At 38.3% G+C, this 144,179-nt stretch overlaps 1 protein-coding gene across 2 annotated transcripts; it reads left to right on the forward strand.

The window, feature by feature from the left end:
* The first annotated feature begins 4,219 nt into the window (after nucleotides 1–4,219).
* On the forward strand, nucleotides 4,220–102,800 carry gda (guanine deaminase). 2 transcript variants are annotated; one of them, XM_028802344.2, is made up of 14 exons: nucleotides 4,220–4,484; nucleotides 24,874–24,962; nucleotides 50,575–50,746; nucleotides 55,634–55,721; nucleotides 60,726–60,831; nucleotides 60,978–61,005; nucleotides 63,848–63,955; nucleotides 64,728–64,835; nucleotides 76,640–76,737; nucleotides 82,200–82,267; nucleotides 91,794–91,940; nucleotides 93,776–93,894; nucleotides 96,573–96,600; nucleotides 101,881–102,800. In XM_028802344.2, exons 1-14 carry the CDS (start codon nucleotides 4,359–4,361, stop codon nucleotides 101,949–101,951), a joined length of 1,356 nt encoding a protein of 451 aa, XP_028658177.1. In that variant the 5' UTR covers nucleotides 4,220–4,358; the 3' UTR covers nucleotides 101,952–102,800. The 2 variants fall into 2 exon arrangements, with proteins under 2 accessions (XP_028658177.1, XP_051784333.1); XM_051928373.1 differs by lacking the exon at nucleotides 60,978–61,005 and having other exon boundaries at nucleotides 60,726–60,835; nucleotides 63,824–63,955.
* Nucleotides 102,801–144,179: the final 41,379 nt, after the last annotated feature.

The following is a 144,179-nucleotide window of genomic DNA, read 5'->3' on the forward strand; positions in this document are numbered from 1 at the left end:
CTGCTTTGAAGGTCCCAATGAGCACAGTGGCCTCCATCATCCATAAGTGGAAGAAGTTCAAAACCACCAGGACTCTTCCTAGAGCTGGTCGGCCATCTAAACTGAGCGATCGGGGGAGAAGGGCCTTAGTCAGGGAGGTGACCAAGAACCTGATGGTCACTCTGTCAGAGCTCCAGAAGTCCTCTGTGGAGAAGAGGAGAACCTTCCAGAAGGACAACCATCTCTGCAGCAATCCACCAATCAGGCCTGTATGGTAGAGTGGCCAGACGGAAGCTACTCCTTAGTAAAAGGCACATGGCAGCCCGCCTGGAGTTTGCCAAAAGGCACCTGAAGGACTCTCAGACTATGAGAAAGAAAATTCTCTGGTCTGATGAGACAAAGATTGAACTCTTTGGTGTGAATGCCAACCGTCACGTTTGGAGGAAACCAGGCACCGCTCATCACCAGGCCAATACCATCCCTACAGTGAAGCATGGTGGTGGCAGCATCATGCTGTGGGGATGTTTTTCAGCGGCAGGGACTGGGAGACTAGTCAGGATAAAGGGAAAGATGACTGCAGCAATGTACAGAGACATCCTGAATGAAAATCTGCTCCAGAGTGCTCTTGACCTCAAACTGGGGCGACGGTTCATCTTTCAGCAGGACAACGACCCTAAGCACACAGCCAAGATATCAAAGGAGTGGCTTCAGGACAACTCTGTGAATGTCCTTGAGTGGCCCAGCCAGAGCCCAGACTTGAATCCGATTGAACATCTCTGGAGAGATCTTAAAATGGCTGTGCACCGATGCTTCCCATCCAACCTGATGGAGCTTGAGAGGTGCTGCAAAGAGGAATGGGCGAAACTGGCCAAGGATAGGTGTGCCAAGCTTGTGGCATCATATTCAAAAAGACTTGAGGCTGTAAATGCTGCCAAAGGTGCATCGACAAAGTATTGAGCAAAGGCTGTGAATACTTATGTACATGTGATTTCTCAGTTTTTTTATTTTTAATAAATTTGCAAAAATCTCAAGTAAACTTTTTCATGTTGTCATTATGGGGTGTTGTGTGTAGAATTCTGAGGAAAAAAATGAATTTAATCCATTTTGGAATAAGGCTGTAACATAACAAAATGTGGAAAAAGTGAAGCGCTGTGAATACTTTCTGGATGCATTGTACATTGTAAAGAGATCAGAAGTAATAAATGTAAGGAATTTTTTTTACACTCATTTTTTGTCATTTTTTCTGTTACTATAGTACAGTGTACAGTACAGTATATTTATGTCCTTTTCCTTTTTCTGTGGCTTAATTGTGTTTTATGTTCTAGATTATGATTTTGCAAATGTGTTAGGATAGGTAAGTGACTTAGGCTAGGGTGTGTTTCGACTACACCAAAATTTGGGTTACATCACTGTTGTAGGAACAGAACTGTGTCGTAACCTGAGGACCCCCTATACTTTGGGTTCACCATGTGTTTATCCCTCCCTAGTGTTACTATTTAATTAATAAATACCCTCTTATTATATTTGTTTGGCCTCCTTGGTGTTACTTGGGTTTGAGCATCAAGAGCACCACCATGGTGTCTGGAACATCAAATGACAAAATTGTATGGTATTCATTATTGGTAGACAGTGGATTCAGAAAATATTCAGATCCCATGACTTTTTTTTTGCATTTTACTTTGTTGTGGCCTTGTACTAAAATCTTCTGTATTCTTTTTTCCCCATGTTAAGAAACATTAAATACCCCAGTATGAAAAAAGAAAAAACAAGTTTTTAGAAATGTTGGCAGATTTGTTAAAAATAAAAAACTGAAACGGCACATTGACACCAGTATGTCATTGAAGCACCTTTGGCTGTGATTACAAATTGGACTCTTCTTGGGTATGATGCAACAAGCTTCATACACCTGGATTTGGTTATTTTCTGCTATTCTTGTCTGCAGAACCTTTTAAGTTCTGTCGAGTTGGATGGAGACTTTCGATGGACAGCTATTTTCAGTTCTTTTCAGAGATTTTCAGTTGGGTTCAAGTACAGGCTGCAATGGGCACCTCTAGGAAAAAACCCACTCATGCATTGTCTTTGCTTCGTGCTTGGCGTCATTGTCTTATTGGAAGGTGAACCTTTGGTCCAGTCTGTGGCCCAGAGAGTTGTAGAGCAGGTTTTCATTGAGGATATCTCTGTTCTTTGTTCTGTTCAGCTTTCTTTAATCCTATCTAGTGTTCCAGTCCCTGCCACTGAAACATAACCCCACAACATGATGTTGCCACCACTGTGCTTCACTGTTGCAATGGTATATCACTGGTGATGAGCAGTACCTGGTCTCCTCCAGACATGACACTAATTTTAGTTTCATTAGACCACTGTGTTACTTACATTCTGAGAAACATTTAGGTGCTTTTTTCAAACTCCAAGTGGGCATCCATGTGTCTTTTCGTAAGGGGAGGCTTCTGCCTGGCCACTTTATCATGATGCCCGGATCGGTGGAGTGTTGCAGTGATAGTTATGCCTCTGGACATTTCTTCTGTCTCCATATAGGTTGTCTGTAGCTCAGTCAGAGTGATTATTGGGATCTCAAGAGTGACCATGGCCTTTCTCCTAAGATTGCTCAGTTTGGCTGGGTGACCATCTCTACAAAGAGTCATTCCTGGTCCATCCTCCTTCCATTTTAGAATTAGAAAGGCAACTGTACTCTTGGAAACCTTCATTACTGCAGGATTCCTTCTTTAGCCTTCCCTAGATCTGTGCCTCAACACACATTCCTATCTCTACGTTCTGCGGGAAGATTCTGGTGGGACTTTCTATAGAGAGGTGTATGACTTTCCCAATCATGTCCAATCGATTGAACTGATGACAGATGGACTCCAAACAAGGTGCAGAAACATCTCAACAATGATCAATGGAATGGGATGCACTAGAGCTTAAATTCAAGTGTCAAAGTGAAAGTCTGAATACTTATGTTGATGAGTCATTACAATTGTCTACTTTTAATAAATCTGGAAAATTTTCTAAAATCCTGGTTTCGCTTTATCATTCTGGGGTATTGAGTGTTACTTGATGTGTGGGAAAAATTAATTTAAATGATTTTAGCACAAGGCTACAACATAATAAAATGTGAAAAAGTAAAGGGTTAAACCACAGAAGATTGACAAACCTTTATCTTAAGTAGGCTTTATAAGTGCATCATTATTCTCATCTCAGTCTTATGTCCGACTCAGGATTACAGGGGTCCACAGCTCGTTCTGGAAGCACTAGGTTCAAGGCAGGTAAGAGCCCTGGACAGGGCATCAGTCTATTGCATGGCCCACTTACACAGACCCTCAGACACAAACTTATTTTGGAATGGCTAACAACCGAATATGCAATTCACTGGGAATGTGATAGAACTCAGAAAAGCTCCCAAAGACACAAGCATAATGTGCAAACAACATGGGCAAGACCCCGTTGTGGGATTCAAGCTAAGGATACTGGATCAGCAAGATTTCATCAAGATTGGATTTAATCAATAAATGTACTTACCATCATGTTTCTAGGAGGTCTCTTTGCTCAGAAAAGTGGATGCCCACCTTTTCTGTCCTTTCAGGTTTGATGTGTTCATTTTAGGCATTTTTTTTTTTACTTTTTGTACCCACCAAATTGATAAGAAGTTTCAGTTTGTAAAGTGTGTTGTCGCAGTAAACGCCACTGGAGATGCCTTGCAATCAGATTAGCTTTGAACCTGAGGCTTTCATATCCTCCAGTAACCTTATTGTTTATTTACGGCCTAAAATAGTGGCTTTTGCTGTTCATTGCAGTCAGATGACTTTTATATGTTTTGACCTTTGCAAACTTTAACCAAATTGTTAATATTTTCCAGGAGTTAATCTCATCTTGTTACCGTTTAATTACTTTGAATTGTATTAGTTGTTTTTTAAAGAACGGCGCGATTTTGCTTTAGAAAGATGCTCTATAAAGGATGCACTAATTTAAATGTTCCTGCATTAATTTGAATTACATAAATAACTTAATTAGACGAATATAAGGAAAGTTCCCGCGACCGTGAAACTGAATTTGAGAATGTATATTTGCCTACAAGAAATATGAAGATAACGAAGACTAAACACCAAATGTATGGCGGCGAAAATATGTGTTCTGTCGTTTTAAATTCCGAAATTGTTATTTGTGAGAACAGAAACGTATCTTTTAAACAAACAGTCGTCTATGTACACGGTGACCAAGTTAAAGTAGTTTAAAAGAAAACTTTGACCCCATGTGTTTCGAATATGTCGTCATCGCATTCCATTTATCTGTTCTGATTCCGCACTTCCTTAAACCTGTCACATTTGCTTCGGCACGGAACACTTACGGCAACTCATCAAGTGAGAGCAGTCCAGAGAGTTAAGATGAGCCGAGGCGCTGCCGCCGGTCAAGTTCAGCATGTTTTCAAGGGCACCTTTGCGCACTCCACTACAGCAGAGCCGCTGCAAATCTTGGACAATACGATTTTAGGAGTAGACATAAATGGAAAGGTGAGATTATTTTTTTGCATGATTGCAGGGCGATTTATTCATTTGATTTCTGCCTATGAAGTGCAGTGAGCTGTTCTGAAATAACTGTCAAAATATTTATTTTACTTAATAGTTCAAAATTAGCAAAACACATCTTTTACATCCAGTGATCCATCCATGTTGTAATATCTTTAGAATTGTATTGCCAGCTTTATTTAAATGTTTTTAAATAGGATAATTCCTATTAGAATGGTAGAATGGATGTAACGATTGCCTTCTCAGGCATTCTCGTTCTCGAACCCAATTAATCCCACTAAAGTAAAATTAATCTGGCTTTCTACAGTTGCGTCACAATATAGAAATCGAGATTAAATGAAGAACAGGGCAAAATGTGACATGTGAAGGTCACATTTTATTGGCACTAACCATAAAAATAAATAATTTTTAATTGTCCGTTTCAACATCGTTACTCTTCACATTGGTATATGTGATTTATTATTCAAATATTTAAAAAATAAATTACTTCGTTAACAAAAATACAAGGGCTGTTTATAAATCCAAAAGTTATATTTTATATTTTGGTGTTGACTTTATGTGAATGTTTCACTGATTTGGGTGTTTTATTTTGTTTTGAAAGTGACTTTTCCTTTCTACGTAATTTTGGGAAACAACGCTTTGTAAATTCAAATCTTAATTTTTTCAACATTATGTTCAATTTGTTTCTTTGACTTTATGTAATGGTCTATAAGGAGCGTCAAACAGCGAATGTCAAACGTACCTCTCTTTTTACACCGATAGTGATCATTGTTGGCTGCGTCCAGTCCAGCAGCACCAGCCCTGGATACGGCGTCACTCCATCGCACAAACCCCCACAAAGGTCCAAAATCGCCAATTCACCCAAACAGCACGTCACCCCGAACAACAAGTGTGAAGTTAGATGTCACAATGCCAAGATGCCACAAGCAGATGACTACTAAGAGGGCAGAAGGCACTTTTGACATGCTTTATAGCTCGATGAGTCTAACCTTATGGGTTGTTTTTATCGCCGTTTTAGTAACAATACAGGGACATGTCACGTGGTCTGTTATTTCTAGGAAACCTGATGTTTCATAATTATATTAATATCTAAACTAGCTGACTAATGTGCAACTTTGGTGCTACAGAAAGGCTTGCAATTCCTTTCCTTTCCTTTTATTTTTATGGATTTTACGAGTCGGCCAGGCTATGTTGTGCTTTTGTTACCTATAGCCAGTGAACTTTGTGGCTCTTTATTAATCAGAGTATTAAGTGCATCTGAGTACAACGGGGCTTTACGAACGTGAAACTTAATCTTATAATTAAAATAATTACAAATCAAGTGTTTACTTGTGCATACATGCCTGAACAGCGAGATGGGGTGTATCATTACTATAACATGCCTGACAGCATTTTTCTTCAGCTTACAAAAATGCAGATTTATCACCAAAAACTGAAAGCCTTTTCTTAAATGACATTTTGCCATCCAGTTGGAATACAAAACCATTTACTGAAGATCCATGTAAATGATTTTGGTAGGATTACAAATCCATAATCTAATATTTGGGTGTAACTGAACTGAAAAGATGAGTAGAGGAGAAGGGGGTCTCATGGGATTTAAATAAGAAGTAACATTGTATTGTATGTTTGGCTGATTTGTAATTTACTCATTGTATGGTTATCCACTTCTTAAAATACATTTGTTAAAAAAGAACAAAACATTTTTATTGTTTTGAAAATATTGTTTGTGGTTGCCACCATTTTTTATGAATTTTTTATATTTTACATTAACTTTTGCTTATGTTTCCATTGTGAGAAGACTCAGAAACATGAGTGCAAGAGCTGAAAAGGGCTAGGTAGTGAATATACATATATATATACAGGGTGAGCCAAAGAGGCAGCCACGTGGACTGGGGTGGGGGTCCCTTGATAGGCGATCCCTTGCAGTTATCAGTTGGCAACATGCCTTGGTCCGGTGCGCACCATGCTTTCGCTCTTGAAGTGTTCTTCGAAAACAACGAATCCATCATCACTACCCAATGCGCCTTCTGAACACACTTCAGCATTCCTCCTAATGGTGACGTCACAAATTGAATAACAATTCTTCAGTGGGTGGCAAAATTTAGACAGACGGGTACAACATTGAATGGAAAATCTCCAGGCCATCCTTGGACTGTACAAACGCCTGACAAACTGTTAGGGCATCAATTTTGCAGTCTCCTAGATGTTCAGCACACAAACATGCTTCTGCCTTAGGCATTTCCAACAAGTCTTTGAGGAGGATTTTGTATTAATCTCTATCCATACAAAATGATGGTAGTGCAGGAACTTACTGAGAGAGACTGGGAAAGCCATAGAGAGTTGTGTGCAAACATTCTATAAACTGTTCATTGAGATGCCATCGTCATGTGCAGCGACGACGCATATTTTCATTTGAATGGTTGCGTAAATAAGAAACCAACCCTCGTGAACTTCACCGGAGACCCCTGCACAGTGACTGTGTTATAGTTTGGTGTGCCGTGGCAGAATTTGGCATTGTAGGCCTTTACTTTTTTGAGGAGGGGGAAGCAACAGTCACTGTCACTTCAGAATGTTACATTGAAATGCTAGAGAACATTTTGCGGCCCCAACTGTATGAAATGGATGTGGTGGATGCCTGGTTTCAACAGCGGCACAGAGTTCCATGCAAGTTTTGCAGGAGATATTTATGGGAAAGCTGATCTCCCTGTGCAGCGATATGTCGAGTGGCCTTCACATTCACCTGATCTCACACCATGTGATTTCATTTTGTGGGGCTATCTCAAGTCGAAGGTAAATGCACACTGACCTCAAAACCTTGAAGCCCTCAAGGATGCTATTTAGCACAAAATCACCGCTATTCCCCTTGAAATGGACAAATGAGTCATGTGAGCATTCAGAAATCGCCTTGAAGAGTGTATCACTAATGATGGCCACCACCTTGAAGACATAATTTTTAAAACACAGTGAAAAAAATCTATTTTGTATACCCTTTCTTGTGTTGTAATGAAATTTATTTTATCTTGTAGCATTTTTGTAGAATAAACATTTGAAATGTGGTACTTCTTTTTGGCTCACCTTGTATTAGTCTGTACATTGTACTGAGAAATGACAAGAGGGAGAGAATAAAGTGTTTGGGGACCTGCTGCTACCCTGTTTAATCGAAACAAAAGAAGGAAAATTGCTGAAGTCACCTGTACAATGTAGCGTGAATGCCAATACAAACATAATGAACTGAGCATGATGCCCCTGGGTAGACTGGTTAACCACACTTTTAAGTACACAATACCTGGCAGCATATTCAATGGCTACATCACACTCCTGTGCCATTGACCAATTCCAGGAAATTTTGTGTCACCTCTCATACTGTATATAGAGTGCTGTGCAAAAGTTTTAGGCAGTTTAGATAATTCACAAAAATGTTTGCATTAGATGGTTGTTTTATGGGTCCCGGATTGGTATGTCAATATAAATAATTTTACAGTTCCAAGCATTCTTTTTTCAAAAAGTGAAACCAAACAATGCAATATTCAAACTCATTGAATAAAGAAACTAAAATAGTAACAGACCATTTTCCAGTTAAAAAAACATGCAGTCTTTCTAGCCATATACTGTAACTCAATATAAAATAAACAAATATAACAAACTAGCCAACCCGCGGCATAGAATACACCGCATAATTATGTATTGATGGGTGAACACTTCCTGAACAACACAGTTGTCCAAATGGGGTGGGTTTGTGGATACCACTGTGAGTAAATGAAAAGATAGACCTCTGGAGAGAGCAACATATAATTGTCCATGACTGAAAGCGGGATCGTCTGTGACGAAGAAGGCCACGCTGGTGAAAGTTACTTCGTCGGTAGGGATATGTGTCAGTACTTGTAGATTAAGGTGTAGTGAGTCTTCGTTGTTGACGCTTAATATAGCTTGCGTACTGAGATGTTCCGGAGTCACAGTTGAGAAACACTTTTTTAGTGTCTTTTAAGCACACGGGAAAAAATGAACATGTGAAACATCCGTAATGTAATAAGTCACCAAGAAAAGTAACATTGCAACAATGCTATCTACGACCCGATCTCTGTAAACAGAAGTGAAAACAAAATCGAGCCCGGTGTATTCTTTAACTGCCTTGTGGCACTGTAGTAATGCTGCTGCTTTGCAGTAAGGAGACTGTGGAAGATTGTGGTTTCGCTTCCTGGTTCCTCCCTGTGTGGATAGCGCTTTGAATACTGAGAACACCGCTATATCAATGTAACGAAGTATTAAGAAGAAATTGTCTTCGTGTAATAGTAAAAGGCAAATTATCAGCGACAAACTGTTTTACACGCTGCATACCAACCCACGGCATAATATATGCCATAATCACGCCGCTTTTTAAATGTTTTTTAAGCAGAGGGAAAAAAATGAACATTTGCAAAATCCATAACGCTGCTTTCAGTAAGTACAATGCACACACGTTTAATTTGTCGGCCACTTTTTGCCAGCCGTCTTTTCTGGTTTGGGCTGCTTTTGCAGTGTTACCGCTTGTGCATATTAAATCTTGAAATCCTTCAAGTAACTAATTAACTAACTAACACCAACCCACCCACATACACAGCTTGTGTGAAACAAATGCGCCCGTACTTTCAGAATTTTATTGCAGCCTATAGTGGAGTCAGGCACAGAGAAGGTCAGCTGCTGAGAGAGCGTCTTGACTGTTTCAGGGACTGCATCGGTGAAGCAGGTGAGACGCTAATGAAACAGAGGCACAGGGCTTATTGGTTTTTAAAGACTGCTTCCTTCATTGTGTTTTAACCTCAGTTTTAAAGGATTGTTTTAAGGATCCCATGGGATACCCCACGCAAACTGTTTTAGACGCTGCATTCAGCAATTCACATCCACGACAAACATGCCTCTTCTTACATGGTCCTTGTTCTCAAAGCATACACACCACCTGGTCATGTGCCCGCTCGCAACAGCAACTCACGGAGAACCGCCCACCAACTCTAAGACCATGGCGTGTAAAACATTTGCGATGGTGGTCCGTGTGTCATAACTGAAAAGAATAATGAAAAGTCAACATGGCTCAGAGGTGCATGTGGACTCCTAGCACAGACGAAAGCGACTTACGGGGTGGTTGGTGAGTTGTTGCGTCCGGGCACATGAGCAGGCAGTGGGAATGCCTAGAGAGGGAGGGTGGACGCGGGCCGGGGAATAAGGAGTGTTGGTGGGTGGGGAAACGTTTTACATGTTCCTGCAGGACCATCTAAGAAGACGCATGTTTGTCGCGGATGCGGTGGACGCGGGCTGGGGAATAAAGAGTGTTGGTGGGCGGGGAAACGTTTTCCGTGTTCCTGCAGGACTATCTAAGAAGATGCATGTTTGTTGCGGATGCAAATTGCTGTATGTAGCGTGTAAAACAGTTTGCAATGTTGCACACGGTCGTGCGTCGTAACCAAAAAGTCAATGTGGCTCAGAGCTGCATGTGGACTGTAGCACAGACAAACAGAAATGACGGCGTGTTTTCCGAGGCGTTGCGTCCGAGTTGGTGGGCGTGGCTCTGCGAGTTTTCGTCGTATCCAATGGTCTTAGAGTTGGTGGGCGTGGCTCCTTCCTGCGTGCTTTCATGGGTGTGGGCGTGGCTCCTTCCTGCGTGCTTTCATGGGTGTCTTGCCCGCTCTGGCGGCGGCTTAGAGAATTATATATATAGATAGGTGTTAAAGGTCAATGTCATAATGCGCAGTTTGAGCCAAAGTGAATAAATCTGGACAAGGGACAATCATACTGAAGATGTGAGGTCACATTTGATGTGGCTGTTTAATCTGAAAATCGTACACCATGGAAAAAGTGAGCGTAGTGACAAGACACAAGGTGGTCATTCTGCTTCATCAAGGGCTCTCCCAAGAGAAATTTAGTGGCAGGTAGGCCTTTTTCCAGATGTACTGTCCAAGCTCTTGTACAGAAACACAAACAAACAAGTAAGGCTGAGAACTGGAAATGCAGTGGTCAGCCAAGGAAAATGAGTGAGGCAAACGAGAAATACATTCAACTTGATTCCCTTCAAAATCAGAAAATGTCCAGCACCATTATGAGTTTACAACTGGCGTAAAACACTGGTGCCCTGGTACATCCATCTACAGTCTGGAGAAGTCTTAATAGAATTCATCTTCATTAAACTCTGAGTTGGAAATAAAGCCAACTGACACACTTGTACACAAAAACACAAGGACTGGGTGTGCTGAATGTTCATAAAGAGGCCAAAAGAGAAAGGGACAAGGTATTGGTTTTAAGAAGACCACTTTAGTGTGGCCATGGAGGCTCAGGAAGTACTGAACTGTTTTTTCTCTTTTATTGTTATTTTAAGCTCTGTCTTACATTTTTCTAATGTATTTTTTGTTTCTTTAATAAAATATCTTTTTTGACATTACTACCTATTTGGGCTATTTAGATAGATACTGTAAATCTTTGTTGTCATTGTCACTTTTACAAAAGAACAACGAAATTGAAGGCGCTGTCGACTCAGTGTGAGGCATAAGAGTTAAAAAACAAGAAAAGGAATAGTAATTAAAGTACATTATAAATATATACAAATTACACTTGTCATATATACAAATTGCACTGGTTGACTTAAGGTCTATATTGCACATTTAGAGAATGATATGGAGCAGTTTTATTCTGAGTTCAGGGCCATAATTGCTTTTGGATAAAAACTGTTTCTAAGGCGGTTTGTCCTGGTTTTCATTGCTCTGTATGGCAAAAGCTGGAAGATGCAATGACCGAGGTGTGATGAATCCTGTGAAATGTCTGTTATTTTTTTTGCGGCATCGGGAGGTGTAGATTTCTTCTAGAGTGGGGAGTGTACAGCCAATTATTCTCTCCGCTGTCATGACGACCCTATAGAGCACTTTCCTTTCTGAGGAAGCGCAGCTGCCGTACCACACACACAGTCCGTATGTAAGCACACTCTCGATGGAACAGTGATAAAAGGCAAGGAGCAGATTTTTGGTGATATGGTTCTTTCTGAGGATTCTCAGAAAATACAGTCTCTGTTGTGCCTTCTTCAGCAGCTCCTTGGTGTTGGTGCTCCAGGTCAGGTCATCCTCCAGCTCAATGCCCAGAAACCTGAACACCGGTACCCTCTCCACACAGGGGTTGGGGTTTGGGGATAGCTTTGTAACGTTCCCATCCACTGTATATATCAGTATCAATCTGCAAACATATTAACTTACTGGTAAAAGATTAAATATGTTTTTCATACTATACTGTGATTCAACACAGAATTCAGTTGTTACCTGGTAAGGTCAACATTCAACTAGTAATGGTCACTGATCATAGCACTGGAGAATGTTCAGATGTGCAAGTAAGGATTTTACTGTACTCTGTACACATGGCAACAGAGTTGAACTTTGAACTTGAACTCATGAAGCAAGATTTAGTGATATATTGACTCATTTTGTAAACGATTTACACAAAATGAAAAGTGTAAATTATGTACATATTCCTGCATGCCACAAACATTTAAGACAATCTGTACTTTTGTACGGTCACCTAAAAATACAATATGCACATAACAGATTAATTAATAGTTGTCTGGCTAAATGTATAAACAGCAAAATAGCATGCACACAACCTTTGATTTCTGATAATTGGAAGCCACCTGTAAGTCAATTCCTTTTCCATTACATATTTCAAATACATTGTCAATTGCACTGTGAAATTCTTACATACAGTATGTGTCTGACCAATAGGAAACCCCTTTCCACTCTCTAGCATTATGATTTGTTACTAACCAAACATGTTCCTTCCGTGCTAACTTCTGGGTTCTACGTTTATTGTCTGTCAGTGTAGTATGAAAAAAAAATGCAATCATGCTTTCAACAGTAGTTATGCAATACGATTTAAATTACCTTTACAAACTCTTAGTTTAGCACATCCGCTTTTGGGACTTTATTTAGGAATGCCGAGTCATCACATTCCATTAAATTTCACCTTTCGTGGTTCGCCTTTATTATTTGTGTAACTACAGCAAATCACCCCTCACTACTCTAGCGTACTCTAGAGTACAAGGGGTCTGTTTGAACAATACACTGTAAACATCCAGTCAGCTTTATTAAAAGCAGAATACCAGAGTACTTTAACCTCTTATTTCCTTATTTGTCAGGGCAGGTCAATGCCTTCATCTGAGCTCACTGTCACACTGTTTTTGAATAACTTTCTGAATTTAAATGTTTATAGAGTTTGGTGTAAATGACTTGGCCAGTTCAGCTTCATGTATTTGAGTTTAAGGTCATGTGGTAAAAAAGGCTATTCTACTCCTTTAGCAAAAGAATCAGGTTACAGACCTGTCCAGGATAGGTGTTCAAAGAGGCAGACACTGGACAACAGGCCATTCAGTATTGCCATTTTATTTAGGAGTATATTTATATCATATATTTACTGTATATCATACTTGTCAACGATATTATATATGCATACAATATATATATATTCACAGATCCACTTATTCCAATGTAGGGTTAAAAAGAAGGGAATCAACACAGAGAAAGGTCTGGGATGTATTCGTGACCCTGTATAATGCAGAGCCAACAAAATATAGTCTTTTCAAAATGACAAAGAATATCTTTCCAAACAAGAACTGATAGAGAGGGTAAGGTCTTATGGATTGAGGAGTTCCTTGAAGAGGAGGGTCCAGGAGGGTGGAAAATGGAAGTGATGTCAACGGTGGAAAGTCTGGCACTTGTCCGTTCTACAGAGGGAGTAAGAGTGAAGGCTTTAGACAACAGTGACAACCCCTAGTTTGGCAGAAAAACTACCATCATTAAAGCTCTTAAGCTGTCTACCAAGCACACACACATGAGAAAGGACACAGGTATGTCCCAGCAAAAAATCCCTGAACAGGTTGCTAATGTAGTGCAGAGATAAATTATATCATAGCATAACATAACCTTGTCCAGACTGCTTAATCTCATTCAGGATTGTGGTAGTTTTGAGCCTACCTCAGCAGCAATGGGCACAAGGCAAGCAAAAGCCCTAGCCAGGGCACCAGTTCATTACTGTCGCTACTCATAGACATACCCACATGGGGCCAATTTAGAATCACCAATCACCTTGACAAGCTTGGTATGGGAATGTGAGAAGAACACTGGTGTACTAGCAGAAAACCAGGCACAGACAACAATCAGGTGCAGGATTTAATCAAGCACTATTATATTTTAACATAGGATTAACATTCTCAAGCCCGATTAATCTAACTGATGGTCTTAGGGGAACAGAGTCCATCCCAACAGCCCTGGGAACTGGGAAGAAACCAGCCTTGGACCCAGTGCCAATCTATAACAGAGCCCATTCACAAACCCACACTGAGACCAATTTAAAAGTACTGATCAAACCCACACACAAACACACCACTGGGGATGTAGAAGAAAAACTAGAATCCTATATTTGAATCCAAGCTCCTGGCCCTGTCCATGTGAAATTTACACGTCCCCTTCATGTGTCTCTTACCCGTATCAAAAAAGATGTCCTCTATAGTTCAAACTGGCAGCTCTAAAGTAGTTCTAGTGTTTGTTTAATGTGATTGTGTGCATATGTGTTGTCTGCGATGGACTGGTGCAACAGTACTTAGCACTGTGTCACTATGTCAGAGCCTATGTTGATAGTATCAAGTACAGGGCAAGGATAACCCCTGCAGGGTACAATGCCATTTCATTGTACAGCACACTAGCTAAGCATTCACCAATCATCCTGCTGAAAAGCCCTTTGGATATTAGAGAAAACCACAGAGCAGAAAGGGAACTGACAAGGATGGGGCATAACAAGCACACTTCACATAGCCATCGACCTTAGGTGCATTGTTGAATAGTCACTATAAACTTAGACTGGAGTGATTGTGATTCAATAATATGTAAAAGTTTATGTTCATGTAAAAGAAGATTTTAATCATAGGAGCACTCTCAATATTATTTATCACAAGGTTTCAGAAAACCTTTCAAGTGTCCCATATGAAGCAGGGGATCAAACTAAACAAAGTGGAAGTTCAAGGCACAATGTGTAGATTGTGGCAAAATTTGATTAAACAAAGAAAGCAACATGTTATTGTACAAAGAACATTATATAAATTTGAAACAGCATAATCATTAAAGATGTTCCTGGTGTGGAAACTATGGGTCACTGTTTCCCCTTTAAACCCAACAGACAGACATTCAGGACACAGGGTAAAAGCACTGAGAAGTATTTTTAATTCTTTCTTCTCCAAAACAGTGTCCTTCAAGCACCACAGCCACAAATAGACAATTAAATAAACAAGCACAATATTCTTCTGTTTCTCCTCCACACCTCCCAGCAAGCTTTGTCTACCTCCACCTGACTCTGGCTCACCTGCTGGGTCTTCCACAGTCCTTTATATAATCTTTGACCCAGAAGTGCTTCTGTCCTTCCTCCCACATGACTTGGCAGCACTTCCGGGTCAGACAGAGAACTTGAGTTTCTCGTTAGCCTGGAAGTACTACTGGACTCCCGTCCTCGTGACTTGATAGTACTTCCAGGCTATCCATATTACTAAACGAGAATGGTAAACCGGATGGACGCAGGGACATCCGGCCATGGGCCGTGGACGCAAAAGATGTACTGCGCAAGCGCCCCCACAAAACCCCCCCTCCAAGCAACGGAAACCGGATGGAAAGCAACGTAAAATAAGAAATGAGGCGCCGCGCCCATAGCACACAGAAAAAAGGAGTCAGACGCCGGCGCCGCACACAGTGCCGCACGAAGCCCATGACACACAAAACGGAACACACACAAAGAAGAGGATTGAGACCCACGACACACAAAGCCCCCCTCCAGTAACTGAAATAAGAAATGAAGCAACGCGCCCCTAGAACACCAAAAAGAAAGGAGTCAAACGCAAGCGCCACATAGCACACGAAACGGTACGCACACAAAAAAGAGGATTCAGACCCACGACACACAAACACCCCCTCCACTAACAGAGATAAAAAAAGTGAGGCAACGCGCCCCTTGCACACAAAAAAAAAGAAGTCAGACGCGAGCGCCACACAAACCCATTGCACACGAAACGGGACAGACTACGGACATAGCACACGAAACATACACAAAAAGGAGGATTCAGACCCACGACCACACTAACATAAATAAGAAATGAGACACAAAGCCCCATTACTGAACGAACCATCCGTATTAAACATACGTCATCTGAACACGTTCAAATTATGCAGCATAGATCGATCTCATTACACTGATGCACTGTTAACCGTTCAACCACAGAAGAGGCTCCATATTAAACATACAAAAACGGGCAAGGCTCAATACAAACAATGAATGCCGTAAACTGCAACGGGCTTCTCACACAGCACAGGCAAATCGATTACAGCTTCAGAATAGCATGTCCCAAATACTGCACATACAACGACGCGCCTCTCAAACGGCACAAGCAAAAGATACACGTCAAGGACATCAACGACAGACACCTGCTAAACGATTGCGCCAGTTAGCTGACAACACGTTCAATAATGAGTCCACTATTCATGAAAATTTATTGGGATTAATGAATGTCATTTGCAATCATTGTCATTCACTTAACTTCCCTGAACAAACAACTGGCAATACAAGTAACGAATTTACACGTTGTTGTCCAAAGGGTCAAATTACACTGCCTCCTTTACATTCATATCCTGCATATCTACAGAACGATACGGCTCGAGTAACGGGACCACAAACACGAACCCACATGAAAAAAAAAAATACACGTCGGCACCTACAACGCGCTTTTGAAACCGCGGAAGAAAAAATGTCTCGACTCCAAAAGCACATGTCACTCCTTATTCAAAATCCACTATGAAAATGAACAGTAACAATGCACGTGATCTACAAACGTTGATGACTAATAATATTCCCTTTGGAGGAAAGCTACTTTTATTACGAGGAGATTTTACACAGTGCTTAACTATTGCTCCACATCCAATGCGCTCAGCTATTGTTCAGTCCACCTTAAAATACCCGGACAATTGGCATTGCGTTGATGAATAATAATATTCCCTTTGGAGGAAAGGTACTTTTATTAGGAGGACATTTTACACAGTGCTTAGCTATTGCTCCACATGCCATGCGCTCAGCTATTGTTCAGTCCACCTTTAAATACGCCGACGACGTCATACATAAACAACAAGAGACCAGACTGCAATACATATACAGGCGCGAGACCTGATTGCTGATAATACGAAGAAACGAACAGTCCACATATTAACAGTGAGTGTGATCCTCCTTATTACTTATCCATATTCCTAACGATAAAGATCAAACAAGTCATGAATTCACGATCACGGGTACAGAACGAGACTGCTCGAGTAACGGGACCACAAACACGAACCCGCATCAAAAAAAAAAAATAAACGTCGCTGCCTACAACGCGCTTCTAAAACCGCGGAACAAAAAATGTTACGCAGACAATTGCCATTGCTTTCAAAAGATACAGTTGGTACAAAACATGCGATGTCCAGCTCCCGCATATAACAATTGGTTATTACAACTGGGAGATGGTACACTCACCAATACAGATGTACTTCACCCAGATATTATTACAATTCCTCAACCCTTTATCTGCGACGACTTACTTACGGAGATATTTGGAACAGCGGTCTCATTAGACCAAATACCCCTTTTAACACAACAAACTATATTATGTCCAAAAATATTACTGTTGATCACATTAATAACCAGGTCGTTTCATTACTTCCTGGAGAGGCACACCTCTTTCTAAGCTCTGACAAAGTTGACTCTGATGAGGACAATGACCATCTTAATTTCCCCTTATAATATTTGAACACTATTAACCCAGCCGGATTACCACAACACAGTCTTAGCCTTAAAAACGGAACAATAATCATGCTATTAAGAAACCTTAACACTAAACAGGATTTATGCAATGGTACACGTTTAGTCGTCTACACCATGACACACAATGTTATTCAAGCAACAGTTCTTACAGGATCACATGCTAACAATACTGTTCTCATTCCTAGAATTGACCTTACAAGTTCTGACCTGGAATTACCTTTTACACTTAAACGGAAACAATTCCCCATTAAACCTGCCTTTGCCATGACCATCAACAAATCACAAGGACAAACCATGGACAAGGTTGGCATCTACCTATCTGCCTTCTCACAAGTTCGACGTTCATCTGACATTAAAGTTAAGGTCATAAATGCTCCATGCCAAGGAAAACTCATTCAAGGACAAGACACCATCTTTACTACTAATGTTGTTTACAAAGAAATTTTCCAATAAACCTTTACACGGTGCCAAACATTTTATTGTTTGCTTCCTATCTGCGTCATCTACACCTCCACACTATGCTATATCTCATTCATACATCACGCTCTTTGTAATTTCCCAACACCAGGGGTTGGCGAGCAAAGCGAGCAGGGGGCGGAGCCCCCTAGTGTAGGAAATAAGAGTCCCAAGGTCTTCTCACAGAGTCCCCTGGTGGCATCCATGGTACCCAGCAGGGCTGTGATACCGAACTCCAAAGTCCATGATGCCCTGCGGGAATCTGGGGCACCGTTAAGCTGTAGGGAAGTTGCCATCTAGCGCTTTGGGGGAGGCACTGTCCAAACATAGCTGCCTTCCCCCATCCTTACATCCTCTGGGTGTCCCGGCTGGGCTGAGCTGCTGGCCACCCCTTAAACTGGGCAGAAGCCACAGTTGGGCAGATATGTGGCAGATGAAGATTAATATACTGTGCACTGTCTGAGGCGTCTCATACCACAAACCTCAGATACAACTGCTTAGGATACAAGTTCTAGTCAAAATAGACTCTTTTGTTAACTACAGTGCCTTCACATAAGCTAATGTGCTAAAAGATAATACTGTAAATGTAATATCCAAATATTCCTACTCTTTCCTTCTCGTCCTTTCCAGGTGAGCTTTGTTCACCTCCTCTCCCAACTCTGACTCTCAGGTGAGGCAGAGAGGCTCCTTTCAGCCCCTACTGGGTGTTGTTATGGTGGAACACATTGCCTTCTTTGGGTCAGGGGGAACCCTCCAGCAGCATCCAAGAACACCACAGAGCTTTCTGTTTGAACTAAAACTCCCATGCAGCACTGAGGGTATCCAAATGGAAGCAGTAAGAAAGGGATGCTGCTACCCAGTGTACTGGGGGAAACACACATCCCTCAGAGGCAGTCTCCAACAGACCATTGATTATAATGGTAAGGGAACGCCCACTATCCTGACTGGTATGCCCGTCCATCCCTGACATCCATTATAGAAGATGAATATTAAGTTTTATACATATGAAGTAAGAAAATAAGATACAGTAACACAGATGGAAATCTGAAACTTGAAAGTGTACCTAATGAGACAGGGCTTAGGAGTCATAGTGGACACATAAACTGTGCACAGAAAGAAGTGAATAGTAGCAATTAAGAAGGCTAATAGAATTCTGGGTTACATCAACAACAATAGCAGCAACATTTATTTATATAGCACATTTTCATATACACAATGTAGCTCTAAGTTCTTCACAAGACATCAAAGAGAAACTTACATTTAAAAAAAGTAAGAATAGCAATAAAATTAAAAATAAGTAACAAAAGAAAAAATTAAGGCCAGATGGCCAGGAGGACAGAAAAAACAAAAAAAACTCTGGTTAGGCTGGAGATAAAACAAAATCTGCAGGGGTTTCGAGGCCAAAAGACCTCCCAGCCCCACTAGGCATTCTACCTAACATAAATATTTAATTTACATTTGTTTAGCCAACGCTTTTATCCAAAGTGACTAGAACATTTGAGATACAATTGGAAACATTTATTTTGTTTTTCCATTTGGAGCATAGGTGGGTGAAGTGTCTTCCTCAGGATCACACAGTAGCAGAGCTGGGATTTGAAGCCCACCTAACCACTGTTCTCACCACTCTAAATGTTCTTAGCCCAGTCCTGTTTGTTTTCAGGCTTCAAATGATAGGATATGATGAAGTTGGTCTTGTGGACAGCTGAGACACCCGTCTTCATTACATCATCACAGGTGGTTGCATGGTACCTTGATCAGGTGGTGGTGGTACAGATTCGCACCACAGAAGTACCAGAAAAAACAGCAGAGGATAGTAGAGATTAGTAAAGATTGTGGATTCCCTAAAAATCTTCCACAGTCTTTTAAGCTTAGCTCTTGGAATTATAATCAAACCTCTATTTGAAGATCAAAGGGTATGACTTGGAGTGTAAGGGGGCAGGCATTCCAAAATATAGGATGGAGCAAAATTATTTAAGGCTTTATAAACCATTAGTAGTATTTTAAAGTCAATTCTGAATTACATGGTTAACCAATGTAATGACTAAAACTGGTGAGATGTGCTCAAATTTTCATTTTCTAGTTAAGATTCTGGTTGCTGCATTTTGTACTCACTGCAGCCAATTGATGACTTTCTTAGGTAGTCCTGTTAGGAGTGCATTACATAATGTAAACGACTAAACACAAAAACGTGATCTAATTTTCCAATGTTTTGTAAAGTTATAAGTGGTCTAATTTTTTCTATATTCCTTAAGTGAAAAAATGCAGTCCTAGTAATCTGGTTAACATGCGATTTAAAGTTTAGGTCAGAGTCAGTGATTACCCCTACATTCTTTACCTGCACCTGGACTTTTAAACCTACCAGTTTGAATTTATTTCTAATACCCTCGCTATATCCAAGTTTGCCAATCACTAAGATTTCTGTTATTTAGTTTGAGAAAGTTTCTACTCATTGAATCAAAAATACTGCTAAGACATGGGATCAGAGAGCCAAGAACGTCAGGGTCCTCAGGCGCTATTAATAAAAAAAACTGTGTGTCATCTGCATAGCTGTGGTAGCTCACCTTGTACTTTGAGATAATCTGACCTAATGGAAGCGTGTAGATTGAAAAATGCAGCGGACTGAGAATAGATCCTTGTGGTACACCATATAAAATATCATGGGTTTCCAAAGTACAATTACTACAACTAATAAAGAATTTTCTACTTGTTAAAAAAGACTGAAATCAATTTTAAAACACTGCCAGAGAAGCCCAGTCATTGTCTAAGATGATTTATAAGAATACTGTGGTATATGGTATCAAATCTGCACTCAAGTTTAAGAGAACAAGACAGACATATGGCCTCTATCCTCATTAACCCACAAAACATTTATTACTTTAACCAGTGTGGTTTCTGTACTATGATTTGTTCTAAAACCTGAATGACACCTGTCAAGAAAAGAATTGTTAATCAAATAATCATTTAGCTGCTTAAAAACAGCCTTTTCCAGAAGTTTACCTAAGAAAGGCACGTAAGAAATTGGTCTAAAGTTGTTGAAGACAGAGGGGTTGTTTTTCTTGAGCAGGGGTTTAACAACTGCCATCTTTAGAGAGTCAGGGAAGTCCCCTGTATCTAATGATGAATTCACTATGTCATGCACATTATCAATAAGGACAATTCAGAAAAAGCTTGTTGGTACATAACACAATGTTGATTTATTGTGGAAGGGTTTTGAGCTAACCCTGTCCTAAAACACTGATTCTTTTATTCCCACACCCAAATTCCTTGTTATGTAAATTCACACATGTGTCCTCAACTGTTGTTCTCTTACCCTTGAACTCACCAAGCCTGGAAGGAGTCATCACCTTTAGGTACAATACACTTGCACCAGGGCCTTGGACGGAATTCACTCAGAATTGACTGTTAATGTGCTTCAGTGTCCCTATTGGAGAATATCGCCTCCTATTCTCTATATCCCAGATGGCAAGATAGAGCAACAAACAAACAGAGGGCATGTTTGAACTTTTATTCCATCATTACAGCTCTTTAACATTGACATATTTAAATGTGCCAAAAGTAGAAGCCAAAAGCAAATGGACACTATACAACCTAGACATTTCAGGAGCTGTTATAGACTATGCTGGCCTAAACACCCCATGTGTGTCAACGTTCAGTCTTTTAAGATTGCATTGCTGCATCTCACAGCATGGGCCTTCTTGGTGGCTGTGTTTTTCCTGATTCTCCTTCTTTCTGGTTCCCTCCTTTTCACTTGAATTGGCTAAGTTTTTAAAGCTTGTTATGGGTAAGGTGAATACCCATAGCCCCTCTCTATCTAATGTCATGTTGACAGACCAATTTAGCACCTGTTCACAAGGTATGCATGCACAATGACATCCGATGGTTCAAGAGATTAATTTTTTTAACACATGTGGAAAGTTCTCAAGAATGACAAATTTACTGTTTAAGGTTTTGATATTTCATCTTGCCAGACTGCCATTTTGCAGCAGAAGGTTTCATTTGTGGCAGTTTAACTTCTCTGCCTTCTGTCTCTAGTATTATTTCCTAACTTCTGTGATAAAAATTGTGGCTTTTACACAGATCATAAGTTCCAATAAAAAGAAAAGAACATACAGCTTAACATACAGTTTAACGTCATGAAATATTTTAACATTTTAAAGCATGTGAAATATAAAATAATAGAAATGCATTCCCCTCCTCTCCCCTCCCGATGCTACATCCCTCGGAACCTTTGTTGGCAGCCCCCCTGGGTTGCGTCAGGGCCACTTTCGTGGAACACCGGAGCTCATCTTGGTTGGGCTCTGTGGCCTCCGCCAGGGGGAGCTGCATAGAGCTGCATGGCTCAATGAGCCTGTCTGGGCGGGAGCACAGCTACACCCGGAAGTGCAGCCAGAAGTAGGTCAATGAGGACCTGCAGCACTTCTGGGTGGGCTATAAGAGGAGCCTGCAGCCACTACTCAGGGCGCCAGAGTTGGGAGGAGGAGGACGAAGCAGCCCTGGGAGGAGTGGAAAGAAGAGTGTGATTTGGGGTGATATTTCTTTGTATTTTGGGACTGTGTTGTGCCTGTGGGGTTCACAGGGAAGACGTGCCCCACAGGTGAAGAAAAAAATAAATCTTATTTGTTTATTTTACCCGTGCTTCCGTTGTCAGTCTGTGTTGGGTCGGCGCCAACCAAGCGGCAATATCACACTGTACAATGCGACTGTAAGATTTCATCTAGAATGTTGTGTGGAAACTTGATCAATAAACCTGATGTAACAGTACTAGTGAAAGTCTAAAGAAGAGTGACTAAGTGGATCTCAGGACTGTAGGAAATTAGGTATGAGGAAACATTAAAGAAACTAAATCATTTAAGATTTGCCCTGAACCAGCACTTTAAGGGACATAGAAACCATTTAAAACCACTGGATCCAAAAAAAAAACTAATAAAACTAATATTGTTTCTTTTAGTTTATTAAATTAAATAAGGAAACTATAAAAGCTGAATTTATTAAAATTCCAAATGATTCTTAATATAAAAGAAGCAAAAGTACAAAAAATATATTCAAATGAAAACAAAAATCCAAAAAAATCAAATACTCATCCAAATGAATAATCAAAAGTCCAAAACCCAGAAAACCAAAAGAAAAAGTCAAAAGAATGAAACTTGCAAGGTCTTTTTATGGTAATAATATTAATAATCACTTTCTTTCTATAGCACTTATCACAAAGTGCTTCACATGTAAGAGGCAATTCAATTAATTAAAACAAATAAAAAATAGAAAACAGAATAATGAAATAGTAAAACTAACATAAAACTAACAATAAAATCGATAATTGTAATTAATAAGCCAGTCATCATAGCTAAAACATAAAAATTGTCAATTCAATTCAAATGTTAGACAATAAAAGTAAGTTTTTAAAAGAGATTTAAAAGTTGCTAATGAGTCAGCTGCTCTAATATCCAGTGGTAGACTATTCCATAGTTGAGGAGCCATCACAAAAAATGCTTTATCTCCTTTTGCCTTCAATCTAGACTTTAGCACAGGCAGTAACCCTTGTTTTGAGGACTGTGGGGGTCTTTTTGTCTGAGTTATTAATAATTCAGAAATATAGTCAGAAGCCAGACCATTCAAAGCCTTAAAAGTAATCAATAAAATTGTAAAGTTATTAAATTTTGAAATTAACTGGTAGCAACTGGATTGAAGTCAGGACTGGGGTAATGCAATTCAGCTGAAGCCAGGCAAGAGAAGAGTAGGTCAATGTGGCAAACCAAGTACAGTATTATAATAATCTACCGTAGACAAGACAAAATAAAACCATGAATAACCTTTTCAGTATGTTCAAAAGATAAAGAAGCTCTGACCTTGACAGTCTTTATAGTTGATAAAAACTTGATTGTACTGGTTTGTTAACATGACATTCAAAATTTAGGGTAGGATCTACATTAAGTGTGAAAGAACCAAGTGCCTGTTTCATTGGGCTGTATTTTGCAGACAGCCAATTATCAAAATCTTAATTTTGTCAGGGTTCAGTTGAAAAAAGTTATATGCCGTCCAAATTCTTACATCACGCATGAAGAACTGACAAATTGGATGCAATGTTAGGCTTCATTGACAAATACAGCTGTAAATCATCTGCAGAACAATAATAGTTAATCATATGGCCAAATGACATGTTCCAGAGAAAGCCATATAAAGAAAATAAAATTGGACCTAAAATGGTATCTTGATATACCCAACACGTCATAATAGAAGAGGAGGAAACTGCAATAACAAAAGAAATCACAAACATTCTATTAGACAAATATGAGGACAACCAGTCCAATGCAGTTCCAAATATTCCAGTCCATTGTTTTAATCTACTAAGCTTAATGGTAGGAACAATAGTAACAAAAGTTTCACTTAAATCCAAAAACACCAAAATAGAGACAGCATCTTCACTCATTAAGAAATCACTGGTAACCTTAAGAAGGGCTGTTTCCATGTTATTATTTTCTAGGACTGGAGCTTCCTGAAAATATGATTTTTTTCCACCACCGCCAACATAAGCTTGGCTATGATATTTTTGTAATAATTTACATAAAAGCTGAATTTTGGAGATTGGTCTGTAATTATTGCACTGTTTTTTTCCAAGTCTCAAATAGAATTTGTTAAACTCACTAACAAAATTGCTGTTAAATAATAATAAGTAAACAAACTAAAAGAACAAACAAACAATGCTTTCTGTAATTTAAATATTGTTAATGTACATGTATATTTTTTCATAAATTCAAAAATTTTTAATTTGTTTTACACTGTAACTTTATATTATGAGTGATGCATAATATTCAACTTGGGAAGGAATGTAAATGATGACCACTACAGTTGAGACTGTAAAAAAAATGCAATTATTTTTATTTCTTGTCTGGCACCCCATCCCAAAATGTCAAACTCTGTCCATGTTTGTAATTTATATTTTTACATATTGAGCTCAATTTGGAATTTTTTTATTAAGCTGCCTTTACAACACTTACAATTGGTGTAAGTAAAACTTAGCTGAAGTTGCTTATAGATTATAGGCATGAATTATTTGAATTTATTTGTAACCATAACTATTCCTTATTTTCAGATTGCATTCATTGAACCTGGTGACCAAGAAGAGATCCTTTGTGATAAATGGGGCTTTAGCAGTTCAGATGTCAAATCTCTCCAAGACAAGTGAGCGGCTATATCTCTATCTGTAATATTGTTGACTGATGGTTTTTTTTCTAATAAACAGTTATGAATCAGACTGTGTTGATTTAAATTTAGTGTGTAGCAGGAAATGATTCATTGCCTACAGTCAACCGTAATATATTTTGTGTGCAACCATCACAACTACTGATTAACAGAGAGGCATACTACTTAAAATCATTTAGTTATTAGCCCATGATATAAAACAATATTCAGTAGTATTTGGAAATGTTTTGTGACATGCCTTCTGACCCTTTCCATCTTTCAGCCAATATACAATTTGTTTTTCTATCTTTGAATGCATCAGTTGTCTAGGCATAAGAAATGGATACAGTAATTTAGGTAAGTCTACAGTATGTGATTACTTCAGCATTTCTGTACTTAATCTATGTGACCAGGTCAGAGTCATGTAGAAAGCCAGCTGTGAACAGTAAAGTGTCAGCCTTGCAGTTTTACAGTATAGCCCTTTAGCTGTTGAGTTAAGTGCTGCTTACTGCCTTTAAAAAGTAAAAACTGCAAAAAAAAAATGAAATTCTTGCATTGTTTTACTCATTAAAATATGTCTCCAAAGAGGACAGCCACCCCCTTCAGATTTTTTTTTATTATTATAGCTGTTAGTAATTACTATTTAGTCATTTTTCTTCTGTCCTTCCATTACTTCTATTTATTTGCCTAAAATTATATACTAGCAGTTGATATCCATTGTTTTTTGCCAGAAAATTCACTATAATTTTATTTTACTTATTCTTATTTAGCACATCATTGGACAAGTTAAAATGCAATCAAAATAGTATATTTCAATTAACACCAAAAAAGTTCAATCCTCCTTAATAAAAGAACAACTGTCTGTGTGTGCGACTGTGTTTCTGTGTGTCCATCCGGTTTCTATGTCTTTGTTATATGGTATTTGCTATGGAATTCATAACAGCAGTGCTAATGTTTGTGATGCACCATCTGTTAGAATGAAAAATGCAATGCATTTTATATTTACATGGATTACAAAATACATTCCAATAGATGGTGCACTGCAAATGTTAATGCCTGACCAACAGGAAATCAGCTTATCCACCTCAAAAAAAGTGTCTGTGTATGTCTGTCTGGTTGCTAGAGTTATGGAGAGAAAAAATAAAATGGGCAAAACATGTACAAGAAGGGGGTAAAAAAAATCAAAAATGATAGTAAAAGTACAAGATAAGGGTCTAAAAATAAGAAAATAAGAAAATTGGTCTTATTGGCCTATTCTGTTGTATTCTGTACATGCCAGCAACAGCAGCGTGGTAGCAACTTTCTTCCACCCACTCAGGCCAAATGAACAAGATTTGTAGATGTAATGCTAAAAACTAATATGAGGGACTTTCAAAAAGTTTCCGCACTTTTGTATTTCCCTTGGAAATGGTGAAGGCAGTAGTAGTAATTGGGCATTAAAAAGTTGGTACGATGCTGGGAAAATTGCATCGCAAAGGAAGGTGACTGTGTAGAATAGTGATGTAATTTATTTTTGAAATTCTTAATAAACTAGGGGGCTTCACCCCCTGCTCGCTTCGCTCGCCAACCCCTTTCCCCGCCTGCCAGCGCCATTGTGAAGAGGGGGGCTGAATGCACCCCAAGGAGACGTGGCCGCTCCTCCGAAACCCCTCTTAAACAGTGATACAATGGGAAACAAATACAGTTTTTATTTTTACCTTCTCTTTACTCGATCAGCTGGTGGCTTGCTGCTGCTGCTGTGCCATGTGATTTGCACTTCACTCGCCTACCCCCCAACACGAGCACTACGCACCTTTGTGAAGATGGGGGCTGAACGCACTCGAAGGAGACGCTGTCACTCCTCTGAAACCCCTCTTAAACGGTGATGCATTGGGAAACAAATAACAGTTGTTTTTTTTTTTTTTGCTCAATCAGCTGCTGGCTTGCTGCTGCTGCCATGTCGCGTGATCTGCATTCCATCTTTCTTCTCCCCCAGAGAACACTATTCTAGCTCTTTTCGTTGTTCCGTTATTTCACCGAGTAATATTTTCTGTTTGTTTGCGCTAATGCGATCTTTACTCTCCTTTTTTTGAGACTTTTGAATTTTCCTGCTTCCATTATCTCTAACCTGCTCTGCATGTGTATCATGGTGCTTGCTTCCAAAGGTTGTAAGTATGATGTGACTTGACCATCTCACGGGATATGAAAGTGTCTCTATCTCTCTTCAAAATATCACGTCTCGTCGCAAGTTTTTTTTTTATAATGGAGAGATACAGTTAAAAAAAAAGTGTGGAAACTTTTTGCATGTTCCTCGTAACTTCATGTGGTGGGTAATGGATGAGTGAAAAGTAATGATAAATCGACTCACATATCAGGAAACCAAAGCCCCAACACGACAAGGTTAGAGTCACTAATCTACGTCAATGCATTAGTGACCACTTCTGCATTTTCCCAGTAAAACACTGATGTGTTCGATGAGTTGAGGTCAAGATGAAGTGGCAAAAATGGGCTGTCCTCTCTGAAGAAGAACAGGTTGCTGTGAGGGAAAGGGAGGCCAGGTATCAAATAATAAACATTGACTGCTTAGATTTCAACCTGTCTTATATGGGTAGCACAGTACGTATTATCATAATGATGATGGTACAAGCTTTATCCTTGTTGGTACTCCACAAATTAGAAACACAGTCTTCAAACAGACAATTACCAATCCTACAACTAAAGAAACAACGTACAGTAATCCCTCACTATATCGCGCTTCGCCTTTCGCGGGTTCACTCTATCGCGGATTTTATATGTAAGCATATTTAAATATATATCGCAGATTTTTTGTTGGTTCGCGGATTTCTGCGGACAATGGGTCTTTTAATTTCTGGTATATGCTTCCTCAGTTGGTTTGCCCAGTTGATTTCATACAAGGGACGCTATTGGCAGATGGCTGAGAAGCTTCCCAACTTACTTTTCTCTCTCTCTCTCTTGCTCTGACATTCTCTGCTCCTGACGGAGGGGGTGTGAGCAGGGGGGCTGTTCGCACACCTAGCCGATATGGACGCTCGTCTAAAAATGCTGAAAGATTACCTTCACGTTGCTCCCTTCTGTGCAGTTGCTTCGTGAAGTGACATGCTGCACGGTGCTTCGCATACTTAAAAGCTCGAAGGGCACGTATTGATTTTTGATTGTTTGTTTTTATCTGTCTCTCTCTCTCTCTCTCTCTGACATTCTCTGCTCCTGACGGAGGGGGTGTGAGCTGCTGCCTTCATTGTAACTGCTTTGTGCCACGGTGCTTCGCATACTTAAAAGCCAAACAGCCCTATTGATTTGTTTGCTTTTCTCTCTCTCTCTGACATTCTCTGCTCCTGACACGCACTCCTTTGAAGAGGAAGATATGTTTGCATTCTTTTAATTGTGAGACGGAACTGTCATCTCTGTCTTGTCATGGAGCACAGTTTAAACTTTTGAAAAAGAGAAAAATGTTTGTTTGCAGTGTTTTAATAAAGTTCCATCTTCTTAATTAGTGAGCTGTTTTTGCTGCTGATTAACTTATTTTGCCTTAGTTTTAATTGACGTGATTCAGACCCCTTAGTTGTTTCTTTTTCCTTAATGAGCAGCCAAACAATAATGAGACACAAAGCAAGCCACCACATGACCAGGGGCCTCATGTATAAACGGTGCGTACGCACAGAAATGTTGCGTACGAACCTTTCCACGCTCAAATCGCGATGTATAAAACCTAAACTTGGCGTAAAGCCACGCACATTTCCACGGTAACTCATTCCTTGGCGTACGCAATTTATCCGCCCGGTTTTGCAGACTGGCGGCACCCAGCGTCAAAGCAGTGCTACTGTTCCTGTGTGATCACCCTTTCTTTCTTAGATCCACATTCCTGGCGCGGCTTTATAAATACACTGAAATTAACTGCATATTGTTTATTAGTGTAATGCATCTGATATAATTAACCTGTAGCAATATAATGGTCCAGGGAATAGCCATCGTATTCCAAATACCATAACTGCTTTAGCGTTGTAACTCTCACTGCATCTTCTTTCAGCTGCTCCCGTTAAGGATTGCCACAGCAGATCATCTTTTTCCACATTAATCTCACTGCACCACTCGGAGTATTTATATCACTGTATCTGAGTGGGAAATTACAGCAGCAGCTGATCGGAAAGAGAATTATCGGTACACAGCATGAAGCAGATGCTGCCTGAGCCACAGCAAAACGCTTTAGTCCCTGTACGGACTTCGCGGTTTAGAAACAGTTTCATCCCAAGAACTCTAAACGCACTAAATCAGTCCATCAAGTGCTCCTTTTAGAACTGTTTGTACTTATAAGTACAATTACCCCACTGTAAACTTGCACTACAGTTATAATATTGCACAACCTGCGGCACTTTATAAAGCGCGTATTTACATATGATGACGGTATTCATTTCTAAGACGAAATGCAGCAAAACATGTTGATTATATTATACAGATAAAACTTTAACTTCATTTAAATAATCTGTATTGTTAATAATTAAACATGTGAGGACACGGTGCCGCAGCGCTAGCTAGTTCAGTAATTGTTCCTGCCTTGCGTTGTATTCTTGCTGGTGCTGACGCGACACTTGGTAGATAGACGGATATAATAATTAAACACTGACTACTCAGATATTTCAATGTTCCTTAAAAGTTTTGAAGAATCGAAGTTCTAAGCTTACAGATGGCTTCACGTCTATTACATAGCTTATTGTGTAGCGATTGAGTTTTTGGAGAAAGAAAAGTAAGGACAGGAATTGGAGGTTAGTACTTTTGAAAGAGACAGTACTGCTGTGATAAATTATGTCATTGAAGGTCGCGCATGGCGCAGCAAGCCTCTTGCGTGAGATATGAACAAGCACTGCGCCACCGTGTTCCCATGTTTAATAACATGCTTTCATTCCTATCATCATGAAAAAGATATCACGTATACATCTCAGTATTTTAATTATTCAGAGAGCTGTAATATCACGAATGTAATGGATTATGTGTCCTGTCGGAGAAAGAGAAAGCCCGTTTAAAAAGCAGGTAGTGATTCATACACATAGAGCACATAGAAGATCAAATACAGAACAAAGCATTTAACATGCCACTTTAGTTACAATGGGATTTGAGAAACTAGTAAATTAAACGATTTTAAGATGAAGTTTATGATGTTCTACTTTAATGGCAAAATAAACTACGTGATTAAAGTGGAAATTTCGAGATTAAAGTTGACATTTCGTGCTTTTTTCCCCACTGTGTGCCTTTTTTTTGTCTGTACCCTAATAAGCTTTCATATGACACTCAGACGGTGGGATACGACTCGCTTTTTCACGGCGACTTTGATATGTGATTTCTTTTTTATTTCGGGCACTGTGCAACTTTGTGAACTTGAGCCTTCGAGTTTCTCCGACACTGTCACTCGATCAACTTCCTTTTGTTGATTGTCCCACTGTTTAAACCAACAAATTGTAGGTTTTTCCTTTGCCTCCACTTGGTATTCGCTGAAATTCTTATATTTTCCCCCGTGCTTTTCCCATTGTCTTTTCACAGAAGGCTATTTATATTGATTTGCATATTCAAAGAGGCGTAATTCTGGGAGGAGTTGGGGCGGGACAGAAGGCGCGTGCACGTGCGTTACTTTTCACGCTAATCGGGATTTATGTAGTGGAAGAACGTGAAATTTTGCGTGCGCACAGATTCCTGCATCTGGATTTTTCTGTGCGTACGCACAATCCCGCTTTTGTGCTTACGCCATGTTATAGTGTGAGTTCTACGCACGGCGTTATATATGAGGCCCCAGGTAACCTGAAAATAAAGAAAGGTGAAGGTCTAGATCAGTGTTTCCCAAACTCAGTCCTGGTGAACCCCTGTGGCTGCAGGTTTTTGTTCCAACCAGCTTCTGTTTTTAATTGAACTCCTGTGCTAATTAAGTGAACTGATATTTCCCAAGTTCTGTGTTTAGGGAACAATATAGAAATTAGAAAACTAAGTTTGCTAAAAAAAAAATATTAAAATGTACCAAGCAGTTATATAGGAATAATGTATTTTTTTTCTTTTTAACAGTATTTTCATCTTGATTTTCATTCTACTTTTCTAGGTCTTCTAATTGTTTAATTAATCCATTATTTACTAATTAGTGGGTCTGATTCTAAAATAGTTCCAGCCTTTGATTATTCAGTGTTGTTTGCCTGGGTGCCTGATCTGCTCGTTTTAAATTGTCATTATTAAGATACAACGAAGGGGGAAAAACTGCACAGAGAAAGGGCAAAGTATAATGAAATCAACAAAAGAGAGTTAAGCATTTAAATCTATAGCAAAAGCAGAAATATTTCTAAATGTCTTATAAATGTAACAAATCATGCTGTTCTGCTTTTCTGAATGTCGAATAAAAAAAAAACACCAGCTAATTAAATGAGATCAGTGCTATCAGGTGTTGTCACTGATTAGGAATCCGGTTGGAACAAAAACCTGCAGCCACAGGGGTTCCCCAGGACTGAGTTTGGGAAACACTGGTCTAGATCAGGGGTAGGCAACGTCGGTCCTGGAGTGCCACAGTATGTGCAGGTTTTTGTTCCAACCCAGTTCCTTAACGAGAACTCAATTATTGCTGATGAAGCACATATTGCTTAAGTGACATTTTAATGCTTCATTTTAGTGGTCTCGCTTGTTAAGGTTCTCCAACCTTAATTGCTTATTTCAATCTTAAACTGCTGCATTCAGTGTTTTAATTGCTCCTTATTAGCAATAAGATGTAAAACAGGGGTAGGCAATGTCGGTCCTGGTGAGCCGCAGTGGCTAAAGGTTTTCATTCAACCCAATTGCTTAATTAGAAACCAATCATTGCCAATCTCAGACCTTATTTAATTTTATGGCTTGTTAGTCTGTGCAATGTAAGGCTTTTATATCGTAGATTTTTTTCCTTTCCAAGGATATTATCCAAATGATTTGAAGCCTAAAACAGATCATTTTCAGTCTGTCACATTTTTCTATTAAGTGTTTTATTAAATCAAACCGTGCATGATGAACACACACAGATGTAATTGGAAAAAAGCTAGCTGGAGAACTGCTGGCTGCTTTGTCTTTTACATCTTATTGCTAATAAGGAGCAATTAAAACACTGAATGCAGCAGTTTAAGATTGAAATAAGCAATTAAGGTTGGAGAACCTTAACAAGCGAGACCACTAAAATGAAGCATTAAAATGTCACTTAAGCAATATGTGCTTCATCAGCAATAATTGAGTTCTCGTTAAGGAACTGGGTTGGAACAAAAACCTGCACATACTGTGGCACTCCAGGACCGACGTTGCCTACCCCTGGTCTAGATCATGTTAGTCTGCTCAGGTCACCAAAACATCTTGATATTCAATAATGGCTTTAATTAACAGAAATAACTGGCTTCTCATTAAGAAACTGGTTGGAGTGAAATTGGCTGGAGTTTGACATTTCAATTTAGCTGGTCATCTGTTGGCTCGTTTCACATCTCATTTCTGTTTGGCTGCCATTTAATGAAGAAACAAATCAATTCAGAGGTCTGAAGCCTTAAACCATGTCTATTAAAATGAAGGGAAAAGGAGTAAATTAGCAGTGAAAACTGCTTACTGATTAGTAAAAGGGTTAGAATGAAAACTTGCAGCCACTGTGGCCCACCAGGACCAAAGTTGGACACCCCCACCCTAGTAAGTACACGGCTGCAGACTAAATTTGTGCTACACCTTAAGATCAATTGCAGCAAACGTGGCTGCTCAGCTTGTCTGCAGCATCGTAACAAGCCTGTTGTCAACTGCAACATCTGTTCTCTAGAGGTTACTGACATAGCCAATTAACTTAACTTAGCAACTTAGTAGTGGTTACTTAGTGAAGTAACTCTGCATCAAATTTGGTAAGGCTCCTGAATATATTTGAAGTAACATCAGCACTACACACTTAATGTATGCATCTGTCACTTGAAAAAGTTTAGGAATATTTAATTAATATTATTAATAATAAAATTAAATGTCAATCTTTATTAGTAGAAATTAAATGCAATGGTTATTTTTAACAGATTTTACCTCTTAAGTTTACTGGTCATTAGTATCTTTTGTAACATTTTAGTAATAAGAATGTGTTCACCTGTAAATATGGAGTATCTCATTAAACAAATGAAATAAAAGCCTGCTCTTTTTCAAACCTGCTGTGGTTCTCATTTCTTTTGTTACTAATTGCAATTGAGTATCTCATTAGTTAGTACCTGCTGTGTATATTTTAGATTAAATGAAGTCTAAAGGTTGCAAAATGACATTAATCTTGCTGGACAGTTAGGTTAAATATAAAAGCGAAACAGACACAGTTATAATTATGTATTAACATAGCTTTTGTTTTACTTTACCAATTAGATGCACTGCTCCCTGCAGGTTATGTTAATTAATACAACAACAAGGCTAAGCTGTTGAAGTCTTACTAAGCACAAGGTCAGCGGAGCTCCAACTTGAGGCCACACTGAGCTTAGAGATGAAGAAGAACCCCATAACTAACATGGGAAGAGCACACAGTCCATATAACAACAATAGAAACAGAAACACATTTTGTTTAATGCATACTATAATAAAGCAGAGGAAAGCAAATTTTCTAACAGCCCACGATAACAGATATAATCTTCTATAAATAAAAAAATAACAGCAGTCACACAAAAAGCGACAAAACAGATGTGTGAGATCAATATGTAGCATAAGACAAATGTTGCAGGTCATAGTGTTTTTTTTTCTCTCCTCTATACTTTTGGAGGGTTAACTTATTTATTTTGTTTTAATTTGATTCAAGTATTTTCTTCTTTTCTTTGTTGATCAATTGCCAAAAATAACATATTTATCTAAGTGCCCTTAACCAAAAGAGACTGATACCTTACTTTTGACAAGCTACTCTAGGTCAATATAGGAGGCTGCACCAGGACAAGTAATGAATATCTCTAGAGACTGAGGAAGCTGGATAAAGGCACTGACATTGCTAAAGACTAATAAACCTGATGGAAAAGAAGGACATTACCAGAGATAAGGAAATGTCAGGTTACTGGCACCTTTAATTTATAAGGATTAAGAGTATGGCAATGGCTGGGTGGGCCACATGAGTCTGGAGGATACAAGACAAATGTAAAAACTCAAGGACGGTTGCAGGTTCTTTCATTATCTGGTGAAAAAAAACAATGGCTGATGATGCTGCTAAAATTATCTGAAATCAATATGAGAAATGTTTTCTGCTTCCAATGGGATAACAACATTAGTAGATTTCAGCCAAGCTAATAAAAACAGAAATTAGTTTCCAACATGAAAAGCAGAAAAAAGGCAGAAAAAGCAAAGTGTTTTGAGTGCTGTTAAATGTGAGTGGAGGATAGGGGCATTCATAGTAATAGCAACATTATTAAAACCCGCTTTACTCTTGATAAAATGTGCAATAGCCTTGTTTTATTTCTTTCTTTGCGTAATTCTTTAACATACATATTTGTCATTTTTTATGATCTTATTAAATATACAATTTACAGTCAGGTCCATGACTATATGGAGAGAGACACAATTTTCATAGTTTTTGCACTGTACACCACCACAATGGATTTGCAACAAAGCAATCCAGATATGACTGAAGTATATACTTTCAGCTTTAATTCAAATATTGTATGAGCTGTTTAGAAAAGACATTTTTATACATGGACACCCTGTTTTCAGGGGCTCAAAAGTATTTTGACAAACTAACATAATCATAAATACAACAATCAGTTTCAATATTTGGTTGAAAATCCCTTACAGTCAATGATTGCCTGAAGTCTGAACCCCTGGCCATCTCCAAATCTTGGGTTTTCTTTACTGCAGCTGACTTTCTGCCATCAGTTTTGCCTTCAGCAAGTGAAATACATTTCCAATTGGATTGAAGTCAGTTAATTGACTTGACTATTGAAGAATATTCCATTTCTTTGCCTTGAAAAGCACTTGGGTTTTCTTTCGCAGCACGTTTTGGCTCATTGTCCATCTGTACAGTGAAGCATCATCCTATCAGTTTTGCAGCATTTGGGTGAAACTAAGCCCTGTACACTTCAGAATTCATCCTGCTACTTCTGCCAGCAGTCATATCATCAATAAACACTAGTGACTGACTTCTGTTTGCAGCTATGTGTGATGCCAGGGGAGTACAAAATAAGTTGCAACCTGGAAAGATCTGATGCACCCCACCAATGATGCCTGAAGGAGAAGGAAGCACAAAAAATAAACAGAAGAGGAGTGGCAAGAAAAAAGGAAGGAATAGTCGGCATGTTGTGAGGGGCAGACATGTGCATTGAGTACTGACTTTGATACGGCGTTGAGAGGTGAAATCAGAAGCAGAACGCGAAGAAACAGCGCAGTCCCAGTGGATCGTTCTGATAAAGAATGAGTGGCGGTCTGAAGCTGGATGAGATGTGTGCAGTAAAGGCGAGCTGAAGACTCGACGGTAGCGTTCCCAGTGAATCATTTCAGTACAAGGTGCAGAGTGATGTGTAGCAGGTTGAGACAGAATAAGAAATATATAAGAAAAGAAGAAGTCGTTAAGGAATTACGAAATGGACGGAGAATAGAGAGTGATGGAGGAATGGAGTTTGGGTTGCCACTTACCAGAATTGTGACACCATGGAACACAGAGCTTTTAGGAGGACTTCATACAGTGAACACTCCGGATGTAAGTTGTCCCAGTACGTGGGTGCCGGTGAAACGTGACGGTGAGGTTGGAAAACAGACACAGTGAAGCGAGGATTCAAGACTAACGGGAGGCCATATGAGTAAGATAACAAAAAAAAAACCGAATCCTGCTACCCGATGACACCCAACTACTGAAGTAGAAACTGTGGTATCAAACTCTTATTTGTTTTGTTTTGTATCCTATATGTTTAGCTATATTGAAGGATATATTTAGGTATTGAGTTAAGATAAGTGCTATATGTAATTTCTAAGAAGTGTTCAGAAATAATAGAACGTCATATTTTTTTTTTTAGTTTTCTAACAAAAACTAAGAAAGGAATCAGGAAAGTTAAGAAAAACAAAATGCTTTCATTGTTTATGGTCTTAATTATCAAAGTAAAAATATTACAAACTTTTTTTTTTTTTTACTTAAAGAAACACTATTTTGTCAGTCATTCTCCAAGATGAAGTGAGTGTGTTAAATAAATGTTCATTTTTTTCAGAATTATAACAGTGGGTCATTTGAACTGCCAGAAATTTGAATAATATACTTTTAAGTGTGCAGAAAGGGGGACAGCATTGCTCAGGGAAAAGGCTAGTTTATAGTTCAAGATAGGCGGCCACAGCCAAACAATTGGTGAGTGTCAGTAGGGCATTACATTTTTGGTGTCACGAACAGGATCTTACAGAAAGGGTTCAACAGATTTTTAGTGCTCTGGTTAAGTTTGAGAGCATGGCAGAGCTGGAAGATCTAATAAAACAACTAACAGATCTGCAGTGGAGGTTACAGGAGCAGTCAGGAATGCTGCAGCAGACAAGAACAGAACATAGTGAAGCTTTAACATTGGCAAAACAGTTATTGAGCAACAGGCTTCAGCACAGCGAGCCCCATTAGCAGTCTATATTCCCAGGGACCATAGGCTTCCAGAATTCAGTGGAGGCCCATTAAAACCAGAACAGAATATATAAGAGTGGGTTACTACTATGAAATCAGCATTTAAGGTTTCCAAAGTACCAGTAGAAGATCGTGTTGAATTCTTAAAGCAGCACATGAAAAAAGAAAGGAGAAAGAAACACATGCTGAAGACATTTTTAAAATTTTATTAGAAACATACAGAGATAAAGTGCCAATTGGGACAAGACTGAAAGAGTTTTATGAAAGAAAGCAGGGGTCAAGTGAAACAATAAGAGCATATGCGTATGACCTTCAAGAAAAATTAAACAGGATATTGCAGAGAGAACTGCAATGGGTCACAGATACCAATACAGTGTTGAAAGAGCAGCTGGTAATAGGATTTAAGGATGACTTTTTAAGACAGGAAATGAACAAAAGGGCTCACGCCAGGTGCTGGCCAAGATGAGGGTATGGTGAATGCTTCAATGACAGCAGAAAATGCTAGCTCCTTTACACTGGAAATGCTGCACGCTGAAATAAGAAAATTGGCAGATCACCAGAATTAGTTATTTGCAGTTGTTTGTAATGAAAATAAAGAGAGTCCTAAAAGGTGCAAATCCCGGAGGCTGCCATTGAAAGATGCAGAAGGAAGGTATATTTGTTACATGTGCGACCAAGCCGGCCATACTAGCTGGTAGTGCCCAATAGGAGTCAAAACCACTACAGGTAGACAACAAAACACCTAAAAGAAGAGCCTAACTGAAGAGGTGGATGGAGGCCCTGGCCCCTCAATGGTAAATAGTCAGACAGTAAAATGTGAGTTAAATGAGTGGAGGCACCACTTACACTGATTGATGGAATTAAGACTACCTGTTTGTTGGATACTAGCTCTGAAGTGACTACTATCACTGAATCTTATTTTGAAGGGTAATTCAGAAAAAGAGATTCAACTCTGTCCACCGCTAAGTGGGTGAAACTTACTGCAGCAAATGGATTAGACATTACAGTCATCAGATATCTGGAAGCCAACATTGAATGTATGGGACAGATGTTAGGTGGAATGTGTATATTTGTGCTGGCTGATGCTAAGCCTGGCATAGATGAAATGAAGGAGTTTCTGGCATCATTGGCATAAATGTGGTGAGTTAACTCCAGGATCTTTGCATCCATGGAGATGGAGTTAAGAAATTGTACCGTTATAATCCTCCAGAAAGAGCATGTGTTCTAGCAAGTATACACAAGGAGACAGGGTTTGTGGGCAGTGATGGAAGAATAGGAGTTGTTAAGGTGGCTGGGAAACAAGCAGTCACTATTCCTCCTTGGAGTGAAAAGATCATTGAGGGTTGGTGTGGTGTGTCGAGTATTAGTGGAAGCAACACCAGGCAAAACCCTTCCACATGTCTGTCCTGGCAAAAGCTAGAGCTAGATGAGACTGTTAAAGCCTACTCAGAAGCCAGTGAGACTGCTTCCCAGGACCCGAGTGGCAACAACAACAACAACATTTATTTATATAGCATATTTTCTTATAAATAATGTAGCTCAAAGTGCACTTCTCAAGAGCAGAAGTGTGTAAGCCACTGGAAGTGCATCCAAAAGAGCAAGTTTCTTTTGAAGAAGGGATGGAACAAGAAGTTCTATATGTGCTAACACAACAGAGAAGGGAGAACCCTTCCTTAAATGAAGAGTTGGATGGCCTACCAGTTCCTGTACAAGTGGACATGTAAGGGCTCTCCCAGGCTCAGTGTCAGGAGCTCAATGGATTGTTAAGGAAACGCATAGATGTGTTCTCAAGTAGTGATAATGACTATGGATACACAGAAACAGTTACTCACAGGATCCCCATTGGGGATGCACAGCCAATAAAACAAAGGCATCGCCGAGTGCCACCTCACATGTTTCAAGAATTTAAGAAACATATACAAGAGTTGGTTTCTCAGGGAGTTCTGCAAGAAAGTAACAGTCCTTGGGCATCTCCTGCTGTAATCGTAGTCAAGAAGGATGGTGGCATCCAATTTTGTTGTGACTACAGGATGCCACTACTCGATGCACTGGGGGCAACTAACCTTTTTTCAACCCTGGATCTAACTTAGTAACCCAGTACGTGGGTGCCGCAGAAAATGCTGACTACAGATTGGTGAAACGTGACGGTGAGGTTGGAACAGACACAGCGGAGCAAGGATTTAAGACTAACGGGAGGCCCTGTGAGTAGGATAACAAAAAAAATTAACCCTGCTACCCTGATGACACCCAACTGCTCAAGTAGAAACTGTGGTATCAAACTCTTATTTGTTTTGTTTTGTATCCTATATGCTTAGCCATATTAAAGGATATATTTAGGTATTGAGTTAAGATAGGTGCTATATGTAATTTCTAAGAAATGTTCAGAAATAATAAGACGACATTTAGTTTTCTAACAAAAAATCAGTCAGGAAAGTTAAGAAAAACAAATTGGTTTTATTGTTTATGGTCTTAATTATCATAGTAAAAATATTACAAACTTTTTTTTTTTTTAACGTAACGAAACACTATTTTGTGAGTGTGTTAAATAAATGTTAATTTTTTTCACAATTGTAAAACTGGGTCATTTGAACTGCCAGAAATTTGAATATTATACTTTTAAGTGTGCAGAAAAGGGGACAGCATTGCTCAGGGGAAAGGCTCCTTTATAGTTCAAGAGAGGCAGCCACAGCCAAACAATTGGTGAGTGTCAGTAGGGCATTACATATGCATGATCATGCCATAAAACTGCCTCCACCATGTTTCACAGATGATGTGGTAGTCATCAGATCATGAACCATTTCTTCTCTTCTCTATACTCTTCTCCTTTCATCATTCTGGTATGTATTGATCTCGGTTTCCTTTGTCCAAGAAAATTGTTTCAGAACTGGACAGGCGTTTTAAAATGTTTTCTGGCAAAGACTAATCTATCCTTTTTATGTTTGAGGTTTACCAGTGGTTTGCACTTTGTGGTAAACCCTCTGTCTTTACTTTCATGAAGTCTTCTCTTGATTGCAGACATTGGCAATGAAAGGTCTAGGTTTGGCTAAATGTCGTGAAGGGGTTCTTCTTCACCAAGGACAGAAATCCACAGCACTGTTGTCTTCTGTGGATTTCCAGACCTTCTGGTGTTGCTGGGTTCACCAGTGTGTTTCTTCTTTTTAAGAATGTACCAAATGGTTGATTTGACCACTCCTTGTGTTTCTGCTATCTCTCTAAAGAGTATGCTTTATTTTCTCTGCCTAATGATAGACTGTTTTTACTTACACGGACAGCTTTTTGGACCTCATATTGAGAGTTCACAATGAAAGTTCACAAATGTAAATTCCACACTTGGAGTCAATTTCACACCTTTTACTTGCTTAATAGTTAATGAAATAATAAGGGAACTGCTCCCACCTGGTTATGGAACAGCTTCTCAGTTGAATGTCCAAATACTTTTGAGCCCTTGGAAATGGGGGGTTTCTATGCAACAAAATGGCTGTCGTTCTTAAATGGCTCCGATGAAATTTTTGGTAAACTCCTTAAATTAAAGCTAAAAGTCTACACTTCAATCACATAATAATTGCTTAATTTCAAATACATTGTGGTGGTGTACACAGCCAAAATTATGAAAATTGTGTCACTGGCCAAATAGTTATGAACCTAACTGTATGTTATCAAATGTTTTTAATTTATTTATGAAAGATCTGGCTTAGGAAATGGATGGATGAATTAAAATGTAAACTTGCATAGAAATAAAATGAAACTTATTGAATCTTATTGTACTCTTTATATACACAAGTCACATGGGAGAAATATACTCATTAAGGAGGTAATATGTCATACTATGGATTCAGAAAGTATTCAGACCCCTTCACTTTTTCACATTGTGCTGTGTTGCAGCCTTCTGACAAAATCATTTAAGTTCATATTTCTCCACATCAAGCAACACTCAATACCTCAGAATAACAAAGCAAAAACCGTATTTTACAGCAACCTTGGCATCTTCCTGTACCCAGGAGATTGATTATCATGAACTGAAGATGGACTAGTGTGATAGTAACACATAAGCAACAAGAGTGATGCCTCAAAAAGTGTTAAGTGTATTCTATTCAGACCATGAGTGTCTGATAAATAAGTGTGGTGCCATTCATAAATAATCCAATAAAAAGTCTTCAATAAATAATCTTCAAACAATGTTAAAATAATAAAATATCTGAGATACAAGAAGGTTGCATTTCTCCATTCCCTGAGCCTTACTGCCTTTCTTTCTTCCTGTCTTTGCCCTGCTCAACCATCGGGTCCTTGCAGCAGGGCAGGGGACAAGGCCAACAGTTAAAATGGCTTTCACCTCAGCCACCTCTGCTACTTACCACTGGGACTCCAAAGCCTGGCTTCATCATCCTGTCTCCATCCCAGGTGTCCACATGATGATACCTTGATACTCTTCAGTTGTTCCTGTTCCCTGGGTGCTCAGAAGAGGCAACCCTACCCTAAGAGCACCATTCCTCTTCCCGGTCACCGTAACTCCTGTCTGCTGCACCCACTCACAGTCCTGCTCTTACTCCTCTTTTCTCCAACTAATTTCTTTCTTTCTTTCTTTCTTTCTTTCTTTCTTTCTTTCTTTCTTTCTTTCTTTCTTTCTTTCTTTCTTTCTTTCTTTCTTTCTTTCTTTCTTTCTTTTGATCATTTCTCTTTTTTTCCCTCTGTCCTACTCAGGCTTATTTATCCTCTCTGGGTGCAGGTGCTTTGCCTAACAAGCTGCAGTGTGAATGAAGAACAGTTAAGCTGGTCATGCTTGCACCTTAAAAAGCAGTCAGCTAGCTTCCCCATTAACTCTTTCAGAGCCGATGTCGACTTTTATCAAAAGGAGTGGTTGAAAATGGTAATCCATTGTAAATGGTGACAAAACCCACCATTATGTTTTAATTGGACTTTTTGCTAGAAGTAAAGGTAGATTGGTTTGACCAAGATTTGTTGTGTGAATAGTAAATACTATGGCAAAAATGGCATTGACATCTGGCAAGAGATAGAAGTGAATGTGTAAAGCAATATACAGTACTCCGTGAACAACATTTTGCATGTTATCACTGAATTAGATTCTGATTTTGATACGAGTGATTGAAAATGAATGTGAGGTACCAGCATCAGCTAATTGATCCCCAGCTGATCGTGGTGCTGAACAGGTTCATGTAGCTGATACGCCTAAGGCAACATGCGCCTGGAAGGACCACCACTTACAATAATAAGAGGTACAAACTAGGGAATTCATTCCCGGGCTCCAGATTATTTTTTGGAAAAAATCTTCAGCCCTCAAAGAGTTAAACATCCCGCTGCCACACACAAGAGCCAAGCCTGAGATACATTGGTTTTATTACTAAAACCTCTCACTGCCCTGGACCCCTAATGCATTTTACCACAAATGGAGTATTAGCAAAAAAAAAATAATAATCATCATCATCTGAGTGCACATATACATCACAAGTCAGCGAATAAACAATGGAAACCACCAGAAAGAATTTCAGATGAAATTTGAATTCCGTTAAATGTGTTGGCAGCCCTTAAAGATTTGCTAGATTTAAAAATACTTAAATGTTTGGTGTTTGGTATCTGATAATAAACTTCTACTGGATTCAGTAACATGTTTCAATGAAAGTTTGGTAAAACTTTCTGGAGCATAAATAACATTTATTCTTAGCTAATGGAATTGTGAATTGTAAGCCCTAAGCTACTTATATAGACTATATGCTTACACACAAGTGAAACATGAACAATTACTGATAAATTAGGGTAGGATTAAATAAAGAATGGATCAAACATGTTGCTTTGCATAGTGATAATAACAATGTTATGGTGATAAACATGAAGAGTAAATACAGTAGCCATGGAAAATAAGAATAGCAGTGAATGAAATTTCAAGTTTGTTTATGAGTGTACTTTGAATAATCTAGAATTTATTAAGAATATACCAGTTTATGGAAACCTCTTACATCAGTTTGATATAAATGTAAAAAGCAAAAAAGAACTTTACTCTTAATGAAACATGAAACTTCACCTTAGTCATTCTTTGATGCTCACTGACTGCATAGTTAATCTTTAATGTACGAAAGTGAAAGAAAGAAAAGAGTACAGTTTAACAAATGTGGTGCAAAGATCAATCCAATATATTTGAAGTTAGGGAGGGAATAAATGTGTATTCATTAATTTGAGTGGCTTTGACAGATAAGGTTATTCAAGTAAAGAAGGTAAGCTTGCTCTTGGAGGTATAAGTCACATTATATGCATCCATAAAATAGTAGGCCTTGGTCATTAAATATACCACATCTAAATTATTTTCTTATCTGGTATTTCTGGTATGTTAACAAGAAGCTGGCTGTTGCACAGAAGGGAAGAAAGCTTTTGTGCATGGCAATGCATTTTAACTTATATAAATAATGTAACCATACAATAAATCTAAATACAAGATAGCATAGCAACTGTATATACTACATTTATTATAAAATGAAACCCGTCAGATCCTCCAGGACCGTAAATAAAAAATAAAGATTAAAAAAATGGAACTAAAAAGTGTGTATTAATTTTTACCCAGGTCATTGTTGTGCTGAAGCATGCGTACTGTCTATAGTTTGAATATTATATACAGTATATATACCTATAATATATATATTTGTGATATATAAGTCTTCAGAATAAATCCTTAAAGTGTTCTTTTTATTTTCAGATAGAATTGCACTTTTACAGTAGAAATAATAGGATTTTTTTTTCTTTTTACTATTTATTAAGAAAGGCATCTTTGGTCATCAACAAATTGCATAATGAAATGCTATCTTCACATTATTTGTCATTAAAATATCAGTATCATTTATGCAAAATATAAGGGTTATTTGCAAGAATCACAGTAGAATGTTTTCATAATTTCCTAATGTTCACTTTAGGAAGCTCACCTATTAATCCTCATAATTCAAATTTTCTGCTAGACAGATATATTCTCCCCAACAAAAAACATTCCCGCTTGTTCTCTATTCAGAGACAAATTGTAATTATCCATCCAGTCTTAACTCACTGACACAATTAATAAGGGACAATTGGAGAAATGTCATTTGGTCTGAAAGAATGATATAGTCTGCCTGAGACTGAAAGTGAATGTTATGTTTTCTAATGATATTTCCCAATGGAAGCATGTAAAGTTAAAACAGTAAAGGTACAAGTACTGAGCCCTGTGGGGCACAATCTTTTAAATATAATGACGGAGTACTGTTAGGATTTCTGTATGTTCTGGAATCAATTTGATAAAAATGAACTAAACCGTGCAATGTCTGACAGCCCAACCTAATTTTCCACCTTATGTAATAGATTACAGTGGTCAATGGTCAATGGTGCTGCACTTAAATCTAACAACATAATTACTGGGGAACGTCCTTCATCAGAGGATATTAGAATGTTCTTTACAGCATTTGTTAGTGCTGTTTCTGTACTGTGAAACCAGACTGGAATTTCTCAGATAAATTGTGATGTGTAAGGTGAAACTAAAGCTGTGTGGTGACTATTTTTTGGAGTATTAAAGAAAGAAAGTGTAAATCTGAAATAGGTCTATAATTGTTAAGCATATGGGGGTCTATCTCTGTGTTTTTTTTTCAGTAATGTTCTTATAATTGACCCTTTTAGCATGTTAGGAACTGTGCCAGTCAGTAACAAACTGCTGATAATGCTAAGAATGGGCTGTGCCAGAAGAGCCGTTAATCTTTTCACTAGTCGTGTTGGGACTGCGTCTGAGGGCCAGGCAGTAAGTTTCATTTTAGAAATTAAAGTTAAAACTTCCTGTTCTGTTATCAAACGAAAGTTACTAAAGTGGTGTACACAAGGAAAGACAGGGTTTGACAATGCAATATTTAGTTTGTGAGATAACACTGCAATCTGGCAATTTTATAATTAAAGAAGTTCATAAAATCTGCACTGCTAATGCATGTATAGGTATTTTATATTGCATTTCAGAATTCTCATTTGTTACATTAGCAGTTGTTCAAAACAGTGTATGTGGATGATTTCTGTTACCAAGTAATAATACAGAATGGAAGTCAGAGTGGACCATAAACAGAGCTTTTTTTATGACTTTTAATGCTGCCTGTTCATGCCGTTTGGAAAACCTGCTTGAAGACCTGCTCTCCACCTACACTCCACACTAATTTCAGAGATTTAAGAGTGTGAATACTCTCATTAAACCAGGATGACTTTTGTTTTAAGAGAATGACAAAATCTACGGCCTCTTTCAAAGTTTCATTATAGGCAGATGTTGGCTGATCAACATTGTTTTCCACAATTAAGTCTCCAAATATCTACAAATTTTGATTTAGAGCTAGAAGCCCAGATGTCGTATTATTATTGTATTGATATTGCAACTGTGTTGAAAAGGGCAAAAACAGATCAAATGCAAGTAAGTAGTGATCGGAGATACTGTAACTTCATTTAATACAGTAATCGCAGAATTATGGTATTTGAGGGTTCCTCTAGAGCAGGGGTCCCCAACCCCCGGTCCACGGCCCATTACCGGTCCGCAGCCGTCTGACAGCTGGGCCGCGAGAGAACTGCCGGCAACAGCGACTCACTCAGACTTTTCAGAACGCTTGGCGGGCGGGGCTTTGCAGCGGCGCAGAGAGAGGAGAGAGACCGAGGTGAGAGAGTATTACAACAAAGTATTTTTATGGTCCCGACAGTTTCCCCATATAACATGAGTCTATAGAAATCACGGTACTACGAAGTACATTCAACAGATGCTTTCATTACAATGAAATGACCTTGAAATGCTTGAATGAATCATCCACAGAGCAGTTAGATCTGTGGTCGCAGCTCAGTTGTGCACGTTTGCACAACGATCCCCAAACAGAAACACTGTGAAAAAATCTCTTTCTTCGAACTTTCCTCATACTGTTTTTTTTTTTGTTTTCTGTAGTTTTCAGTGATTCCTTTTGCTTATTGCTTGTCAACATTTGAAAAACATCCATTGGAATTTAACTCATTGTCACCCTCCTATAGAAACGGCAGACATGAAAAAAAGATTGCAGTGTTAATGTTTGTGATGTGCAATCTGTTGGACTGGCAAATGTAAAGCATATGTCTTTGTTATATGCAAAAAAAGAAGAAAAATCTCAGATTGCAAATATATGCGAACTGCTTAATAACTTTAATAATAATAGAAATGTTATGTAAATTGTGTATAAAACCGTGGAAAAATTTGCATCTAATAAAGTGGTCCTTGCTGTCAAAAAGGTTGGGGACCACTGCTCTAGAGTACCTCTTTCTCTTCCTTGATTTAGTTCCAAAATAAATCAGCACATTGTCATTTCTTAACAGGTTTAAGTTTCAAGTTTGGTACTTTTCCGTCCAACTATTTTAGCTCTAGACCCTCCTCAAGGAACTGTGACACACAGACACACACACAGACAGACACACATACGCACACACCCATCATTGAGATAGTAATGTTTTCAGTATGGGGGACCCTAAAATATTGAGATCCATCGAAAACTGGAGATTGAAATTTTTGACGAATCCAAAGCTTTTGCTCCTCCCCCATAGATGATAGGTTATGGTGGGGGAAGGCGCAAAGCAAAAGAAAACAAAAAAAAAAAATCAAACAAACTGATATTCAGAACCCTCATGAAGAAGTGCCAATAACTGCATACGGCAGAGTGGGAACTCTTCCAAGACATTGTTATTAGTGCCAGAAACATCCAGTAGTAAAAATATACAGATCTTGTGAATGAAAAGAAATACCATATTTTTCGCACTATAAGACACACCTGATCATAAGATGCACCTAGGTTTAGAGGAGGAAAACAAGAGAAAAAAATATTCTGAACCAAATGGTGCACTAATACAGTATATTTAATAAAATATAGCAGAATAATATTTCAACCATGTAAAGTCAACAGAGGTATTAAGAACCATCATCACTGTCATTAACAAATGAGGAGAGACTTTAAGGTTCAAGCACTCTTCTAGTTTTATGGAAACCCCATGAACTCCTCATCGCTAGTGTCAGAATGCATGATATCACTGATATCACTTTCTTCGCTATCTTCTTATATGATACTATCTTCAGTTCCATCTAAGGCATTGCTAATGGCAGATTCCACCTACAGCTATAGACTCTTCAGTACGTGAGCGACTCTCCACGTTAGTGTTTAGATCTGGATGGTGCATGTACCCAAAACATTAACATTTATATGTTACTTACATAAAAGCCAGATCGAATGTTATTTACCTTGATTTATTTACTTACTTCCTACAGTGTAAAGTCACACGTAGACTGCAGAGCTTCCCATGTTTGATCAACACGGGCATGCTCAAAAAATACATGTGTAATGCTATGAAAAGTGCACGCTGACACTTTGGTTTGTATGCAATGGTACGAGAATGTAGTCAGATTTCCTTTTTGGGCACATACACCATCCAGATCTAAACACTAGCATGGAGAGTCAGTCGCTCACATACTTAAGAGTCTATAGCTGCAGGTGGAAGCTGCCGTTGCTGTACTTTGTATATAAGAGCCAGACCTATTTACCTTGATTTATTTACTTATCTTCCTACAGCGTAAAGTTACAAGTGGACTGCAGAGCTTCCCGTGTACATATACAAAGTACAGTGATGGCAAAAGTGGGACGTGCATTCTTTCTCCGATTTAGAACCCTCGTCATCATCTGAGTTCACCTCTGTTATAGGACGTCTTTATCTGAAAACAACAGTGTCAGATTGGGGGAAGCGTGAACGCGACTGAGATAATAAAAATGAATAAAAAAAAAAAACTAACCTTTACAAGTTGTAGACACGGAACGCACATGAAATGCATGTGTTCCAAATAATGATATAGTATTTATAAAAGGTGACATTTTGCTTGACTTCTCACTCTTAACAACTCTAAGCAACTGACATGCAGGTAAATAGACTTGAATTGAGAAAACTGTGCGGCAGTGGGGAGATGTGATAGCAGGCTGCTTGCTGCTTATTGACACATTTACAAGACAAAAGACGCTGACAGAGAGGTGCGAAGGGATTTAAGGTGGGAGGGATTTACAAGTTTTTTCGTAGGCTTTGGTAATTCTAGTGTTAAGCATCCCCAGGGGTTTCTCGTGGGCCTACCACTTCCTCTTCTAACAGTTGTTGCTACCGCTGACAGGTCAGGTAATACACATCACATTCTGTGACGCAATATTTGCTCCATAAGATGCATAGACATTTCCACCCACTTTTGGGGAAAAAAGGTGCATCTTATGGAGCAAAAAATACGGTATATGAATTTCCTTATTTATATTTTACTCCACTGCAATTTAATGAATTGGTAAATAGGTAAGGAAAAAAAAAATAAAATAAAGGTTTCATCATCTCTCAAATTATCATGGTTTGTATTTTACTGAATTAACTTGGCATCTATTCAGTAAACTGGTTAATTATGCCAGAACAATAATATAATTTATAGCTGTAATATCACAAAAACTAGGAATGTTTAGTAGACTAATTTAAGACAGTGATGCCTGAGCTGTGAGAGAAGAATGAAGGAGTTGAATCTTCTTACCTAAAGGAAAGCATGATTGAATTTACTGAACTTTTAAAAGGTAGAATTGGTTTTAGTTAGGTTAATTAGCTTTAAAATGTGTTCTTCATCAAGGACATGTATCGAAAATATCTTTAATATGGGTGAGCAAATTGCTTGTAATTTAATTGAAATTAATCGAATTGTTTATCTGGGAAGCAGAGGTTTGGAGAAAATAGGAATCATAAAAGTTGGATAAGCTATGGTTGACTTGACAAAAGCTGAAATCATAATCAGGTGAATTGTATTATAAACATGTAGTTTTCAAACAAAGATATACTAATTATTTATTTCAGTTTTTAGACAAAGTTCCAACAAGATGTTAATGCACCCCCCTCACTCTTAAATAGCAGAGCACCAGATAAGTCATCAGTTGAAACAGCAACAAGGAATGATCCACATAAGCAAAGTTCAAAGCAACACAATAACATCATCAACAAGGCAACACAACAGAATACAAACAATAAACAAAAATAAATTTAAAAAGTTTACACTAAATACAAACGCTCCATAATTCAACAAACTAGTACAACATAATTAGCACTCTCAAAACAAAGTTACAGTTTTTAAAAGGGAAATTTGCATGAATTTTAGGAACCATTTCTTTGTACATATAACATACTGTATATGAAGAAGAACCTTTCAAGTAGTGTAACTGAAAAGGAAAACCTTGTGGCCCCTTAAATAGTAAATTGACAATATTCCACAAGCATAAAGTGAGTCAGGGTAGGTTTGAATGTCCTGTACTTATGTGAACGTTTCTTTAATTCTTATCTGGCATGTGTTCATGAGGGTTGTCTAACGCACAGGTATTGTGAGTCTCTTACACAGACTATGTTTGGGGTATACACAGAGTGTAATGGGATTGTGGAACACTTGTGTAAGCAGTCCCTGTTACCTTCTTTAGAACAGAGGAGCAGCACTCAGAAGAAACCTGACATCACTTCACCTTCAAGCCTCCCTGCCCTTTTGGACTGCCAAAATAATGGAAAGGATGCAGCAGCAGAAGCTTCTCTTTTGACCATCAAAACTTGATCTATATGAACGTTCTGGTTATCACTCCTGTCTCCACTAGAGGGTGGCAAACCATCACTCTTGTGAATTATTTAAAGCGCTTAGTGCTCAATGCAGTCTCCTAGTTGGAGCCCCAACTCTTCCTGGCTTACCTTGTCTATTCATTTTCTTTAGAGTGAAATATGAGAACTGAGTCACAGTAAAAAAAACTGTGAAAATACAGCTTGCTGAACAAAGGTGGTGGACAGCTTTCTTGGGCAGTGACAAATAGAAGGAAGAATATATTTTTAAAAATGTCATGGCAGGACACATTAAAATACTTAAGAAAGAAGTCTTGCAGTAGTAGTGCTGTATCTTGATGTACTTCAGCTTGCATCTACTGTTGAAGTCCTTGTAGAGTTTAAAAATAAAATGGCAGCAAACTTGCATACAATTTTAGACATGTGTGTTTCTTGTTTGTGAGGAAAAAATGATATTTCAGTAAAACTGGGTAAACAACCCTAAAAATGCAGGTCAAAAACAGCACTGTTGCAAGAACAATATAAGAACTGCAAGGATCCCACTGAATGTGCTTCACAAGGCTTACATTGCCCATGGCCTTTCACATTTATAAGTTTTTAAATTGGGCGGCACGGTGGCGCAGTGGGTAGCGCTGCTGCCTCGCAGTTGGGAGACCTGGGGACCTGGGTTCGCTTCCCGGGTCCTCCCTGCGTGGAGTTTGCATGTTCTCCCTGTGTCTGCGTGGGTTTCCTCCGGGCACTCCGGTTTCCTCCCACAGTCCAAAGACATGCAGGTTAGGTGGACTGGCGATTCTAAATTGGCCCTAGTGTGTGCTTGATGTGTGTGGATGTGTTTGTGTGTGTCCTGCGGTGGGTTGGCACCCTGCCCGGGATTGGTTCCTGCCTTGTGCCCTGTGTTGGCTGGGATTGGCTCCAGCAGACCCCCGTGACCCTGTGTTCGGATTCAGCGGGTTGGAAAATGGATGGATGGATGAAGTTTTTAAATTTCTTGTTAATTTCAAGATTTCTGATTGAAATGCGTAATATTAAAGGAAAACAAAACATAAAAATAATGGATTGTGCTTGTTGTACCTAAATACTATGTCAATAATACCTGTTGTTCTGGCAGTATAGTGCACAATTGCACACTGAACATTTTAGTTCTTGATTTATATCACTCCTCTCAGTTCTTACTGTTGAACATTAAGTCATAATATCTGCAACAGCAGTCACTTTGAATGTAAACTCTTTGTTTTTAACACTTCTTACCTTTAATTTTGTTTTATAAGATATTTTGAGATTAATGCAATTTCTAATGTACAGACTGTTTTAATTGTGCATTTTATTTCTAGATTGTCCAAACAGCCCTACACTAAATAATATAATTGTCAGAATAAATAGTTTTGAATCTATAAAGTTTATAAAGAATTCAATAACTACTGTATTATACTCACATTACTATTTGTTTGTTAATTTATTTTTCAGGGACTTTTTCATTCCCGGCATGGTTGACACCCACATTCATGCACCTCAGTATACCTACGCAGGAATAGCTCAAGATTACTCTCTCATGAAGTGGCTAAAAGTGTTCACCTTTCCAACCGAACTTAAATATGAAAGCAAAGACTTTGCTAAAGATGTCTACACCAAGCTAGTGGTAAGGTCATTCATAATCCCTAAGTCCGCACATCTGATTTTCAATTAATGCAAATTTTTGAATTCATGTTTATCATCAACTTTGCCTTTGTACGTTACTTTCAAAAAATCAACTTATAATAAATTATCTTAGTTAAACATTTGCATAAGTTTAAAGACGTTTTTAATGCAGTAAATGACATCTGTACCAAAAGTTTATGTTACAACTGAGAAGTATGAGTTTCAGAAAATGTCAAATTTCAAACTAAATTTGCAAAGATTTAGATATTTTTCAATAATAAATCATGTGAAAAAATCATAATAAATCATAGACTGCAAATAGTAAGTTTGGGTACAACTAGTGAAATGAGATACAGTACATCCTGCCTATTAACTATTGTAGAGCTCTTTATGTTCTCCATCTCTTAATTGTCCATCCATTTTTAAATCCACTTCATCCAGTTCCTGGTTGTCAATGTCAGAGCTAATCCCAGCAGCATGAGGTCCAAGGCATGAACCATCACTGGATGGAGTGTCAATCTATTGCAGTGCATTTTTAATACTGTTAATATACCTGTAAATATAGACATTACAATATGTCTACATATATAGTTATACATATATTGTGACCTCCCAGGGGTTTAGCAGTGCCACAAACCCTGGACACAATTGGCACTAACACAGTCACAGGTTGAAATATATTGATTTAATTCTATTCAGTACATTTACAGGCTGGTCCAGAATCCTCCTGCACAGCATGTCACAACAGTAAAGATCTTTCTTCTTCTCCTTCCTACTCCTCTTCCTCCAAACAAGTGTTGTCCTCTGCTTTTTAACTCTGATTATCTGAGGTGAAGCAGAGTGACTCCTTCTATCCAGGACCTGGGAATACTTCTAGAGCTTGGAGATGATCTGTTGGAAGTACTTCCATTTTACTGTCCCAGTCCCATAAAATAGGGGTGGCAAATCCACATAGCTGATCTATGCTGAATGTCTTAATATATAATAGGACAATAAATAGCTCTAAACTGAGAAACAGAGCAAGCATGGTCACATAGCAATGCACGGAGCTGTTTTCACTCAGCTTAGTGGGAAAAGATGCATCTGTCTGTAAATTAGCACGGTACTTAAATAAAGATATCTAGTGAAAAATGATTTGATTTGTTTCTTGTCACGTATTGACATTTTATTGAGCCATCAGATGTGTATACTGGTTGTACTGGTTACAAGACAATTATGATGACAATATTAGCGATTACAGACCTAAAGATACATCAGAGACAGAAATGAAACTCAAAGCTCCACGGCACATGAAGCATGCAAACCCTCAGCTGCAGGAATCAAGAAATAGGACAGGGAGGTTGTGAGGTAACAAGGAGAGGGGTCTTACAGACGGCTTTTAATACAGTGAGGTTTACTGTGGAGAAAACACAGCAGTGTGAAGCAGCAATAATACATTTTGGTGTGTCTTTGTGTGAAAATATGCAGCAGATGATATATTTACAAAATGCACAGCAACTCTGTAAGTAATGTTCACCACAGATATAAACAGACTTGATTTTACTGATTTGCAAGTGATTACTTGCATTAGGCAGCTGAAGAAAAAAAAGGTAAGTGTGAATGAGTCTTCAGAGAGCAATATTCCTTGTTGTCTACCTCCAAAAAACTTGAAAACCCACGAAAAACTCTGTTTCAATTTCACGTTTTGCAATTTTGAAATTGTCAGTGAAACTAACTTTAGTGACAGTATTTTAAAACTGTATGGGGATCAAAACTTCCATGTTTAGTACATGCCTACATGTCCCACATGTCTGTTCTGATAGCTGATGCAGTGTTTCATGTTTACTTTCAGTGTTTTGCTGATAACATATTATACATGCCACGTTGAAGGTGACTGTGCTTTATCTAAAAAAATAAAGTAAAAACTCCTTTGAAAAAGAATTAAATAAAGGCTTATTTAGATGAATTATAGGTTTTCCAGCTAAACATTGAAGATCACAATTTTGAATTTGTTCTTTTTATCGAATGCTTGCTTGATCATTTTATCCTTGTTTGTTCCAATACTATGATTTTTGCTTAACATTTTCAAATTCGTTCCATCTGAGGATCAACTAACTAGAAAATACATCATTTTTACACAGAAAGACATGTTTCTTGATCTCAGTTATAAGGTATGATGTTGATGGCCTATTCATCCATCCATTTACCATATTTGCTTCATGCAGTATTAGGATTGTATATGAGTGCCTGAAGGGTACAACACTTTTTCTTAAAGTTTAAAAAAAACCACTGTTTTTAACATTTAGAAAGTATGCCATTGCAAAAGCTGATTTAACCTTATATCCGATGCAAAATTAATAACCAAAAGAGGTTAAGTGGAAATCATGGTGGGACATTGCTTTACACTACTGCCTCACATTTGTTTACTTCTTAGCTTGCACCAATATCTAAGCAAAGTTTGCCTCTTCTGCCTGCTTACTGATCACTAATCAGTGATTCTGAATTGACTTGGTACGAACAAGTGTGGCTGTTCATGAGCGTGCCTTGTAATCACATTGTCCCATTCAGGCTTATTTACTGTACTTCCTTATGTTCAATGTTCTCAGCAACACAGTAAAATATTAAAAAAATACAGATTAAATGAATGAACAGCTCTAGAGGTATTGTGTGCCTAGACAGACTGGCAGCCATGACTGCTACTTTTTTACCTTATTTAAGAAAAGTAGCTGCCAATGCTGCATGAAAGGAAAATAAATTAAAGAAACACTTTATATAGGGTGAGCCAAAAAAAAGTACCACATTTCAAATGTTTATTCTACAGAAATGTTAAAAGAAAATTTCATTACGACACAAGAAAGGATATGCAAAATAGATTTTTTTTCACTGTGTTTTTATAATGATGTCTTCAAGGTGGTGGCCATCATTAGCGATACACTCTTCGAGAAGATTTCTGAATGCTCGCATGTCTCATTCGGCCATTTCAAGGAGAATAGTTGTGATTTTGAGGCAAATAGCATCCTTGAGGGCTTCAAGCTTTTGAGGTCTGTGTATAAATACCTTCAACTTGAGAAAGCCCCGCAAGAATAAATCACATGGAGTGACATCATGCGAATGTGAAGTTCCTGCACTACCATCATTTTGTATGGATGGAAATTGAGGTCCTCATGCAAAATTGTCCTCAAAGACTTGTTGGAAATTGCAAGGTCAGGGATCGCAAAGCCCTACAACAGATAGTGAAGACAGCTGAGAAGATCATCTGTGTCTCTCTTCTCTCCATCATGGACATTTACACCACACGCTGCATCTGCAAAGCCACAAGCATTGTGAATGATCCAACACACCCCTCACATTCACTGTTTACACTCCTACCACTGGGAAAAAGATACCGAAGCATTCGGGCCCTCACCTCCAGAATGTGTAACAGTTTCCTCCCCCAAGCCCTCCAGAATGTGTAACAGTTCCTCACCCAAGCAGTCAGACTCCTGAACATTCATGGACCGGACTGATATCTGACATATGTGTTCTGTTCTGAAGTGTTGCACATGTTTGCACATTTGACTCACATGCACCTTTTTATATATTATGTGTCTTTATGTTATGTGTCGTGGATTCTTCATTGTCCTGTGTTTTAAGTTGCACCATGGTCCTGGAGGAACGTTGTTTCATTTCACTGTATACTGTACTACTGTATATGGATGAAATGAGCAATAAATACTCTGGACTTGACTTGACTTGACTTGCTGAACATCTAGGAGACTGCAAAATTGATGCCCTTACAGCTTGGTTGTTTTCAGGCGTTTGTAAAGTCCGAGGACAGCCTGGAGATTTTCTGTTCAGTGTTGTTTTGGAAGAACATTTTGACAGCGAAAGCACAGTGCACACTGGACCAAGGCATGTTGCTGACTGAAAACTACAAGGGATTGCCTATGAAAGAACCTCCACCCCAGTCCACTCGGCTGCCTCTACTTCGCTCAATGACCTTGAGAAATGTGGTACTTCATTTTGGCTCACACTGTAAATACATTGTATGTTTTTATATTCATGTTTCTACAATAGAAAAGTTTTGACAGAGAATTTTTCTTCTCTGGATTACCACAGAGCAATAGCTAATCATTTCACCACTATAACATCAATATGATAATAATGCACAACCACTTTTCAGAGTCAAGTACCAGTACAGAATATCCCAGGCTTCTGAGCAATACTTTAGAACTGAGTGATTTGGAAAAAGTGCAAGGCATAGCATACGCTGAAAGAAACTCCTGCTTTCTTACCTGTAAAGGAGTTCCTTTCAGCTTGAGGGAAGCTTGACTTAACTTTTCTAACCATTGACTTCACATGCAGTTAATATAATGAAACAAAAAGAGCTGTGTTATGAACGTTTTTGACTTTTAATTCTGGCCTGGGTCACTGGCCATGTGAAATTTACTCCTTCTTCCTGTGTCCCATGGTTTATCTCAGTATACTATAATTTCCTCACACATCCTGTAGACATGCAGCACAGAGTCAGGTTCTCTACAGACTCTCAGAAACTGGACGGATGGATTGAGGAATTTACTATAATAAATTTTTGAAGCTTATAATGGGGAATAGCTTAAAAACAAAAATTCTAATTGATATTGGCTCATGTCTTGGTATCTGACTCAGTGACAAGACAGTATCCCAGCCATAGCAAATACAAAAAACTATTCAGTGCTGAGACTGAACAGAATCATTTCCATTTGGCTTTATTTTTCTTGCACTCTTTAACAGTGGTAAAATCTTGAATAATTTTTATTCTAGTAATATTTTATGTAGAAAAACAGCATATTTTGTTGATATTTAATTTGGTAAACAAGTTAAACAAAATGACTGATTTGTGGCACATGGATTTTAATATACAGAACTAACAATTGTTTCTATCCTTCAGAAACGAACCCTGAAACATGGTACAACTACAGCATGCTATTTCGCAACTATTCATACCGATTCGACTTTGTTATTGGCAGAAATTGTAGGTAAGGTGTTGGTGTCTTCAGTGTTTATATTTATATCAAATGATAGGTCTAAAAGTAATCTAAATTAAATGTAATATACTGTATCTGCAATATTTCTAATTTAATTTGCCCTCCTGAACTGTGGCAAATTAGGGCTGGCACTGCCTATACTAAAATATAATCAGTTTTTTAATTATGTTGGATTATTGATCTCCAGCTATTAATGCTACAATTTCAACATTTTAGAGGGAACTTTACCCTTTCAGACATAAATGGACTTATTATAGAAGCCACCAGATTAGAATGTGTAGATTACAGATCTATATTGTCACATACACTGCAAGAGAATAGTGAAATTCTTGTGCCATAACTGGCCACCACCAAAAGGACACCGGAAAAGGAAACAGAAGAGAGAGTAGGGGTTAGTACAGATTCTGAATGAATAGTTATTATAATGAATTGGATATACAGAGTATCAGGATTAAATTACAGTGAAGGCCACTGCTCCACTGTATTAGCCTGGCGAATTCCTACTGGCAGGCTATTCCAGATTTTAGGTGCATAACAGCAGAAGGCCGCCTCACCACTTCTTTTAAGTTTTGCTCTTGGAATTCTAAGGAGACACTCAGTTGAGGATCTGAGGTTGCGATTTGGAATATAAGACGTCAGACATTCCGATATATAAGATGGAGTGAGATTATTTAAGGCTTTATAAACCATAAGCAGAATTTTAAAGTCAATTCTGAATGACACAGGTAACCAGTGTAGTGACATCAAAACTGGAGAAATGTGCTCGGATTTTCTTTTCCTGGTAAGGATTCTAGCAGCTGTATTCTGCACTAATTGCAAACGATTTATGTCTTTTTTGGGTAGTCCTGAGAAGAGTGCGTTACAGTAATGAGGCCGACTGAAAACAAACGCATGAACTAATTTCTCTGCATCTTTCGATGATATAAGAGGTCTAACTTTTGCTATGTTTCTTAAGTGAAAAAATGCTGTCCTAGTGATCTGATTAATATGCGATTTAAAACTCAGATTACAGTCAACGGTTACCCCTAAGCTTTTTACCTCCGTTTTGACTTTTAATCCTAATGCACCAAGTTTATTTCTAATAGCCTCATTGTATCCATTATTGCCAATCACTAAGATTTTGGTTTTCTCTTTATTTAATTTGAGAAAGTTACTATTCATCCATTCTGAGATACAGGTTAGACATTGTGTTAGTGAATCAAGAGAATGGGGGTCATCAGGTGCTATTGATAAATACAGCTGTGTGTCATCAGCATAGCTGTGGTAGCTCACGTTATGTCCCAACATAATCTGACCTAATGGAAGCATGTAGATTGAGAAAAGCAGCGGACCCAGGAGACAGCCTTGTGGAACACCATATAGGATATCATGTGTCTTTGAATTATAATTACCACAACTAACAAAGAATTTTCTCCCTGCCAGGTAGGATTCAAACCAATTAAGACACTGCCAGAGAGGCCACCCATTGACTAAGGCGATTCTTAAGAATATTATGATCAATGGTGTCAAATGCGGCACTCAGATCTAAGAGGATGAGAACAGATAAATGGCCTCTGTCTGCATTTACCCGCAAGTCATTTACTACTTTAACGAGTGCAGTTTCTGTGCTGTGATTTGTTCTAAAACCTGACTGAAATTTATCAAGAATAGCATGTTTATTGAGGTGCTCATTTAACTGTATAATGACTGCCTTCTCTAGAATTTTACTTAAGAAAAGTAGGTTAGAGATGGGTCTATAATTTTCAAGAGCAGAGGAGTCAAGATTATTTTTCTTAAGTAGGGGTTTAACTACAGCAGTCTTAAGACAGTCTGGGAAGACCCCCGTATCTAATGACGAATTTACTATGTCCAGAACATTATCAATTAGCACGCCCGATACTTCTTTGAAAAAATTTGTTGGTATTGGGTCAAGGGCACAGGTGGAGGGTTTTATTTGAGAAATTATTTTATGTAAATCAGGTAAATCTATCCTAGTGAAAGAATTTAATTTATTACTGAATACTGGGGTTTAGGAGGATCCTTAGTGTTAGGGAGATATACTATGTTATTTCTAATATCATTAATTTTTTGATTGAAAAATACAGCGATAGCCTCACAGGTTTTACTGGAAGTACTTAGGAGGCATTCCTTTGAGTTACCTGGGTTTAACAGATGATCAATTGTTGAAAATAAGACTCTGGGGTTACTAGCATTGTTATTTATAATCTTAGAGAAATAGCAGCGCCTCTCAAGACGGACTGTGCTATTGTATTCTGTTATTTTAACTTTTAATATTTCATAGTCAATAGTTAGTTTAGTTTTCCTCCATTTACGCTCAGCTCTACGGCATGCTCTCTTTAAATCAGACACTCTTTGGGTCTTCCATAGTATAACAATGCTAGAAAATTTTTTAACTGTCTTTTCAGGTGCAACTAAGTCAACAGCAGCCCTCACTTTAGTATTAAATCTTTCCACCTTACTATTTACATTTTCCTTGCTATTATAGTTGGCACTATAAATGGACTGATTGCTTAGAATGTTTGTAAGTTTTAAAGCTGCTGATGAGTCAAAGAAGCGTTTTTTAACAATATGCTTCTCATGAGTGTTTTCTATCATTATTTCTATATTAAAAAGTAGAAGAAAATGGTCTGATAGACCCGTATCAATGACCTGTTTTATATCAACTTTTAGTCCTTTAGTAATTACTAAGTCTAACGTATGACCTGCTTTATGTGTAGGCTGATTAACGAGCTGTCCCAAATCAAAAGAGTCCAGGAGGTTCATAAATTCTTTTACTTTTTGGTCACACTGATTATCTATATGAAAATTAAAGTCGCCGGCTATTAAGAGTGTGTCATAGTTTGTAATTAAGATTGACATCAAGTCAGAGAATTCCTCAAAGAAAGACACGTTGAATTTAGGAAGTCTATACACAGATAATACTAGAACGTGAGAATCTCCATGGATAACATCGGCGAGATACTCAAAAGACTTGAATGTACCGAAACTGACATTTTTACATTTTAACCTACTTGAGTAAATGTTTGCTAGTCCGCCACCTCTCTTTCCTTGGCGATCTGCACGAGTAAAACTGTAATCCGGAGGCGCAGATTCGATTAAAACAGCTGCGCCATCTGAGCTAAGCCACGTTTCACTTAGTGCAATAAAATCTATTTTTTTTATCACTAATAAGATCGTTGATAAAAAACGTCTTGTTAGTTAAAGCTCTAATATTTAATAGTGCCATATTTAATGTTTCGGAGGAGCAGAGATTAATACTATGTGCGTTATTGATATATGGAACAGAAACTAAGTTATTTTTATTAGCGCTGCTCTGTGTGTATTTTTTGTTTAATCTATAATCTGTTTTTATAGTTTTAATACATTGTTCATCTAAAGTAGTAACTTTAATTAAATTATTGGTGTTTATGCCGTATTGCCTAGATTTTCTATGTGCATTAAGATTGGTTATTAAAGTATTTATGTTGTGCACTTTTATGGAAGATTTTATTAAACAATTATCATGACCAAGCACAGGAGTAGTATTTCGAAAGGGGTTAAAAGCAGAGGTAGATAGTCAAGACAAACAAATTACCTTGGATATGTTTTCGGAGAGGACCCTGGTGCCAAAACTGTTCGGATGCAGGCCATCTCGCTTGAAAAAACGCGGTCTTTCCCAAAAGAGGTCCCAGTTGTTGATGTACCCAATGTCTTGATTCTTGCAGAAGCCCTGCAGCCAGTTGTTTAAACCTAGCAGAAGACTGTAGTACTCGTTTGATTGTCTGACGAGAGGGAGTGGACCCGAGATGAAGATCTTTGCCGATGGGGTCCTCTCCTTTGTGTCTTTAATTAATGCTTTGGAGTCTGCCTTGAGGATCTCCGACTGTCGGTGCCTTATATCGTTTACACCGGCATGCAAAACAATTGCTCCAACTGCCCTGTTCTTGTGCTTCTTGTAGATTGCCGGTGCACATCTCATCACATCTCGGACACGAGCACTGGGAAAACAAGAAACAAAAGATTTTCTATTAGGGCAAGTGATATTGATATTGAGAATCACCTACCACTATTACATCACCAGGAGCTGAAGGCGAACTGGGGACGCTTAGAGGGTCGAACCGGTTCTGAGTTACGATGCTTGCCTGTGCCAATGGAGGTGTTCTGGCCTTGAACCCCCGCCTGCATAGATGAAATACACCAAGGTCATCATCAGTGTCGCTCCTACGAGGCGCGGGGGTGAAGTTGACTTGAGCGGCACAACGCGGGGTTGATGTTACACCGATAACAGATGGCGAGGACGGTTTATCCAACAGCCAAGCCTTCAGATCTCTAAGGTATCTTCATCTGGACAGGAGTTTCTGAATCTGTTCGTCGAGTGCCTGGAGTTCCTCTACTACCACTGCAACGCGATCCACCTCACTGTCGGCCATTGTCTGCTTCAGTCGAGTTCATGGAGCAGACGATTAGCAGCTACCTGCAGAGGTGGCTTGGTGTTCCACACTGCCTTAGTAGTGCGGTACTCTATGGCAGCAGTAACACCTTCTACCCTTCAGTGGCCTGAAAGAGGAGTATATGGTGTTACGTACAAGAGAGGCACTCTTATGTGGATATTTGAAAAACCCTAAAGTGGCTGCAGCAGGTATTGAAGTGAGAACAGGGAGGAAGTGGAAGGCAGGTGAGGTATTACAGGTGGCAGAATCTCGGCTGAAACAGAGGGAGCTGGTGGGGAATGTGGGAAAAATGCAAAACTAGAGAAGAAATGAGTGATGTCACTCATTGATAAGAACAAAAAACTTAAACACAGTTCTTTATTAGTGTGTATACATACTTAGCCAAACTATTAAGGAGAATGCTACACAAAATAAAATTGAATATTGCTTAACTGGTAATAATATTAAACATTTTAAATTGTGTTTCCTTGTTGTTGACAACACCAAACTATTTTTCTCATGAGCACTGACTATGAAAATGGTTGATATGAATGTTTTAGTATAAAAAGAATAATTCATTTTTTAGAAAAGCTTGGACAACGAGCATTAGTTGGAAAGGTCTGCATGGATATAAATGATGCAGTGAGAAGTTACAGAGAAGAAACAGAGGAATGTATTGAGGAAACAAAAAGGTTAGTAAAAAGTTTTCACACAGACTTACACTTAATAATCACTGTAAAATGCAGTTTTGCTGGCATATAGCTATACGTGCTGTATATCTATTATTCTGTTTGTGAGAAAAATGACTTAATGGCTCATCATTGTTTCTTGCCAACAGGTTTATTCAAGAAATTATTAACAGAAAGGTATGTTTTCTTAAAAGTGGAATATAATCTTCTGTCATAAAATATTGAAGTATACATATGCACTGCAGTAAATTAGAAAGTCAGCAAATATAAATTCAGCTTTTTACACTGTTTAGCTATGATGGCCATAAATGTTTATGCATTATAGGCTTAACAAGTCAAAAGTTTTGAAAAACGATTTATCTAAATCAAAAGAAGTCTAGACTAATAGTACTTCTACAGGCAGATTGCATTATTATTTAGAAGAAATTGAAAAATAATGGAGGGCAACGCTGTGGCACGGCAGAGAGCATTGATTCTCAGTATCATTTGGACTCTTTATCAAATTCTGGCTATGGGTCAAGATTTTTAGTCGGGAATTCTGATTTCTTCCCACAGACCACAGATAGGAAATCAGGCCAATTGGTATCTCTCCACTGACTTGTTGACAGAGTGTGAATGAGTGTATTAGTTAGTGTGCCTTTTGATGGAATGACTTCCCTTCCACAGGTGCCGTGATATACTCCTTCCTTCATGACCATGAGCTAGAAATGAAAATGAAAAATTTAGAAGATAAGCGTGTCTCAAATTTTAGTCATGTTCAATGCAATAAATATAACAAAACAGTTCACTGAGTGACCCAAGACTTCTAGGAGGTACAGATAAAGCAAGACAAGAAAACTGAGCCATGGATTAATCTGCCAGTTTTGAAATGAGCAATTTCCATGATGTTTAGTTAGCTTATATGCATATTGAAGCCAAGTGAATCACCCCAGCGGTTGTGACAAAGAAATACGAGGCAATTTAACTCTTTTGATGAAATACTAATATATCTTCAAAATAGCAGATCTGTTTGATTTGATCTATAATTCAATGTTCTTGGTTACATTTTTTTTGCTTTATTCGTTCATCCATTACCATTTCCATACCATATTCTGTTTCGCTTGTATGTATATTGCAGACAATAGCCACTTTCCTTTCTTTCTTAGTCTCATTTTTCTATGTGATGGTTTTAGGAATCTGGATTCTATCCTGACAGCACTAGATAAAACCATGGATGAGATACCAGTCCATTTCATGCAGAGCACACAGAAGTACAAACCTCCATGCACTTATTGTATGCCAAACCTATTTATGACAACAGTTCAGTCAGTATCTTTTGTCTTTATATTTTCTATGGTCTATTTAACCCATTGTTATTATTTTCTGTTTATCTCAGTATTTACAAGTCTGATTGTTAATTTCTTGCTCTCTTTTCTTTCACATTTTAAACTGTTCATTACACAATCTCTGACTACAGTATTAAAGTTCAAATGAAAACTGACTCACTGAAAATCCATAATTACTGAAAAACTATCATTCTTGATACCTGCCAAATCAAAGAACATTTTTCTTACATAAAAGCTCTTCAGTTACACTGCTTTATAGTGAAAAAGTTCACAAAAGGAACTTTAACCACCAATTGTTCCTTTTTAATGGTGACAAGTTAATCCTGGAAATGCCTAAATTATTAGTCTTGCTCACATGTACACCTTGCAATACTTCCTTCTGAAATTCACATTAAATACCTCAACAATGGCAAGAAGCCTATATTCTTCAGCTCTTGCCAGGTTACATTTATCCTTCAGCTTCTGGATCACTGCTTTTGAGAGGACTACCTTGAAATATAGCAAAGGCCAGAAGTTTATATCCTTCAACTCTTGCTGATATCCTTCAACTCTTGCTGATTTTTTGTCAGTTAAGTTATTTTTAGCTAACTCTGGGAAACTTGCTGACTACAAAGTCTCAAAAGCCTGTTTCCTTCTTCTTAAAATCATATGCACACTGGTTAGTTTACCTAAGCTTAAGCATAAACATAGACATAATAATTAAAATCTTTTTAGTATTTGCTTTAACATTTACATATCTTCCATTCATCTTACTTGCATACTTCCCAGAATTCTTTGTCTTTTGCAAAAACAATTGTCACTGTTATGACTCATGTACAAATGTACATGTACAATGTACAAATAAAATGAAATAAAATATATCCCCATTACAGATGCTGTCTCGTGTATATTACTATGACTCCCAAGGCTCACAAGACACTCTTTTGTTTTTGAAAGAAAGTTTTAGACATGAAAGCACTTCACCATCTCTTATAGTGCTGGAGTGATTATCTTACTTGTGACTAGCAATAGGTTAAATTCAGGAAACAACACAGCAGAGCCAATGCCAAGTACAAAACAAAATGATTGTGGCTGACAAACAAAATGACAACACGATGGATGACATCACAAAACTAACGATAAAAAAGTTAACACAAATCACAATAATAATAATTATATTATAAATGTAACTTGACGTGTCCTTGACAACTGTCTATGAAGACAATACATGTTATTTCCATGTGTATGTGTTTTATCCATGATGCATCTTTTCTAAAAAAGCAATTTCAATAAGCAAAGAGTTGAGATTAAAACTAATTAATTTCTGATTATTTGGCTGACTGAGTGATCAAACAGGAGGATTATAGAGATAATATTGTCACCTTGACTTGATTAACCGTAGAGCATTTGTGTATATCTACATGATACGCATTTTGCATTCAGAATCTGAAGATTCTCTGAATTTATACAAAATGCAGTGGATTAGCCAATGTTATGTTTCGTGTAATAATATAAAAGATACAGAGTTGAAATTTTAGCTTTTTAACACACTTTTATCATAACCTGCAGTTTATTATTTTTGTGCCTTCAATGTTTTTGCTTGTCAAAATATGGTCAATGATTTGTTTTGTGTGTGGCAAACTGTAATAACCAATAGGAAAGCAGATAATTCTAATGTACACCTGAGCAAGAATGTCCAAGTCTCTGTTTTTCAGTATACTCTGGTGAAACCTATCGTAACTCCACGGTTTGCTCCAAGCTGCTCCACTCAGCTGTTGAATGACCTTGGTGATATTGCGAAGGAGAATGATCTTCATATTCAGGTACACTAAAAGACAGGTCACTATATAAGACATTTTCCAGCATATGTTACAGTAGCACATCATGATGATGGGCAATCCAACCTTCAGTTTCCTACTAATTCTATAGATTTGTCTAAAAAATTTCAATGGGTTAAGCAACTTATTGTATAACTTACTGCTTTTGAAAGCAATTTTATCTTTTGAAATAAATCTTTGCCTAAACCAAACCTTTTGATATTATTTAATAATTTATTAATAAGAGCTACAGCAACTTTCTTACATTAAGAAAATATTTTATAACTTGTCTATGTAATCACACACTTTATTTTTTTTAACAACAAAAACATTTTTTTATGGTATGTTTTTCACAAAATGTGTTTTAATAAAATTTTTAAAGAGCAAAGTTTATTATTTAAATATTGGAAATAGATCGTATTTGTTACAACTGAACAACAGAAAATAACACAATATATATCATATGGTGTTATGGGTGAGGGTGGGAATGCTAGTGCCAGTTTTGTGATATATGGCATTGGTTCTAGGACTTCTTCAAATCTTGTAGTTTTATTTTACTGAAACTTATGTTTTATTGTCATAATGCACAGATATGAAACATTTACATTTTTTAACTAAAGAATTATTATTTGGTATTATGTGTACTGTATTACATTCCTGACCCAAGATAATGAGAGAGTGACCATTCTAACACTTTAACAAGCAGAACTTTTCCTCTTTAAAAAAGTGTCCTTATGTTTAATTCATATAGTACTTTTTTCACTTCCATCTCTTCTAGAGTCATATAAGTGAAAACAAAGATGAGTTAAACATTGTGAAAGACATGTTTCCTGAGTGTGGCTGTTACACAGAAGTGTATGATAAGTACAACCTTCTCACAAGCAAGGTCAGTAAGTATAGGAAAGTAAGAAATGTCAGAATTTCTGTCATTAACCTGTGCAATTCATTTCACTGTTTTCTTTATTAAGACACTTTCTTATTTGCAAGACTTTTTATTTTAATAATCTATTGGTTATTTGGTCAGAACATTAATTACTGTATTGTTATTTCTTTCTTAAATTCTAATTACTCCTGGCACAGACCTGAAGATTTTTCAAATTATACTATGACCAACAGGGGGCAGAGTCCAGAGCCCTAGACTCCAGACACAAGTGCACATGCACAGCCAGTGATTCAAATAAAGTGAATATTATCATAACAAATAATTCACAATCACAACTCCCATATTAATTCTCCTGTACTCTCCTCAAAGCAGGCCTTGTCCTCTACCTCCTGACTCCAACTCACCAGGATGAAATCAAGTGGCTTGTTTTATACCAGAACCCAGAAGCACTTCCAGTGCCACATGATTACACCCTGGAAGCATGTCTGGGTCAGGCAGAACCACCTTAAAATATGTGAGTCCTCTCCCCACAGCACCCTCTGGCAGCAGCCTTGTACCTCAACAGGGCTGTCCATCAGGACCACAATTCCCAAGGTGCCTCAGGCATGTACAAATGGGAGCTCTACCTGAGGGATGCTGCCACCTGGTATACTGGTGTATTACATGGCCCTAAGAGACAGTCTCTCCCTGTCCTTCCAATATATCTTCCTGGCCACGACTGAGAGAGCTCACACTTAACAGATTTCACCCTTCAATGGAACACACACACTAGGATTACGTCCACAAAGAGCATCGCATATTAATAGATTTGAACTTAGAACTTAGCAAATTTCATGCAAAACAATAGCCAACTTGCTACATTAGTTTGTGCATTATTTTGTAATGAAAAATGGAAAAGAACTTTAAAGAAAAAAAAAAGTGGATGAAACCATACCTGGAAGGCAGGGTCAGCATAGCTTGCACATCTTGCGGCATGGGTTCCTCTCATTGGCAATCAGTCTCTCACAAGTGATGCTGAGATGCATTGCATGTAAAGCAGTTGATGTTCCCCTATACTACAGAATTTGTAGCTATAGATATTGAACATGTTTCATATTTATGATTTATAATTGAAATGGCTCAGACTGGCTTATTTGAGCAAATCAAGGAGGCTAAAATTAATGACTATACACCTCATTTTACGAGATAATCTGGGAATATAACTGTTTAGGACAGTTTAAAATTGAGGCACTTTTTGTGAAACATGTAACTTGGCCCAAAATCAGTCCAATGATCCTAAAGTATGTGCCTAATTAAGTTGAATGTTATCAATTTAAATATTTAATATTAATTTAATTAAATTTTTCCTTTCCCCGAGTTTATTCTGTTACTCTAATTACTTGGTCAGTGCCATCAGCAGCAGCTTATTGTCCAGCATGTGAAGACAAAATTGAAAACATTTCTGATTCTGAGAATTAACAATTAATGAGTGTTAGGAGTACCATATATACTCACGTAAAAATCGATCATAAAATCAGACCCTGATACGCCTGTTCAAAATTACGACACTTAATTCTTTTTTTACATCTTCTTGCTTCCTCCAATCTCACACCAGTTTCTCACACACATTGAATTTTGTTGCAGCAGTGCAACAGCGCAGTTACCAATTTCTTTCGCCACTTCAACAACTTTTAATTTAAAACCATCTTCATATTTTATTCTGATCAAACGCTCCTTCGTAGATAAGGGATGCTCTTACGATAAAGGTGTATGAGGGTGTGAGATACAAAATACACAAAACAGTGCAAACATCGCTTCAGAATAGTTCAGGTGTTATCGTGTGGTCACGTAGGCACAATGCATAGAAAATAAAAGGCAGTGCGCTCTGTGGTTACTCTCTCAGGTAGGCATTAGCATATCATAATTTCTTAGATCAGTATTGTGAGTGGCAGCATGGTGGCGCAGTGGTAGTGCTGCTGCCTCGCAGTTAGGAGACCCGAGTCCTCCCTGCATGGAGTTTGCATGTTCTCCCTGTGTCTGCGTGGGTTTCCTCCCACAGTCCAAAGACATGGTGGATTGGTGATTCTAAATTGGCCCTAGTGTGTGCTTGGTGTGTTTGTGTGTGTCCTGCGGTGGGTTGGCACCCTGCCTGGGATTGGTTCCTGCCTTGTGCCCTGTGTTGGCTGGGATTGGCTCCAGCAGACCCCTGTGTTCGGAAAATGGATGGATATTGTGAGTTTTCCGGATTCGACTTATACGACCGACATTATAAAATACTGGATATTATAAGGTAAAATCAAGCCCCGACTTATCCGTGGGAGAACTTAAACGCAAGTATATACGGTACTTCATCATTTTTGTTTTATCTTTCGTTTTTTAATTTTATTGTTATCACTGTAATTTCATTGTCTCTACCGTTTTATAGGAATACTTTTTCTTGGACACCTCCATTTTGTATTTTTCGCTTTGGCATTTCTATTTCATGCACCTGAATATCATGATTCTGTGGATGTTACTAGGCACAGTTCTGTGACATTGTGGTGCCCATGTTTTATAGGACATCTGTGCAGACAATGTAGTGTCTGAACGTGTATGTAAAATAATGGAAAGACTTAGAGAAAAAAATATTCTGTTTTTGAATCTAGTTTTATGTAATTTAGAGATCTCCTTTAAAAATAATTCACAGTCTCTTGACTTTTATTGTTTTTGACATTGGCTTCATCTAGATACCCTCATGTAATGTTCCAAAAATCTCCATTTCATTAATAAACTCATGTCCATTTATTCCTTTTATTCCTGTTTCACAATGAGTTTGAGTTCAAGGCAGCCCCTGTTGGGTTCTGGGGATGCAACTTGGTGATGCTGCAGGGGTTTTGGAGTCTACTTTGTCGGGCTTCCTCCTTACCTGGAAGTGCTTCTGGACCACGTTGTTGGGGCACTGGAAGTACTTCCAGGTACCTGAATAAACGGAGCCAGCTGCCTCTATTCTGGGACCCAGAGTCGAGAAGAGTTGGACGAAGCTTGCCAGAAGAGGAATGGAGGCAAAAGAGACAAAGAGAGAGAAAAGAAAAAGACAAAAAGAAAGTACTGTGTTGCTTTGTGCCTTGTTGGTGCTTTATTGTACTGTGATGAAGAAGGGAATGATTGGGAAGCACTTCTCCACTATAATAAACATATGTAGTGCAAAACCTGTGCCTGGTGTCTGCTTGTGTTGGGTTTGGGCTGCTGGGGGCCGGTAGGTGACATATTGCTTCACTATCAAGAAAAGTAGAATGTAAGAAGATCAGGCTATCAGTCAGTACACCCAGTGTTTAAGTAGCTTTTAGAATCGCCTTTAGCAGAAATAACTTGAAGTACTTGTTTTCTGTATGGGTTTATAAATCTCTCAGTCCTCTTTAAAACCCCAATTGAGTTCATTGATGTTTGAGAGCTTTCATTTTGTCATAGCATATTAATGGGGTCGACTGGCCCATTATAAAACTTTGTTTCTTTGCTTTTTCAGTCATTCAGCTGTGTGGCTAGCCTAATATTATTGCCCTGTTGCACTGCAGAATTCTAGTCAATCTTTAGTGGTCAGACAGATAATCTCTCATTTCCATATAGAATACTCAGGAAAAAAAGAGTATTTCATGGAGGATTCAATGATTAGACAGTATTCAGGTCCTGTGGTTATAAAAACCCACCCTAAATTATCATTCCTTTGCTAACATGCTGGATGCTTGGTATGAGATTCTTGTGATGATGCACTGTGTTTGGCTTTTGCCAAAAATGACATGATGTACTTAATGAGCAAACAGCTCCAGTTTCTTAATTATCCAGACTTTGTTGTAGAATGCTTAATATGCATCAAAAGGCTGTAAATACTTTTTCCACTGATATGGAAGCATTAAAGGGAAACAGTCACATTTTTCTCTCTTTTAATAGCAAAAAGTATTCTTTCATGTGGTTGCTTTGAAAAAATCACAGCAGGAAATGATATGGCCATCTTCTTGTAATTCACCAGAGAAAAATAGGACCACTTGATGTCACTGCTCTAATATTGAGCTGATGGAACAATGCTACATTTTTTTTTTCAATGCACCCACATGAAAGAGTGCTTGTCGCTATTAAAAGATAGCAAAATGTGACTGTTCCCCATTAAATGCGCACTTTAATTGTTCTGCATGTCTTCTGCATATGGGTATATTTTTTGTTGAATAAACAATCTCTAAGGCACACAGAGAGACGTTTCTAGATGCCTATGAGTCTGGGAAGGGATTTTAGAGGATCACCAAATTATTTGAAATCAATCATTCCATTGAAAGAAAAAATCATCTACAAATGGCATATAATTCAAATGACTGATAAACCGCCCAGGTTACTCTCGCCAATGTTGGTGTCAAAGTGCATACATCTACAATCAGAAAGATTTTGCACAAATTTGACTTGCATGCGAGATATGTCAGGAAAAAAGTCTTTGCTGTCCAAAAAGAACATTAGAACAAGACTACCGTTAGCCATTGAAGATACAGGCAAAGACCATGCCTTCTGTGACAGATGAATCAAAGATAGGATTGTTTGGCCACAGTAACAGCACACATGTTAGGCACAAACTGAAGACGGCATTTCAGGACAAGAACCTCATACCGGCTTTGAAGCATGGCAGTGGCAATTTTATGGTTTGGTTTGGTTTACTGACACACAGCTTGCAGGCAGCTTGCAATATTTGAGTCAGCTATGAATCCTGCATCATATCAAAGCATATTCCATGAGAATGCGAGGCCTTCTGTCTGAAAGTTGACGTTGAACTGGAGTTCAGCACTTACTGATCCAAAGCATGCTAGCAAATCCACCCAGGAATGGCTCATGAAGAAGATATGGAGGGCTATGGTCTGACTTAGTCAAAGTCCTGATTTGAATCCCATATACATGTTGTGGTGGTGCAAGAAAACAGGAAGTACATGCAAGAAAACCCACACACATCTTGCAAGTGAAAGAATTTTTAAAGGGGGTATGAATATTTTTGTTAAATAAATGGTTGAAAAATGGCAAATTTTGCTTGTGTTTTTATTCTGGTATATTACCTATATCTGTGGGCACTGTTAACATGAAGAATTACTGTTTGCCTGTTTAGATGTATTGAAAAAGTCAATAATTTCCATGGGGTGTACTTACTTTTTCTCATTAATATATAGGGATTGGAAACAGGAGAAATAAAGCAGAAGGCATTCTCAGTACTAAAGTCAGTATTCTTGAAATAACGTGACACACTCAAATGATAAAGCTGCTTCAAAATTTGGGAAAATATTCCTAATACTTTCGTTAATTTTATATAATGTTGAGTGACATCTCCTTATCGTGCTAAACAGAGGATATATATCTCTTTTAAGCCAGCTCTCTAATGCCTACTAATGGCTGATTTTGTTATTATTAAGCAGTCTTTTAGCTGTTTGATTTTGTGATGTTACTCACGAATGATGCAGTAGCAGGCTTGTATGTCTGTAGCTATTTAACTTCTCAGATGATTTTGTCCTTGATTTGTCTGTACGGATAGTCGACTCACAACCAGGAGGCAGCTGTGTTGTTTCTTCCTGTCTACACTGCTGACCTTTTTTCAACTTAAGCAGCAGCTGCTCTGTGTCAGACTTGTCTGTTTTACTTTACAACAGCTGTGTTGTTTCTCTTTCCTGTTTACTTGCTTACCGTGAAACCCCATTCAGACAAATACGCAAGGAAAAGTCATGTATGTCATGACTGGTTCTACCTCTGGCATGTCCCTTGATTTGAAGTCCTGTGTCCTCCACCTTATGAAATACACTGACGTCTGGCCGTGACCTTTCCTTTTCCTCACATTGAATTCTGGTGGCCTCCAGAAGCTAATTACTTTTGCTGAAAGAAACACTTGTTGCAGCTCTTATGGGCATTAAGAATATGAAAAAATAAAAAAAAAATAAAAAGTTGCTGCCACTGAGTCAGTAAGGGAAATAAAATGAAGAAAAAATGATGTGGTGCAGACAGTTCTAATAGGCTGAAAGTAGCCAGCTAAGCTGCAGAACTACGTAGTGCAGCACTTGCGTCAACTCCCAGACTCTAAGCAGTTACAGAGGGCAGATGCCTTTTTAAACTATCTCCTAATTGAGTACTTAAACACTACAGTGCTGAGAAAAATTTAAAAGAAATTATCTTAAACAGGTGTGCTAAACAACAAGCCATGTCAAAAATATAAAGAAAAAATACTGTTGAAAAGCATAGCCATAAATTGAAAATGTTCTTCAAAAAGGGCAGGATTTTCCTTCTCCAAAGAGAACAGAAGCACTGACAATTTAACCATTCTTTCTGATTCATTTATACACTGACCATGCCTTGACATCAAACAGATGCCGCATGGTCATGTATGGCAGTAAATGGTCACACTCCATGTTGTGAAAAAGTCCATCTTGGATCTCTGGAAACAAAGGGAGGTCATCTGCAAACAAAACAAATAAAAATAAATGACAAGAAATGTGCCCGCTAGTTTGTAAAATGCAATAAACTGGCTGAATTGAACAGCAAACAGTAAAATGACTTTGTTAGCCTATAGGCTACATAACTTCTGCAACTCTAAAACAGCCTTAACTGTATAGCAGAAAAGTTTTAATTTCTATTACATATTTTTATTCTCTAAAATGGACTGTGAAAACTACTAAATCAAAAAGCAGATTGTGTGAACCTGATGACTGCAGACTGGTTAGCTTAATTTGTAAAACAGAGTAAATAAGGAAGGTCACTGTAAAAATCAAGATGCACAAGGGAGCTTTACTAATAAGTTGGAGTTTCATTAGGATTCAACAAAAATATTTCACAGTTGTATAGGTAATGACTTTATTAAACTGACTTTAAAAATCTTTTAATAAGGTACATAAGAAAGGGCAAATTATTAAAATCCAAAAGTAGGGAACACAAAAAGCAATTGGCTGGGGTCAGCTATTGCTGAAGGAATTGTGAGACCTAATAGTAAATTTTGCACAAATACTAGACAATGTAGCCCCTTCAGAAAGTATTCAGACTACTTTACTTTCTTCACAATTTGACATGTTGCAGCATTGTGCTAAAATTATTAAAATTAATTTTTTTTCCCACATCGAACAACACTTAATACCTAAGAGTGACAAAAACGAAAACAGGGTTTTAGAAATAAAAATCTGAAATATCACATTGACAAAAGTATTCAGACTCTTTGCCATGATGCTTGACATTTGTTTTTTTTATCTTTTATTGACTTTATTAAAAACATATAACATTCCATACAATCAAGTCAAACTTAACAAAACTAAATTCAATTCAACCCCCAACAATGACAAATAGGGGAAGGCCAACAGCCAGAGTAAAACTTTGAGAGTAGTAAAGGGGGAAAGGAGTCCTTTTCCCCAATAAACAGTAAGTGCCTATTCTAAAATGTTGTTGATTAGATCCAGCCAGGTTTTAAAAAAGATTTGAACAGATCCAGTAAGGGAAAATTAGATTTTTTTCCATTTTCAAATAGTATATAACATCAGTTATCCACTGACTTAAAAGATGTAGGCCAGGATTCTTCCATTTGAGCAAGATAAGTCTACATGCTAGTAGTGAAGTAAAGACAATTACAGTTTGTTTGTCCTTCTCCACTTTAAGCCCATCTGGGAGCCCACCAAACACAGCTGTTAATGGATTAGGAGGGATTGTGACACCAAGGCTGTCTGATAGGCAATTAAAAATGATTGTCCAGAATGATGTTAATTTGGTACACACCCAAAACATGTGGCCTAGTGAGGCTGGAGCTCAATTGCAATGTTTGCAGTTTGGATCTTGCCCCGGAAACATTTTGGACAATTTTAAGCAAAATAAATGTGCTCGATGAAAGATTTTAAGTTGAGTAATTGAATGCGTTGCACATATGGAGCTACAGCAAATTCTGGGCATTGCTGCCTTCCACTCCTTTTCTGAATTGTTGAGTAAGAGAACCTTTCCTAACTTTACTCTGGGATTTTTAAAAGGAAGGGACTTTAAAATGGTTTTATATATTATAGAAATGCTGTCTGAGGCTGCAAGACTGATCAATTTTACTTCTGGAATAGAAATAGATTGGAGGTGAGGAAAATTGGGGAGATTTTGTTTAACAAAGTTTCTAATTTGGAGATAGTGAAAAAAATGTATTGATGGGAAACTAAATTTGAGGTGTACTTTATATATAAATCTCTAAATGATTTAATCCTATATGTTTTCCAAACATTAAAAACTGTGTAAGTTTGAGAAGATGAAAAAAGGTGGTTATCATGCAGAGGTGCCACAGATACAATATTTGATTTGAAGTGCTTCCTACATTGGTTCCATATTCTGAGTGAATGAAGGACACTTCACTAATTCACTTACCTTGTATTTACTGGTGTACCAAGCAAGGAATATAAAGACGTACTGCAGGATTTCATTTCTATTGCAGACCAAGCTAATGTGTGTTCATCTAACTGTGTCAATGTCTAGGTTTTTATGGCTTGTATATTTGCCGCCCAGTAATAACATTGAAACTAAGATAGAACCATGCACCTTCTGTCATTGTAGGGTCACCCTTTGGATGCGTGGATGTTTCGAATTCCAAATAAATGAAGTTATGATTGAATCTAATTTTTTAAAAAAGGATTTGTTAATGCATATGGGGATGCTTTGAAATAGCAACAGAAGCTTAGGGAGGATATTCATCTTGATAGTGTTAATTTTCCTGCTAAAGTAAGATGGAGGGTAGACCATCTATGTACATCTTGTTTAAGTTTTTCCAAGCAGACAGCTGAATTTTGTTGAAAAAGAGCCTTATATTTACTTGTGATATTTACTGGTATGTATATAAACTGATCTGCAATGATAAAATGGTCCAGTCTAATGTTGTGTGGTAGAGAGTTCACTGGAAAAAGCATACTTTTCTTCAAATTAATTTTGAGTCCAGATATCTTTTGAAATTCTGCTAGTGCAGTTGGGGCTGCATGCACAGAATTTTGTGAGTCTGATATATACAGTACCATATCATCTGCATATAGTGATATTTCCTGTTCAAGTCATTCTCGGAAAATCCCCTTTTTCGAAAGTGTACAGCCAATGGCTCAATGGAGATTGCAAATAACAGTGGTGACAGGGGATATCCTCGTCTAGTACTGTGTTCCAGTTTAAAGTAGTCTGAGATAGTGTTAATACAAACTGAAGCTTCTGGACTGGTATACAGTAGTTTGATTCATGCACATATGTTCGGGCTAAACCCAAATTTATGCAATGTGGTGAATAGTTAGTCACATTCAACCATGTTAAATGCTTTTTCTGCATCCAAAGATAATAAGATCTTCGGAATGTTAGACTTTATGGGTGAATATATTACATTAAATAGGCATTGAAGATTGGAAGCTAAGTGTCTATGTTTAATAAATCCGGTTTGGTCTTGTGATATTACAGAAGGGAGCAATTTCTCCATCCCTCTAGCTAGAACTTGGGAGAGTATCTTAACATCATTATTCAGAAGTGAGATTGGTCTATATGATGCACACTCTAATAATCCCTTATTTTTCTTAGGAAAAACGGTAATTAATTTTTAGCGAAAAGTTTGAGGTAGAATTTTATTGTCTCTGGATTCTATAAATGTTGCTCGTAAAAAGGGAACTAACTTAATTGAATTTTCTTTACAAAATTCAGCACTGTAGCCATCTGAACCTGGTGCTTTCCCACTTTGAAGTGAGTTTATAGCGTCTAGTAATTCTGATAGTGTCAGAGGTTTATCCAATTCCTCTGCACTGACAGCATCTAGCTGTTGTATCTGTAATGTATCAAAAAGCGCATTAGATTGATACTTGAAATTTGGCTTAAGTGCATGCCATTCTCTCTGTCATCATTGACATGTTTCTACACCTTGTTTGAAGTGAAACTATAGACTACAGTTGATTGGATTGATTATAAGGTCCCACAGCTAACAATGTGTATTAGAACAAAAACCAAGCCATGAGGCCAAAAGAATTGCTGCAGAGTTTAGAGATAGGATAATATTGAGGCAAAGGTCTGTAGAAAGATGCAAACATTTCTGTAGCATTAAAGGTTTCCAAGAGCATAGTTGCCTTCAAAATTCTTAAATGGAAGAAGCTGGGAACAACTATGACTCTAAGGAGGGCGGACCACCTGGCCAAACTGAGGAGTCATGTGAGAGGGGGCATGGTAAGAGAACCTGTATGGAGATTGGAGAAACTTCCAGAAGGACAACCCTTGTGACAACACTCCACTGATCTGGGCTTTAGGAAGAGTTGCCAGATAGAAGCACTAATCAGTAAAAGACATACTTATATGGAAGTCTGCTTGGAACTTGCAAAAAGACACATGAAAGAATTCTCAGACTGTGAAAAAAAAGATTCTCTGGTCCAATTAAACTAAGATTAACATCATATCTGGTGGAAACCAGACACTGCTCATCACCTGTGCAATACCATTCTAATGCTGAAGCATGGTGGTTGTAGCTGCGGGGTTGTCCTTTAGCAGCAGGGAGTAGGAGACTAGATAGGGTTGAGGAACCGGTGAACAGAGCAAAATATGGAGATATCCTGAATAATAACCTGGTCAAGAGTGCTCTGGACCTCAGAGACTGGGCCGGAGGTTTACTTTCCAACAGGACAATTACCCTTGGCACAAAGCAAAAACAACACAGGAGTGGCTTAGGGACAACTGTGAGAGTGTCCTTGAGTTACCAAGTCAGAACCTGTACTGTACAAGAAATCAATCAAACATCTCTGGAGAGCACTGAATACAGTCTCTATCCAACCTGACTCAGCTTGAGATGATCTACAGAGAAGGATGGCAGATAATCCCCAAATCCAGGTGTGTAAAGCTTGTCATGTCATACCCAAGAAGGCTCCAGGCTGTAATAGCTGTCGAAAGTGCTTCATCTCTTAGTATAGGACCTGGAAACTTGTGTTAATGTGATATTTCAGTGCATTATTTTTAAAAAAACTTGCAAAAATTTCTATAATCCTGTTTTCACTTTGACATTCTGGGTGTTGCTTAATGTGGAAAAAAATGTAAATAATTTTTTGCACGTAACAATATGCGAAAAAAGTCAAGGGGGTCTGAATACTTTCTGAATCCATTTAATTTTTTTCCATTGAGAATCATAGACACTTGAAACAAGTGACCCAGAACTGTAGCTCATAGATTCTTAAATGTCCATCTATTGATGTGTGTTAATAACCACTCTGGGATACATTACCTTGTTTGTATCTTATACCGTTCATGTTGTTAGAATGAAATTGAATGTGTTTATTGATGTTTATTGAAATGTATTTAGAGCCTGGCCAGGATTTAGTTATACGTATTTTACAAGGGAGTAGTTTTCTTATCTCTAGGGAGAGATCAGACAAGACTTTGGATTGCCAGCAAGAGGTTCCGTGCCTTTTTATGTCCTCTTGAAGTCAGCCCCAGTAAGGACAGACCAGTGCTCACATTCATTAAAAATATAAAAATGTCATAAATACTTAAAAAGTTACTAAAATGAATTTTTTTTAACTGCTGAGGTCATGAGTCTTTGGTCTTTCTGTGGTCATGCTACCTATGAGAAACTGAATAATGATCTTGACCATTACGCTTGGATCAATTCTGACTTCTATTACTGTTTGTTCAATTTATCTCTTTACCAAGTTTAATCACCAATCAATATAAAAACAGTTAACTAATTAAGTCAAAAGTACTGACGGATGATTCCTGAATATAAATTAGTCATAACTGTAGCATGATAAAAATGAAAATAATTTTGAAAGACTTATATATTGAATTCTGTAAAATATATTTGATGGGGGGTTTTAACTTTTTTTTAACAGACTGTGATGGCACATGGATGTTATCTTAGTAATAAAGAACTGGAAATATTCTGTTCAAAAGGGTCTGCAGTTGCTCACTGTCCAAATTCTAATATTTCGTGAGTACAATTAATGGATTCTATGTTCAGCTTTGATATGTGCTTTACCTGTCTTATTCTAATGCTCGAAAGCCCTTTTGCTCCTGTTTTCCTTCTATGCTCAGCAATTATTTAATTAGTGGTATGGGTAAATGATTCATTTGAAATTAAGTGCTAAATTCAAGGTACTTGTAGCAAATAATCAGTTTCCTACTAATGTTTATAATTAATGGATATCAGTCCGCACATGCCATTTGCATTATATACATTGCTGCACAGATCCACTGTCCTGGGTTTAGATCTCACATGTTAGTGTTGTCTAGTTGTTGCTTGCTGATTTTTCTCCCACATCCCCCAAATTTCTGTAGGTAGGTTGACTTTTGATTCCAAATTGACCAACTTGTATGTAAGTGTATATGTGACTGGTCCTTACTATGGACTGGTGTCCTTTTCAGAACTGTTTCCTGTGTTATGCTTAGTGCTAGCAATTATAGACCCTGGCACCCCACAACCCTGAATTTGATCAAGCAGACTTCAGAATGTCAAATTGCCTTATATATTGAGAAATCTGTTTAATTTTGTTTAAACTGGACAGTCTACATCTTTTCTCGTGTTTATTTTCTCTCGGTATTATTGTGTTTTTCCTCTTCTGTTTTCTAAGGTTATTGCTGACAATATACAGTACTGGTCCAGTGTGAGTAAGTGTAGTTGGTTACACCCTATGAAGGACAGGTGTCCCTTCAAAGTTCCTGCTCCCATTTTGGATTTTGGAAGTGGATTTAATGATGCATGGAAGAATGTTTAGCATAGAGCTTATCATTGAACTCTAAAAGAGTTTAGAATCCTCCAACAGACTGGTGCCCCATACAGAAATGGATCCTTCCAGGACAGTGTCCAGGCTCTTGTGACCCTCAATAGCATTTTGGACATTTTAATTATATTTAGAACCACAAAAACTTTGAAAGTCTCAGTAACAAGAAAAGCAGTAAATGTCTGGACTTTTAAATTTATAATTTTGAAGTATTTACTATATCAGTCTAAAGAAGTAGACATTAAACACATTTTTCAAGAATGGCCTAAAACAGGAAGAATACTGCTAATAAATCAGCTTTAGTAAAGGTATTTACTTCACACCACTAAGCAAAATGAAGAATATGATACAATAAATTTGCATTTTGCCTGTTGTACACAGAAAAATACACAATTATAGTACAAAATAGAGATATACTGTACCTAGTAAATATGTGTTCATTTTAGAAGTATAACTGATAATGGATAACTTGAAAGGACTTGAAAGGATAAGAACATTAGTTAAATTTTAGATGCTTATTTTAAAAATCTACACTATTTAAAATGTAATTTTCCTAACATAATCCTAATAAATACTGTAGTCAGATTCAGAAGATTCTGTTCTTGTAGACATGTGTAGGCAATATACTACTAGAGGGGTTCAACATTTGTCTGATTTACTTTAGTGATATGAGAATCAGTAAGTCAGGATGTAGGAAGCCAAAAATAAGTCAGATAGCTTATGCATAAGTTTCAAACATTGTCTGCAAAATTTCTTTACTTTTAGTGAACCTGGTTTGGTCAGCATTTGTATTTAAGTGTTTTTGTTTTTTGAATGAAGATTTATTTGATTTGTTTTTCCTCATCTCATCTGTCTCTGTTTACTGGCTTCTGTCTGTACTTGTTTTTATATATATTTTTCTAAGCTTAGGATTTTCTTTTTCATTTAGTATTTCAAGGTCTGCTTAGAGTTTACATCTTTGTCTACCATGTTTGATTCCTACTAATAGTGGTTTTCTGTCACCTTTTCTGTATTGGCAATCTACCCTTTATTAATGTGAAGTCTTCAAGGTTGGCTCAGAAGATCGAGAATGATCTACCAGACATCAAGAAAAAAAGAGATGTTTTTTGATTATATATATGTTCATAGAAAAGTAAACAGAAAAAATGAAATCGGTATTGGGAGTGACCACCCTTTGCCAGTTCTCTTAGGTCCTTTCTCTTGCAGTTTCTGAAGGTATTCATGTGGCTAGGTGTTCCAGGCCTCTTGGAGAACTCGCCACATATCCGCTACAGACTTTGCTTGCTTCTCTTGCTTCAGGCTTTGCATGTAACCTCAGATTTGCTCCATGATTTTGAGAGACCATCTGTTGCAGGATTCCCTGTTCCTCTCTTCACAGCAGATAGGTTTTTATGATTTTGTCTATGTGTTGGGGTCATTGTCATGCTACAGAATGCATGTGAGACCAATCGGACTATGGTAATGTATAATGAATAAGGATCAATCTGCACTCATCAACTCACCAACTTTGTTGGAGGAAATTCAGCCCCAATTCTGGAGAGAATCTCCACCATACTCCACTGTTGATTGCAAGCGTGCATCAATCTGCTGTTCTCCAGCTCTTTATTGGACAAAATGCCTTCAAACTGTTAGAGCCAGCAATTTTAAATTTTAACTTATTGGTCCAGAGCATCTGCTGCCATTTGGCTGCACTTCCAGTCCTTGTGTTTTAGTATGCAGGCAAGTTGTTTGGCTTTATTTCCACCTCAGAGGAATGGCTATTTTGTCACAACTCTTCCCTTCTAATAAAACTTCTCTGCACTGTAAATGGGTGGAGAAGGGTCACAATGGGTTTCTGCTACTTCTGAGTTGACAGCAGTGCTGGACATCTTCCACTTTCAAAGGGAAGTACACAAGGTGTATTCCTCACTTGCTTCAAGTTTTTGTGCTACTGCATTGCTGGTTGTTAACCTTGTCTGCTTGTTTGTGCATCTACAGAAGATCTTGGACAGAACTCTGAAAACATCTTTCTGCCATGAAATTTCTGCTTGGGAGATACCTTGATAATACAGGATGAGCACCTTGTGCCTTGTTGCTATGCTCACTTTTGCCATGGTGTAGTGTTTGCAGGTTAAACAGCCACATCTTCTGCAACCTCACCCTTTTAGTCTGGTTAACTTGCCCAGCAGCTTTGTTCCCTCTACACTGCTATTTGTATTTCAGCTAATCACTCTGGTTCAGCCCACACATGATGTCATTGATCATTAGTATCTTAATCAAGCACTGGCATATATGCCTACAAAGACCTTACGATTTTTAACCACAAAGTGGTCTATTACTGTGTTATTTTATTTGTTTGAGAACAATCAAATATCTTATTGTAGATGGCACATATTTTTGTGAGCTTTCTAGTATCTAAGTACCTAAGACTTTAGCATGGCACGATATAGCCATATGGACTGTATATCTATCTATCTATCTATCTATCTATCTATCTATCTATCTATCTATCTATCTATCTATCTATCTATCTATCTATCTATCTATCTATCTATCTATCTATCTATCTATCTATCTATCTATCTATCTATCTATCTATCTATCTATCTATCTATCTATCTATCTATCTATCTATCTATTTGCTGAACTGTATAGTATATAGTAAAGAGAAGCGAAAACACAAGAAGATACCTCATTTAATTAAACCAAAAATTAAGGAAAAATAATCAAGGATAAATCTTGAACATCACACGACCAAGGCAGCCTCGGCTTGCCAGTGCTCTGTGGCTCTCAAAATAAGTGTCTTCCTCAGAGCTCTGTAATCTTCATAAGCAGGTTTCCAAATGAATGCCAACTTTTGATGTCATTGTTCTTTAAATAGTCCTCAGAACAAAAGGGGTAGAGGCTTTGGGCAAAACCAGAAGTGCTGTCATGGACCATCTTGGGTCCATCTCCAGTCTGCACAAAAAGCCACACTGAGGACAAGTAGCTTACCTCACTAGTGCTCTGTAAATGCTCCCTCTGCACGCAATAGAGAAGAGAACAATATAGGGTGTTCGTGACCTGACTTCAGTCAAAAATCAAGCTAAGGTGGCCAAAGCATATAATAAAAATGACTTTATTTCTTTAGAAAAATACTGGATATTGGGCACTACAGTATACAACTAGGAGAACACTAAAAGGCCTTAGTACTTGAGCTGCATCTTTTGGGTACCATGGCTGGTTCTCATATAGTGTCCTGCTCAGTTACTCTAACTTTTCTCCTCCTTTTAGCCTTTATTCCTCCCATCATTTAATTTCTTGTCATGCAATATTCTCCTAAAGTTCACTTAACCCCTTAGCTTCCAGATGCAATCCTGGGCCTCAATTCTCCCTTAAAAAGCCAGGCCAGTCTGAGATCACCTAAAGGACAGCAGTAAGACACATACAGACTACTGCACCTGCATCCTGCCACCCATCAGCCTGCATCAGTCCTCTTCTACTGTATTTCCCATAATCATCTCCTGTCTTTTTACTATATCAGTATGGCAGGAGAGCTGTGTCATTATGTTGTAGCATAGCATACCTAATCGTGCTCTAATGACACATAGGATGTGCTTAAAAAAGTACATGAACTTTTAAGGTTAAGAAAAAACAAAAATTATAGGTACTGTAAATAAAATAATAATTACTAGAGAAATTATTTGGCTGTGTAATCCTACATGTAACTTTGAGCTATGAAAATAAATTTTGTTACAATCAAGATTAGGGACTTTCCCTCAAGAACCTAAAATACGTCTTTAGCATGGAAGTAGTTAGTATGATTCAATTCTTTTGGATTATAATTGAATACCTTCTACAAAATTAAACAAAATTAAAATGATAAAGATAGTAACCTTGGGCGGCACGGTGGCACAGTGGGTAGCGCTGCTGCCTCGCAGTTGGGTGATCTGGGGACCTGGGTTCGCTTCCCGGGTCCTCCCTGCGTGGAGTTTGCATGTTGTCTGCGTGGGTTTCCTCCGGGCGCTCTGGTTTCCTCCCACAGTCCAAAGACATGCAGGTTAGGTGGATTGGCGATTCTAAATTGGCCCTAGTGTGTGCTTGGTGTGTGAGTGTGTTTGTGTGTGTCCTGCGGTGGGTTGGCACCCTGCCCTGTGTTGGCTGGGATTGGCTCCAGCAGACCCCCGTGACCCTGTGTTCGGATTCAGCGGGTTGGAAAATGGATGGATGGATGGATGGATAGTAACCTTGAGAATATCCAAAAAAAATTCAAAGAGCTCAAAGAATAACTAGGTTGACATATATAAGCAAAGATCCCTCGTCTTTATTTTCATATGCTGTTAGAAAGTGCAGCACAGCACCTATAACCAGAATTTGAAAAGTCCAAATTAACAGTTTGTGTTTGTAAAACTAGGAGATGGTGCTTAAAATTTCATGCACTCATGCAAAATTGCACTGCCAAAAAAATTTGGTATTTCACAATTAATTCCAGTGATTCATAATAAATAATTTTGCATCTTATGTAGCATGACAACTGGAAAATATATAACACAAAGAAACATTGGTCACGATTTTTATTGTATCCCGAACCAGTGTGTGGTGGGTGTTGGCCTGGTTCTCCCTTGCTCTTTGAATAACACATAGATAGGAGTACACTTCTGTATGACTCATTCAGATTCTTAATATAAATCTGCTCTGTACTTCTTTTTTTAAGGCTTTGCAGTGGAATGCTCGATGTACGTAATGTACTAAACCACAAAGTAAAGATTGGACTTGGCACAGGTTTGAATTTTTTTTTCTGATTATTCTACTATAGTGTTACAGTTTCAAATATATTTTACATTTTTTGTTGTTATGATAGAATGTGATGAAAGGTCTATAAACAAAGATCATTCATCTTTATTTTTAAACATTCGTGTGCTCTAATGTCATAAAATGTAACAGCCACCTATAACCAGGATTTCAAAAGATTGAAATGATGCAATAATTCAGGAATTGGTATAAGAATTGGGCGGAGTGGTGGCTCTGAGGCTAAGGATCTGCGCTGGTATCCTGAAGGTTGCCGGTTCGAATCCCCGTCACTGCCAAAAGAGATCCTACTCTGCTGGGCCCTTGAGCAAGACCCTTAATCTGTAATTGCTCCAGGGGCGCTGTACAATGGCTGACCCTGCGCTCTAACCCCAAGGGGTATGCGAAAACTAACAAATTTCTAATACGAGAAATCGTATAAGACGAAATAAAGAACAAAAAAAAAAAGAAGAAGTCCCAGAGTTTTAGGTCTGGAATCCATTGAACTGCTAACTAAAAGTTCATAGAAGGATTTACTGACTAACAATGGAAAATATGCAGTATATATAAAGCGATCAGCCACAACATTAAAACCACTAAAAGGTGACATGAATAACATTGATTATCTCGGTACAAAGGTACCTGTCAAAGGGAGGGATATATTAGGCAGCAAGTGAACAGTCAGTTTTTGAAGGTGATGTGTTGGAAGTAGGAAAAATGGGCATGCAGAAGGATCTGAGTGCCTTTGACAAGGGCCAGAATATGATGGCTAGACGACTGGATCAGAGTATCTCCAAAATGAGGTTTTGTGGGGGTGTTCCTGGTGTGCAGTGGTTAGTACTTTCCAAAAGTGGTCCAAGGAAGGACAACCATCTGGCGAGAGGGTCATGGGTGCCCAAGGCTCATTAATGCACATGGGGAAGGAGAGATGGCCCATTTGGTTAGATCCCACAGAAGAGCTACTGTAGCACAAATTGCTGAAAATGTAATATTGGCCAGAATGGTGTTAAAATAGACCAGTCAGAGTGGCCATGCTGACCCCTGTACACTGCAGACAGTGCCTACAATTGGAACGTGAATGTCAGAACTGGATCATGAAATAATGAAATAAGGTGACCTGGTCTGATAAATTACATTTTCTTTTAGGTCACGTGGATGGTATGTGTACATTGTTTACTTGGGGAATATTTGACAGTAAGATGCACTATGGGAAGAAGGCAAACTAGGAGAGGCAGTGTGATGCTCTGGCAATGTTTTGCTGTGAAACCTTGGGTCCTGGCATTCATGTAGATGTTACTTTGACACATACCATCTAACTAAACACTGTTGTTGATCAAACACACCCCTTCATGACAGTGGTATTCCTCGATGGCAGTGGCCTCTTTCAGCAGGACAATGCATCCTGCCACACTGCAAAAATTGTTCAGGAATGGCTTGAAAAACATGACAAAGAGTTCAGGATATTGATTTGGTCTCTCTGTATACTGATGCATCTGTGGGATGTGCTGGAAAAACAAGTCTGATCCATGAAGGCCGCCATGCAACTTACAGGACTTCAAGGATCTGCTGCTAACGTCTTGGTGCTAGATATCACAGGACACTTTCAGAGATCTTGTGGAGTCCATGCCTCAATGAGTCAGAGCTGTTTTGGCAGCATGAGGAGGACCTACACAATATTAGGGAGGTTTTACTGCTGTGGCTGGTGTATATATAATCTCATCTCATTATCTCAGCATTGTGTAATGCTGCCCAGAATAATGCTAAGATATTTAATTTTAAATTCTGTCTAGAATAGTAGTGCTAGAAATATAAATTACCACTCAAAAGATAATCTATTTACATGCTACATTTAACCACACATCTCTGTCAGATCCAAGGCACTCATTACCAAAGGAGAGTATTTCTCTTTATTATTAAACTACAGAAACAAATAAATACGATACTAAATAAAACATCACATAAAAACAGGTCCTTAATCTTCATGCTTTAATAGAACTATTCATAAAATATATTATGTGAGTGTGAGTGAGTGTGAAAAGCATTTCTTGAAATCTAACAGAGGATTTAGAAGGTAACTGATTATTTTTGCTTTAAATTTTTTATCAGATCAATCATAATAATCTTAAACTTCGAAACAAAACATAGGAGAATAACTCCAAGTACAAATTTCCATTTAAGTACATTCATCATTTTTCTCCATTTGCAAAATCCATCAAAAGATATTGTTTAATTAAAAAAAAAACTGAAGAACATAATGAAGCCAGCCAGAGTAGATAGGGAAAGAAATAAAATTTGAATATCTAAATTGGAAATGTTGTCAATGTAAAGAATGTTGTGTCCATGGTGTGATTTTTGATTTGTAGCTTACCTAGTTAAAGTACAGTAGTTAAAGTGGTATTTCTTTATTCAGATGGTGATATCTCTGTACTTGTTGTAAAAGACTCTTATCTTAACTGTTAAAGTAAAAACAAATTACTAGACATCTGAAAAATGCTTCATGCTTCGACATTTACACTGATCTGGGGCCTCATGTATAAATGGTGCATACACACAAAAATGTTGCGTAAGAACGTTTCCACGTTCAAATCGCGATGTATAAAACCTAAACTTGGTGCAAAGCCATGCACATTTCCACAGTAGCTCATACCCTGGCTGGTGCAAAGCCATGCACATTTCCACAGTAGCTCATACCCTGGCATACGCAAGTTTTGCAGACTGGCGGCACCCAGCGTCAAAGCAGTGCTACTGTTCCTGTGTGGTTACCCTTTCATTTTTAGAACCACATCCCTGACGCGGCTTTATAAAAACACTGAAATTAATCGCATATTGTTTATTAGTTTAATGCATCTGATTGTAATTAACCTGTAACAATATAATGGTCCACAGAAATGTCAAACTATTCTAAATACAATAGCTGCTTTGGCGTTGTTACTCTCACTGCACCTTCTTCTTCTTCTTTCAGCTGCTCCCGTTAGGGGTTGCCACAGCGGATCATCTTTTTCCATGTTACTCTCACTGCACCACTCGGAGTATTTATATCACTGTATCTGAGTGGGGAATCACAGCTGTACAGCAGCTGATCAGAAAGAGAATTATCGGTATACAGCATCTAGCACACACTGCCTCAGCCATGCTGTCTATTGAACTGCTCTCACATGGCAAACGCTTCAGAGCCTTTCCTGTACTGACCTCACGGTTCAGAAACAGTTTCATCCCAAGAACTATAAATGCACTCAATCAGTCCATCAAGTGCTCCTTGTAGAACAGTTTGTACCTATAAGTACAATTACCTCACTGTAAACTTGTGATACAGTTATAATATTGCACAACCTGAGCCACTTTATAAAGCGCGTATTTACATATGATGACGATATCATTTTTAAGATGAAATGCAGCAAAATATGTTTATTATATTATACAGATAGCACTTTTAACTTAATTTAAATAATCTACTATAGTGCTACTGTAGTTACAATGGGATTTGAGAAACTAAACATTAAACGATTCTATGATGAAGTTTATGATGTTCTCCTTTAATGACAAAATAAACTACGTTATTAAAGTGGAAATTTAGAGATTAAAGCATTTTGTGCTTTTTTCCCACTGTGTGCCTATTTTTTTTTTCTTTGTACCCTAATAAGCTTTCATATGACACTCAAACGGTGAGCTACAACTCACCTTTTCATTAATATGTGACAAGTTCTTTTTATTTTGGGCACGGTGCAACTTTGTGAACTTGAGCTTTCGAGTTTCTCCGACACGCTATGTCACTCGATCAACTTCCTTTTGTTGTTTATACCACTGTTTAAACCAACAAATAGTACGTTTTTCCTTGCCCCCACTTGGTATTCGCTGAAATCCTTCTATTTTTCCCTCATGCTTTTGCCATTGTCTTTTCACAGAAGGCTGATCTTAAGGGCTATTTATATTGATTTGCATATTCAAAGAGGCATAATTCTGGGAGGAGTTGGGGCGGGACAGCAGGCGCGTGCACTTGCATTACTTTTCACGCTGACTGGGATTTATGGAGTGGAAGAACGTGGAAGTTGGCTTTCGCACAGATTTATGCATCTGGATTTTTTTGTGCATAAGCACATTTCCACTTTTGTGCTTACGTCATATTATAGTGCAGATTCTACGCATGGCATTATGCATGAGGCCCCTGGTCTACAGAGACGAAACACTTCTGGCCTTATCAAACACTTTATCAAAAGCATGATTCATCTTATCAAATTTTTCTGACCAGTTTTTGTAGTGTACAGCAATTTCTAGGAAGAAAACTATTCAGTTTTTCAGTAGTGAACAACCAGTGCACATTTGATACAAAGTGACTTTTCAAAAGACTACTAAGAATAATGTTTATGAAGACAAAAAGTTCATAAAAGTAACAAATAACCCTGGTGCTGATGAAAGGTCATCAAAAATTACAAAATATGATGACTAAAAAGATTTATGAGAAGCACAGAGGTACAGAATTGCAAAACATTTTAATTAAAATGAATGCATGACATTCTCAAACCCACCTAATCAAAATTGGGACTTGGGGGACTGGACCCTATCCCAACAGCATTGGGTACAAGGCTTGAGGCAAGCCTGAACAGGGCTTCAATCCATCCCAGGGTCCTCTCACACACATGCCCCCACTTACATGGGGCAATTAAGAGTCACCAATTAACCTGACTTGCATGCATTTGGGGACATGGTAGAAAAACCAGAACACCAAGAGAAAAACACAAACCAAACACACACAGAAAGACTATCAACAAGGCTGGGTACAAGATTAAAACAGACGGTGCTGGGTCTGTGAGGCAGCAGAACTACCCAGTGCATCACCCAGATTTGCACATATATAAATAAAAACAACTTTTAGAATGTTGTGACACTGTAAGTTAAAGAAATACATGTTTGCTAAATATGAATTTGTCACATGTTAATTTACATATGGGTAGCACAGATGTGCAGTAGCTCAGTGGTTTGGGCTGATGCCTTGCAAATCCATAGTCCTGAAATCTCAGCCCAGACACTGTACATGTAGAGGGCGTGCATTCTCACTATTCTCCAAAGCAGTGCAAAAATAGCTACAGTATCAACAGCTCTAATTTGGCTTGGTGAGGATGTATAAATATGTTCTGCAAAGGACTAGTCACCGTCTGCCTTTCACCTGATACTGCTAGAATAGGATTCAGCCAGTGCACTGGTATAAATGGATTTAGAATATTTATCAGTCATATTATCAATAAAATTGGTTGGATGTTTCAGTACATAATATATTGAAAATTATTCAATGCCAGATTAGTGAAAAGACATAGGTAAATGATACAAAGATCTCATATTTAAAATCCACATTTTCCCCATAAAACTTTGAAAGGGGACCAGTAGCCTCGAACACCCAGCCATACATCCCAAAGCTGTTGCAGAAGTGCAGCTCAACGTAACTCAAGTGAATTACAACTTCAATACTGAAAAACAGTACATAATGCTTAATATTTATACAGGAAAATTATTACTTAGAACAAAATGTGACTTTCTGTACAACATTAAAAAAAGATTTAATTATTTATTAAACATTTTAAATAAAGGCCCTGCTTTAGAGAATCAGTCTTAAATAATTATGTCCAGAAAGTGAAAAATATACATTTAATTAAGAAATAAACTGACAAAATAATTTTACTTGATGTGATTTCTATTAAATCTTTTGTTGTCTAATTTAAATCTAAAGTCAATGTTTTTCACCAAGTTTGCAGCAGCCTTGTCCTATTATTTACTGGGGAGTTCCTCAACACTCCCAGATCGGCTGAGAAATACTATTTTGCCATCACATCCAGGGTCTACCCCCATTCACCTCCTATGACAAATACCCACAGACATACTACATTCTCAAACCACCTTAACTGGTACCTCATAATCTGTACCCTAGAACTGTGTTTGAACCATGTAGGTATGTGGAGGAATCTCATTTTGGATTATTGTATCTGCAGGCTGATAACTAGCAAAGAATTATATTACTGGTTTATTTGCTCATAATATAAATACAATACAGTATCAACACATTTATATTAGAATGTATCCATTGTTTGTTTTATATAGTTTATTATGAAGATTTGTTTAGAATAGAATATATTGTCATAAGTTCACCAAAAAAAAAAATTAGCCACCGTCTGTTAAAGAGGTGATATCTACTTCAGACACCAACAGAGGACACCATAGATGAATACTGTCCTACAAATAGCTGTGTCATGAGCAGTATTGGCTGAGTGAAGAGGAGTAGTGGTGTGCCATGTGTGTTTTATTCCCACCATGGAAAATGGGTTTCACAACAGATGTGAAGAATTGAAAAAAGGGGTTGTTGCATCCAGATATGCCAAAGGGCTTAGTGTATGGAAAGTTGCCTTCTTTGTGGGTGTGTCTAAGCATATTGTCCAATGGGTCTTCCAACAGTGACGTACATCACAGTAAACTGCTAATCACCACCAAAATTGCTGTCGAAGGACGGTGTACTGAGACAAGGATCTTTGCTGTGTCTCACACCCCGTGACAACAAACAATTTCTACAGGTGTTGCAACATTTGTTGATTACTCACAAACCCTCTGTTTGTGTGAGAGCAGTGTTGGAACAAATTGTGCTACCTTTTGTGCTTCATTTCCAGAGTGAATATAGAATGTTCTCCAGTCTTACAAGACAACCGTTGTTGCAGGTACAGGGCTGGAAGTGTTTGTGATTGGCACAAAGAATATTCTGAAGCTTTCTTGCATGTGAACTGACCCACAAAATCCCCAGATTTAAATCCCATAGAAAATCTGTGGGGCAATTTGAAGCAATGAGCGAAATGTTGCTGACTAATCTGGTCAATCTATGGCATTTAGTGCTAGAATAGTGAAAGTAAACAGGTGTTGCCTATATCTGCAGACTGGTGGTGTCAGCGCCAGACAGAACTCCAGCTGTTCTGCAGTCTCATGAAGGTGTTACATGCTATTAGATTAGCCAGGGGTGACTAATTTTTTGTCTGGTGAACTTAATATTAAACTAATGTTTTTATGTCCTTTTGTATATTTGATAAATTATTCACACAAAATTGAACTTTACAAAAATATTCTAATTTCTAATAATCATTTGCTTTCAATCTTAATTTAACACACACTATTTTATGGCTCATTGACTGCACTGGGTATATGTCATTCAGTGATTCTTTTGAGTTCAAAGTGAATCATTATTGTTCAAAAGAATCAAATCAATAAAGTGAATTGAAATGCCCATCACTACAGGCTACGGGAAAAGCCTGCTAAAACAACAAATAAGAGCAGGATGCAATATGAGGCTACCCGCATATACTCATTCCTTCTTGTCGACTTATTCAATTGACCCAGTGTTTTATATGCCACATAACTATAGTTATGTTCCACAAATAAAGCAGGTGAGCCCCTTATAGAGGTATGCCCTCTGAATTACCCATTATTAAACAATAAAGCTGTCGAAAGTTCATGAAAAGTGGAAACATACTAATACGGTGATAGTAGTTTACCAGCTCTCAGATCGTGGGGCCAACCAACTCCCAGAGGAAAGGTCATTTCATACAAAAGTAAAGGTATCCCTTACCTTGAGATCCAGACAAACTTTCTTCTTAAAGATTGACCACCCAGCTGGATGAACTCTATCCCACTGCTGACACCAAACTGTGGAGGCAATTCACAGCTTTATTAGAGAAAGGCATCAAAGAGACATGGCAGGATGACAAGCATTTCTGAGCAGTTCATCAAAGAAACTTTTTATGTATAGATGATGTAACTTAGACAAGAACATTTTTTAAAAAATCAACTTTTCCTCTAGCAGCAGAGTCAACTATTCATTTCTGTGACCTATTATCCTGTTCTTTTAACGTTAGTAATTTTAGAAAGCAGTGCATATTTACTGGAACTTTCCTGAGATGACTTTAATCAGCTTTAAATCAAATGCAGTTAGGCCCAAAAGCCCTGCAATAATTAGAAAATAATTGTGAATATGGTCTTAAAATGCTTAGAAAGTGTGACAAATTGCTTTTTTAAATTTGCGTATGCAACGTAATTTAGGATGCCATTAAAGTAAAAATACAATGCTCATCTAAATACAGGGTGAGCCAAAAAGAAGTACCACATTTCAAATGTTTATTCTACAAAAATGCTACAAGATAAAATAAATTTCATTACGACACAAGAAAGGGTAAACAAAATAGATTTGTTTCACAGTGTTTTAAAAATGATGTCTTCAAGGTGCTGAACATCATTAGTGATACACTTTTCGAGGCGATTTCTGAAAGCTCGCATGACTCATTCGGCCATTTCATGGGGAATAGCGGAGATTTCGTGGCGAGTAACATCCTTGAGGGCTTCAAGGTTTTGAGGTCAGTGTGTGTATACCTTCTACTTGAGATAGCCCCACAAGAACAAATTGCATGGAGCGAGATCGGGCAAATGTGAAGGCCACCCAACATTGGCATGCAGAGAGATCAACTTCCCTGGAAACATCTCCTGCAAAACTTGCTTTGATCTCCACACCATATGAGCTGTTGCTCCATCCTGTTGAAACCAGGCATCCACCACATCTACAGTATGTCTTCCAGTTGGGGCTGCAAAAAGTTCTCTAGCATTTCAATGTAATGTTCTGAAGTGACAGTGACCATTGCTCTCCACTGCTCAAAAAAGTAAGAGCCTACAATGCCAAATTCTGCAATGGCGCACCAAACTGTAACATGCTCACTGTGCAGGCGTCTCTGATGAAGTTCACGAGGATTGGTTTCAGCCCAAAAATGAAAGTTTTACCTTTTTATGCAACCATTCAAATGGAAATGTGCCTCGTCGCTGCACATGACAATGGCATCTCAAAGAGCAGTTTGCAGAATGTTCACACACAACTCTCTACAGCTCTCCTAGTCTCTCTCAGTGAGTTCTTGCACTACCATCATTTTGTATGGATGGAAATTAAGGTCCTCATGCAAAGTTCTCCACAAAGACATGTTGGAAATGCCTAAGGCAGAAGCATGTTTGCGTGCTGAACATCTAGGAGACTGCAAAATTGATGCCCTTACAGGTTGGACCTTTTTATGTGTTCGTACAATCCGAGGACGGCCTTGAGATTTTCTGTTCAATGTTGTACCCGTCTGTCTAAATTTAGCCACCCACTGAAGAATTGTTTTTCTGATCTGGGACGTCACCGTTAGGAGGAATGCTGAAGTGAGTTTGAAAGCCGTGTCACTTAGTGATGATGGAGTTGTTGTTTTTGAAGAACAATTCAACAGCGAAAGCATGGTGCGCACCGGACCAAGGCATGTTGCTAACTGAAAGCTAAAAGGGATCGCCTATCAAAGGACCCCTACCTCAACCCACTGGCTGCCTCTACCTCACGCAATGACCTTGAGAATTATGGTAGTTCATTTTTGCTTACCCTGTATTACATTTTTATGTAAAATTCCTTTAAGCTTATGAAGTTCTGTTAGGGACAATATAGAAATGTCTCATTACAGTTTTCATTTTTATGTCTGTGCTACAGATGTTGCTGGAGGTTACTCCACTTCGATGCTTGATGCAGTAAGAAAAGCTATTGAAACATCAAAAATTCTTACAATCCAAAAACCTGGATATGAAACTCTTTCATACAAAGAAGCTTTTCAGCTGGCAACTCTTGGAGGGAGTCAAGGTAGACATGTTTTAACTATGGATGTGAATAGATAATATCAATTACACTAATGGGTTGAAAACTTTGTTGTCTTTTAACATAATTTGTAATAATTTGACTTCATTTTCTGCCATTTATTTATTGATGCTAGCATAAAATAGATGGCACCAAATACTGTACTTATTACTTGAAGCAACAACAAAAAGCAACATAGTACATGTTAGATAAACCAACCAATGAATAAATATAGTTATGCTTATGCCCACATGCCAAATTCATATACATTGTATTTTAACTAAGAATTCTTCACAGCATTCTGCTCAATGAAGAGCGCTATACGAAAAATAAGTTGTATTAGTCTTTATGTACTGAAGTTACTATGCTTGGAATTGTAAGGGAGGATAAAATATTTTGAATAGACCACAGAATCAAGTAAGAAATCATTAATGTAAGAATTGACACTATTTTAAGTCATCTCAAATTGTACATTTTTTACCATGTTGCCATTTGTTTACTGACCCAAGATATACAGCACATAGGTTCTGAATGTAGGTCAATTTTCATATGTGGAACAAAAATAATATATATGAACAAAAGGGGGTATTTAATAGCAGTAATGCTGATCCAGAACCTTATATTAAAAGTCTGAATCCCAGTTAAAGCAGTCTCCACTTTTTTATAACTTGGAAATCTTCCCCCCAACTCTTGCCATTCCATCAATAAATGTCAACCTCCTTACTTCATACCAGCAAGAGTTAGGTCATGTCTGGTTACCCTTAGTTAGCAAACATTTATGAGTTTTATTGCTTATAGAGATCATTAATTGTCTTATCAGTAACTGCCTGTCCTTGAAACTCCTTTACCTTCACAGACCTATACTGACCCTCTGTGGAAACATTTTATAGATATGATATATTTAATAAGAAGTACATATAAAGATATAGGTTTGGTTACAACTTAAAGAAAATATCAAGCATTAAACTATTTAAAATTTGTAAAATCCAGTTCATGACTTATTATTAAACAACAACATATATTTTCCTAGTGATAGGATTTAAAGTTAACAGAGAAGAATACAAATCCTGAAGAGACATACATATTGAGTATATATTCTTCCACACATGTTTAAAATATTTTCTGTTATTCAGAAAAACCTTTGTCATTTGTGTATTGAGGAGTCAGAAGAAATTGTTATGAATATTATTTTGGTTACCTTTTGGGTCCGTTTTTACCATTCTTTTTTGTTATTATTAGATTTTATTGATAATGATAAAATTGTATTTTATTTTTTGACACCATTTTGTATGTATCTTTAGTAGCAATCACCACCATTTTCAGGCTTGCTTTTCATAGTAGTGGCCATGTTGTTTATGATCCTTGTGTGCTTGGGGAGTTTCTTTAGATTTTCAAGTTTCCTCTCATATCCTAAACTTGTGCCTCTAACTTGTAATTCTAAATTGACCCAGTAATTTGTGATTATGCCCTTTGATGCTTTGTCAAGGGTATCTAACCTGAGCCTTAAAGTATATTTGATTAAACAAATAAAGAAAATGTATTAATGATTGAATGCATATGGAATACGTGGCATGTCCAGACCATGCATACAGTAGACAGTGTGCTTTGTGTACATACACCCACATGATTTTACTTCTGTGCATTTTCAGTTGTACACAATTTAATATTCTAAATCTATACATTTCTCTGGAAATAAGATTATACTCAACAAAGTTTTTTTTACCAAATAATCCTTAAATATATATGATATTTTAGTAGTTACTTCTACCTTAACACCTCTGGATTACTGATCTCTTTTGATATAGTGGAACCGACTAATTTTTCCATATGTGTTATTTCAGCTTTGGCTTTGGAGGACACCATTGGAAATTTTGAGGTTGGCAAGGACTTTGATGCAGTGCTGATTAGCCCAACTACCACTGACAGTTCCTTTGATGTCTTTGCTGGCGATACAAAAAAGGTAACAGTAGCTTCGATTATTCATCTTAAAGTAATAATTCCTAATAATCATACCTGTTTTGCTGTTCATTAGGAAACATTTAGTTATGAGCAACAAATCTCAACACCTTCTTGAATGTCTCAGTGTAGCATGTTAAGTAATTCTATATACAGTTATGTCCAGAATTGAATCCTGTGTTTGTTTAAGAGTTGGGTAGATAGTTCATTACGTAAAAGACAAATTAGTGGGATTGGGGATAAGTGGGTGTAGTGAATTGGGGGTACTACTGATTTGGCTTCATTTTTGGGTATGACAAGTTATTATCTTCATTTTCTACCACATTATACTGACACTACAGCTCCGCTGAGGGCCCTTTTGAAAGAGGATGCTACATGGGCTTGGACTGCCACTTGTACACAAGCAACTGATGATATAAACAACAGCTCACAAAGTAACTGACACTAGCCCATTTCAGGCTTTCTACCCCGACTCTAGTCATATATGATGCCTCAGCTGTGCCACTGGGTGCTGTTCTCTCCTAGTTGATAGTTGATAATTGATGGTGTGGGCCATCCAGTTGCTTTTGCCTCCCATGCTGTCACAGAAGCTGAGCAAAAGCACCCAGTGGAGGAAAGAGAAACACTGGCTTGCCTGTGGGCCTGTGAACGTTGGCATATTTATCATTATGGCCAGCATTTTACCTTGCACACTCAACACCAGGCATTAACCACCCTTCTTGCAGGTTACAAGCCACTCAGGCTTCTCTGGTGAGCAGATCGGTTAAACCACTACAACTTCAAACTACAGGTCACACTTGACTCTGAAAATACAGTGGCTGATTTACTCTCTAGAGTTGTTTCCTTATCCCTGCCTGTGGGTTCAGTCTCAGAGGAGGAGGAGGAGGAGGGTGCCTGGATTCATATGCTGCAGGAACTACTTGAGGGCATAGTTACAATGGAGGAATTATGTCAAGCCTCCTGTGATGATGAACTGCTCTGTCTGGTACGAAGATATATTGTGGAGTGATGGCTGAAAGGTGTGGGGCCAGCATTTCTTCCTTTTTACCGGTTGCGAGATGAACTCTCTTGTTGGGAGGTGGAATGTGTAGCAAGGGGCCACCAAACACTAATCCCAGAGTCTCTCCAAACAAGATTACTTCACATGGCTAATGAAGACCATCTGGGGATTGTGAAAGTAAAACAACACTGCAGGGACATGGTCTGGTGGCCAAATATTGACCATGATGTGGAACTACTAGTGAAGGACTGTTCAGTGTATCTATTAAGTGACAAGACAGTGAGACCAACACCAGCTTCTTTGAGACCTGTGGCCTGGCCAGAATCACCTTGGGGACACTTAGTTGTGGAGAACTCCACAGGGCACCAGGTCATGCAAGGTATCTTCTGGTTGTGCATGACTTGTATTCAAAATGGCCTAAGGCGATCATGCTAAGCTCCACCACAACACAATCTATCAAATGCTGTCTAAGCCACCTGTTCAGCCAGTGGAGTTTGCTAAGTGTTATTACAACAGATGATGGACTCCAGTTTTCATCAGTGGAGTTTACTTATTTTTCTGAAAGACAATGGTGTTACACATCTCAGAACAGCAGCATACCACCCAGAAGCAAAAGGGGGGAGTGGAACACCTGAACCAAAGACTGAAACAGAGCATCAAAGCATACTGAATGGAAGGAAGGAATCTCCACCTAACCCTGTTACATACAGGAGCTTTCCTGCATGCTACTACATGTGTCTCCCTTCCTTCTTTAATGATAGGCTGGGAAATAAAACTTAACTTAATTTAACTCGACTAGCACCAAAGTCCAAACCTGGTATGGGACCCTAACATCCACAAAAGCAGCTTAAAAAGTAATACAGGAACAGAACCAAATGAAGCTAGACTGGCTGTGTCTGAATAGGTAAGAGTAAATAAAGCATGTAAATTGCAAGAACAAGCTACGGTCTTACTGGCCAGATCCCATTCAAATTCTAAAGAAATTGGGTCCTGCCACTTTCCAGCTTACAGATGGGTTCCGTTGGCATGCCAACCATCTGTGTGGAGTGCCACCACCTTTATCAGCCAGCACTACACCCCGGAGATTCTGTCCTCACCTGGCAGTCCTCTCCACCAGAAGCTATTTCTTTTGGGGTATCATCCCCGAGTACTCCTGCTTTTTCACAGAGTTATCCTCATCCTGAAAGAGCTCTGGTTCCCCCGTGTTGGTGCAGTGACTATGTAACAGAAGGTTAAGGGGGAAGAGAGTAAAATAGCTGGTATAGAGTTGGGTAGATAGTTGATTGCGTAAAAAACACGTTGGCGGGATTGGGGGTAAGGAGGTGTGGTTAACTGAGGGTAGAAAAGAAAGAAAGAAAGAAAGAAAGAAAGAAAGAAAGAAAGAAAGAAAGAAAGAAAGAAAGAATATTTGGAGCCGAAAATTGTCTAACAAGTATTTTTCGGATACAACAACAATATATGCTATTTTGTACTAAGCAAAGAAAATAATTGTGTAATTGCTCTTGCCAAAAACTTCAAGTATCACTCTGTTTATATTACTCGTGTGTAAAAATTATTTTACAGTTTACTTGGCTTTCTGGAATATTTTGTTAGTCAAAAATATAAAATAGTCTTAAATTATATACCCTTTATAACAGTTAGAAGTCAAATAATGTTTTAAACAATAACTTTTTTTATTTCAGGTCATTTTTGAAAAGTTTATAAACTTAGGTGAGTATAAGTTTTTACAAAACAATGTAAGAAAAAATGGTAAGGTGAGGAAACAAACGTATTCTACATAACCAGTTCAAATACTTTTTACCTTTACCCAAAAAAAATATTTTTCTATAATGGACACCCCATCATATTTTTTTTACCTTTCTAAATAAAAAAGTTGTAGAACTACATTTTAGTTAATATTTCTTAATGTTTTGGTATTTAAGTTATATCCACTTTGTAGTACCTTTATTCTTTTAACATTATTGTAATAAATATAAACTGCTTTATCATTGTTGTTGTTTACTGAAAAGTGTCACTGCCACTTTTAACTATGATATGTCTTCTCATTTATTTCATGAAATTCCATTTTTTTACTTGCTAAAGTGCTCCTTTATAAGTGTCTTCATAATTTTTCTGTAATGGACTCCCATTCCATTCATTGGTATGTATTTTCATTCCATCCACAACAATTAACATGTTCTGCTGCATTAAGTGGCTATTCTCAGATGTTGCAGGGCTATTCAGTTCCAAATTTATTTGGGCCAGATTTTCAACCAATTTAGCTAGGCCAGACATTTTTTGCGGCCTGTAAGCAGCAGATAATGACAAATTTTAAATCAACACAAATTAATTTATTGAAAAACAAGTACTGTTTATTCATGATTTCCCTTTTAAATTTTGTAAAATCTAACACATGCAGATCAAAAAGTGCATTAAAAATAATAAAAAACTGTAACTGAACATAATCTGAGGTAGTAGCAATAATCTTTTCCACTTTTTAAATAAGAAAACAAACATTTTGGACATATGTGATCCAGGCACATCTCAAAGTGCATAAAATTTTAAAAAGTGCACATTAGTAGCAATAACATTTGTTTATCTTTTGAAATAAAATAAATATTTTGGTCATATATGACCCAGGCATATCTCAAAGTGCAATTAACAGAATAAAAAAGAACTATCAGTGCTATCAAAGCTACTGCACACTCAGGGAATATAGGTTCATTTTAAATCACCACATGTGATTAGCAATGTCTTTTTTGTAAATAAAAAGGTGGCCATACGCATATATTGCATTTGGATCAAGTTTGAGGTAGTGTGAAGGTATACAGATGTCAAAGAGTCCAAGCGCTACATATTTTGTTCATATGGTGAAAAAACAAAACGTTTACAATTTGAAACTGACAAATCATCAAGTATAATATTAATAATTCTTTACATTTATTTAGCACTTTACTCATTACTCAAAGCACTTTGCAAAATCCACGCAAGGAGTACCCTGGACACAAACCCATGATCTTGTTATTGCGAGGCAGCCACGCTACAATTACAGTACCTGCATAGATATATTGTACTGCATAATATTGTGCTTGAGAGTTTAAAATTATAAACATGAAATTTGCAAATTTTCCGAAATCTTCTTAAATAATATGGTACTATGGCTGTCCGTTTGTCTGTCCAGGATTGTAAATCACCTGTAGCTCGCAAACTGTTTCACCTATTGATGTGAAATTTGATGCACATATACTATGTGACCTCTACTGTCTGCTTTCGGGGTGATAATTGACCTCCAAGGTCAAAGATCAACCCAGGAAGGTCAAGGTCAAAAATCAAATAACCTGTAGCCGGAAATTTGGTACACATATACTACGCTGAAACTCTTCACTACAGCTTTATATTAAAAGTGAATAGTTTTGGAATTGTTACTCTTTTTATTTTTATTTTATTTTATTGTAGAATCAACTCTCAGCAGCAGACAACAGGGTGACTGGGCAGCAGATGCATACAGTATAGTCAAGTCAAGTGTATTCACTGCACGTTATCATGCAGTATGCCATTACTGGTCAAAGAATATTAACCGCAGGCTAATAACAAGCTCTACATTATATAAAAAAGTTGTTATGTAGTCCCACAAAGTCATCAATGCTTAATTTGACTAAGTTTCAAAGAAAATTCCAAACATTTTGCATGTTTTCATCAAATACAGCCTTTTTAATTTGTTCTTTGCTTTGTTTGTCAATGGCTGATCGTCGTTCTCGTAACTGCCATGAATCAGCAGGCCAGCCAATGGTATGAAAAGAAGTGTAGAGACAGTGCTTCTCAGTAACGAGGCTCTCATTGGAGTAACAATTAGATTCATTTGCGAAAACCTACGTTCGTACTCACTTGATGAAACTGGAATATAACTAAGACTCAGCACACAATTGATTATAGAATCATTTAATAGGCAATCGATGCCGTAACTAACTGTCACAGCCGAGATGCTGGTACAACATACTGATGCGTACCATTACAAAAAAAAAATCATTGTATCATAGACTACTACCTCCATTTCTAGACAATGCTCTACATTGTGGGATGAATGTTGCTTGGCTATGAGAAGTGTTACATTCATGGTCTGTAGTACTGTAGGAATTTATGTAGGAATTTCTAAAGGCTCATGAAATATGTTTTCCTCGGTTTTTCTGAATTTCTGGCAGGACCATGGGCTGTGTCACTTGGAGGTTGCTTCTGGGCCACATGTGGCCCACAGGCTGCCATTTGAATAGTCCAACTGTAGTGTAAGTTAATTTCTTCTTTAACAAATGCTATCAGTATGATATTTTGAATAAAGATTTAGATACATTACTCACTATCAACACTTGAAACCCCACCCAAACTAATGTGGTGAACAATTTGATAAAAAAAAGTCCATTTACCAGAAGTTAAACAAGAGTCTGGCACACTTATTTGAGAAATAACACATTTATGAAATTCTAAAAAAATACCTCTAGAAAAATTTTGATTTTTTTCTAGTTTTAGACACTAAAGCACTTACATATGGGCAGCACGGTGGTGCAATGGTAGCGCTGCTGCCTCGCAGTTAGGAGACCTGGGTTCGCTTCCCGGGTCCTCCCTGTGTGGAGTTTGCAATGTTCTCCCCGTGTCTGCGTGGGTTTCCTCCGGGCGCTCCAGCTTCCTCCCACAGTCCAAAGACATGCCAGTTAGGTGGATTGGCGATTCTAAATTGGCCCTAGTGAGTGCTTGGTGTGTGGGTGTATTTGTGTGTGTGTCCTTCGGTGGGCTGGCAACCTGACCAGGATTGGTTCCTGCCTTGTGCCCCGTGTTGGCTATGATTGGCTCCAGCAGACCCCCGTGACCCTGTGTTCGGATTCAGCAGGTTGGAAAATGGATGGATAGATGAATGGAAGCACTTACATACCCTAATACCAGTGTTCCTCATTATAGTGCTGTACAAAGATGAAGAAAATTGTAAATCCAGCACTATGCGATTAATGATCAAATAGCTTCCCTCAAAATGGTTTAATTTGGGAGAATCCCAAAACATATCACCAAGCAGGGCTGGAATTACATGGCATCATTCACAACAAGGAACTAGTGGACCCTGATATACAGTATGTTGGATGATTTTAATCTTGAAATATGTTTAGGATACAGATTTTAAAATTAATCACAGTGTTATTGAATGCCCATATTTGCTTAAATGCATTATCTCTGCCAGGGCTCAGTAGTTTCTCCTTTGTAGGAAAATTAATTTTATAAACAACGATCATATTGTTCTTATTAATATAGCAGAAATGTTTTAAATAAAGGATGAGAAGATGAAATGTAAGTCAGGGAAAATGTTAAGTTCTTAAACCAGGAAATTAATTTGATCTTTCATCATACCAAAACAAAACCCTAAATCAAAGTCAAAATAATGTTGCTGAAGTTTCAAATACACAGGTACTATCTGTAAAACATAAACATGGCTGCTCAAGACAACCTTTAGATCCTTTACCTCAGTAAACATGCCCCCAGCAACTGCAAGATGCGTCATAGCAATGGGATCCACAAAATGGCAGCACCCAAGAGCAAAGACAAAATGCTATCAGAAACATGTGATTTAATTCTAACAATATAAAAATGAAAGTGAAACCAAAAAACTAATGTCAGAATTGGATTTAATATCCCAAAAAAACAGAATTCAAAAAGATGCCTCGAAAAAGCAGTCAAAAATATAAACATGATAAAAATAGGCCTCCAAAAAGGACGAAAAAATTATAAACGTAAACTACTGATATTACACTAAAGCTAGTAAAGTGGAATGTTTAAGGACTTATTTATGAGAATAAAAGAAAAAAGTACCTTGACTTCTTAATTCCTTGAGTGCAGATATAATAATTTTCCAAAACATCCATTTAATTACAAGTGATTTATTTTGTTTGGAAAGTGGCTCTACTGGTCAAGTTTTTCAGTCTATCTGTAACCAGAAGATTTGAGGAGTGGGAATCCTTATCCACAGTAAAAGATTCCTTTATCACTACTGAGATACTGAGTCACAAATGGTGTGTTGTTGTGTTGTAGAATATAAAATCATTTAGGTTCTCAAGTAAAGTTCTTATATTAAATCCTAATGTGACTCCCGACAAGCTGGTAATGACAGGATAAATTAATTGCATATTAATCTCTGTTTCAGGCTGGTCAGAAACAGCTGCTATGATTGCACATTTCATTAAAGACCATAATCTTTTGGTCCCTTAGAGATTTCTTTACTTTTAAGTAATGCAGTATTTGTTTTATTTCGATAGCACATCTTTTCTATAATGATTCTACTATTTCTTTATTGATAACAATCTCCTGACATTTTAAAATACTGTAATTGTGATGTGATAAATATCTCAGACCACACTTCTCTTATTTTGGAGCTTAAATCATTATACGCTACTGATATAACTTATCATTATTGATTAAACCCTTTAATTGTTGCAAGTGAAGATATAATTAAATTAATTTCTTTACAAATGTACATATTCATCGAGATCAACTAAGCCCTGCAGTATCCTAGGCTGAAACATCTATTTATTCCAACATACTTTGTGGGAAGAAGAAGCCAACTGTAGATTGAATGCCAGACCATCATAGAGCACACTAACTCTAACACCAATCCTCAATCATATCAAGCCTATCTGCTGACTCCAGTTTATCGAATATGCACATCTTTAGGAGGTTGGAAGTGAAAAACATGGGGGTGCAGAGAGCTAATTCAATAGATATGAAGAGGGCCCTAGGAATCAAACCTGTGTCCCATTATCTTTGAGACAGCAGCGCTAAACTTAATATCCCGCCACTCGCTTATTTAAAGACAGTATTATTTTGTTTTATAAAAAAGAAAGCAACTAAATATAATTAAAAACATATTTTCTTTCACGTGTTTTCATTATTGTTACATTTTAAAGCTATAGAACAGTTTGCTATTGTTTTTCAATATCTCTGTTTTACTACTTATAATATTTTTTCTTTTTTCTTTAGGTGATGACCGCAATGTGATGGAAGTATATGTTGCAGGGAAGCTGGTCTTTCCCTCAATGTGTTTTTTATAGTTGATTGATCATTCTGCATTATAGAAAGTTTTAAGAATTGAAAAGGTGTTGCACCATATATTTTTAAAAAAGGTTTAATACTTTATCCCTATGGCAAATGCTTACGTCTCATTTGATATTTGTGTCCTCATCAGGATACTCTTATTCGCATGTGGATGTCATGGAGCTTTCTGACAAAATTGTAATTTTACTTTTGAGCTAATTTTAAAGAATAAACTTTTTTAAAAAAATTTAAAACTACCACTCAATTATTTATTAAAAACAATAGTAGTATTTTTAAAATTTTGTAAAACGTTTGTACACTCCTCATCTCTCAAACGTGTTTCCCACTGCATCAAGTGAACATGTAACAGATGAGCTTTAAATTTTTTGCAATATCACAAAGTAAGAAATGCACCTGCTTTACCTCTTTTCACAACATAATGTAAGTATATTTTTCAAAAATCTATATTTAAATTATTGTTACATATGATTGGATGACTAATGCGTTTGATATAAATGATTGTACGATTTTACTAGCATTATGAAATTAATGTTTGTGTAAAACATTCTTGAGTTGAATTATTTAAGTCAGCAGCTCGATGACAATGCACATGTCTAGGTGAATTAGTGCAGCTAACAATCTTGATAACAACACAAAGCAATGTTATATATTTCTAGAAACAAGTTAATTTAAATCTGGGACCATTGAATTCTAGTATAACAATTGTTGTGGTTTATTGTATGCTAATTCAATTTATTGTGTACTTTACTTTTGTAATATTAATGGTCTTGTTGCAAAACTGTGAAATTATATGCATAATAAGGTTTGAATGAAATTAAAAACATGCAGTTAATTATTTTACAAAAGCCACTGTGAATGCATGAACAATTGATTCATTACTGTACATTTGGGTATCAGCGATATATTGCTACCTAAATTAGACAAGTTATAATACATTTTGCTCACGTAGAATGTTCTAAAGAACATTAGTAGTAAATCAAAATAACCACTTTGTTTGAAAAAAACAACTGTTTTAAATGTGACAGCTGATGATGTTTAACATGGAAGTAGTCTGATGAGATCTTTTCAAATAATAGCCAGTAGTTTCTTGTACCCTGTTTTGCATACATCAATGAAGAGACAAAAAAAATTTTCAAACATCAAGTTGCCTTGAGAACAGAGTTTGAAGTGAGGGGAAATGGTTGGGAATTCAGTTCTGCTACTTCTAAATTTTGAAATTGTGTTCCCTCACTTTTCACTTCTCTTTTAACCCCTGATGATATGACCCCTGGTAAAAAAAAACAGATAATTAAATTATAATTATACAGTTAGGTCCATAAATATTTGGACAGAGACAACTTTTTTCTAATTTTGGTTCTGTGCATTAGCACAATGAATTTTAAATGAAACAACTCAGATGCAGTTGACGTGCAGACTTTCAGCTTTAATTCAGTGGGGTGAACAAAACGATTGCATAAAAATGTGAGGCAACTAAAGCATTTTTTTTAACACAATCCCATCATTTCAGGGGCTCAAAAGTAATTGGACAAATTAAATAAGTGGAAATAAAATGTTCCTTTCTAATACTTGGTTGAAAACCCTTTGCTGGCAATGACAGCCTGAAGTCTTCAACTCATGGACATCACCAGATGCTGGGTTTCCTCCTTTTTAATGCTCTGCCAGGCCTTTACTGCAGCGGCTTTCAGTTGCTGTTTGTTTGTGGGCCTTTCTGTCTGAAGTTTAGTCTTCAACAAGTGAATGCATGCTCAATTGGGTTAAGATCAGGTGACTGATTTGGCCATTCAAGAAGTTTCCACTTTTTTGCTTTAATAAACTCCTGGGTTGCTTTGGCTGTATGTTTTGGGTCATTGTCCATCTGTATCATGAAACGCCGCCCAATCATTTTGACTGCATTTAGCTGGATTTGAGCAGACAGTATGTCTCTGAACACCTCAGAATTCATTCGGCTGCTTCTGTCCTGTGTCACATCATCAATAAACACTAGTGTCCCAGTGCCACTGGCAGCCATGCACGCCCAAGTTATCACACTGCCTCCACCATGTTTTACAGATGATGTGGTATGCTTTGGATAATGAGCTGTTCTACGCCTTCTCCATACTTTTTTCTTGCCATCATTCTGGTAGAGGTTGATCTTGGTTTCATCTGTCCAAAGAATGTTTTTCCAGAACTGTGCTGGCTTTTTTAGATGTTCTTTAGCAAAGTCCAATCTAGCCTTTCTATTCTTGAGTCTTATGAGTGGCTGGCACCTTGCAGTGTACCCTCACCCTCTGTGTTTACTTTCATGCAGTCTTCTCTTTATGGTAGACTTGGATGTCGATACGCCTACCCCCTGGAGAGTGTTGTTCACTTGGTTGGCTGTTGTGAAGGGGTTTCTCTTCACTATGGAAATTATTCTTTTTGCATTGCAGAGTTCACCAGTGCTTACTTTCTTTCTCAGGATGTACCAAACTGTAGATTTTGCCACTCGTAATATTGTCGTATATTGGCCTTTTATCTGCTTAATTGATAATGACATAACGGCGGACTTGCCCACACCTGCCCATGAAATAGCCTTTGAGTCAATTGTCCAATTACTTTTGAGTCCCTGAAATGAAGGGATTGTGTTAAAAAAATGCTTTAGTTGCCTCACATTTTAAAATTCATTGTGGTAATGTACAGAACCAAAATTAGAAAAAAGTTGTCTCTGTCCAAATATTTATGGACCTAACTGTAGATATATAAATGTGTAATCTAAGTATATAAGTATATGTAAATAAGTACAAATATACTGTAGAAGAGCATGGGTATGTTTGATATAACTTATGACATGTATATATGTAATATATGTAAATAGAATGCAGATATGCAGATACGACCTACCATGTTAGTTGAAAAGTCTTTATCAGTATTACTTCACTTTCAAAACAAGTTACATATGCAGCCATTATTGTAGCCATGATGACCACAAGAAATGTACAATGACACAAACACACAACAAACACGAACACACATGATTCAAACACTCGGATTCAGCTGACAGTTACGAATTTTATTCATAAAAGTTGGTACGCCTGGCTATCTACAAAACTTTTGCGTGCCTCTTTAACTAGATATTCAAAATAAAAATTGAATTAAGATTTTTTTCTACATAAAATTTTTGTTCAATCAGGATTTTCAGATGCAATGCTAGACTTGGGATTTGTCTGTTAAACTCGAGACTGTCCCACTCAAATCAGGACATCTGGCAACCCTGGTTCCTGCTAATCGTGATACTGGCAGTGATGTCCTCCTACTTGTAGGCAATTCCACTAAACAGAAAACTTAACTCTATATAACATGTGCCTTATGTAGAGCTGAGGTTGGAGTGCTTGGGAGCAGGCTGTTCAGTTGTCAAATTTATGTATTTATTTGTGCATGCAATACCAGTAGATATCTGTGACTGTCTGGGTTAGCTCCAAACTCTCTTGTCGCATCCAGGAACCTCTTCAACCCAGATGAGCCAAGGAAATAAGGATACATTCAAACAGCAAGGGGTTGGTATATAAGTGGTTCTGTGCTTTTATTAAAAATCCAGCAAAATAGAAGTGCAAACAGTGCAGTGATTCAATCAGTCAATCAATAAATAAATAACCCATAAAAATAGTGATAGTCCATGAATTAAAATCCAGAGTTAAAAGCAGAGTAAATCATACATAATCATTGGGTCCTTTAATGTTTCTTCTCCAATCCCAGACAAGACCGGAGCATGTCCACAGCTCATCCCATAACTTGCTCAGCCAGCAGCTGCGGTCCTCACCTCTGACCTTCAAGACTGGTTGTCCTCCTTTCCACCTTCTTGCTCACCTGGCACACCTCAGACCCCTAGGGAGGACTCCATCGTAATTGCAACCGCTTCTCTAAGAATAATCGATCTGCCCCTAGAGCACTGATCCTTCACACCTCCACATGGCTAATAACAAAATCTGACTCTCACTCACTCACAGGCCGACTGGTCCTTTCTTTACCACCCAATACTGCTCTCACGGCTTTCTGTTTCTCTCTCTCTGTTTCTGTCTCTATTTACTCCTCTCTGTTCGATCCCCTATCTGCCATGTAGGCTCGTTTTATCTGGCAAGATTGGGACACTGCCTTCTCCAAGGTGTGAATGAGGCACCTGGCTGATATGCTTGCATTTGCAAATGGATGCTCGATCAGGCAAGCACCCCAATTATCCGCAGAGCGAATCTTGCTCACACAACATTGGCACCCAATTGAAGCCTGAACACTCCAGGTCTCAATTAATTACTTAAAACTGCATTTTGCCACAGACCTCTCATCACAACATCTCTGTCTTTAACCTTTCCTCCCTACTTACTACTCTTTTGTTCTTCCATTTATAGATGCATAGTATGTCTGTCTAGTTAGCCACTCACTCAATGAAACCATTACACAGTTTCAGATTCCAGGCACCTGAAATCCTAACCGAATGATCAGAGGATGGGAGAATTGGGAGACACAGACAATGGTAACTATTAAAAAGAAAATTGAATTCTGGTTTATTTTGGAGGTGCCAATAACTATTTATATTAATGTCTTGCAAATATGTGCAAAACATTAACAAAAACAAGAAAAATAAGTGTAGGTGCTGTATACAATATTTACAGTGACTCCAAAGCAAAAAGTGATGAGAAAATCCAACAAAAAGATTTTTCTCCCCCCTACTTCTTCCACAGACAGACAGTTCATGAAGGATGGACAGAAAAATAAGAACAAAAAGTGAAGAGTATATCGGACGGCTAATATACAAGCTATTAGGACCTGGAAATCAACACCAACCAATGAACATACACAACCCTGGTCTGCAATAAAATAAAATCTTGCTGCACCTCTTTATATGCCCTGCTTTGTGCCCCAGTAAATGCAAATTATCGTCAATATACTGATAACCCAATTGTCCATCACTCACTCAGAATATTGAGTCAATGCAGGAAACACTTTAAGACAGAGAAACTCTTACCTGTTGCACCTTTACATGATAATCACCTTTTTCTACCCTCTCAGACCTACATGGTATGTAATGTTTGGAAAACTGAAAGATTTGTATGTAGATAATATCTTTGTGTCTTATGAACAATTACACTTCAAATTTAACTTCCCATCAACTCAATTTTTCCACCACTTTCAAATCAGAAACTTTGCTAAAAGGAACCTGCCCAATTTTCCTCACCTCCCACCCATTTCTATTCCAGCGGCAATTCTAATCAGTCTTGTAGACTCAGACAACATTTCTATAATATATAAAAACATCTTAAAGTCTCTTCCGTTCAAAGCTCCCAGAGTACAATGGGGAAATGATCTTTCATTTAAAATCTATGAAAAGGAGTGGAAGGCAGCCAAGCATAGAATATATTCCAACTACATATTCACAAAGCATTCAATCATTCAACTGAAAATCTTTTATCGAGCACATTAATCCCATTTAAAATTGTCCAAAATGTATCCATGGCAAGGATTGAACATGCAAACGCTGCAATTTAGCTCCAGCCTCACTGGGCCAAACGTTTTGGGCGTGCACCAAATTAACATCATTCTGGACAAAAATCTTTGAATGCCTGTCAGACAGCCTTGGTGCCAAAATTACTCCTAACACATTAACAGTCACCTTTGGTGTACTTCCGGATGGGCTTACAGTAGAGAAGAACAAATTTATTGTAATTGCTTACGCCACACTATTAGCACATAGACTGGAAGAATCCCAGCCCACCTGTTATAAGAGATGTGGCCAATGAACTAAGGAATATAAATGCTGTGCTATGTGATATTCACCACAAATTAAATTAATTGGTTAAAAATTAAATGTTGCATCTGATTACCTGTTTTTACATTCTGCTAATTACAGTCAAATGAAGTTGTAACGCTGTCTGATTTGGCTGATCATTTGGTGGGTCAAGGTCAGGATCATCATACCGCATCTCTTCAGGTACAGGTAAGCCACAATTATGTGCCACATTAGGCAGCACACTACAAGCTTGCACAATGCGACACATTTTCTGTGGACTAAAGAGCAGCACATTAATAGAGTGGAAAAGCTTTCTATTTACATAAGCATATTCATTCTCTGAAGGTGCCCTTACAGCAATGTGCATGTGTGCATGTGACTCAGTGATGATTGAGAAATACCTGATCGGCCAGACAGTTCACATTGAAAAGATCCTGTGGCTAAATACCCAAAGGTAGACAGGAATTGCAAAGGAACAGGTAGAATTTCCCATTGGGATTAATAAAGTATCTATCTATCTATCTATCTATCTATCTATCTATCTATCTATCTATCTATCTATCTATCTATCTATCTATCTATCTATCTATCTATCTATCTATCTATCTATCTATCTATCTATCTATCTATCTATCTATCTATCTATCTATCTATCTATCTATCTATCTATCTAGCACAATTTCTCAAAGTCTTTATTTATAAAGCTGACCCCAGTTCAGCACACAGCTCCAAGAGGATAGCTCTTAGAAATCTAAATCAACTTAGAAGCCAGTCATCATCATTGGACAAGAAATCGGTATGATCTCTAAATACGCACTCTCTTCTAATTCTTCCATTTGCGATGTCTTCTAACAACACTAAAGCAACGGTGGTAGTTGGAATAGTTTGTCCATTCTGTGCACCATTATATTGTTACAGATTGATTAAAATCAAGTGCCTTAAATTTGTAAATGATATGTAATTAATTTCGGTGTATTTGATAAAGGCCGCATCATGCATGCGAATCTAAAAAAGAAAGGGAAACCACACAGGAAAAGTAAAACTGCTTTGATGCTGGGTGCCATCCGTTTACAAAACTGAGCAGAAATGTGCATACGCATGGTCTGAGGCTGCCATGAAAATGTGTGTGGGTTTACGCCAAGTTTAATTTTTATACATCTCAATGTGAGCATAGAAAAGGTGTACGCAATATTTTTGTGCATTACACATTGTTTATGCATAAGACCCCTTTACTTCATTTTTAAACCGCTAGCCCACTTGCCTAGCCAATCCTTATGTCTTCCGGATTCCCAGAAAACTGATCAGGTGTAGTTTCGCCTATTTCAAACCTCCATCTTTCTGTGTGCATGCTTGATCACACTGCACCTTGCTAACTGCTCATTCACCTCTGCAGGTAAGTTATACGGTGAACTTTCACCTACCCTCATTCCATCTTTCATCTTTCTTTTTATATGCACCTATTCTCTACTGGCAAACTCTTGAACTCAGCACTCTGCTCTTTCCTTCCCATAGTGGCCTCGAGCATGCATCTCAGCAAGTCTTCAAATCAGAGGGGACACCAAACGCTGATGTAACTAACTTTAACCATACATTCCTGATAAGCTATAAATAGCTATTTTTTGCCTCAGGACTAAACAAAACTAACCAAAACAGTAGCAATGATTATTGTTTTCTGTGCAGAGACATGGCAAATCAGTTTTAATATGCATCTAACCTAAATTGCTAAACCAAAGTCAAAGTTAAAAAAAACAGGCTGTGATATTCATAAACCAGAGTTATTTAGAAAACATAAGCACAGTAAAGGGTTACAGAAGTAGTCACAGTCATAAATGAAGTGTCTGCCGTGATGCCAGTTTAAACAGAGTCCCCTCTAGTGTTGTCAGTGTTGTCAGTCTGGGAATGACCTAGCAAATGAGATACATGTCCTAGCAACTGTTACCAAAAATGGGTAGCACATAGTAAAAGATGGTGTTACAGGACTTTCAAAACATAACTCTAAAATAAATCAATAACTCCCAAAGTAATGTATTTATAGAAAATGAAGGTTCCATGGCATTAGCCCATATTTCACAACTAAAATAAAATAAAAAATACAACAGAACAAAAAAATGTATTCATCCCAAAATGAACTAATGAAGCAAAAGTGAACCTAATATTCAATGAAACTACATTTTCCATGAAAAGATCAGGAAAAAAATAACTCACCTACTGCAGCCACTTCAGGATTACAAGCCTACATTTATTATGGGGAATGATAGGAGTGCAAGGTCATTAGGGAAGCACTACATGACACTAAACAAATCCATGTGGTAGCAGGCATGCACCAGCACTGAACAGTGATCCCCAAAACTTTTTTGGTTCAGTCTGTGGCTTTGAAATTCTACTGTAAATGGCATTACTTTCCCACAGTGCATTTCCAAACAGTAATCTTGGTGCATTTGTGGAGTTTATCCCTCCCTATGTCTTGCCTATGTCCTTCTAAGGTAAACTTTTTCTTAGTTAACTGAGAGATATGGATAAAAAGAAAACCAAAACAAAATAAAAAATAGCAATTTACTTCAAACAAGAGACAAGAATCGAATTCAAGGACAGAGAAAGAGTCCAAGCCAAACTAAACTCACAAGAAGCAAAAATAGAAATTAGAATTTCTTTTAGAAGGGTTTCTTTTTGTATCCGGAAATAAACCTCCAACCAACCTTTTAATCAATTGTGCTGATTACCTGCAGATTATGACCTAGAAGGCTATGCCCCTATAAACACGACAAAAGGTGCTGATGACGATCACACAAAACACACAAACACATACTATTTAACAGTGCATTTTGATACTGAACAAAATATGATGAGAACTGGGTATTGTAGGTTAGGTGCATTGGCGAGTGTGTGTGTGTGTTTGCCCTGCGGTGGGTTGGCGGCCTGCCCGAGGTTTATTCCTGCCTTGCGCCCTGTGCTGGCTGGGATTGGCTCCAGTTGACCCCCGTGACCCTGTGTTAGGATATAGCGAGTTGGACAATGACTGGGTATTGGTTAGATTCAAATTATTTCCTATGAGATCCTAGCAGCTCATGTGACATGTATTCATAAAACGAAAAACAAAGATTTCTACACTTGTTGATCGTGCTAACAATAACAATATTCTTTTTCAGAACCCAAAGGTATGAGAGAGATGTTTCATCTCTGTATTCCAAAATGATAAAAGAAAACATTGTCAAATTTGTCTGGTCGCTTACCAGTACTCCATAGAAAAGATGAAGTTAACAGTCAACCTCATCTCTTTGACTGCTGGTTGGAGACCTTTATTCAAAAGTATTGTAACATCCTTGGTCCAGATCTAAAAGGGACACATTTATCAAGTGTCCACAAAATATCAGATAGGGACACAATTACCTGGAGAAACTGGGTATAAAAGATGTTCCGGAGACTGTGGAATGAGAGGGGGCATGGATAGAGCACTTAAGGAAAGTACTTACAGAAGTGGTCTTCTGACAGACAGAGATCTTACAGAAGATCAGTCCTCTGCTGCTAAGCCTGGATGTGTGGATGCCAGCAGACATCAGGTAGGATGCTGGGTTTGATTAGCTCATGTAGCTGGGGGAAAGTGTTGCAGATGGTGTTGACAACAACTCCAGATGAGTTATGTGAGCCAGTATCAGTGGTGTGTATGTGCAGACACCAGGTGAGGCAACCAGGAGCCAAAGAAGGAGACAATGGACATGGTATGGGAAATGACTCTCAATATCTATTTAAAGTACCATTAAATCACAACCACTTTGTCAGACATTGCATTTTTGTTCTACTTATCCTGATTAATTTGGGATGACACTGTTGAAACTATGCAGTTAATCTGAAAACCTTTCTCAGGAAAATGTGATTGTTTTTTGAACTGCAGCCAATAACAAGTCAACAATTAGTCCTCAAATTAAACAAAGATTTTCAAGAAATGTGTATTGGAATGTAAGTATTACTGTTACAGTTTGCTTCTCTTAATATCCACTCATGTGGGAATAAAAGAAATCTTAATAATAATTGTTTATGAGGTACAAATTTCTCTTCTAGGCTTAAAGATATATTTGCCATCCCACTGCCATCCAACTGTGGGTTTTAATTCTCTTCAGAATACTCAAAGACATAGCCTGCCTAGCATTTATTTTTAATTATACCATTCACGTCTCTTCTAAAATGCTCTTTTTGTTCTTTGAGACATAACCACTAACTTTGCAGGCGCTACAGAAATCATGTAATCCATTTTTTCATACAAGATATCACTAATGTTAAATATGACCTTCTTTTCTACGGAACAGAAAACAAAAAAACAAAATTCCCAAGCAGTGTTGCTAGCTGAGTTGGCCATTAAAGACTATATTTTTGTAAGAGGAAATATTTAAATAAAAATAAACATTATTTATGGAAAAATTATACCAGGCTGAAAACATTGGAGAAAAGTAATACCCAGGATCAAAATCTCAAACAGTAGTCCTGAAATAAACACTGACATCATTATACTTACTGGTGGGTCCATTAAAAGTGGACACAAGAGACCTTATCAATTAAGGGCTTAAATCCATCCATCTGTTTGCTTAACTTGCATATTTCTATTCACACAGAAACACATTTAATCAGAAACACCAGGCAAACAAATGGCCTTATTCAGGATCCAGGGGTTACAATGCTAAAAGTACTCCTAAACTATGGCACTTCCAGAAAATGACATCTACATCATTTTCTACATTTCAAACCACCCTGAAGACCCTTCAGTACATCACAAACTTTCTATTGTTGGCAAGGCTAGTGAGTGTTGATTTAATTATACTACTAATCTATTTTGATTTCTTACTGTGTTTAATATCTTGCGCTCTGCATAGGCAAGTAAAGCATTTATATATTTCGTCGTTTTACCTCTCGTACAAATAAGCCACAGCACACAGAAGAATGCCATTGGTTTAGCAGTGTTTCAACTGAGAACATCATCATCTGAGAAAATAACTTGTGCAGCTTGCCTGAAATGCCTGGATGGTTAATTTGTGGTTGTCAGGCAGAGATTTTAACACTTGCATTTTAGCATTGAGACAAAGACAAAGGGCAAACAGCAAGAAGAAAACCAATGAAGAGATGGAACATAAAGTGCTTATAAAAAGTATTCACCCTTTTGGAACTTTACATCTTTTATTTTTATTTAATATTAAATGACAGTGGATTTAATTTGGGTTTTTAGACAGTGATAACAGTAAACAATTCTTTAACGTCAATGTGAAAACAGATCTCTACAAAATGATCTAAATGAATTACAAATCCATCCATCCATCCATCCATCCATCCATCCATCCATCCATCTTCCAACCCGCTGAATCCGAACACAGGGTCACGGGGGTCTGCTGGAGCCAATCCCAGCCAACACAGGGCACAAGGCAGGGAACCAATCCTGGGCAGGGTGCCAACCCACCGCAGGACACACACAAACACACCCACACACCAAGCACACACTAGGGCCAATTTAGAAACGCCAATCCACCTAACCTGCATGTCTTTGGACTGTGGAAGGAAACCGGAGTGCCCGGAGGAATTACAAATATAAAACACAAAATAATTCATCACTTAAGTATTCACTGCCTTTATTGTAACACACCTAAATCATCAGTGGTTCATCCAATTGGCTTAAAGGTCACATAATTAATGCTGAGTTCCATTTGAAGTGGGAATTGGAATTTCCAAGTTCCTAGTCAGAATTTTCAACTGGTACGCCCCCTTAAATCAGATTTCCAACTCAGTAACTTAGGGGCTGGTCTGAAAATCCAAGTGCGTCTACACATCCTCACGTCAATCCAAAATGGTGACATTCACCGAAAACTTTAGTGAAAGCTGTAGTACTGTATTATACTGTTTATTAGCATTTGTGTCATCTATTTGTGTCTCATTAAATCAGTCATACATACAGTACTGTTTATCTGTGGGCATATTTTTGTAGCCTTGCAGTGGGCTGGTGCCCTGCCCGGGGTTTGTTTCCTGCCTTGTGCCCTGTGTTGGCTGGGATTGGCTCCAGCAGACCCCCATGACCCTGTAGTTAGGATATAGCTAGTTGGATAATGGATGGATGTTTCTGTAGTGTTTAGGTATGCAAAATACCATGTACTGCATTATTATCAACTGCATTTATTCTGGTAGATCAAGTACAGTACAGGTTGTCCTGGATGTGTCCATAGTGGTCTTTCAAATTTTTTGCTGGAATACAGTCAACTTGGTGTGACGTCATTCTCAGCTCCTACTTCCGAGGTAAATGGATTGCAGCATTAGGTCAATGGAGATCTCCTGTCTGTTGTCAAAGGGTTTCAATTGATTGTCATATAACTGCACCTTATCTGGAAGATCCAACTTGTGGCGAGTCAATATGGTAGCCTAACCTACATAATGAAGACAAAAAGAACACTCCAAACAATTCCATGAGAAGGTGATTAAAAAGCCCCAGTCAGCAAGTGAAGATAAGAAAATATCCAAGTCACTGAATATCCCTTGGAATCCAGTTAAATCAAGCATTAAGAAGTAGAAAGAGTATGGCACAGCTGTAAACCTGCCTAGAGCAGACTATCCACAAAAACTGAGTGATCATGCAAGAAGAACACTAGTGAGGGAGCCCAAGAAGAGACCTATGAGAACTCTGAAGAGCTACAAGTTATACAAATTACAGTAACTAAGATTAGAGAGACTGTTTAGACAATAACTGTTGGCCAGTTGCTTTATCAGTCACAGCTTTATGGGAGAGTGGAACAGAGAAAGCCACTATTAAAGAAATGCACAGATGGCACACGGGAGTATCTGAAGACTGCTACAAAGAGGTTCTATGGTCTGATGAAGCCAAAACTGAGCTTTTTGACCATCTGACTAAATGCCAAATTTTTTCTCCACCATGATGCAAGATGGGGGCAACATCATGTTGTGAGGGTGATTCTCTGCAGCTGACCATGGAAGGCTTGTGAAGATGGAGAGTAAAACTCACAATCCCCATGCAACCTGACAGAGCTTGAGAAGTTTTGCATTTAAGAATGGGTGAAAATTGTAATGTCCTGATGTGCAAAGCTGACAGACACCTGTGCAAACAGACTCGAGGCTGTCATGGCTGCCAAAGGTGCATCTACTAAATACTGACTTGAAGGGAAATACTAATGCAATCAATTATTTTCTATTTTTGACATCAATTTGTTTTGGCCAATTTGCAGAGATCTGCTTTTTCCTCTTTGACAAAAAAAGAGTCATTTGTGTTGATCATTGTCAGAAAATGACCAAGGGGTGAATACTTTTTGTAGGCACTGTAGCTGAGAGACCTTCACTTACCAACAAACAGCGAGACATGGACAGCAGCAATATGAAGACCCAACCCCAAAAAGTGGAAGAAGAAGATTTCAACTTAGGGACCCCTTTAAGGAAATATTGGCCAGACTTAATCCTACTTTGATATTGTCACTTGCTGTCTAGTCCATAGATTTTTTCACTTCAAATCTGGCTTGTTTTTAACCAAAAAAAAAAAACAAACTGCCTCATTGCTATAAACTGATACTTGAACATAAATATTGGGCTCATTCCCAGAACTGAAGATGTACATTGCAGTCAACTGAGATATTAAAAGTGAAAACAATAATTTCTACAATATCCACATACATGTTAATGACAGAAAATGTACACTTTTCCCTCTAATGTTTTTATTTCTTGTGTAAAGCAAGCACTGTTATGTGTATTTGATATCACATTTATGACCTGTAATAGGCTCTCTCTGTCTTTTAACATTTTATTATCATTTCCACTTTTTAGAAAATAAGTAGAAGCAATTGAGAATACAATATGTTCCAATTTCAACTTCAGCAACATCCCCAGCCCTTCTGGAAAGGTGTGCAAGTCGATAATCCATATACTTGTCACTCAAAGTTATGGATACATCTCAAAGGTCAAAAGAGGTCCAGCATCCTTATACTAAGGACAACATTGATAAAGTCATTGAGTCCTGTACAGAAGCTCTGTACAGTCCACTGGATGGAATTTTTTTTTGTCAAATTTTAAGCAGGACATTACTTTCCCACTGTGTTATATATGGTGAACTGAGATTTTTCAAATTAAATATGATAAGAAGTATAAGCAATGTCATAAAAGATATCATAACCAGTACTACTCCCAGTGCTGCTGTATGTACTGTAGGTAAGGATTAACAGTGGTTCCAGTACTGTCTAACAGACAGTCAAACATTTTTTCCTTGGATGGTCTGAGTGTGGGACACTACCAAAACATATGACCCAACGAGGCTGGAGCAAAACAACATTACTGTGAATCAGAGTTTTGGCCTCGGTTCAATTGTGTACAGTTAGTAGCTGAAATGTTCCATGATTTGTACAGACTGATGAGAATGCATTAAATCAATGGCTTAATTGAATTCATGATCTAAAATTCTGATTTAAAATTTCAATCCTTAGCGCTGTCTCAAATCACCTGAGGTGAAGTTTTTGAAAAAGTGGTAGAAAAAGAGTATAGAAATACTGCATTTCAAGGTTCATGGTTTTTATTTAGTCATGTTTAGACAAGATAACATTAAATTTGCCTTCTCAGTTGAACCCAATAGCATAAAAAAATAAAAAGAAATGCTTTTTTTTGTTCTTTATTGCCCCTTATACAATTTCTTATATTAGGAATTTGTTGGTTTTCACATGCTCCTTAGGGTCATAGCGCAGGGTCAGCCATAATCCAGCACCCCTGGAGCAAGTACAGGTTAAGGAACTTGCTCAAAGGCCCAGCAGAGTAAGATCTCTTTTGGCAGTACCAAGGATTTGAACCGGCAATCTTCATTAAAATAAAAATATACCAAACTTAGTTTTGTAAACTTTACATTGACTCCAAAACACAGAAACTGGGTAATAACAGATCACTTCATTAGGCTAGCAGTCCAACTAAAACAGAAGTTAGTTGGAACAAAAACCTGCAGCCACAGTGGGTCCCCAGGCCTGAGACTGAGAGCCCCTGCTATAGATCATAGTGTTAAGCTTAGCCTTAAAATTGGATTCAATCATATTGAAGAGGAAGAACATTTCTTGTAAGTCTTTATTATTGTGCTTAAAAACACATGATATTTTATGTGGTGTGCCTCAGGGAGAAATTGAAAGTCCTTTATTATTCACCGGTTTTATGTTTTTAAGCATTAGGTGAATTACCATTGCTATGGTCCATTGTTTCATGACTAGGACGAAAACCACACTGTTCCTTCTGAATCCGAGGTTCAACTATCTGATAGACCCTCCTCTCTAGGACCCCCAAATAGACTTTTCCAGGGAGGCTGAGGATCCCTCTATAGTTGGAACACACCCTCCTGTGCCCCTTCTTAAAGAGGGGGACTACCACACCAGTCTGCCAATCCAGAGGCACTGTCCCCGATGTCCATGAGATGTTGCAGAGGCGTGTTAACCAAGGCAGTCCTACAACATCCAGAGCCTTGAGAAACTCCAGGTGTATCTCTTCCACTCCCGGGGACCTGCCATCAAGGAGTTTTTTGACCACCTCGGTGACCTCGGTCCCAGAAATGGGAGAGCCCACTTCCGAGTCCCCAGGCTCTGCTTCCTCATTGGTAGGCATTTTAGTGGGATTGAGGAGGTCTTCGAAGTACTCCCCCCCACCGACCTACAATATCCCGAGTCAAGGTCAACATCACATCATCCCCACCATACACAGTGTTAACATTGCACCGCTTCCCCCTCCTGAGATGCCAGATGGTGGACCAGAATCTCCTCGAAGCCATCTGGAAGTCATTCTCCATGGCCTTCCCAAACTCCTCCCACGCCCGAGTTTTTGCCTCAGCAACTACCAAAGTTGCATTTTGATTGGTCTGCCGGTACCTATTAGCTGCCTCCGGAGTCCCACTGGACAAAAAAGTCCTGTAGGACTCCTTCTTCAGCTTGACGACATCTATCATGGCCGGTGTCCACCAATGGGTTTGGGGATTGCCACCATGACAGGCACTGACCACCTTACAGCCACAGCTCCGGTCAGCCGCCTCAACAATAGATGCATGGAACATGGCCCATTCAGACTCAATATCCCCCACCTCCCTCAGGACATATCAAAGTTCTGCCAGAGGTGGGAGTTGAAGCTACTTCTGACAGGGGACTCTGCCAGACGTTCCCAGCAGACCCTCACAATACGTTTGGGCCTACCAGGTCTGACCGGCATCCTCCCCCACCATCGAAGCGAACTCACCACCAGGTGATGATCAGTTGACAGCTCCGCCACTCTCTTCACCCAAGTGTCCAAGACATGTGGCTGCAAGTCCAATGACACGACCACGAAGTCGATCATCAAACTGAGGCCTAGGATGTCCTGGTGCCAGGTGCACAGAAGTCCAATAGCAAAACACCACTCTGGTTCAGATCGGGTAGGGGGGGTCCATTTCTCCCAATCACGCCCTTCCAAGTCTCACTGTCATTGCACATGTGAGCATTGAAGTCTCCCAGCAGAACAAGGGAGTCCCCAGCAAGTGCGCCCTCTAGCACCCCCTCCAGGGACTCCAAAAAGGGTGGGTACTCCAGACTGCTGTTCAGCACATACACGCAAACAACAGTTAGGACCCGTCCCCCCACCCAAAGGCGGAGGGATGCTACCCTCTCGTCTACTGGGGTGAACCTCAATGAACAGGCTCCAGATCAGGGGGCAATAAGTATGTCCAAACCCGCTCTGTGCCTCTCACCGGGGGCAACTCCAGAGTGGTAGAGGGTCCAGTCCCTCTCAAGGAGATAAGTTCCAAAGTCCACGCTGTGCGTCGAGGTGAGCCAGACTATATCTAGCCAGAACCTCTCAACCTCGCGCAATAGCTCAGGGTCCTTCCCCTTCAGAGAGGCCACGTCCCAAGATCCAGCTTCTGTAGCCGAGGATCAGACCACCAAGGTCCCCGCCTTCAGCCAACTAGGTTATTGTCCTAGTCTTGAAACAGTGGACCAGCTCTAAACACTTGGCTGGGTCCTGGAGGGTGCATGGAAGTTTGCCCAACCAGTCTACATGTGTTTTGTCGAATTGGAAAAGGCATTCGACCCTGTCCCTCAGGGAATCCTGTGGGGGATGCTCCGGGAGTATGGGGTACCGGACCTCCAGATAAGGCTGTTCGGTTCCTGTGCAACCGGTGTCAGAGCTTGGTCCGCATTGCTGGCAGTAAGTTGAACCTGTTTCCGTTGAGAGTTGGACTCTGACTCTAGCAGGGCTGCCCTTTGTCTCCGATTCTGTTCATAACTTTTATGGACAGAATTTCTAGGCGCAGCCAGGGCGTTGAGGGGGTCCAGTTTGGTGGGCTCAGGATTGGGTCACTGCTTTTTGCAGATGATGTTGTCCTGTTTGCTTCATCAGGCCGTGATCTTCAGCTCTTACTGGATTGGTTCGCAGCCGAATTTGAAGCGGCTGGGATGGGAATCAGCACCTCCAAATCCAAGACCATGGTCCTCAGACGGAAAAGGGTAGAGTGCTCTCTCAGGGTTGGCAGCGAGATCCTGCCCCAAGTGGAGGAGTTCAAGTATCTCGGGGTCTTGTTCACGACTGAGGGAAGAATGGAGCAGGAGATCAACAGGCAAATCGGTGTGGCGTCCGCATTGGATGGACCATTGTTATGAAAACGACAAATATCTCCAGTGCCAGATGACTACAAGGCTCTGTGCTTCTTAAGTATCTTATTAGCATTATGGAAAGGGTGAACATCAATTTCCTTAAATTAAATAAGAAAAAACAAACTATTTATTGGTGATTTGGAAAAAAATATGCAACTTTGCAAATTAAGCCAGAAGTAAAGAATCTACTGCAGGTATTAATGTGGACAGGGCTTGAAAATTGACGTGGGACTGCAGGTATCCCACAAAAATGTAGTTATTCCTGCAAATTCAAATTTGTCATGCTTTGAATTCATGCTTTGAATACTCTGCTTGCTGCAATAATACTCAATGTCTCTTTTAAATTATTATTTTTGAATTGTGTCTGATTTGTTACTGGAATTCATTTTTAAATTGTTTATGTTTCGTTAAGCATGCATGCATAGGATGTCACTGCTTTTTGCATTTGCTCTTGACCGGAACAGGCAGCTGTGGAATTCGGCACCTGGCTGCTCAGTAAAGTTGTGCATATGCACAGCAGGAGTTGAGGACGTGGCTGACGTGTGATGACAGATGTTTGAACTGTGCTTTAGGAGGAACTCAACTAAACTTCATTAAATTGAAATATGCTTATGTATATGCTTGTGCTAAAACCAATACAAAAATTCAGAAAATTGACTTGTGAATTCATATTTAGTTTTGCTCTTTTTCTTTGACAAGCTAACCATGGCCATTTGTGTCCAAATTGTTACATGTAGATACTTGTATAATCAACATTACTTTAAAGTGTTTGTGGTGAACTGACAACCTTTAAACCTCAATCTAAAAAGTAAAATCAGTGACACACACAAATTAAACAATGCTCAAGAACAACTTTCAGGAAAATCATCTGTAGATACAGTATATCCATAGTTAAGATTGCCACCTCTCTAATTCTGAAAAGGAGGACAATTCAGCAGAAAAATCAAAACTTTTTAGGACGCCTTTACCTTTGATTACAATAATTTATCTTTACATTCTTTTATGGTCCTTTGGTTTTAGGAACAGTTTATGATAATCTCAAAGCAAAAATGTTCACTGGCAAACTAATAAAGTCATAGTCATTCTCAAACCTGCTTACTCCATTTCAGAGGAGCAGGGAGTGGGAGCCTATCCTGACAGTACTGGGCATAATGGTGAAAAAGGGCGTGGTCAGGGTACCAGTTCATCACAGGTTCCAGTGACGTACACTCACACTGGGGCTATTTAACCAAACCTGAAAGGCTTTGAGAATGTGGAAAATGAGAATTAAAGGCTTTGAGAAGGAGGAAAAGTGGAGTACCCAGAAGAAAACCACAGAAGCAAAGCTAGAACATGCATGCTCCACACAGTCTGGTGCTGGATTTGAACATAGTATGCTGGATCTGTAAAGTGGCAGTGTGCAGTACTGTGTCAACTAGGCTAGGAACATATTAACTAAATCTCACATCTCTCTATTATAAAAAAAAATCTTGGAAGGCTTGGAAGAAGACGATACGTGATTTTCTCGGAGGCACTTTAACAGCTTCTGTACAGGCTTTTAAATGATCAATGCACAGCGTGACAAGCTGAACATGTAGCTCGGCAGCAGCTACAGCAAGCCAGCAGCTGATCTGACCGCATCTTCTTAGCGTGCGTTCAGCCCCCCCTTCACAACGCAAGCAGTAGAGACGTGAAGTGGCATGCTTCAGGTTTGAGCAAAGCGAGCAGGGGGCAAAGCCCCCTAGTTTCCTAAATTAACAACATTTACACTTACAGCCTTATGCTGACTGCTAATCTGTTTTAAAGCTGCAGAAAATTATATTCTGAGTGAAGAAACAATCTAGTATATTATGGACAAATAAATTAAAATGCATGGTTTTCTCAGAATCTGTTTATTTTACATTCTCTAGATTTCTTGGTATTTCTTCTCTGATGCAGTTTTTCCTCAGCAAGTCTGGCTTTTTGCTAAATATAAGTCAAAGTCTAGACATGCAAAATTAAAAAATTATTTATTTAAAGTTACAATAGCAGAAATATTAAATTATTTGAAAGGCCTTCATTTTAAGCCCTGATGGATCCTGACTTTTACAACTGTAATTTAAGAAACAGTCTCTGTGTATTTCAGAATTCCTGCCACCTTACATCTCTAATCGTAGATGTGAGATGTACACTCTCTTTAGTAATGTTCAGAGAGTAAAGTATAAAAGAACTGCTGAGGTAGACTTTTGGTTTTATACGTGGAAAATCTGAAATACTTTACGTCAGAGTAGTATTTCTGCAAATTTCAAAAAAGTGCTGAAAACACACTTTTTAATTTTGGCTTTTTTATTACTTTATTTATTTATATTCTATTAGGCTAGAAAATCCTGAATTATCCCACATTATATATTTTGCATTTACTCACAGTGATTTCATTGTAATTATTGGTTAGTAATTATTATTGTTGTTACTAGAGTAGAGATGTAATTATTTATATTTAATTTTCCTATTACTAATCACTATTTCTGTCTCTTGCTTTTTCTGGATGGCACCATATCCCATTGCTACAACCAAGATAATACCTACTGCAAAACATCTTCAAGAACAGTGAATTATATTTAGATATTAATTAATAATTTTGTAATATTCAAGGGAAGGGGTTGAGAGGTCTTTTGGCACCGGGGCCCCTAAAGGCTTATTTTCCCCTTCTTTGCTGGCTGGAGAATTTCTTTTCCTTTCCTCCCTGGTCATTTGACCATGACAAACACAACATTTCTCAAATGAGATAGTGACTTTTTCACTATAACCATGACAATCTTCTTTCTTTCAATTTGAATGTATCTATTGTAAAACACTTTGAGCTACACTTCTGTATGAAAATGTGCCATATGAATACATTTTGTTGATGTTGTATTGTGCCTTATAGTCCTAGGATTTTGCTGGGACTTTCAAAAGCTTAGTAGTGGTTGATGCTGCTGTAGGTTTACCAATAACTGATTTTCTCCCAGTACCATAGTTGTGAGTGTAGATGCTGACTGGTGGGCTCTAAGACAGTATTTTTCCAAATTCATTAAGGTTGCCTTGACATCATGACAAGAAAAAATGTTAATATTAATACACTGTTATATAATACTAAAAATAACCCAGCCACAGGGGATACACAAACCAGTGTGCTTCTTCGTCCCGGTCCCAAGCCCGGATAAATGGGGAGGGTTACATCAGGAAGGGCATCCGGTGTAAAATTTTGCCAAATCAATATGTGGACAACAATACAAATTTCCATACTAGATCGGTCGAGCCCCGGGTTAACAATGACCACCACCAGTACTGTTAGCCAACAGGGTGCTGGCGGAAATTGGGATACTGTTGGCCGAAGAAGAAGGAGAAGAAGAGGGGGGAGACATGTCCGGAGGCAAAAGGAGAGGAGGAAAGTAAAGAGAGTGGAACTGAGGGTAGGAACTTTGAATGTTGGCAGTATGACTGGTAAGGGGAGAGAGTTAGCAGATATGATGGAAAGAAGGAAGGTTGATATATTGTGTGTGCAAGAGACTAAATGGAAGGGGAGTAAGGTCAGGTGGATCGGAGGTGGATTCAAATTGTTCTATCATGGTGTGAATGGGAGGAGAAATGAGGTAGGAGTTATTCTAAAGGAACAGTATGTCAAGAGTGTTTTGAAGGTGAAAAGAGCGTCAGGCAGAGTAATGATTATGAAGCTGGAAATTGGAGGTGTGATGATGAATGTTGTTAGTGCATATGCACCGCAAGTTGGGTGTGCAATGGGTGAGAAAGAAGATTTTTGGAGTGAGTTGGATGAAGTGATGAACAGTGTACCCAAGGGAGAGAAAGTGGTGATTGGAGCGGATTTCAATGGGCATGTTGGTGAAGGGAACAGTGGAGATGAGGAGGTGATGGGTAGGTATGGTGTCAAGGAGAGGAATGAAGAAGGTCAGAGGATAGTGGATTTTGCCAAAAGGATGGACATTTCCGTGGTGAATATGTATTTTAGGAAGAGGGAGGAACATAGGGTAACGTAAAAGAGTGGAGGAAGATGCACACAGGTAGATTACATCCTATGCAGAAGAGTTGATCTGAAGGAGATTGAACATTGAAAAGTAGTGGCAGGGGAAAGTGTAGTTAAGCAGCATAGGATGGTGGTCTGTAGGATGATGTCGGAGACCAAGAAGAGGAAGAGAGTGAGGGCAGAGCCAAGAATCAAATGGTGGAAGTTGAACAAGGAAGCCTGCAAGGTTGAGTTTAGGGAGGAAGTGAGACAGGCACTGGGTGGCAGTGAAGAGTTACCAGACAGTTGGGCAACTACAGCAGATGTAGTAAGGGTGACAGCAAGAAGGGTGCTTGGCGTGACATCTGGACAGAGGAAGGAGGAAAAGGAAACCTGGTGGTGGAATGAGGAAATACAGGAGAGTATACAGAGGAAGAGGATGGCAAAGAAGAAGTGGGATAGTCAGAGAGATGCAGAAAGTAGACAAAAGTACAAGGAGATAAGGTGCAAGGTGAAGAGAGAGGTGGCGAAGGCTAAAGAAAAGGCGTATGATGAGTTGTATGAGAGGTTGGACACAAAGGAGGGAGAAAAGGACCTGTACCGATTGGCTAGACAGAGGGACTGAGCTGGGAAAGATGTGCAGCATGTTAGGGTGATAAAGGATAAAGATGGAAACGTACTCACAAGCGAGGAGAGTATGTTGAGCAGATGGAAAGAGTACTTTGACAGGCTGAATAATGAGGAGAACGAGAGAGAGAGAAGAGGTTGGATGATGTGGAGATAGTGAATCAGGAAGTACAACGGATTAGCAAGGAGGAAGTAAGGACAGCTATGAAGAGGATAAAAAATGGAAAGGCCGCTGGTCCAAATACATACCTATGGAAGCATGAAGGTGTTTAGGAGAGATGGCAGATTGTTTAGTGGAATCTTGGAAAGTGAGAGGATGCCTGAGGAGTGGAGAAGAAGTGTACTGGTGCCGAAATTTTAAGAATAAGGGGGATGTGCAGGACTGCAGTAATTACAGGGGAATAAAATTGATGAGCCACAGCATGAAGTTATGGGAAAGAGTAGTGGAAGCTAGGTTAAGAAGTGAGGTGATGATTAGTGAGCAGCAGTATGGTTTCATGCCAAGAAAGAGCACCAGAGATGCAATGTTTGCTCTGAGAATGTTGATGGATAAGTTTAGAGAAGGCCAGAAGGAGTTGCATTGCATCTTTGTGGACCTGGAGAAAGCATATGACAGGGTGCCTCGAGAGGAGTTGTGGTATTGTATGAGGAAGTCAGGAGTGGCAGAGAAGTACATAAGAGTTATACAGGATATGTATGAGGGAAGTGTGATAGTGGTGAGGTCTGCGGTAGGAGTGACGGAGGCATTCAAGGTGGAGGTGGGATTACATCAGGGATCAGCTCTGAGCCCTTTCTTATTTGCAGTGGTGATGGACAGGTTGACAGACGAGATTAGACAGGAGTCCCCTTGGACTATGATGTTTGCTGATGACATTGTGATCTGTAGAGATAGTAGGGAGCAGGTTGAGGAGATCCTGGAGAGGTGGAGATATGCTCTAGAGAGGAGAGGAATGAAGGTCAGTAGGAACAAAACAGAATACATGTGTGTAAATGAAAGGGAGGGGTCATTGGAATGGTGAGGATGCAGGGAGTAGAGTTGGCGAAGGTGGATGAGTTTAAATACTTGGGATCAACAGTATAGAGTAATGGGGATTGTGGAAGAGAGGTGAAAAAGAGAGTGAAGGCAGGGTGGGATGGGTGGAGAAGAGTATCAGGAGTAATTTGTGACAGCCGGGTATCAGCAAGAGTGAAAGGGAAGGTCTACAGGTCGGTAGTGAGACCAGCTATGTTATATCGGTTGGAGACAGTGGCACTGACCAGAAAGCTGGAGAGAGAGCTGGAGGTAGCAGAGTTAAAGATGCTAAGATTTGCATTGGGTGTGACGAGGATGGATAGGATTAGAAATGAGTACATTAGAGGGTCAGCTCAAGTTGGATGGTTGGGAGACAAAGCCAGAGAGGTAATATTGCATTGGTTTGGACATGTGCAGAGGAGAGATACTAGGTATATTGGGAGAAGGATGATAAGGATAGAGCTGCCAGGCAAGAGAAAAAGAGGAAGGCCTAAGAGAAGTTTAATGGATGTGGTGAGAGAGGACATGCAGGTGATGGGTGTAACAGAACAAGGTGCAGAGGACAGAAAGATATGGAAGAAGATGATCCGCTTTGGCAACCCCTAACGGGAGCAGCCGAAAGAAGAAGAAGATATAATACTAAAAATAAGCACAACATTTAATTCTGCAAGGTTATAATTCCCAGATCACAACATAGAGAGAAACAGAAACAGTCAAAGTTTGCTCTTTGTTTCTGTGAAATCTGAAATGGGAGACAAGGGAAAAGCCCTGGGGGGAAAGATAAAGAACTCCAGAGTCCTCAAGGTATGTTCTTCTCTCTTTTCAAAAGAGAATGGGAAGAAGAACATGGCCAACAAGGTCCCCAGTCCCCAGAAGTGAGTAATAGTTTTAATAGTAAAAAGATTGTTCAATACATAAATTAACTTTGTGGAGTCTACTTTAGTATAGAGGAAGGGGAGTACTATGATATATCAATATATTAAAATGTAGGGTTTATTTGAATATAGCTACTGATGAAGCTTCACAAACATTAGAAGTAAGATTCAGAAGATAAGCTAAGCGAGTGTTCACCAAGAATTACGTAAGAATGCTTTGGGCCAGGGAGGTCAGCCTCAGTGAATCTCGGATATCTGACAGCCGGGATGAGGCAAAGAGGATGAGAAATCTATCTGGGTAATTGTTTTGAATAAGTCACTAGGGTTACCTTGCCTCACTTGATACTGGAAGGTTGTTGGTGAAGAAAATTTAGAAATGGGCAATATAATTTAATACTATTCATATTATGGAAGGGCCACACTAAGAAAAGCTACACTTTAAGCAAAGTGGAGAATGTGCTTCATTTATTTTCCATTATTTGGCTTTGTCTTTCAATCAGCAAGTTATTATGTAACATAGCAATCTGGCTGTTGCAACTGAAAATAATGTTAATATAGTTACACTTTTAGATATGTTCAATGAATGTATTTGTACATTGCACACTAAAAAAATCGAGATGTATGAATTTGTTAATTGTATGGGCTTTATTATCTTATACGTTTGAACCTTTCACAGATGTTGATTTATATGGCATGATTACAATATTCTACATGTATTGTGGTTTTTATCAGCAGTGCTAGGGTTTATGTCCCCTTCCGTTTGAAAATACCACTGGGTATGAAGGCTGTATGAATAAAGCAACTGTATAACAGTTCAATTAGCTCCCTCCTGTGGCCATCCCAAATCATTCCTCATAAGATGCTTAAGTCAGTTTCAATTGAGTAGGAAGTATCTTGAAAATTATTTTTGGAAATATTGTTCATGTGCAGCAGGTAATCCAAATGCACACTGATACATGGAAAAAGAACGATTTTCTATACTGTCACTCGCAGGTCACACCAATGCACAAATGCATGTGTATTGAAATAGGGATATTATAAATTCTCCAGATGGGCTCTTTGCACTTTTTTGAACTAAGCAGTGAGGTTGCTGTGACTGGAATATGTGGTGGAAACTGATGTAAACAGGCAATCACCACACAAAAGGCACTTCTGCTGAGTGTAATGAGGCAGTGCTGTCTGCTGTGACACTGTAATGCCATGCACATACAAACTCTTTATTATAATAACAAAATCTTGGGAGACGAGACTTTTTATCCTGCAACAAGATGTGATCTTTTGAAGAGACTTTTTGGAACGAACTCCCACAAGACGGAGACTTTTAACATGAGATTCTTTCAAGTCACATCACACTTACAACCTCTGGAAGCAAGTTCCGCGAGACAATGACTTTTGCCATTAGATTCTTTCAAGTCACGCCCTACTTACAACCATTTTCAAACAAGACCATGGTCCTCTCACCTCTCAGTCTTGTGAATGCTTTTGTCAGACACACTTCTTGTGCTCTCAGCTCTTATAAATTTTAACATTTTTCTCACTTTAAGTTCCCAATTAAAGAAGACTTATTATGTCCAACTCTTATTGAAGAATTTCATCATGAAGGGTTATCAAGAGAAAAAATGAGTACACAGGTGTTCCTAGCACCTAGAAACGAGGAAGTCAAACAAATTTATAACAAAAATGTCGATCAGTAACACGGCAAAAATAGTTAAACACATATCAATAGACTGTGCTGAAACAGTTGGTGGTGATCATGCGGAAGATGAAAACAACAACTTTCAATATCATGAAGAATATCTACAACCGTTAACACCAGAGGAAGAGTTACTGTAGAAAGAATGATGTATCCAAGAAAGGCAATGTAGTACATCTCCCATGGATAACATTAGACACCAAAAGAGATCTTGATATGCCATTCATATTAAAACGTTAACAGTTTCCCATTAGAATAGCTTTTGCAAAGACAATTAACAAATCACAGAGCCAACCATTCAAAAAAGTCGTTTTATTTACATGATTACATCTTACCTGAAGAAGGGGTCTGAGTTGTCTCGAAGGCATGCATATTGTAATCTTTCTAGTTAGCCAATAAAAGGTGCCATTTTGCTTGACTTCTCACTACATCTATAATGGCTAACACTTTACAACACCCTAGTACTAGCTATTATATGTGAATTAAAGTAAGTGATAACAGGAGCTGTTCTTTCAAGACTAATCAGACCTGGTATGGAGAGGCTTGCTGCTCACATAGTGAGCCTCCACCATTTGGTATAAATAAAGGATATGTTTGGATTTCATATAGAACCATGACTCAAGACTTTTTTATTTAATAAGCATTTTCCACATCACATACCCAATGACTAGAAGTTGTGTAATTGGCTTTAGGCACAATTTCATCACATTATAACCCTTGTGAGAAGTGCATCAAGTGTAAAATTCAGTAATTTTCAGAAGAGTTTAATAGAAAATGTTAATATTTGGAATTCAGAAAATAACCTGAAAGATGCTTTGTGGATTGTCACCCTCCCTTTGAAAAAATGAACTTGTTAGTGCCAGTGCAATTATTTTGATCAATTCATTTGTATCATATGTTGCTATGCAGCAGACCAAGCTAGTCCTGACGGGAGTGATGACAAATGGCTCGCCCATCATGAAGAAACTCAGCTTGATTGGTAGCAATTATTTTGCTTTTGATGGAAGCCCACAAATTGAGTGTTTTTCAAATCTTCCAAGAATTTGCTATTAATTAAAATCCAATTTTTCCATAAACAAAGTAAGGCGTACAATTATTATAATTATCATTAATTTCCATTTGCATTTTCATATAAACAATAGAAAGTTTTACAAATAACATCAATCATTCAGACACTCTGCAATCAACATGCATTCTGGAATCACATTAGCATGGCTTGTTAATAATGAGAAATGGATAAGAGCCCACTGAAAATTTCCATGCCATAAATTTGTTTGAAGTTAGCACATTAATGATATTGACTTGATTTGCCAGCTAACTATGACAAGAGATTTTTTCAGATCTCTGGTTTTGTCTTCAAGCATTGCTGAAATAGTCTGAAAATTACTAGTTGTACAACAAGCTCTCTCAGGGGAAGTACATTTGCACAATTACATAAGAACATACAAATGCAGCGATTAAGAACAGTCTGTTCATCATAGGTCCCTGTTTCAAAGAATCCCTTCATTAGTAACAAAAATGTGGGGTAAAAAAAGTCATTGTTTTGCTGTTCTAGAAAATATGAACTGTCATGTAAAATGCTGCAGTGTGCATTTCTTCCAGAGATAAGGACAACTAAATAGTTCTGCGCTTTATAGAGTAAAGAAGGTAGGTGGAGCATTTCAAACACTGTCTCTGAAATTGGTTCAGTTTTTGGACTTGTGCCACTACATGTGTATGAAAAAGACAATACAATTTGCCCTATCAAAAAGAGTTTTAAAATCCCTGTAATTCAGCAATAGAGAAAATGTGCTGAAGCTAGGATAGGATGCAATTATCCCATAGTTAGATGTCACTGGGTCAGTGGTCATGCCGTGCCTTTGAGGTGTTGCTCTCAAGCAACATCTGGCCACTGTGTGCTTTGTGATATCTGAATGCTAAAAGTAAAAAAATGGAGTGGATTGGCAGGAATTTTTGTCTTTTTCAGCATCCTAAGCTTAGTACTCAAGGATACTAAGCTCAGTTTTGTAAGAATTTTGTTTGGGTTGGCTGTGAAGGTTTCCCATGCACATGTTGAAATACGATGTGTCTGTGCTCACAGTGTGAGACATCTGAACTCTTTGAGACCCTCCCCAATGGGATGACAAGCAGAAGCGCGACTGCTGTGTCTGTTGAGGGTTGCTTGTTCGTCGCCAAGGCAACTGCAGATTCGAGGCACGGAAGAAACAACTACAAGCTGACTGCTGCCATGCGCAAGGCACCAGTCGCACAATGGATGATGCAGGGAACATTATAACTTGGCCACTGACCTGGCCCCAACTCTGCCTGTTTGCTGTCTATGTATACTAGAATGGTAGATCCCGCTACAATAAATAACCTTGCTGTTCCTGTTTTGAAATGAATAAAGCTGGTTTTGCTAAAGTACTGAGACTCAGCCTCATCTTTGGGGTGCAAGACACCGACTCACATGTCACAACAGAGTTAAACATTCGGCCTTGATCAGTCACTTTCTCTTGTTGTTTTTAGGAGTAAACATGGTCGCTCCACTCTCTGTTTGCACCAAAGAAAAATGTCGTGCATAATCCTCTTTTTATGGGCTGAAGGTGTATCAGGGACCAAAATCTACAGTATACAAGACTTTCTTCACAATATGGTGACAGTGTCTTACTACTGCAAACTGCTAATAAATGGATTGAGAAGTTCAAAAATGGTGGGACAAGTGTTAAATGGGAAGAAGGAGTGGGGCATCCATCCACATCCACTAACGACTACAACACTGAGCAAATGCGTACCATGATTCTTGTGAACCTACAAGGATTACAGCCCAGTTACTCATTCAGTTCCTGGCAGTTCATTTCAAACCTACCTAGGAATTGCAAGTTTATTTGTGTGTGGTTTACATATTTTTGACCTTCTGCTCTGTTGCCTTTGATTACATCTTTGGATTCTGTTTTGGGACTTTATTCACTCAGATTACTTTGTGTTTCAGGCAACTGCTTTTTGCCTTTTGTGCTCTCCGAAGCTGGCTTTTTGTTTTTAGTGCCTGTGATTCCTAGCCCACGACAGTTATATTTTGAATATTGTTTTGTATATTAATTATTTGTATATATGTTGTGATAAGAAAGAGTCAAAGACATCATAAAGATTTGGGTCAGCCACCCGTATATTGTTTTCCCGGCTGCAAAAGTTGATTTAAAGTAGCACAATGTGCATAGAACAGAGTCCAGGACAGAACTGACTGCATGGAGACAAGATGGCGGTTTTAACTGATAAAACAGCAAATGACGTCATCGGTGCCGGAACAAAAAAATGATGTCTTCATGACTGGAAGTGACGTCATTTTCAGTGCTGGAACCAAGCAAGATTTCCCAAGAATGGTCTGCAAGAGACTGAGACTGAGGTCTGGCGTATAATTACCATTTTGTAGGCCCTTTAGCTGTTTCCCATGCACACGTTTGTGACAATGTTTATTTACATTTACCCTTTATGTAGAGACTCAGGAGCAGGGCCACCGTGTGGCTATAGAACTGCACTTTGCCTATATGTTCTCCATAACACAAGCTGGGGTTTTTAGTAAATAAAAGGTGGTTAATCTTGCTAAAAAGTGTTAAAATTCTGGTGGTGGATATAGCAATTAGTAGTGAAGTGAAGGGAAGACTATTTTAAGAGTAGTTGGAATTAGGAAATGGCAGAAGATATGGAATAAAAGTATGAGGGCTAGGTGGTATCATCAATTGTGTGAATCTGTGCAGGAGTAACATCTGATGTGTAGAAACAGAAAGGAGGAAGTGCAGCCAACATGGCTGTGATTTGGACATATTGGTTTAAATTCATCATTAGTAATCATTTTGAAACAAGATTCTGGTATGTGTGTAGAACAGGGGTGCCCACACTTTTTCAGCTTGCGAACTACTTTTAAAATGACCAGGTCGAAATGATCTACCTACATTAAAAATGCTATATATATATATATATATACTTTATACATAAAATATATGTTGTCGTACCTTGCATAACTGAATAACCTTTATGGCACAATAACAATTCAATACGTTTATGGTCACTACAGTATTTGGATTTAATAATCTTCATGTGGGAAAATGCTGATTCGCCTAAATAAGTAGAGCTGAATAATGCAGTCAAGGAGGTAGCACATTTCCTCATGTTTGGGTACTTTTCCTCTGTGAGTAAGTTCCAAAACTGTCCAAGAGCCACAGACCTCAACTGAATGTCATCCTGTAGTGTCAAAATCTCATCCTCCACTGTAGAGGAGTTTTAGGTGAAACAGTGTTGCAATTTTTGATGCGGGTGTGTCTGCATTTGCTTTTGAATTCAGCCGAGTGAAAAATGACGGCTGTCCGATTAACTGCGATTTTAGTTCCCTCTCCTTTCTCTTTCTCAGATCACTTTTCGGAATAAAGTCAGTTTGGTAGTTTTTATGAACAGTTCGAAAGTGCCTTTCCACATTTTCCTTCTTTGGAATAGCAACGATAGATTGGCAGATCAGACAAACGCACTTCGATTGTGACATTGTGAGAAAAAAAATCCTCTTCCAATTCCACCTCAGCCCACACCCTCCCTAAACAATTTTTTTAAATCCCTTCTTTAGTCGATATAAATTGAAAGGCTAACTAGATCACAGCCAGAATTTTGCAGTGGCTCGCGTGTTTGATTGTGCGTGTGGGATGACCAGTGTGTTAGAAGAAAACAGATCTCAGACTGGCCGCCCTGTATGTCAATCAAGTGGCAAATGCCATAGGGAGGATATATGATAGACTAATGTTTAAAAAAAATTTTTTTGAATGCAACGCGATCTACCTGCACTACTTTTCAGATCTACCTATCAATCTCGATCGATGCATTGGGCACCCCTGGTAGAATATTTTATGATGGTTTAACCCAAATAGAGTATAAAAAGTAAACATGTTTAAGAAAATAACAGAACATCTAAAATGATTTGTAGTGAAAGGGAGTCTAGGAGAAAAACATGGTCAAATAAGGTACTGTATCTAGTGCAATGATTAAATTTGTAGTCAAAACTGGTCCAGGTGGGAGAATCTGAATTTGCTATTTCTGCCTCACAGTAGATGTTGGTATTGGCATCATCATGGGAGATGCGGACTAAAACAAATGCAAAGAAGAAGAAGAAAAAGAAAACGTTCTCAAGAACAGCATTGTTAGTTGTACTGAGCTCTTCCATTTTATATGCAATGATCGCTGTGTCGCCCCTCTGTTATGATTATGTGACTTTGATCATTTTTTCCAAGCTATAGAAATGTTTCTTATTAACATACAAATCTGTTTTCTATGTTTTTAAATATGATGATTCTGGATATTTGGTTCCTTTTGTTATAGATTGTTTTACCATTATAGAAATTAATTATCATATATTTTTGGATTTATTACATATTGTTACTTATTATTTGGCTGATGCCTACATCCAAGGCAACTTAAAATATCTAAGATACAATTGGTTATATTACCTTTTTTTTCCAGTTGAAGCACCAGTAGGTGAAGTGACATGCAGAGCTGCCATGTTGTTTTTATTATGGGAGCCGTCATTTTGAGCACTTGTAACTAGGGACAAACTTGTGGGTTATTTCGGAACACCTCCTGGAATTTGTGCAGAGTAATATCATCAACACGACAACTTACAGTGGATTCAGAAAGTATTCAGACTCCTTCACTTTCTGCACACTTTATTGTGTTGTAGCCATATAAAATTAATTATACATTTCTTATTTTTGCCCATTAATCTATACTCAATAGTCCATAATGGCAAAATGAAAACATACTTTCAGAAAGGTTTGCAAATGTATAAAAAAATCAAAAACTGAAATCTCTCATTTATTTAGACCATTTGCTGTGACACTTCAAATTGTGGTCAGGTGCATCCTGTTTGCTTTAATTATCCTTGGAATGTGTCTGGAACTACATTGGAGTTCACCTACGGCTAAGTGAACTGAATGGACATCATTAAGAAAGACACACACCTGTGTGTATGTAAAAGACACACAATTCATACTGCATTTCAAGACATAAACCAAACTACGAAGTCCATGGAACTCTCTGTTGACCTTCATGATAAAATTGTTATGAGACAGAGATCAGGGCTTTGCTTTGCTCATCTGTGCTGTAAACGTAGGAGCTTGTTGAAGGTACTTTGTAAAATGAAAGTACATGTTTGAATCCGGGACTTTGTCTTTTCGGGGTTTGGGGAATACTGTCATGCCCCTTACTGGTCATGGTATATATTCACATCATTGTGAATCATATAGAGGTTACAATATGATATGCTTTGTACTAGTATACTAAATACGCCCTGCGGTGGGCTGGCGCCCTGCCCAGGGTTTGTTTCCTGCCTTGCGCCCTGCGTTGGCTGGGATTGGCTCCAGCAGACCCCCGTGACCCTGTAGTTAGGATATAGCGGGTTGGATAATGGATGGATGGATAGTACACTAAATAAAAACACACTGAGCAACAATTTCATTTTATTTTTGGGAAAATAATGTGATGATTCACAAAGTTGAAGGTATCATTTTGTCTTGTATAAATACTTGACATTTATTCTTCACATACATTTATTTCTTTAACCGATGCTTTGATTCAAAAGAAGTTAGGTTTGTATATTTGTTTATATAAACTCTGGCTGGTAAGTGACTGGCTCACAATCACACTGTAAGTTAGTGAAGTAGACTAACTAAGCAGCCTTAGCCACTCGGGTACATTACATGTATGCACTGATGAAAGTACAGATGAGGGACATTTTAATTTAACAGGCAAATGTGTTATTTAATCTAGAAAAAAAAAGTCTTAAATGATGCACTTTAAATATGCCATTACATTAAACTCTATTAAATGTTTACTCAGATTTCTGAATGCTCCGTAGATATTATTTGCATTGTTTCTGTATTTGCTTTAGCGTAATCACTGTTAAACACTGATTAAAGCATTAAATTATAGTGTCTCACTGTAAAAATTTCTATATAAAATAAAAATGGACCAATCCATTTTCTTTCTTAAAAATAATAAAGCTAGGGAAGGTATGAAATAGAAAAAAAATCACTATAAATCTTAATTGCTTAAATAGTTTTTGATTAAATAAATATTATTATTGTAACAATGTTTGACTTTTAATCCCATCATGGAATTGTGATGGCAGAACCTCATACATAACAATGATTCTAGATTATTTTTTAGCTGTGTTAGTAGGGTTGATTGTGTGTCTTGTCAATGGTGGGGCTGTAACAGTTAGGACTGTAGTTCAATCCTAAATGGGCTCAAGCTGGAACAGATACAAAAGGTGTGCTTTGTTGTTGTTTTATAGGATACTAGTCATTTAGCCCGCTAGAACAGTAGTGCATAAAGATTAGTAGGAACAGTCTATATTAAATGGCAAGGGACTTTGACCTCATTGTTTTTGTAGGTCATATTTTTCTTTGTCTTTCAGCCTTTCTTTTGTTGATGTTTACTTGCTGAGCTGTTTTCTTCGTGGGCTACCGCCGTGTATTGTGTGTCTTTAATTTTCTGTGACAGTAATACTGTCTTGTACGTCCGCTGGCTTGTACGTCCGTAACATACCTTTAATTTTCTCTGGTGGTAATACAGGCGTGCACGTCGGTAATATGCCTTTAATCTCCTCTGACAGTAATACTGGCTTGTATGTGGCTGTAATATGAGTTACCGTGTTGTGTACCTTTAATTTCCTCTCTCAGTAATACTGGTTTGTATTTCCATAAAACGCCTGTAACTTTCTCTGACAGTAATATCGCGCATCGCACCGTGCCCCGCGCATGCGCACTTCACCAGAAGACACACACACATGGACACCTGGACGCACACAGGGATTTTATTAAAGAGGATATGTGGAAAATAATATGTATCATGGTGCTCAACAATTATTACAATGTAACAGAGCTGTAATAGATGCAGGTTTTCACCAGTTTCTCAATTAGAAACCAATCTATTGCAATAATGAATATTATTGAGAAATAATATATATTTCTAATATTGAGGAATTTTGTTTTCTGAGGTTTATCATCAAAATATTATTCCAAGGGAACCCGTCAGTGCTTTTTTATTCATTTCTTTTACATTCAATTCCTCTTTCTGTTTGAATTGCTGTAATTTAGAAAATTCTCTTGGTCCATTATAGGGCTGCAGAGAGTCGAAGACAGAAGTCAAAGCAGGATGGAACTTAAGATTGGGGATTTTGAACAATGCAGTTTATTTTTCTACTTTCTTGATGTTTTTTATTGTTTTGATGACACTCTTTGTAATAATTTTTTATTTATATTTTCAAATTGATATTTTGTCTATTGTTCCTCATCATGGTTGCAACCACTTAGTGTTTTGTTATTGGTTATTGTACCCAGTTGCCACCATATGGTTATTAGAAGTGTGATGTGTAATGTCATCGCACTGTCAGCATGTAAGATGGCAATGTGCTCTTCTCCAGGTTAAAGTTTCTGAAATAAATTGTAATATAACATTTCTAGACATATATTTTGGTGTACAGTAATCCCTCCTCCATCGCGGGGGTTGCGTTCCAGAGCCACCCGCGAAATAAGAAAATCCGCGAAGTAGAAACCATATGTTTATATGGTTATTTTTATATTGTCATGCTTGGGTCACAGATTTGCGCAGAAACACAGGAGGTTGTAGAGAGACAGGAACATTATTCAAACACTGCAAACAAACATTTGTCTCTTTTTCAAAAGTTTAAACTGTGCTCCATGACAAGACAGAGATGACAGTTCTGTCTCACAATTAAAAGAATGCAAACATATCTTCCTCTTCAAAGGAGTGCCCGTCAGGAGCACAGACTGTCAGAAAGACAGAGAGTAAATCAAACAAATCAATAGGGCTGTTTGCTTTTAAGTATGCGAAGCACCACGGCACAAAGCTGTTGAAGGCGGCAGCTCACACCCCCTCCGTCAGGAGCAGAGAAATAGAGAGAGAGAGAGCCAGAGTAAAACAAAGTCAAAAATCAATACGTGCCCTTTGAGCTTTTAAGTATGCGAAGCACCGTGCAGCATGTCCTTCAGGAAGCAGCTGCACACAGAAGGTAGAAACGTCCGTATCGTCTAGGTGTGGGAACAGCCCCCCTGCTCACACCCCCCTACGTCAGCGAAAGAGAGAGAGAGAGAGAAAGTAAGTTGGGTAGCTTCTCAGCCATCTGCCAATAGCGTCCCTTGTATGAAATCAACTGGGCAAACCAACTGAGGAAGCATGTACCAGAAATTAAAAGACCCATTGTCCGCAGAAACCCGTGAAGCAGCGAAAAATCCGCGATATATATTTAAATATGCTTACATATAAAATCCGCGATGGAGTGAAGCCGCGAAAGGCGAAGCGCGATATAGCGAGGGATCACTGTATTTCATGTTTTTTTCACTCAGAAATTCTGTTTCTATGTTTATTTTTTAATTTTAATTTTAATATTAATTTCATTGCCATCTTGTTTTGTATTCTTTACATAACACTCATTGTCACATGACAGTTTCTGTTGCATTGCTGACATCACTGGCTGTGACGCTGTAAAGATGGCAGTGGTTGTAACGCTTGCAATCCTTCAACGGGTAAAATTACATCTCGTAATTTTCAGGATAGTTAGCTTATTTCTGAAGTTGCCCCTAGTGTTAGGTGTTTTCCTAGTTTCATTAACTTCATCCTGTCCCTTTAGTTTTGTTGCCAGGTTTTTTTACCTCTCTTGATTTTGACCTCTGCGTATTACTGGCCTTCATTTTGTTTTTGTTCATCTTCTCCTGGGGCCTCATGTATAAACGGTGCGTACGCACAGAAATGTTGCGTACAAACGTATCCACGCTCAAATCGCGATGTATAAAACCTAAACTTGGCGTAAAGCCACGCACATTTCCATGGTACCTCATACCTTGGCGTACGCAATTTCTCTGCTCGGTTTTGCAGACTGGCGGCACCCAGCATCAAAACAATACTACTGTTCCTGTGTGGTCACCCTTTCTTTCTTAGCTCCACATTCCTGACGCGGCTTTATAAATACACTGAAACTAACTGCATATTGTTTATTAGTGTAATGCATCTGATTGTAATTAACCTGCAGCAATATAATGGTCCAGGGAATAGCCATAGTATTCCAAATACCATAACTGCTTTACCGGTGTAACTCTCACTGCATCTTCTTCTTCTTTCAGCTGCTCCCGTTAAGGGTTGCCACAGCAGATCATCTTTTTCCATATTACTCTCACAGCACCACAGAGTATTTATATCACTGTATCTGAGTGGGGAATCACAGCAGCAGCTGATCGGAAAGAGAATTATTGGTATACAGCATGAAGCAGACGCTGACTCAGCCAAGGCAAAACACTTCAGAGACTTCCCAGTACGGACTTCGCGGTTTAGAAAAAGTTTCATCCGAAGAACTCTAAACGCACTCAATCAGTCTATCAAGTGCTCCTTGTAGAACTGTTTACTTATAAGTACAATTACCTCACTGTAAACTTGCACTACAGTTATAATATTGCACAACCTGCGCCACTTTATAAAGCGCGTATTTACATATGATGACGGTATTCATTTTTAAGATGAAATGCAGCAAAATATGTTGATTATATTATACAGATAAAACTTTAACTTCATTTAAATAATCTGTATTGTTAATAATTAAACATGTGAGGACACGGTGCCGCAGCGCTAGCTAGTTCATGGATTGTTCCTGCATTGCGTTGTATTCTTGCGCTGATGCGACACTGGAAAGATAGACGGATAGAATAATTAAACATGTACTACGAAGATATTTTAATGTTCCTTAAAAGTTTTGAAGAATCGGCGTTCTAAGCTTACAAATGGCTTCATGTCTATTACATAGCTGATTGTGTGGCGATTGGGTATTTGGAGAAAGAAAAGTAAGGACAGGAATTGGAGGTTAGTACATTTGAAAGAGACAGTACTGCTGTCATAAATTATGTCATTGAAGGTTGCACATGGCGCAGCAAGCCTCTTGCGTGAGATATGAAAAAGCACTGCGCCACCGTGTTCCCATGTTTAATAACATGCTTTCATTCCTATCATCATGAAAAAGATATCACATATACATCTCAGTATTTTAATTATTCAGAGAGCTGTAATATTACAAATGTAATGGATTATTTGTCCTGTCGGAGAAAGAGAAAGCCCGTTTAAGAAGCAGGTAGTGATTCACACACAGAGCACAAAGAAGATCAAATACAGAACAAAGCATTTAATGTCCTACTTTAGTTACAATGGGATTTGAGAAACTAGTAAATTAAACGATTTTAAGATGAAGTTTATGATGTTCTACTTTAATGGCAAAATAAACTACGTGATTAAAGTGGAAATTTCAAGATTAAAGTTGACATTTCGTGCTTTTTTCCCACTGTGTGCCTATTTTTTTTTGTCTGTACCCTAATAAGCTTTCATATGACACTCAGACGGTGGGCTATGACTTGCCTTTTCACGGCGACTTTGATATGTGATTTCTTTTTTATTTCGGGCACTGTGCGACTTTGTGAACTTGAGCCTTTGAGTTTCTCCGACACTCTGTCATTTGATCAACTTCCTTTTGTTGATTATACCACTGTTTAAACCAACAAATAGTACGTTTTTCCTTTGCCTCCACTTGGTATTCACTGAAATTCTTATATTTCCCCCCGTGCTTTTCCCATTGTCTTTTCTCAGAAGGCTATTTATATCGATTTGCATATTCAAAGAGGCGTAATTCTGGGAGGAGTTGGGGCGGGACAGAAGGCGCGTGCACGTGCGTTACTTTTCACGCTGATCGGGATTTATGTAGTGGAAGAACGTGAAAGTTTGCGTACGTACAGATTCCTGCATCTGGATGTTTCTGTGCGTACGCACATTCCCGCTTTTGTGCTTATGCCATGTTATAGTGTGAGTTCTACACACGGCGTTATACATGAGGCCCCTGGTCTTTTGTTGTTCTCACAAAAATTGTTAAGACACTTCAGTATCTCATAGCATCAATAAACTCTGTGGTGTGTTCAGCTATTCTAAAATATTTTAGCGAATCTGAATTCTTGCATTGGGCTTTGGTAAACTCGATTTTGAAGAGCTTTTGGCTTTTGATCTTGGCCTGTTTACTGATGTCATTAACTCCCATCCCCTGGTCTTGGTGCTTTTCCTTGTGATCTGCCTTTTCTAACTGTAAGAGAACAAGTAGTTTACACACTCCTGGCACCTATTGCAGTACCTTTTGTTTTGCTTTATTTTGCATTGAGTAAGTTTTAAGTTTTTTAGGCTTAAATCTTAACACTTGAAAGGGGTTTGACATTGACAAGGAACATTTCTCTCACAAGCTCCCATTGTGTATTCAAACCTAACATTTTTACATCCTACATGTCATACTTTTTACATTAAATATTATCTGCCATTAATCTGCCCACACCTGTTGTCCAAGTCCTAGTTCTAGATTATCTGCCAATCCGCCTAACTTGGTATCAACTGCAAATTTAACAAGCCTGTTATAATCAAATCATTTGTATATATTATGGACTGTGGTCAATCCACCGTAGCATACAGTATACTCAAAGATAAATTCAAACAGAGCCAATTTAGTTGCTAATTAATGGACTTTAAGAAGAAAGCAGATCAAATAGAAAAAACACACACATATACAGTATGTGCAGAAGGTGTTAACTCCACACAGAGAGTAAGAGAATGGCACTAGATAGATAGATAGATAGATAGATAGATAGATAGATAGATAGATAGATAGATAGATAGATAGATAGATAGATAGATAGATAGATAGATAGATAGATAGATAGATAGATAGATAGATAGATAGATAGATAGATAGATAGATAGATAGATAGATACTTTATTAATCTCAAGGGGAAATTCACATACTCCAGCAGCAGCATACCGATAAAGACAATATTAAATTAAAGAGTGATAACAATGCAGGTATACAGACAGACAATATCTTTGTATAATGTTAACGTTTACCCCCCCCCCCCCCCCCCCCCATGGTGGAATTGAAGAGTCACATAGTGTGGGGGTGGAACAATCTCCTCAGTCTGTCAGTGGAGCAGGACATTGACAGCAGTCTGTCGCTGAAGCTGCTCCTCTGTCTGGAGATGAGATGATACTGTTCAGTGGATGCAGTGGATTCTCCATGATTGACAGGAGCTTGCTCAGTGCCCATCGCTCTACCACAGATGTCAAACTGTCCAGCTCTGTGCCTACAATAGAGCCTGCCTTCCTCACCAGTTTGTCCAGGCGTGAGGTGTTCCTCTTCTTTATGCTGCCTCCCCAGCACACCACCACGTAGAAGAGGGCGCTCACCACAACCATTTGATAGAACATTTGCAACATCTTATTGCAGCTGTTGAAAGACACCAGCCTTCTAAGGAAGTATAGTTGGTTCTGTCCTCTCTTGCACAGAGCATCAGTATTGGCAGTCCAGTCCAATTTATCATCCAGCTGCACTCCCCGGTATTTATAGGTCTGCACCCTCTGCACACAGTTACCTCTGATGATCATGGGGTCCGTGAGGGGCCTGGTCCTCCTAAAATCCACCACCAGCTCCTTGGTTTTGCTGGTGTTCAGTTGTAGGTGGTTTGAGTCGCACCGTTTAACAAAGTCTTTGATTAGGTTCCTATACTCCTCCTCCTGCCCACTCCTGATGCAGCCCATGATAGCAGTGTCATTAGCGAACTTTTGCAAGTGGCAGGACTCCGAGTTGTATTGGAAGTCCGTTCTATATAGGCTGAACAGGACTGGAGAAAGTACAGTTCCCTGCGGCGCTCCTGTGCTGCTGACCACAATGTCAGACCTGCAGTTCCCGAGACGCACATACTGAGGTCTGTCTGTAAGATAGTCCACGATCCATGCCACCAGGTATGAATCTACTCCCATCTCTGTCAGCTTGTCCCTAAGGAGCAGAGGTTGGATGGTGTTGAAGGCGCTAGAGAAGTCCAGAAACATAATTTTTGCAGCACCACTGCCTCTGTCCAAGTGGGAGAGGGATCGGTGTAGCATATAGATGATGGCATCCTGTGCACCCACCTTCTCCTGGTATGCGAACTGCAGAGGGTCGAGGGCGTGGCGGACCTGTGGCCTCAGGTGGTGAAGCAGCAGCCGCTCCATGGTCTTCATCACATGTGACGTCAGGGCGACGGGCTGGAAGTCATTCAGCTCACTAGGACATAATACCTTTGGGACTAGGGTGATGCAAGATGTTTTCCAAAGCCTCAGGACTCTCCCCTGTTCCAGGCTCAGGTTGAAGATATGCTGTGGAGGACTCCCCAGCTCTAACACACAGGTCTTCAGCAGTCGTGGAGATACTCCATCTGGCCCAACTGCTTTTCTGGCACGAAGTCAATGTGCCATCATTCCACTTTATGTAAAGTCAATGTATGAGACAATATAAGCATAACAAAATTAACAATTTCCGATGACAAAGTGAAAACTACTCTGTAATTTTATCACAATAAAATGAAAATTAGGGATGGTCAATAGTGGAAAATACATTTTACAATGCAAGATGATATACTATATATGTTGTTTTGCAATTAATCATTAATATTCATGTATTCTAATTAATATATTATATGCTCCTTAATCTTTTCTTTTTGCACTAGTCAATAATACATTGTATTCAGGACCATCTAAAGAAAGTCTCACAGACATGATGGCATCTGAAAAAGAAAACAGGAGATGATGACACTCTTTTGAGAGCTCAGTCTTCATAGTGTTCTTAGTCAACACTGTTTGAAATAAGGCCTAGAAAAAAGGATGTAACTCTTAACAGTTCACGTGTCCAGACATAACCTTGGCAGCGCTTTAGTCATGTTTGAACGGATGAGAACATAGGTGATCTTATCATGGCCTGACTCTAATTAAGTTCACTGTCTGGCTTTGCTTCAGAAATAGCATCTGAACTCAGACAGACCTTGGCAGACAGTAAAGAAAAGATCAATCTGCTCCGCAGAGACTGACAGCTCTAAATAAAGCTGAGGTGAAACTACCTTAGAGCTCCAAAATTATACAGAAAAAATAACATCTGTAAAAAGATGACACTGCAAGTACCTGAAGACAAAACAATATAACAAATGTAACAATGTTCAAACTAGAAAACTGTCAAGGAACATTGACCAGGGCCAAGCAGTTTAATGAAATATGACAAATTTATAGAGAAATGGTACATGTACAAGTAATAATTACAAATCAGTCTAAATGCAAGGTTTTTAATTTCTAAACACTTTTTAAATAGTAACATTTACTCTGGCTGTAATTTAAGAATGTACTGCCATTTAAAGGTGACCATACTGTAGGTAATGAAAAAAGCTGCATTTTATTATTATACTATTTGTTATATATGTTTTTAAAATCTGTATTTTTTAAAGCTGCCAAATCCATTTCAGAGAATGCAGTCTTATCCTGACAGTACTGGGTGCAGGGCAGGAACCAAACTTGACCAGCAGAGGGCCCTTTTACACAAGACCAATTCATCCATCCATCCATTTTCCAACCTGCTGAATCCGAACACAGGGTCACGGGGGTCTGCTGGAGCCAATCCCAGCCAACACAGGGCACAAGGCAGGAACCAATCCCGGGCAGGGTGCCAACCCACCGCAGGACACACACAAACACACCCACACACCAAGCACACACTAGGGCCAATTTAGAATCGCCAATCCACCTAACCTGCATGTCTTTGGACTGTGGGAGGAAACCGGAGCGCCCGGAGGAAACGCACGCAGACATGAGGAGAACATGCAAACTCCACGCAGGGAGAACCCGGGAAGCGAACCCAGGTCCCCAGATCTCCCAACTGCGAGGCAGCAGCGCTACCCACTGCGCCACCGTGCCGCCCTCAAGACCAATTCATTATGTCAAATTAATTTTAATTTGCATATAACATTTATATGTATACTTCATTTCTCAATTCTTCTTTGTTAAGTACTGTTGAGTAGCACAGTAATTTAACATTGTTGGTTCACAATTCCAGTGGGCATTTATGATCCTAGTTTGCTTGAAATCAGGGCTGTACACTCAAGTAGAATCCACATAAAGACATGCAAGTTTGTTTGATTAGTAGCTGCAAATATATCAGGGTATAATTACATGGGGGTCAGTGTATAGGTTTACCTTGCAATATATTGATATCCTTTCCTGAACAGGTTCCTTCCTTCAACCTATGGTTGTGAAGTGGACTCTGCCTTTCTTTAACTATATTATTGAGCTACGAAGGTTAGGAAATATAGATAGATAGATGATTAGTATAGTATATGAACTGTATTCCAAAAGCTTTAAATAAAGTATATATGTGCATAATGGTAGTCTCTTTCCAGTTTAAATTCTATCTGACATTGCATTGACATACAGTATATCTATCCATTATCCTGCTTAATGCAGATTAAGGACATGAGGCAAGATGTCTGACAGACATGTTGTCTACTATAAGTCTCACTCATCTATACATTCACACATCCACATCCAATTTAGAGTTATCATTTAACCTCAGACCTCAATTAACACACAGCTTTGTTATGTGGAAGAAAATGAAGTAACTAGAAATAACAGCTATGAAGATAACAGGTGAATATGCAATCTCCACACACACATTACCTGCTCTGGGAATGGCAGTGTTAACACTGCTAATTAGAATGTGCTTTTTGTATCTGAACAGTGTATTTCTTTGCTTGTCGTTGTCTGCCATAACAGACACATTTAGGATATGTCTTGATCTCACTTAATTACTTT

The sequence above is a fragment of the Erpetoichthys calabaricus genome, chromosome 5, assembly GCF_900747795.2.
Source record: "Erpetoichthys calabaricus chromosome 5, fErpCal1.3, whole genome shotgun sequence".
NCBI classification, from domain to species: domain Eukaryota; kingdom Metazoa; phylum Chordata; class Cladistia; order Polypteriformes; family Polypteridae; genus Erpetoichthys; species Erpetoichthys calabaricus.

Excerpts from the sequence above, each read along its gene's own strand:
- gda (XM_051928373.1), top strand. The coding sequence starts at position 4,359 with ATGAGCCGAGGCGCTGCCGCCGGTCAAGTTCAGCATGTTTTCAAGGGC. Across the intron at positions 55,722-60,725 it reads GTTATTGGCAGAAATTGTAG|AAAAGCTTGGACAACGAGCA; the intron begins GTAAGGTGTTGG and ends TTCATTTTTTAG. Across the intron at positions 60,836-63,823 it reads TTGAGGAAACAAAAAGGTTA|AATGTCCAAGTCTCTGTTTT; the intron begins GTAAAAAGTTTT and ends CACCTGAGCAAG.